This window comes from Mugil cephalus, chromosome 1 (genome assembly GCF_022458985.1).
Source record: "Mugil cephalus isolate CIBA_MC_2020 chromosome 1, CIBA_Mcephalus_1.1, whole genome shotgun sequence".
Taxonomy (NCBI): domain Eukaryota; kingdom Metazoa; phylum Chordata; class Actinopteri; order Mugiliformes; family Mugilidae; genus Mugil; species Mugil cephalus.
In genome coordinates, this window is record NC_061770.1 from 31174086 (window position 1) to 31315793 (window position 141708).

General features: G+C 39.5%; 11 protein-coding genes and 2 long non-coding RNA genes across 18 annotated transcripts in view; 12 read left to right on the forward strand and 1 right to left on the reverse strand.

Moving 5' to 3' along the window:
* LOC125004815 (butyrophilin subfamily 3 member A2-like) overlaps positions 1-5582 on the reverse strand; it is an 8249-nt gene extending 2667 nt beyond the window's left edge. Inside the window, exons 1-3 of the mRNA XM_047579713.1 lie at positions 5508-5582; positions 3990-4066; positions 3566-3907 (exon numbers count right to left, since the gene is read on the reverse strand). Coding sequence (XP_047435669.1) covers positions 3566-3907; positions 3990-4065 — 418 coding nt within the window. The 5' untranslated portion in view covers position 4066; positions 5508-5582. The remainder of the gene's footprint in view (positions 1-3565; positions 3908-3989; positions 4067-5507) is intronic.
* Positions 5583-15260: 9678 nt separating this feature from the next.
* On the forward strand, positions 15261-25273 carry LOC125004935 (lymphocyte antigen 75-like). Its single transcript, XM_047579818.1, has 12 exons — positions 15261-15368; positions 15729-15799; positions 16091-16138; positions 16362-16480; positions 16575-16721; positions 16854-16968; positions 17097-17169; positions 23438-23523; positions 23873-23979; positions 24081-24215; positions 24522-24633; positions 24897-25273. The coding sequence occupies exons 2-12, from the start codon at positions 15739-15741 to the stop codon at positions 24965-24967; spliced, it is 1074 nt and encodes a 357-aa protein (XP_047435774.1). The 5' UTR covers positions 15261-15368; positions 15729-15738; the 3' UTR covers positions 24968-25273.
* A 5565-nt stretch (positions 25274-30838) lies between these two features.
* LOC125016411 (ladderlectin-like) lies at positions 30839-34070 on the forward strand. The gene is made up of 6 exons (XM_047598897.1): positions 30839-30933; positions 31031-31111; positions 32437-32543; positions 32636-32770; positions 33302-33422; positions 33694-34070. Exons 2-6 carry the CDS (start codon positions 31051-31053, stop codon positions 33762-33764), a joined length of 495 nt encoding a protein of 164 aa, XP_047454853.1. The 5' UTR covers positions 30839-30933; positions 31031-31050; the 3' UTR covers positions 33765-34070.
* Positions 34071-39594: 5524 nt separating this feature from the next.
* Positions 39595-41770, forward strand: LOC125016200 (ladderlectin-like). Of its 2 annotated transcripts, none has more exons than XM_047598499.1 (7): positions 39595-39670; positions 39764-39848; positions 39934-39969; positions 40232-40338; positions 40431-40565; positions 40959-41070; positions 41344-41770. In XM_047598499.1, exons 1-7 carry the CDS (start codon positions 39614-39616, stop codon positions 41412-41414), a joined length of 603 nt encoding a protein of 200 aa, XP_047454455.1. In that variant the 5' UTR covers positions 39595-39613; the 3' UTR covers positions 41415-41770. The 2 variants fall into 2 exon arrangements, with proteins under 2 accessions (XP_047454455.1, XP_047454465.1); XM_047598509.1 differs by having other exon boundaries at positions 39632-39670; positions 39768-39848; positions 41344-41769.
* A 4274-nt stretch (positions 41771-46044) lies between these two features.
* Positions 46045-48156, forward strand: LOC125016339 (galactose-specific lectin nattectin-like). Of its 2 annotated transcripts, XM_047598791.1 has the most exons (6): positions 46045-46078; positions 46183-46237; positions 46517-46623; positions 46716-46850; positions 47390-47510; positions 47781-48156. In XM_047598791.1, the coding sequence occupies exons 3-6, from the start codon at positions 46603-46605 to the stop codon at positions 47849-47851; spliced, it is 348 nt and encodes a 115-aa protein (XP_047454747.1). In that variant the 5' UTR covers positions 46045-46078; positions 46183-46237; positions 46517-46602; the 3' UTR covers positions 47852-48156. The 2 variants fall into 2 exon arrangements, with proteins under 2 accessions (XP_047454747.1, XP_047454738.1); XM_047598782.1 differs by lacking the exon at positions 46045-46078 and having other exon boundaries at positions 46173-46237.
* A 3472-nt stretch (positions 48157-51628) lies between these two features.
* On the forward strand, positions 51629-53445 carry LOC125005009 (ladderlectin-like). Its single transcript, XM_047579944.1, has 5 exons — positions 51629-51707; positions 52303-52409; positions 52512-52646; positions 53014-53125; positions 53375-53445. The coding sequence occupies exons 1-5, from the start codon at positions 51647-51649 to the stop codon at positions 53443-53445; spliced, it is 486 nt and encodes a 161-aa protein (XP_047435900.1). The 5' UTR covers positions 51629-51646.
* Positions 53446-57347: 3902 nt separating this feature from the next.
* On the forward strand, positions 57348-58089 carry LOC125016889. Its single transcript, XR_007113785.1, has 3 exons — positions 57348-57396; positions 57660-57726; positions 57858-58089. It is a non-coding gene; the product is annotated as an uncharacterized LOC125016889 (long non-coding RNA).
* Positions 58090-59377: 1288 nt separating this feature from the next.
* LOC125016187 (ladderlectin-like) lies at positions 59378-119893 on the forward strand. 3 transcript variants are annotated; one of them, XM_047598475.1, is made up of 6 exons: positions 59378-59464; positions 59550-59634; positions 60012-60118; positions 60211-60345; positions 119332-119443; positions 119716-119893. In XM_047598475.1, exons 1-6 carry the CDS (start codon positions 59408-59410, stop codon positions 119745-119747), a joined length of 528 nt encoding a protein of 175 aa, XP_047454431.1. In that variant the 5' UTR covers positions 59378-59407; the 3' UTR covers positions 119748-119893. The 3 variants fall into 3 exon arrangements, with proteins under 3 accessions (XP_047454431.1, XP_047454421.1, XP_047454441.1); XM_047598465.1 differs by lacking the exons at positions 119332-119443; positions 119716-119893 and adding exons at positions 60638-60758; positions 61038-61406 and having other exon boundaries at positions 59380-59464; XM_047598485.1 differs by lacking the exons at positions 119332-119443; positions 119716-119893 and adding exons at positions 60638-60758; positions 61038-61406 and having other exon boundaries at positions 59390-59464; positions 59554-59634.
* On the forward strand, positions 72047-73985 carry LOC125016360 (ladderlectin-like). Its single transcript, XM_047598816.1, has 6 exons — positions 72047-72134; positions 72232-72312; positions 72672-72778; positions 72880-73014; positions 73315-73426; positions 73635-73985. Exons 2-6 carry the CDS (start codon positions 72252-72254, stop codon positions 73703-73705), a joined length of 486 nt encoding a protein of 161 aa, XP_047454772.1. The 5' UTR covers positions 72047-72134; positions 72232-72251; the 3' UTR covers positions 73706-73985.
* LOC125016367 (ladderlectin-like) lies at positions 84442-86531 on the forward strand. The gene is made up of 6 exons (XM_047598830.1): positions 84442-84520; positions 84617-84697; positions 85041-85147; positions 85249-85383; positions 85801-85912; positions 86156-86531. Exons 2-6 carry the CDS (start codon positions 84637-84639, stop codon positions 86224-86226), a joined length of 486 nt encoding a protein of 161 aa, XP_047454786.1. The 5' UTR covers positions 84442-84520; positions 84617-84636; the 3' UTR covers positions 86227-86531.
* Positions 92969-99801, forward strand: LOC125016370 (ladderlectin-like). 2 transcript variants are annotated; one of them, XM_047598851.1, is made up of 6 exons: positions 92969-93064; positions 93161-93241; positions 93581-93687; positions 93789-93923; positions 94341-94452; positions 94699-95073. In XM_047598851.1, the coding sequence occupies exons 2-6, from the start codon at positions 93181-93183 to the stop codon at positions 94761-94763; spliced, it is 480 nt and encodes a 159-aa protein (XP_047454807.1). In that variant the 5' UTR covers positions 92969-93064; positions 93161-93180; the 3' UTR covers positions 94764-95073. The 2 variants fall into 2 exon arrangements, with proteins under 2 accessions (XP_047454807.1, XP_047454799.1); XM_047598843.1 differs by lacking the exon at positions 94699-95073 and adding an exon at positions 99426-99801 and having other exon boundaries at positions 92987-93064.
* LOC125016857 lies at positions 106548-107451 on the forward strand. Its single transcript, XR_007113777.1, has 3 exons — positions 106548-106578; positions 106995-107106; positions 107352-107451. It is a non-coding gene; the product is annotated as an uncharacterized LOC125016857 (long non-coding RNA).
* Positions 119894-136446: 16553 nt separating the features above from the next.
* LOC125005070 (macrophage mannose receptor 1-like) overlaps positions 136447-141708 on the forward strand; it is a 13765-nt gene continuing 8503 nt past the window's right edge. Inside the window, exons 1-6 of the mRNA XM_047580076.1 lie at positions 136447-136486; positions 136579-136659; positions 137596-137702; positions 137794-137928; positions 139858-139969; positions 140244-140305. Of these exons, the coding sequence (XP_047436032.1) occupies positions 136599-136659; positions 137596-137702; positions 137794-137928; positions 139858-139969; positions 140244-140305 (477 nt within the window). The 5' untranslated portion in view covers positions 136447-136486; positions 136579-136598. The remainder of the gene's footprint in view (positions 136487-136578; positions 136660-137595; positions 137703-137793; positions 137929-139857; positions 139970-140243; positions 140306-141708) is intronic.

Genomic DNA, 141708 nt, shown 5'->3' on the forward strand with positions numbered 1-141708 from the left:
TGAGCCAGCGCATTGATTTAGAACTGTCATCAGGTAATTTGATCGTAACGTCTTCATGGGTGTGTCCATTAGGGCTGTAGCGATACACAAGTCTCGCAAAACGATACTATTCGATACGATTCAATCGATACGATATGATACGATTCGATACAATTAGATTCGATAGGGTTACATAATTTTCTGAAAGATTTTGAAGGGACAATGTCATTTTGGTGACATCTTTTGAGTGTTCCATTGACTTGGATTGAATTAACTGAACTGAAAACTGAAAGCATCAATTACACAATATATGGCTACGACTGGACAGAGAGTCTACAGTTTGGAAATGCTGGACAAAATGAAACAAAGATGCATTGAGACAATTAGTTTCATTTATTGAAACAGTGCAAACTGTTTCAATAAAGCTTACAAGCCTTTGAACAGTAAATAAAGTGCATGGACAATGGAGAGTTGAAAAGTGCAACAAATGGCCTATCAGTGTCTGAACTGTAGCTACATAAACAGAACCCAGTGTTGGTCAGATGGAGTTGTTTTGTCCTTAAATTGTAAAGTTAGTTATAAATAAAATCTATTATTATGTGATATATATCCCTCAGCAGACAAGGAAATACCATACGATGACACGGTCCATGCTAATCTTATTTTATTTGAATTTTGTTGTGTTTTTGTTTTTTGAGTTTTTACTTTTATGTGCAACAAAGCATGGTGACAAAGTAATTTCCCTTATGGATCATTAAAGTCTGTCTAAGTTTAAGTCAAAGTGTTATTTAACACATACCCTTCCTGTCACTATATCTTGTTTTATTTTGATCATAATATCATAAACGCTATTGCGTTATTATTAAATATATCATTATCGCTGTTTTTATTGTTAATATCAATCCGTTTCTACAAATGCCTACAAGCCCTTCAATGACTTTGCACATTATCTGCATTTTTAATTTAACCAATCTATATTGTATCATAAATATATGTTTGACGTTGACAATAAACCAAACGGATTGAAAAATTGGACGAAAATTCAGTGAGTTATGATGAACGTAATCGTTGATAGACCTGTGGCCCAGTTCACTAATACAGTCAGTAGACACGACTTCAGCCTGAACAAGATGGCGGCCGCATTGACGCATCGTTCCAATGGACAGAGACGGCGGAGGCAGCATTTAGTGTTTATATCTATGGGCTTTAGGTGCATGGTGAATGCGACCGAGTCCCGTTATCCTGTTCCTATTGTTTGCTTGAATCTTCTTGCGCTGACTCCGTAAACATGAAAAGGGAGATGTTGGCGTGTGTCTAAAGAGAGAGAATCTAGACGGGTAACTTGCTAGAAATGCTCTACAGCGACACTAGCGACTGGATGACCTAATCGCTCTTCCTGCAAAGCGAACGGGGAAATGGGCAGCAAGCGCAGTGCCAGGCGGAACACGCGGGATTTGAATGGGACTTGATGTATCGATACTCGCAGCTGAAAATCGATACTTTCTGGGAAAACAAAATATCGATATATATTGCGGAATCGATAAAATCGCCCAGTCCTAGTGTCCATTATCACCCTTTAATGTACACCCCACAGCCATTCAGAATCGAGGATTCACACAGACCACCCGGTATAATAAATAATAAACGTTGTCCCCAATGAAATGACACAATTTCCTCAGTAGATACTTTTCATAGTGTAGCTGTGTGTGAATAGTGGGTTGTGCTGCTTGTGCAGTTTGGCAGAGGATTTAACCATTTCTCAAAGGGGAAAAACAAAACTAGGACATTCAACCAGGATTGGTTTAAGAACAAAACTTGGTTGACAAGGAGCTGATAACGTAGTTTACACGTAGTTTACATGTAGTTTGAATTAGTGACTGATTATCGGTCACCGATATATCGGGGCCCGATATGACGGCCCAGTTCTATCGGGGGTTCTATCGTATCGGTGAAATGTTGCACCGATAGAAAAAACTAAGTGTGACAAGTCACATTAAGTTAGTTCATGAAATAAGTAACTATAAACATGAAAATATAATTGGAACAACAATTATAGGCCACATTTCATTGGCCCTTTCAGAAGTGTCCCTGGCCTAAATCTCTGGTGTTAAATAACTGCGAGGCAACTTTGCTTTATCATCGCAGATTTTGTCTCAGTAGCATTACATGAGGGACGTTAGCAGTTTGCAAATAAGCACCAAAGGGTTACAGTTTAATATATGCTAAAAGGATTTAACCAAGAAAGCTCTAGTCTCCCCGACACGATGCGGGATCACTTATATTTTATCGTCGTAATTGTGGCTTGGTTTGATTGTGTGTGGTTTATGGAGGGGACGAATGAATGACGTGCTTTAGGGGCATGCATTGGTGACCTGGGCATTGTTTCTCCATAAATTAGAAAAACCTTCCATATCTTCCCCCTTTTCGGTGCATGGTTGAAGGAGATTGGTAGGCACAGTGGGCAACATTCATGAGGACAAGAGATGAACCTGTTGGGTGCCAGTGCAGAGAAGCTATGCTTCCTGTATTACAACCTGTCCCTCACTGACTTCAAGTATTAGACACTGACTGACTGACAGCATGTTCTTTATTTAGATTGGTTTATTTATTTTTATTTATTTGTTGAAAGTTCTGCTACATTATTTCATTTTTGTTTATTTGCCAATCTGCACTTTTTCTCAGACTCTTAAGTCCAAATGTTAATTGTCATTTAAAAAAAGTCTGTTAAACGTTAAAAGTCTTAAAAAAAGACATTGGTTAAAGAAAGCATTTGTCTGTACTACTGTCACTGTGACTGTACTATTACATAATCATATTGGTGCAAAATCTATGCACAATCGGCCTGTTTTCATTCCAGCTCAAAAACTCACTATATCGGTTGCATATCAGCTATCAGTGATTGCTCCTCTTCTAATATTGCTATCGTTATCGGGCCGAAAAATCCTTATCGGTCGGACACTAGTTTTGAATTATTTTTTGTAATGCTTCACGTGGGCTCCTCACAGGGCTGTTTATCTGTCTATGGAGCTGAAGTGGTGCTATTGATACAATAAAAGATGTTGTCAGATTGGCATTGTTTGTGTGATGGCATTATTCAGTTGTAGTTTTGTAGTCAGATGCATTTTTGTCGTCTCCTCTTTGTTGTCAGGTGCTGTGATCCCCTCTTTTACTTGCTACTATGTTTTTGTGACAGTATTGATTAACATTTCTTCTCCTGCTGGCACCACCAGAATTTACAAACCAAAATCACCACTGCCTGGGAGCCAGATTAATGTCCCTCTTGTACATGTCTTGTGGTGGAAAGTTTATTCTCATATCTCTCCACTGAGAAACTGATTCTGCTCCAGCAAACATCTGCTGGGCCAATCAGATTGTTCAGGGGTGGGGCTTTATGTGGTGATGAACAGAAGAGTGACCTGTGATTTATGCTTCTGTGCTAAAGTGACAGAGGCTCCTGTGTTAATGCAGACCTCTACCAGAGCCTTGCTCCGTAGCTGATGACCACCTCCCCAGAAATGTAACAAAGCGCTGCAGCGACGCAGAACACAAGCATAGAAGTACTTTGAACACACCACGTGTCACTCACCTACAACAAGCTGGGCGGTGGCGTCTCGGTCCAACGCTGGAACATAGCACCTGTACATCCCCTGGTCTGAAAGTTTCACTGAGGACAGCTTCAGTGAGATGTTTCCCTGCTTCAGTTCGTGGGTGAACAGAGACGTTCTGCTGCGGAACAACGGGTGTTTTTTAGACTGCAGATCCTGGGAGTCCCGCCACACCAGGACGAACCTGGGGTCCAGATCAGGCCTGGACCACTCCACAGTCATGCTGGAGGCGTCCATGGCAGGCTGCAGGTGACATGGCAACACGATGTCCGCGCCAACGAGAGCCACGATTGGCTGAGACGGACCAACCACATCAGACTGACCTGGAAAAGAAATAAAGTCTGTCATGTTTGGAAGGTAGGGTTCATTTAAACTATCAGAGAGCTAGTGATGTGTTGGATTTACCTCTGCATGAGTGGATCACAGAGAGCACCATAAGGTAAGTGAACGCACCACGGGGTCTGAGCTCCTCTCCAACCATCCTGGAAATTTAAAAAAATAAAATAAATGTTCTGTACATTCTGTTTAATGTTCTGCAGTGACTCTGTAACAGGTTTAACATGGTTATATGAGCTACAGGACGTTTCCCACTTTGATTCACTTCAGTGGGTTCATTTTGGGTCATAACCGCCCCCTCCTCCATCTCAGACACTAGATTTGTTTTCTACTCTATTTCTCTTTAGAGGTCCAACAGAGACCTTGACCTCATCATAGTCCAACTGAGCACAAACCACCTGAGGAGTGGCTCCAGAAAGTGTTCCAGTCTTTCTGTCCTTCTAGGAAATAAAACATACTTATTATAACTCCCAATCAAAATCTTAAGGCTGGTTACAAAATTAGAAGAATTTGTTTTTTTGCACTGTTGGATCTTAAGATGGTTCTAAGTAGAGCTTCAAAATGCAAAAAGAAGAAATGGGAGCAAGAGAGCACACAACTTGAGTGAACAATTTATTGAAAACAACAAGATTAGGATTAAGAATTCTATGAAACAGACATAACATGAGTATTCTGGGATTAAGGTGCCAAGAATAAATGGGAGAATTCTGAGAAAATTGAGAGAAGTTCAACATTCTGGGATTAAAGTAAGAACTGTGAGAGGAAAGTCGCAACTTTGAGATGAAGAATTTTGTTAAACAATTTAAAGTCAGGATCCTCAATAGATAGATAGATAGATAGATAGATAGATAGATAGATAGATAGATAGACAGATGAACTGATTATGTTAAAATAACGAGATTGGAATATTCTAAGTAATGAAGTGGGAATTATGGGAAAATATTCAGATTAAAGTCACAGTTCTTACACTAAAGTCTGATCTATTTCCTCTTTTTGTTCTCTTATAGTTATTGTCTGTCCCCCACACTCATTTTTAGCCACAGTCTGTGGCTTTGAAGCGTCACTGCGCCCCCTACTGCTGCTCCACCCACACCACACCCGGGACCTCAGGTCCAGATTAAACCAAATTAACCTTCTCGTTTACTTATATTTTTTATTGTTATTTATTTATTTATTCTATTTTTATTTTATAACATTAGGAGCACAGACCTCTCTCCTCCACCGTCACTGAACATTTTAACGACAGTTCATTTTAGTTTCACTTTCACCTGCATCAACAAAAAGAAAAAAATAACTAAATCAAATGATCCACATCGTGGTTGGAACATTTAGAAGATCGATAATGAAACGTGATTATTTAGATTATTACACATCTGGACCTGTTGTTTGACTTTTATTTAAGTTTTCACTGTGATTCTAAACATTAACGTGAAGAGGTCAAGTTTGATAAAGGTGATAAAACGCGTCTCTGTCCGTCTCTCTCAAACGCACCTTTTCACTTTAAACGAACATTAAAACATTTTAAAGTTTGACATAAACTCGAGTCAAATACACGACGAAGAACGAAGGACTTTAATGAAAACGTACCTGCTGCCTTCCTCTGCGAGTTTCCGTTCAAAGTTCACAGAAGAGACACCTGGGTTACCTGGAGGAGGCGGTGCGTTCACTTTCCCTCGGAAATAAGTCACAGCTCTGTGTTTGTACCGATACAGGATACTATGACACGATATGTTCACCGAAGAAAATAGAAAGCGCGTTTATTTCCCGCGCTGATAGTGCATTAAACTGCACTATTACAAATGACAAACCTCTTTCCTCTTGTCTTAAGAAAAAACAAGTACAATTTCTATAAAGTTCTGCGTTTTCATCCCCTCCATAAAAAGCGCAAAGCAGAAGAGTGAAAGACTGTGAATGTCTAAGAAAGACCGTTTAACATTTGATATTTCTGCTCTGCATCGAACCACTGGGCCAGTTTGTGTTTAAAGGTGCTTGTTAACCACCAGGAACCTTTTCGTATTTCCTATTGCTGGTGCAGAACAGTAGGAACTAAAAATGACTGTAATTCTTTAGACCTTTACAAAGTCCACCCTCTATCTGGCTGCATGCATCCTGGCTCTGTTAAACATTTGACTTTTGGGATTTTTCATTCTGTTTGCATTACTTTTATAACAATTAATATAGACTGTAACTACAAATGAGAAGTTTCCGAAAGCGTGTTGGCAGTATCATGACAATCTCACATACCCTGGTGTCTTGGTGTCTTTGCATCAGGGGCTGTTGGGACATGGCCCCACCAGAGGGTGCTGTTGTGCAGGGGAGGATCATAAACTTCTTGTATCAAAAATGTGTCAAGCACAAGTTAATAATAAATATCATACCATGGTCCGGGTGAATCCTCGCTTCTGATTGGCTGTGGGGTGTACATTAAAAGGGGATAATGGACACACCCATAAAGACGTTCCGGTCAAACTACCTGATGACAGTTCTAAACGAATCGCTTTATTTTATAACTGTTAGTTTTAATTCAGGTTTTTCTTTAATATTTGGTTATTGGGACTTTTATTTTGTTAGTGTTATTTTGGTAACGTAACCCTTCCTTTCCGGCAATATCCTGTGTGCGTCGCGCCGTTTCTCTCTGTCCGAAAAGGGGCTGATGAGAAGAGGTAGAAGTAAAACGTGCTCTTGTTTAAAATATTTCTAAAGAGTGTGAAATGTATGTTTTTTTCATAACCACACGTTTTTTTTTTCCTTGTTTGTTTGTTTTTGAGCTAATTGAGTGAATGGGTGTGTTGTGTTTGTGCGGTTGTGTGTGTGTTTTGCATGTCTAAGCTAAACTAGTCTCTCACGCAGTTGTTATTCCTCCCTTCGTCTAGAGGCGTGTGAGACTGAGAGGAAAAGTGCTGTGCGGTACTAACAATTACTGTATATTGCTGTGCACGGAGAATAAATCTCCCCCTGCTGGTTGAAACAAGAACTGTGGTCCTTGCTTCCTCATCCTCACATCACAACGCAGACCGCTTACACTGGCTCAAACACTGGTAACCGTGGCAACAGAAACACAGACTCTGTCCAGTCGACCAAGGAAGGAGGAGAATACACAGCGCTGCAAGCTTTAGGAGTCTGAGAGCTTCTTCTTCGTATGTTAATTTTATTGCTTGACTACTTTTAATTGCTCTTATTTTTATTATTATTTTTAAATGTATTTATTTATGTTGTTGTTTGTTTTTATTGTTATTCATTCCTTTTAGTATCACCTATATTTTACTCTGTTGTTTCTCAGTCTTTAGCTCCAGTGTTTTCCTCACAGGGACCAGGAGTTATGTCTGGCCTACAGGGGCGCCGTCCTGGGAGTTGTCCTGGTCTGGAGGGATGTGGCTCCTGGTCCACGGCCTCATGGCTGTGGTGTGGGGGCCCCTCTCTGTCTGGGTCAGGGTCTTTGTGCCCCTCAGTGCTCAGCCATACTGTGTTTTATCTCGGGTCGGAGGGGGTCTGGGCTTGGTAGTATGCATGTGTGTAGTATGCATGTGTTGGTGTGTGTGTGTAACAGGGTCAAATATACAGTACTGTATATTTTGTTTTCATTTATACTTTCGTCAGAAAATAAACGGAGACTGCCTCCTCCAAAGAAATCCTGGTCTGGGCCATTAATCCTCATCACACAACGCAGAGGTAAAAACTAGCCGGTTACACTTGGTGCCGTGACCCGGATCGTTGCATCTCCGATCAGCGCTCGCCTGATCCCCGGGGTACACCTGCAGTCACCGGTCTCCGCTCTCCCGCTGCTCCCGCTCTGTGGCCGCGGGAACTGCGCTCGCTCCCGAGTGCGCGTACGCGCGAGGTGCGTTGGGCGATTAAAGGGTTAAAGAGACGCTCGTGCACTGGTTTGAAGAGCGTGTGTATATATATATATATACGTAAATTTTCGTTTTCTCTTCTGATTTTATTACTTTTTGGTTTTTGGTTATGCTGGTGATCTGTGGTCAGCCAGTGCATTAAAGTGATACTTTGGTTTTTGAAAAAAAAAAAAAATAAAAATACACTGTACTATTTATGGGAATAAGAGGACATAAGATCTTAATGAAGACAGTTTAATTAATGTTCTTTATTTGTAAAGTATTCTGTGGGCTTATTTGGTTCACATCGTGTTGCAATATTTTCCTGTCATCCCATATAAGTGGTCATGCACATAAGATTTTTGTTGCCTTGTGGGGTTTTTATGCTCCTTGTTTAGAATATACCATGCTATGCTCATACTGTTGAATTGTACATAGCCGTTATGTGTGTTTTTCAGCTTAAGGTAGTATTATTGTCATTATTTTTTTTACTTTTTACTTTTTAGGCTTATAACATGGCTGGTCGTGGGCGAGATGTCACCTTTGGGGTGGGGAGGGGCCAACAGATTTCTTCAGTGTGTTATGGCAGGGGTAGGTCTATGTCCCCCAGTGTTCTCAACTACACAGTTGATCTGTCAGTTGTTGACCCACCATTAGTCCCCACTGCTACTTCCACGCCAATTACCCAGTCAGACCAGAAGCCTGTACAGGTCATCTCTATTGAGACTTTTGGGAACATGATAACAGATTTGGCTAAACAGATTGGAGATAATATCTCAGCCAGCCTTAGCACTATGCACCAGCCCAGTGTCGTCCAGCCTCAATCCCCTACGAATCAGTCATCCAGTCATGCTGATTTGTCACAGTTGAAGGTCGTTGTGCAGTCTGACGCCAAGGCCCCGCCTTTCTTCAGGGGTGATCATGCTGATGCATTCTCTGTTCATGAATGGGAGGACATGATGAAATGTTACCTGAATAGGGTTAAATGTGACACTCATGCTCAAATGTTTGACCTGATAATGTCGAGACCGACAGGCAAAGCTAGGGACGTGGTGAAGGTGTCGCTCCGCAGCCGCCCTGAACTGAGTACACCCGACCTGCCCACGGCTGTGTTTGACATATTGAAAGGTAACTTCAGTGAGCTGCAATACTCCAACTTACCCATGAAAGACTTCTATAGCACAATTCCCCATGCTGATGAGAGTGCTATGGACTACCGGATTCGCCTTAACAAGTCCATCGATGCTGCTGATGACTGCCTCCGGAGGCGAGGCAGGTCTGTAGAGGACCCCAGTGCTGAGGTGGTCGTGATGTTCATTAATCACTGCCCCGATCCCAGTCTTGCCATGTCGTTCCAGTCGAAGGCACCTGAGCGGTGGACCACAGCCGAGGTTCAGGAGCGTCTGGATAGTCACATGAGGACTGTGAGAAAGACAGCAGCCCAGTCCCGACACACGGTGGGTTTTTCAGCTTACAGTCAGAGCCCTGTGACTGATTCCTTTCACACACATTGTTTGGCCTGAGTATGTGTGGTGTATAAGGCACCTCACGTTGTCTATTGAGTATTATGAGCTCTTGCTAGGCGCCAGGCAGATCTCTAATTCTCTTATCCTTTAGATAGGAAGCTCATTTTGCTGGTTCATTTGGTTATATTGTGTGTGTGTTTTCTCAATGGCCAGTGTGTTTGTAAATGTGGTTTGTTTTGCAACCCAGAATTTTGTGTAATTCTAGGAGGGTAAATGTAACAGGGTCAAATATACAGTACTGTACAGTATACAGTATTATAATTACACAAAATCTGTTTCACTTTAAATTGTTCTTACCTGACATGTTTGTCCTCCTAAGTTGTTATGTGGAACCTTTAAAACTGAGCTACTGTACCCCTACGTTTATTTTCGGGGTCCCCCCCTCCCCTATAAATGTGTCTCCCGCCTTTACCTCTCCCCTTTTCCTGTTGTGCTCTGGAGAGGTAAAGCGACACAGTAGTCACGGAGATTTATGTGTTTTAGCTATGTGCTAAAGCTATACTGTTAAAGTTCGCTCGCTAGCTTAAAGCTAACATATTTCTGTCCTTTAATGCGTGTAGGAGCTCATGTTGTTCGTGACTGATGGGAGGATTTTGTTTTCATTTATACTTTCGTCAGAAAATAAACGGAGACTGCCTCCTCCAAAGAAATCCTGGTCTGGGCCATTAATCCTCATCACACAACGCAGAGGTAAAAACTAGCCGGTTACATGTGCTTAAATGAGGGTCTGGGGTATAGATGGGTAAGGGGTGTTTGTTTTTAATGTAAATCACTGTGTGTTGCATTTTGATGTATGAAAAGTGCTCTACAAATAAATAAAAAATAAATCAATCAAATGATCCACATCGTGGTTGGAACATGGTTTTCACGTTGATTCTAAACATTAATGTGACAAATTATTCCTTTGTTTGACATTTGTCGTGTTTGTTTATTTTTGTTTTGTATTGTATTTGTATTTTTTGTTTAGAAAGTTATTTTTTAAAATATTTTTAGGCTATTTATTTTCTTTTTTATTGCATATTTAAGCCTATTTAAGTTTATGTTGTCCTCTTATATTTTTAATGCAGGTTCCATATCTTTATTTTTTATGGCATTTTCTTGTAATTGATATATTTGTTTTTTGAAATAAACTGAACGAGGCCTGTTTTTATTTTTGATCGTTAAAATGTGTTAATATGTTAAAATATACAATAGTGTTTGTTTATTATTTTCCTTTATATTTATTTTCCACTTTCATAATTTTTGTATTAATTTCAGTGGAATAAAACATAGACGGTCACAAAGGCTGTACTTTGTTTATGTGAAAGGCTGTAAACGCATCACGTAGTGTTGGGTCTTAAGCCTTTATCACAGCAAATGGAGGAATATAGTCAGTGAGTGAGGAGAGTGATCCTGTCAGTGAATCTACTGATCTACTGATTCGCGTTGCGTCACTGACTCGAGTCAGTACGTGAACGGATCAGTTACTGATTCGTTCTTCAAGTGAACCAGTCGTGAGTCAGCCTCTGTGTCATTGTGACCGTTGGTGCCGACACGGAGGCTGAGATGCTGGAAGCTCCGCCGGCTGGAAAAGCTTTCTGGACCAAACGACTATGGTGAATGGAACACACATCGTTTTACACACAGATTTGCAAATACCTGCAGTATCTATGTTGATACACACTTTCGACACGGTTTTACTATAAAATAAGTTATGAAATATGAAGTAGATTTACACTGTATCAATGCAGTAACTTTCCTATTGAAGTTTCAGTAACAATTTAGAAGTTTTTCGTACTTTAGCTTTTTTAAAATTGGCAGAAACATCATAACAATAAAAAATCACACTGAGGAAGTCGAGGTCTCAAAAACTCACGCATCAAATAAAATACAAATGTTGTTTTTAATGTAATTTTTGCACTTTGCAATTTCATCCTGTGGGGCCACATTAGACCGTCTAGTGGGCCACTTTTGGACCACAGGTCATATGTTTGACACCTGTGCAACACACTCACACTCACAATCATTATATAACGTATGACATAACAACCTATACTCAGCCCTTGGACGTGTCTCTGCTGTGTCTTTTTATGTGCGTTTCTTTGACCTTTGAAGTTGGAAATAAAATAACCTCCATGTGGAGAGAACTGGTACTGCAGGATTCCTTTAATTCTTTACTAGACTTTAATCACCCACAAGAGAAACTGTTTGGTCCAACAAAAAAACGTAAAGATATAATAAATCAAAAGAAAAAATGTAGAGATAAAAGTAGAAGAGGAGTGAATTATTTTCACTTTACTTCAGTCTCTGTTTGACTCAACTTCCATGTGTCCATGCTGTGATGTTTCCAGTCTGATTAGAGTCAGTTTGACCTGCTGCAGATCTGCATGATGCACGACCATTTAATTATGTAATGTTGAATTAAAAAATAATTTTCTTCTTTAATAAATAATGTTCTCCGTGGAGTTCTGTCAGAAATCACACTGAGACGTGAATAAGTGGAAAGGAGGAGCATGCTGATGAGGGAGGTCAGAGGTCAGAGGTCGTCCCTGTCTGCCAAACCTTTGAGATCTGAATGGAAAAAAGTGTTTATAACTGAAGAAGAAAGTTTATTGGAGAAATAGACGACAGAGCAGGGTCTGTGTTTGAAGGACGAATGTATGAGTCCATTCGTTTCCTTTGATTTCAACATGATTCTATTTTGTCTTTATGTCAATGAAACCAGGGTTTGGCACAGTTTGTCTTTTTAACAGCAGGGGGCAGACTTGCATCACTCATCAGGTTTGCAGTGTACAGAGGAATGGCATGATATCAAATACCAGAAGAACCAGTTAAATATCTACTCTGTTTAGCTTTTCATTGGCCCTCAGGCAAACTTAGGGACATTTTTGTCCATTTGGACATTTGTCCCTCTTCATTTGCCTCATTTGGCTGTGTTAGTGCATATGGCAGGTTTTTTATTTTTTATTTTGCAACAGTCTATCTCAACACAAATTTTGAAATTATTATTATTATTTACTTTAATATGTCAGACAGAACATTGTGGGGAAAAAAATGTGTCTCTCTCTTGTAACCATGCATGTCGCAAAACTGCAATAAAAACTTAATTGATTAGTAGTTTTTTTTTGAACTGCATAAATTCTGCATAAATCTCTTAAACCACTCCAGCACTTTTCAAATCTGCCTAAAAATTCATTCATTTTGAGGAATGTTAACACTTCAAATGCCAGTTTGATTACTTGAAGCCACTGTTGTTCTTACAAATAAAACATGGAAAATTAGCTTCTTTCCATAAAACTAACGTTGGAAGGCTTTTTTTCCAAATCAGTCTTAGATATGTCCAAGATTATCTAAGATATTGACTTGATTGCATTATTAGTTTTTGTGTGGCATCAGATTTAAAATGTACTACCCTCCTCTAACCTTAGCGGACACACATGTCCCATTGACTTCCATTATAACTGCATTTTTTAATATCTCAGCCATCACACAATAAAATCATTCATTCTGGAATATTAGGGTTTCACTTAGGAGAAAAATGGCCAAATTTGTCATTTCCCCATTATAGGGCCTATCAATAAAATTTTGTGCTTGTGTTATTGAGCTTAGCAGCTATTATGAGGTGCCTGTGTTTGTCTGTGTGTGTGTGTACAGCATACAGTTAGTTAGATCTTATTAAAGACCAAAAGATGAATCAATGAAGGGGTATGTTGCAGTGTGCTGCTGTTAGAGCTATTAGAGCGCCCAGTTTCCTTTTACCAGGACTTAGACACGTCGTTATCTAACAGACACTTTGAACGCTGACACACCCTTTCTCTGTCCGTCCTTCACTCCCACACACGCTTCGTCCTCTTGACTTAAACAGCTTATTTACTCAAATGCACAACACTCATTTTAACGCTCACTGCAGATTTGATGGCGATAAAAAAAAAAATAGCTTTCATTCACAAACCATCACTGCCAACGAAATGTCAACACAAACTTGCTAATCTGATGTCGTTTAATTCCTTGATGATGACTGCACTATGCTGGCCTGAGGCCAGGGGAAGCCAAAGGGTGGATTGCTTCCCTTGACAGAGTCCTGGCCAATCACAGGTGAGCAGTGACACGACAGCAGCCTCACCTGATTGTTTAAAACATGGAAGAAGGGGGGGCCCTTCTTCCAACTCTGCCTGCCTTCCCTTCAGACAACAGTGCAATACCACTGTTTGGCCGTGTAACATGTAAGGGGGCGCTGTTGCACACGTAAAATCCTCAATAATTAGAGAAGAGAAATAAGGAACAAAGTGACACAGCAGAGAACTGCCGAAACTTTTGACCCTCATATTGTTTTAAAGTTTCGAGAAAAAAAGTTAACTATATTTTTTACAGAACGAAACTCCTTCTGCTCGACCTAGAAGAATTGATGCTGTCTTGAAGGCAAAGGGTGGTCACAACAAATATTATATATATATATATATATATATATATACATATATATATATACATATACAAATATTGATTTGATTCAGATTTCTCTTCTGTTTATTGTCTGAATTTTTTTACTGACAAAAATAAACTATTGACACATCCATTTTTGAAAGCCTTCTTAGTTTACGGAATTTTTCCCCAAACCTTTACACAGTACTGTATTTTGCACAGTAGTGTATTTCACCCTAGTCAGACACACACATACGCAAACACACTTTGTTCATGACGTTTGTTATTTTGTTCATTTCTGGTCCAGGTTAATGTATGTAAAACTAAATTTAAATGTTATGTTTCCAAGTTGTGTTTTACAGGTTTGTCAAGTGACAGAGTGGTAAATCATTACCTGTGAGGGGTAAGAAACACTGTTGCACTTAAAATTGTTAAAATAGTTAGTAATGAAATGTATTATTGCACAGGATAAGATGTTACAATCCCTTGTGCCAAGATCCGAGGCAAAACACATTCAGAAGCCCAGTCCAACTGAAAACGGACCAGCAGGCTAGCAGTCAGCTACCAGCTACTAGCAACCAACAAGAAGGCACCAGCTACCTAGCCTAGCCAACAGTAGTAGGCAGTATGCAGCACATCATCGGGATTAACAACACTCATTAGGTTTATTTATTTATTTTTGTTTACCGGCATCTTTTGGATAAGTTAACATGCACAGAGCTAAAGTGAACCCAGAACACTGTTGTTCCTGACAAACGAACATAACACGACATAACACAACGGTGCCGTCTGTCCTCAAGGGAATCGTGACGTCTTTGGCAGCGGGATCAATGGATTGTGTGCGCTTGAGTGCTTGTAGGTCTGGTTCATAGGACCACAGTACGTCTGTGCCCGGATTCATTCTCTACAGGCACCTTCTCTGTTTGAATTTACATCCCACCCTCACAAGTACAAGGAGACGCCATTCGACGAGATCCATGACGCTGTTGCTATGCAACTGGTTAACCGGCCGAACACTTTCGGACACAGTTTTTTGCCAACTTGTATATAGGCCTAATGCTAATTTTTTGATTACATTGTTTATTTTTTTGTGTGTGTTGTTTACTTTTATGTGCAACGAAGCTACGGTGACAATGTAATTTCCCTCATGGATCATTAAAGTCTGTCTAAGTCTAAGTCTACTGCATGGCTAAAACTCCCCGACACGATGAAGTCAGGCTGTTATTAGAAGAGTCATATCTCACACATGAGACACGCACGCACCAGTATCTTTACTGTCTTTTTTCTTTGACACCAAAGTTTGATTGATCTGCTTGAATAAACATCAGGTGAGCTTTGGTCAACACCTGGAGGTTGAATGAGACCATTGTTGGACCAGCCCAGTATGAACACTAATAGCTGCACACATGAAACAATGAGTCACTTTACTTGGATCCTAAACCTTGGCATTGGCCCCGTAGCTGCTGTTTTACTTCGATCGCTGGTTCGATTTGTATTTGCATTGCGGTCTTTGCACAGTCAGTGAGCGTGGCCTCTGATCCTGGTTACACGTGGACACGGACTCATGTATTTAAGACGAGATCTTTCTTGACTGAGACATTCCTTGCAGCCTGACACTGAGAAGGAAGAAGAAGAAGAAGAAGAAGAAGAAGAAGAAGAAGAAGAAGAAGAAGAAGATCTTTCTACACCAGGTTTGCCTCCGACTAACCCATCAGCTTCTTTCCTCATCAGTTTTTCACAGCGCAAAGGCACCAGCTCAATAAGCTCTCTGACTGGACATCTCATGAACTGACCATGACCGTTGGTGTGGTAGCGATTTTAAAAAATAGTGTTTGAAATTTCATCTTGATCTGACAAGGGACCAATAATTATCATACAAGATCAAACAATAAATGAATGAATCAATTCATACGACTTCCTGAGTAGAACTGAAGCTTTTCCTAAAACTGAGTCCACCTTTGTATTAAAATCAGCTTTTGAACTTTTAAGTTTGTCAGTTAAACCAAGCTGACATTTATTGCTTGTCTGCTCCTTGTTTGTTTCTCTGAAAGGTTTTCCACCATGAAGATGCTCGCTGTGTCTTTGCTTGTTTGCTCCGTGGTGGCTCTGACCCGAGCTCTTAGTGAGTACTGGTGTAAAAGCACATGAGAACAAATTCTGAAACAGTTCTGACTCTTAACACTTCTAACTACTCCATCACTTTTTGTGTTTTCGTTATGTAAAAGGTCACTCTGGATTATTGCATTTTATTCACACGTTGGTTTCGTGTATTTCCTCATATATGTTGGAATGCAGGGCTTTGAAAACTGTGTTTGTATCGTGTTGTGTCATCAGTGTTGTGAAGTAAAGGACGTGATCAGTGATCAGTGATCTGAACGGACGGATTAATGCACTGATGAAACTGTCGTTGCAGGTCTGCCTCGCACAGACTATCCTTTGCCGGAGACAACTGTGCCACTAGGTGAACTTCCATTTCATCAGATTTGTAGTAATAATAGTTGAGTGTGAGGCAGAAGTGACGCAGAAGGAGATGGAAATGAGATGTGGAAGGACTGGACCTGGGTCAAAGACACTATGAAAGAAAGCCCCTCTGATTTAGAATGAGGCCTGTCTGAGACATGAATATAACTAAAGGTTTAGGATTTTATACAACTACCTATGACTAATCACCCTTCTGTATTTAGCTACTGAAGAGCCTACCTTTATTGTTGATTGGCTTCCAACTTGTCCTCACGGATGGAGTTCATTTGATACCCACTGCGTTGTCTACGTCCCGGAGAAGAAGAGTCTGCATGAGGCTGAGGTGGGTTAACTCTGCACATGTACTGTCCCATCACTGAGGTTGTTTTGCTTTACCACTGCGCTCTATTTGCTCTATTTGCTCCACTTCGCTGTAGGCAGACTGCTTGTCCATGGGACATGCAATGCCTGGATTTCTAGCGTCTGTGACTGAAGCCCGCAGCCCAGAAGAGATCCATAGTATGATGAAGAAAGCTGGACAGGAGCAAGGACAAGTATGGGTTCGAGACCCTCAAAGCGAACAGGTATGGAATTCATCATCACGAAACTGTCATTCTTGAAATCAGTCTAATGAGAAGTTTTATTCTCATTATCGATGAAAAACAATGAAATGCAGAATGAACTCTAATATAAATGTGCTGGGTTTTTCCTCACAGAGTTCTTCGTGGCTTTGGTTCTTTTGGAGTTATAATCACGGTGATAACTTCGACAACTTCTGTCATCAAGGGTCTGCCAAGCAGGAGAATCAGTGCTTGGTGCTGAATTTTGAAGGTAAATCCACCCATCCTGAAAATGAGTGAAAGTGCTTTAGAATTAACGCAACAATGTGGATTCTGTCTTTGGAGCCGGTTCTGTTTCAGTTGTCCTGGACTGACTGACTCTTGTGTTTTTGCCACTAGGAAGCAACGCGGGATGCTTGGACTACGTACCGTGTGACACCAAGCTTCCATCCATCTGTAGCTCCATTCTCATGTGATGCCTGAGCTGAAACAGACTCGATCACGTGTCCTTCAGTCTCTCATTAATCTGATTTCACATCTGTACCTGTCAAATTCTGCATAAGTAATGTCATGAATAGAGCGGAGTGAAGGTCTGAATTCCATTACCACAAACTTGTCCTGCAGAAAGAACTGTACTTTCTTTTCCTATGCCAATTAAAAGGATCATGTATGCATCATACAATAGTCTGTGACTCTGTGTTGAATCTTCTCAATAAATGGGAATATCTAACAGTTACGGCTATAATACCATTATACAAATACCTTATCTGTGACACACACACACACACACAAAAATAAACATTTGAAAATTATTGCAGGAATATTAACTTTTTTTTTTTTTAATCCAGAAAAGTATTATAATTAATTGTTTCCTATGTGTCAGGTACTTTATGTTTGTTTGTTGACTACCTAAGTAGGTATTTAAACAACCCGATGTTTCATTAAGTTAGGCCCATAATAGCTCTTACACGACTATGGATAAATATGGAGACGACCATACAATCTCACTGATAAAAAGCTGGAAAGAGATATGTTTAAGTGGCTTTATATCATTTCTAAATACATATTCTTGTACTCCAGAGCATTTGGTACAAAAAATAAAAATTCTGTCATTAATGATGATAACATACATTATGGTTCTAGGTTGTTAGGTTCATTAGTGATTCTAAGTTTGCCGTAGGTGTGAGTGTGAATGTCTGTGTGTCTCTCAGTGTTAGCCCTGTGATATTTGCTGCCTAATGTAGGCCTGCAAGTGGGTCACATCCAAGTGTTTCTGAGCGCCCTCATATACTCACACCACCTCTAAATTTATTATCTCAGCTATATTATTTCTCATTGATAGTGTTGTGATATCTGTTCTGGCCTGGAACCAGAGAGAGGGGCGAGATAGAGCACACAGAGCATCGAGAGGAATTCAATTCAGTGACCTCAGTATCATCTAAACCAACCGTAACAAATGTTGATATTTCTTAAATGGTTTGTACAGCTAAAAGAGTCCAATTGACCTCAAGGCACACAGATGCCTACAACACTGGTATATATTGTTTTAATATCATGTTTACCCTGTTGACCCCATGAAATTAGGAAAAGTCACGAAATCTGAGGCAATAAATGAATATTTAATTTTATAGAATGGGCTACAGCAAGCCTTCAAACTGATGTTATTATATTAACTTAATTACAACTGGGTTGTACTTTACATTGTTAAATGTGGATCAGTCAGCAACAGTGCAGCAATTTCATTTGTGTTAACCTGACTCAGGTTCCTGTCCCTCTCATCGGCGGCTGATCAGACCCAAACTTAATCCCTATCAGGATATGAACCAGTTTTGGATTTCATTTCATGATGTTCCAACACGGAGGAAAAAAAAGTCGGACAGCAGGACAGATGTGGTCGGAGAAGAGCTCACGTGACACCTCTCCAAACTAGACCGTGTCTTAAAAAGAAAGACAACGAGCGAAGTGTCTGTTTAACTTGGTATTCTTCCAGCGGTGCTGAGGGTAAACATGAGTCAGACATCTGTTTCCAACTAATCAGTTAACACGCTATTCCAGAGTATTTCTTGAGGGAGGGTTTGTTGATGTTGTAACTTGACTACTGTTGATTTTGCAACAAGTGTTTGTTCATATGAATCCATTGGACATGAAAGTAACCATTCCCAGATTACCATAAACTGTAATGCTGACCACGAGACTTTGAGTTGAGCCGTGTGTACCTACTGGGACTTCTGCAGCCATTGTATCACTTATTAAAAGTCTACTGACTGAGTTGTGGTGTGGTCCAGGTGATATGTGGTTACTGTTGCAAGAAGTTGTAAAAAACTGAATTATGGACTACAACACGCTGTCAAAACCATTGTGTCAGAGGGCCCTCGTCCTGAGTTGTGGACACTTTTGGCTGACGAATTCTAATCAGTCAAAGTAAACATATGTATCAAATTTAAATAAATAACCTGAAGATGCTCCCAAGATTGAGAAAGAATGGGACATCCGTATGCTCCTGTGGGTGGACTATCCTGGAGAGTTGGTCTGAAGTCGCCCTGTTGTTCCTACAAAGTGCTGCTGGACTAATGTGGTGATGGACAATATCAGGACAGGTCATCTGAGAGACGTGGAGATAAATTAGTTTGCAACTAAATGACTCTGATGTGAATGAAATCCAAATATTCTGAGAAATTAAACTGGGATACACCAGACTAGAGATGGACAGGCAATGCAACTTGTAGCCATAAAAACCACTAACTAGGTTTTAAGCCACTGTTGAATTTCTCTGGTATTTACCACTGTACTCCCTACTCCGCTCTTCAACTACTGACACAGTTAAAGAGGAACAACATGATAAAATTGCAGATGGCATTAGCCTGCCACTATTTTTATGGGAATCATTCAGTTCATGTGTGTTTAAAATGTATCTAAATCTGCCTGACAACAAACAAGGGGGAATCTTTCAGCAGTAAAGTTTACACACTAGTGTCCTTTACTTTGTAAATACACAGTGGGCTCTATATCAATACCTTCGACTGATGAGGGCGCAGGTATTGACATAAAGCGTTTGTCTTGCAATCATTGTTTGATTTGATTTTTATTTGTTTTGTCATGGTGTTGGTCTAAACTCACGGATTCAGTTTCAGTCAGACTAAGTCTCCCATGACGAACACAGATTAGCAGATGAAGAGGAAGACTGAGCCCATGGAGACAACGTATTAATTACTAATTTTTGATAACTCGGCACTGGGAGATTTTTCTTGTCCTCCCCAGTGTCAGAGCTCTTTGACTCAGCTTTTAGTACCAGACTAATACTATGCTGCTGTGAGTTTCAAAGCCATGAATGTTACATTCTGTTGATGAGCAGTAAATATTATTTGGTAGTGAATTGTTCAGTGGATCAAATGTGCGGATCAGATTCATCACTGCTTATTTAAACCAACCTAAATAACTGCCTCAAAGGGAAAAGATGCTGGATGCCTCGACCTTTTCTCACAGTGAATTGGGCCATGGGAAAGTTCAGCAGACTCCGCAGCAAAAAATGAAGTTGTGGCTTTTGTGTTTGTTCTTTGTCGTCAAAAAGGATGACAGGCAACAGACACAGTCTGTTCAGTCATAACCAAACCAGAGTGTTTCAACATCACCTAACATCTCTATCCACACACTGTCACATAAGCAAAAGTTAGTTTTTTTTTTTTTGTTTGTTTTTTTACAGTTTGAATTAAACCATTCAAGTAGGGTTGTGTGTGCATGTGCAACTGACTTTATGCAATTTAATTTATTACTAAAACCATCTATCGGCACTTTAAGAAGGTCTTCCACAGTGAATTCTCTCTCATCACATCAAAAACTACATCAGGTTTCACTCTTTAAGGTCGTCTCTCTCATACCAGTGTACAGGAGTACAGTGAGATATAAAGCAGTGTATTCATTCACTTTGCCAGACCTCTTCAAACTCTGTTAACTCATGGGGTTCACCTCTTTGATATAAATCTCGAGGTCATAAGGAGTTCTCTCATATCATTTGCTCACATGGTGTAAAGCAGCATTGTTTGCACAGCTGAAAATGTAGCTCTGATGGAACAATTCAAATCATCTAGTTGGTCCTAATCCAATCCGGTTTCATTGCAGCCACCTGCCTTAACAAATGGATCTGCTTTGTTTTTTTGTGCTTTTTTTTTTTTTATTTGGAAAGATTGCAAATGACTAAAACCGTACTTTTGACTACCATACTTGTAAGTGATGGCACAGCTGCTCTTCTATTTTCTTTTGACCTTTTGAGTTATTTGGTCGTATGTTTTTTAGATTTGTTATTTAGTATAAAATTACTTTGTGTTTATTCTATGAATTTAAAAAATGTGTAATTTGTCAGGATTTTTGTTGGGGCGATTGGAGTAGGTGGGGCTTGAAACAAATCCTTGTTCAAAGTGGGAATGACCAAAAAAGTTTGAGAAGTGTTAGTCAAATGCATCTCAAGTATTTTCTTTCAGTTCTTATAATTTAATGTTAGTGGGATTAGTTTATATCACTACTCTAAAGTGCACCAGTTCCCCCACAGCATGATGCACTCACCCCCGTGTTTTGTTGTTGGCTTGGTGTCTTCAGGTCTTTTTCCTCAAGACATGAATTAGGTCATTCCGTCCAAACTGTCAAGTGCAGAGCAGAGGACATTTCTCCAAAGAGTAATCTCCAAACAATATTGTGAGTTTTTTGAATGATGGTTTTCAAGTGTCTTAATTAAGTTCTAGGACTCATTTGTCTTTTTTGTTCCAAAATGTGTTCATGTTGGAGACAAAACATGTCTCTTTCCTTAGCTTTGAGGTTCAACTATGTTTCTACTTGCAAAGTGTTGTTTGTATAGATGAAAGAGGGACCTTCAGATATTTGGAAATTGTTCAGCCATTGCGCATCACTTCATCATCCATTACACAAAGGTGCAAGTGACACAACCTTAAAACCACCTTCCTAATATTGTGTAGATATCCCTAAAAACAATTGTGACTCATCAGAGAATAGACTTGGACTTTCTGATGGTGTCCTGTTGTGTCTGTCAACACAGTGGTGTTAGTGGGGGGTCTTTGCGGGGGCGGGCCTCTGTGGATCATCTCATAGATCCTTTATCAATTTAGGGGCCAGTTCAACACCTTGTGCTGTTCTTCATGTCTTTTTATATTGTTCCTTAAACCGTTTGTGTGTGCGTGTGTCTGGGTCCTGCTGGGGATGGCTGCTGCCATCAAGGAGTGTCATTGCTATAGGGTGGGTGAGTTGTAGTCAACTTTGGCACTCAAATTTGAATCTGTTCAGGCTTGATTCCAAGAACAATATTTGTGCCATTTTTTCAGCAAATTTCTGAGATAACAGACTCACAAGAATGGAAAAAATATACAGAAGGACACAATACCACCAGCGATGACTGTGATTAGGACTGAGGTATTAAAATGGCAATTAAAATTTCTCAATTGTGACTCGGCACGTTTGTTGATGTTTAATTGCTTGAATAACCCGAAAATTATTGGTTACCAAACATTTGGTTTATTTAGAGTGTATATGTAATGTACTGACCATGCTTTGTCTGATATGGTATTTCTCTGCCTGCTGACTTGTGCCAGTTCCTCATTTAGTGAAAGATGATGAAATAAGTAACTGTATTTAAGAGCTGTGATTTGAAGTCAGACTACTGTTTTTGTTCACCTTTCCCAAAAGCAATCAACTGGCTCAACAGAGTTATTCTTATTCTTAGTTTAAAAAAAAGCACTTTGAGGGGAAAAAAGAGCTCAGTTATATTTAATGTTTGCTTTATATTCTCATTCCAATACAGAAGCACTGTGAGAGCTTCACAAACACTCAACATTTAAGATCTTTATGAAATAATTATTGAGCACAAGTTTTAATGTAGCATTTATACTAGAGAATTAAAGGACATATATAATATCTTCCTCTTCTAAACACAAAATAGTCACAGTTCAACCAGAATAAGATTATCTACTGACAGCAGAACTGATGTTGGTTCATCAATGACAATACACTTTTCTGATGCTTGGTGGGACTGGGACAAAGGAACATGGCGCAATAACTACTTTTATTGTGACACACAGTCATACTTACCACTGTCTCATTTTGTTTTTCATCCTCTTTTTTTGTTTTTCTTTCTGTGTGTGTCCTGAGAGTCGGGTTCACCTCAGTAGAAAGCCAGCTATAAGGGGCCCCATTAGGGAGAATCCCAACATTTTGTCATTGCAGTATCTGTAGGGGTTCAAATCACTGTAATTGATATGGACCAATATCACCTGTCTCTGGAAGCCCCCTTCCAGCTTGGGACCTGTCCACTTGTGGTGACTCTGCCTCCAGCTTCAACTGTGACTAGGACTGAGACATGGAAATGCAAATTAAAGCTTAATAATTGTTACTCTGCAAGTTTATGGATATTTAATCATTCATATCATTATTAATCATTATTGGTTACCAAACTTTTGGTTTATGTAGATTGGCGTCCTGATCATGCTTTATCTGATAATGGTGTTTCTCTCTATGTTGACTTATACGAGTTCCTCATTTAGTGAGAGGTGATGAAATACGTAACTATTTAAGAGCTGTGCTTTCTCTTGAAATATTGTGACTTCAGGCTGGTAGAGAGAACAAAGAAGAGAGAATCACTCTGCTGCAGGTCTGCTACCAACTCTTTTCATTTTTTTCTTTTATTGAATGTTCATTATGTTGCTGTTAAATATTTCTAACGTGTGGTTCTCTTGACTGAGGTTAGAAATCAGCATCATCTCCGCAATGAAGACTCTGCCACTGATTGCGATTGTTTGTGTGGTGTTGACTTTGACTGGAGCTGATGGTGAGTATATCTTAGAGTATCATCTGCATACAGTGACAGGGCCCTTTACAGTAGCTAATGAATGCTATGAAAATCTCTTACAGCTCCTCCAGAAACACCCTCAGTGGGTATTTCTTCTGACATTTGATGCATGTTGTTGCTTTGATTTGTTGCAGTCAGACTAGCGTTGGTGTTTAGCTTCCCAAAAAAAATCTTGATTTATAGTTAAGAATGGTTTAGTCCAAAACATAGTTATGAATAGAGAACTGAAACTTTTGGTTTCAATTTATCCTTGGCAAAGACTGACATTGTTATATTATATTGCTATTAAAGTCTATATCATAAACCTTTAACTGGAGACTATTTTCAGCAAGGAGATGCATGATCAAGAGGTCCAGATATTGTCCTGGTTGGTCTCGGTATAAAGGACGCTATTTCATCTACATTCCCACACCCATGACTTGGGCTAGTGCTGAGGTAATCACTGGGGTTATTTTGTTATGTTTTGCATCCTTTTGGATGTGAGTCCTACTTTTGCTTCGACAACTCTTATTTGTCTCCGTTTATCTCCACTGCAGAAAAACTGTCAGTCCCTGGGTGGAAACCTTGCATCGGTCCGTAATATCTTCGAATACCGTGTTATCCAGCGGCTGATATTGAGACGCACTCGTACGTATCGAGAAACATGGATTGGAGGCAGTGATTGCCAACAGGTATTTATTTCGTCATTTCAAACGAACAGATTATTGTAGTTTGTATCCACCACGTCCTCCTGTCCTCCTCCAGTTGTCATCTATCTTCATGTGACATATTTTTATTTCAGTTACTGTGAACGCCACACTCACAGTGTAACTAATGTTTTGCAGGTTTTTAGATTCTTTCCTGTAACACCAGTGACACGGTTGTTATTTTTCATCCGTTTTGATTTTTAATAATATCTACTGCATCTGTAAATCATCATCAAGTATTTGAATAAATATAGTTTTGTTATTCATAATCTATTTAAATCGGTGTCTTAGGAGGGTTTATGGCTGTGGAGTGATGGGACGCGTTTCCACTATTCAAACTGGTGTCGTGGAGAGCCCAATAACGGACAACGTACCCAGCACTGCCTGCAAATGAATTATGGAGGTAACTAAAAAGTTCTGAATGTGTGACTGGTTCAATTGATAAATGGTAAAAGACAAAAGTGGATTGACTGTGAAGCATATGTTCGTAATATTGTTAATGCAAATATTTGATCCTAAATTTTTATTTATCATCAATGTAAAAAGTTAAATTAGATTTTTTGAATTAAAATAAGGAGATATTTTCCATGTAGACGCATTCAGTATCAGGTATTAGTTGGTGTGGAACTGGACTGATTCCATTTTTGTTGTGTTTGGTACTTTCAGCTTCCAAGTGCTGGGATGATTTGCAGTGTAATGTACACCGTCCATCTGTTTGCGCCAAGAAAATTCGATGAATCCTGAAACAAAAGAATTTGTAACAAACACTGGTGGATGTGTGCTGATGTTTGTGTTTTCATGCTCTTGTTTCTTAAGCTAATCACTCTGGAGCCTCTTTATATTTCTTCTATCGCTGTAACACAACTAAAGGAGTGAAGCGACAAGTCAAATCAACAGAAGCTGGATCGTCTCAGAGGCTTTATGCCTTTTAATAAGAACAGACTGAATGTGTTATGAAAAGAACGCTGTTAGCAAAACTTCCTTCTGCATAATCAACTCATACTTACTGATTTTTTCAAAATTAAAAGCATGAAGCATTGAAACAAGTGTCTCTGTGAGTGTGTGTTACATGTCTTGATTTTAATGAGTATTATTTGCCCGTTTGCCCTGCATAATTTTATGATCAACACATCGCAGTGATTGATGATTTGTATTTTCCTGTCATGGACTGTTCTGTTGAAAGTTTCCTCTTCAACTGAGCAAAACAACAGAAATAATGCCAATATAGAAGGTTCTGTTATTCTTTTGTGTTCATCTCCATAGATGGAAAAAATAGTCAACAGTTTACAGTTTAATCCATCTATTTGTTCACAAGGTGGTGCTGATGCTGTAGTTGATTTTATCAGCTCATCAGACCATGAGATGGTCATTAACAGTTTGAAGTAAAAGGTAGTTCATAGTAATTACTGTGTAGAGTTCTTCTTGGGATGAAGACGTCATCAAACTAGATCAGTTCATCCACTTTAACAGACAGAAATAGTTTAGAGGGAATAACCAGAAAATATCTTAGTAAATGTTGTGTTCTGAGCCTCTAGACACACACACAGAAAGAAAAGCTGTACTGACTGCTTAATAGGTTGTAAACTACATAGTTTAACATTTGTTCTCAGTTAAACTTTAGGTGTCTGTGGCTCAGTAGGTAGAACAGATTGTCCACAAACTAGAGGGCTATAAACAAATCATTTAACATTGAACACCGTGTCTCACTAGCCTCAGAGGAACTCAATGCAAGAAATGTAATTTGGTTGTTGGCAATTAATATCAATAATTAAGGGAAGTGAGTCTCCAAAAGGTTTTGAAGGGTGTGTTGGAGCACTAACTGTCATAAATCCAATAATATCACAGTGTATAATCACAACAGACAACACAATGCCAGATTAAATTATAACAGGATTTATTACAAGCAAGATTTATCTTACAATAACATTACCTGATATAAAAACTATCATAATTCAATCATTAATACTAAAACTTAAGTTACTAACTACAACAGGGAACACACATGTAATAGCAATAGTATTAGTGATGTGTGTAGGTGTGTGTGTGTATGTATTCAATTTAAAAGGGAGAAGGAGAAAGAGAGAAGGTGAGGGCTGGCTATGTAGCATCCTCAACAAGAATCCTAAACATTCGCTTGAACAAAAGAAAAAGGGAAAAGTTTCTGAGCTCATCCATCGAGTTAGAGAACACATGATCTTGTTAAGAAAAAGAAAATAACGTTACTGTTGTACCTCAGATTGTAACAAGAGTTGAATTTGGAAGCAGTGAGCGTATAATAATGATGATGTCACAGCCAAGAGGCAGCGAATGATGGGAAAGGGCGTCTCTTTAGGACTCCTTTCGTTTGAATTTTTTGTTGCTTTCCTTGGGTCAGGCTGTAGAGGAACCATACAGGACCCACTCAGGCCTGCAGGCCCAAAATTGGGAATTTCAGCTCTTGTTCACGTTTCCTTTATTTTGACCTTCATTTTGGTCAGTATGGCTCACTGCAGGACACTGCAGGTGTCTCTCCTCCTCTGTCTGTAATGTGTCTGACATCGCTATTTCTTTTGCTTCTTCTATTTTTGGTGCATTAGGGTTAGGTTAGGGTTAAGGTTGGGGTTAGGGTTAGAGTTAGGGTTGGCTTTAGGGTTAGGGTTAGAGGCAGAATATTGTTCACCTTCATTCTCTTGAAGGACGATTTTCCTCCCCACTGTCATCAGCTGCTGCTCAGGTGATAACTTCAGTCTCTGTGATATTTTAACTTCTTCATTTTATTAAATCTGCATCCAAAGAATCCACTTTGTAACTGCAAGCAATTTTTTCTTTCACGTGAAAATTATTGAAGGATTCTCACCAAAGTACCAATTATTTTTCTAAGCACTCATTCAGTTCTAGCATAACATTTAATTCAGTAATAAAATGTATTTAGGTGTGTTGCTCAGTATGTTCAGTCCTTCCACAGTGATTCAGCGTCCCACAGAATATTCATCAAAGAGTGACATGGTGAAAACTATGCAGCACATAAAATAAAAATAACTCTGAACACTTATAGTCACTGTCTCAACTTCTCCTTTGCTTTGGCTTTTTCTGTTGCTTGAATAAACTTCACTCTCACTGAACTTTACGTAAAACTCATTTTACATTGAGGTGAAGGGCCAAACATGTAACATATAGATTAATGACATTATTTATACCCATATACACCAAGTCTCATATACCAAGATTATTGGCTAGGTGAATTCAGATGTTTACTAAAAACAATGAATAATTATATATGTCCCTTTTCCTAATTTTGCCTCTGAGTGTCTTTGAGTGTGGCTATAAAAGAAAATGAATGTGTACATTTTTTCAAACATGTTATTGAGTGGTGCTAAACTCATTTGGTCCATCTGTTTGGTAGGAACCTCAACTTTCTCTGTCAATACAGAACACATGGAGGAATGATTCAAACCAACAATTACCATTATCAACACTAACTAAAATCATCACTATAAAAGTGTCCTAGAGGACAGATAGGCCTACAGCAGCATAACTAACTGTAAGATTTATCTTTTCTCTCCTACAGAGTTAGCAGTTCAAAGCTAACTTCATTCTTTGTTGCTGATGTTTCTTGCAGAAGCAGAAGAAGGAAGACCTTTTTGCTGGAGCTGTTGGTTAAATAACTTGCTTACTCTTGTTCTGCTTTGTGTTGGCACCAAACAACGAATGAACAGGTTCTCAGATCTCTGCTGAAGATGATTGAGCAAATGGTCAGTGACTGACTGAGTGGTGGTGTGGTCCAAGGGGTTACTGTTGCAAGAAGTGGAAGGTAGTGTTCACGAGCTGAATTATTCACTACCAAATTTATAGTAATAATGTGAAGATGCTCCTAAGATTGAAAAAGAATGGGACATAGACATGGAGAGACATACAGCTTATAGCCATGACTGTTGCTGGCAGACAGACATAAAAATACCTAACTAGGCATCAACACATTCTTGAATTTCTCTAAATAAGTGAATATAACAACATCCTGATCTGGACGTATTTGACCAACCCAGATCCTCAGAACATGGTACGTCGGTTGCGCCACGTTCAGGGACCAGGCCTTTTCTGTTGCAGCCCTTCGGCTCTGGAACAGCTTGCCAGAGGCTATTAGGAGTTCTGACTCTGTTGAGGCTTTTAAGAAGCACCTCAAGACCCATCTTTATTCCCTGGCTTTCAATGGCAATGTTTTTTTTTTTATTTCCTCATCTGGTCACCCTGGGTGCAAATGGGTTTTCATCTGTTGAGACGTTGATGCTGATTTGAAATTACATGTTTATATGACATGCTGAATGTGAAGCACTTTGGTGCAAATGCTCTTGCTTTTAAAGTGCTATATAGATGAAATAAAATTAACTGTGTAGTTCAATATGAACCCCATGCACCAGGTGGCTGAGTGAGATTCGTGCACTATAGACGATCTAAACGCATGATACCATGCACCACTGGGGACATGTAATACACCAAAGTATCAATACTTCGACTGATGAGGGCGCAGGTATTGGCATAAATAAGTAGACTTAACAATTTGTCTTGCAATCATTAAGTAAGTCTCAATGCTTATTTGAATTTACCTTAATAAGGGCCTGAAAAGTAAAATATGTTGGATGCCTTAACATTTTCTCACAGTGAATTGGGCCATGAGAACGTTGAACAGACTCTGCAGCAAAAAATGAAGTTGTGGTTTTTCTGTTGGTTCTTTGTCATCAAAAAGGATGACAGACAACAGACAGTATGTTCAGTCATATTTCAAAGAAATGACAAGTGACAGGCCTGGTATTTAAATTTTCCATCACAGTAGTGTCTTCATTTGCCTAAGCTCTTCAAACTCAGTGAACTTGCTGGGTCCTCCTCTTTGGAATTAATGTCAACGTCATAACCTCATCTCTCAGTATACAGCATTAGGTATTTGTCTTATTTGTTCCAACATGTGTCTGTGAAAATAGACTTCTCTTTTCTTAGCTTTGAGGTACAACTATGTTTCTTGTGTAGTATTGTTTGCACAGATGAGGGATAGATAGGGATCTTCGTGTATTTGGCAATAGTATAGCCATTGCACAACACTTTATCATCAATTGCACAGACGTGCAAGTCATGCAACCTTAAAACCACCTTCCTCATGTTGTGTAGGTCTAGTACCCTAAACACAGTTGTGACTTATCAGAGAAGGGACATGGGCCTTTCGAGGGTGTCCTGTGGTGTCCGACAACACAATGTTTCTTAGTGGTGGTCTCTGTGGTTCATCCCACTGATACTTGATCAGTTTGGAAACTAGTGAATCTGGAGGTCAGGCTGCTGCATCCTGCTGGGGAGCATCATTGCTATAGGGTGGTGGTGTCTGGTCTGGTCTAGGTAGATGCTACATGTTCTAAGTAACATCCACGCCAATGTCCATTCCACAAGTTGCCAAGCAGAACATTGATTTGTCTCAAGATGGTTAATGTTATTTACTCTCCTGTCATAACTTTGTGGCTGATTGGTGGATCTAGACAATGGTATTTCTCTGCCTGTAGATTTTTGCCAGTTCCTCGTTTAGTGAGAGGTGATGAGATAAGCAAATGTTTTTAAAAGCTGTGATTTGAAATGTTGTGGCTTCAGGCAGGTAGAGAGAACAAAGAAGAAGGGATCACTCTGCTGCAGGTCTGCTACCAACTCTTAGAGCCGTTACCTTTATCAAATGGTCATCAACATGTCTGGTTCCCTTGAAGCTAGCAATCAACATCTCTACCAGTGATGGTGATTGTTTGTGTGGTGATGACTCTGCCTGGAGCTGATGGTGTGTATATTGTAGAGTATCGTCTGCATGCAGTGACATGAGACTTGTTACAGTAGTTAATGAATGCTATGAAAATCTCTTTCAGCTCCTCCAGAAATAAGCAAAGTCCAGTGACATTCGATATTTGTCAAAGATTTCAATCTTTGACATTTGTCAAAGATGTCTTCTTCTATAAGAAGAAGACATATACAATATTGTCTTCTTCTAAATACGAAATAGTCACAGTTTGGCCAGAATAATATGATCTACTGACAGCAGAACTGATGTTGGTTCATCAATGACAATACACTTTTCTGATGCTTAGTGGGACTGGGAAAAAAGGGACATGTGGCAATAACTACTTTTAACGTGACACACAGTCATACTTACGACTGTCTCATTTTGTTTTTCATTCACTTTTTTTGTTTTTCTTTCTGTGTGTGTCCTGAGAGTCGGGTTCACCTCAGTAGAAAGCCAGCTATAAGGGGGCCCTTTTAGGGAGAATCCCAACATTTTGTCATTGCAGTATCTGTAGGGGTTCAAATCGCTGTAATTGATATGGACCAATATCACCTGTCTCTGGAAGCCCCCTTCCAGCTTGGGACCTGTCCACTTGCGGTGACTCTGCCTCCAGCTTCAACTGTGACTAGGACTGAGACGTGGAAATGCAAATTAAAGCTTAATAATTGTGACTCTGCAAGTTTATGGATGTTTATTCACTTATATAACACAGACATCATCGGTTAACAAACTTTTGGTTTATGTAGATTGGTGTCATGCTTTATCTGATAATGGTGTTTCTCTCCATGTGGACTTCTACCAGTTCCTCATTAAGTGAGATGTGATGAAATACGTAACTATTTAAGAGCTGTGCTTTCTCTTGAAATGTTGTGACTTTAGGCTGGTAGAGAGAACAAAGAAGAGAGGATCACTCTGTAGCAGGTCTGGTACCAACTGATATCGTCGTTTCTTTTTTTGAACATTCATTATGTTGGTGTTAAATATTTCTAATATGTCTGGTTCTCTCAACTGAAACTAGAAATCAGCATCATCTCCACAATGAAGACTCTGCCACTGATTGCATTTGTTTGTGTGGTGTTGGCTCTGACTGGAGCTGATGGTGAGTATATCTTAGAGCAGGCATGTCAAACATATGGCCCGCGGGCCGGACCCGGCCCGTTGGGTCGGCCCGGCATAAATTTCTGAGTATGTCAAAAAAAGAAGCGAGTCTCTAGCTAATTTCTATTAAAAGTTGTGATTTTTTAAAATAAATACAAACCAAATGCTCCCTCCGGCCGCTAGAGGGCAGTAAATGTGTAAAAGCGCTCACGTCAAGCATGCGGCACTGACACGAGTTAGTCACAGGAAATAAACATTCGCAACGTGATGTGTCCAAGTAAAAATAAACCGGCAATCTTGCTTCACCATTCACCACTACTAAACAAGTTATCGGTCAACACACCCTTCCCAAAATGGCACTGTCAAAAAAAAAGAAGAGTGGACACGGAGTGCAGAGTTTTCCAGGGGAAATGGACCGAGAAGTATTTATTCACAGAAGTGAATGCAAAACCAGTGTGCTTGGTATGTAATCAGCAAGTTGCAGTGTTCAAAGAGTTTAATATTCGGCGCCACTCATCATAAAGACAAGTATGTCATATTAAAGACAATTAATATTGTACAGTATATTCTCAGCTTCAGTAGGCCCAGCCTAGTAGTTTGATCTGATGTAGTCTAATCCTATTGCCCATGCACTGCTATAACTTTTTTATTTTATTTTATTTTGTATTTCTTTTTTCATTTATTTCAAAGCAGTATGACAATTAAGGCGAAAATATTTTTTTTATAGCTCCCACTTGAGTTTGTTTAGTGTGGTGAGTTGGTTCAGGTGTAAAACTGCATTCACTCAACTGTTAAAATAAACCAGTTGTGAACACATTCACGGCCAAACATGAAAAATCATTTTTTTCCCATTGTTTTTGAATAAATGTGTTGTGCTTAGAAAAGATCCCTTGTCATCCGTGATTATAATATGTAGGGTAGGCTACAAATGTAGGCTGAATGATAAAGCATAGTACTGAAAAACAAAGCTAAATATTTGGAGTTGACATTCTTTTACTGATCCGGCCCACCTGAGAACAGAAAGTCTGGATCCGGCCCCAGAGCCAAACTGAGTTTGACATGCCTGTCTTAGAGTCTGTATACAGTAACATGAGACTTGTTACAGTGGTTAATAAATGCTATGAAAATCTCTTCCTGAGAGACTAGGGTTGATGTTTAGCTTCCCAGATAGTCTTGATTTCTAGTTAAGAATGGTTCAGTTTCAAAAAATAGTTACTGATAAATGACTGACAATTTTCTGTTTAAATTTATCATTGGCAAAGACTCACATTGTTATGTTGCTATTAAAGTCTATGTCATAAACCTTTAACTGGAGACTATCTTCAGCAAGGAAACACTTGATCAAGAGGTACAGATATTGTCCTGGTTGGTCTCAGTACAAAGGACGGTGTTTTCTCTTCATTCCCACACCCATGACTTGGGCTAGAGCTGAGGTAATCACTGGGGTTAATTTGTATGTCTTGCATTCTTTTGTTCTGCTTTTGCTTTGACAGCTCTTATTTGTCTCTGTTTATCTCCCCTGCAGAAAAACTGTCAGTCCCTCGGTGGAAACCTTGCATCTGTCCACAATGTCTTCGAATACCATGCGATCCAGAGGCTGATATTGAGACGCACTCATGCATATCCACCCACATGGATCGGAGGTAGTGATGGTGAAGAGGTATTTATTTTATCATTTCAAATGAATGAATTATGAACCATCCCATGCATTTCTGCCTACATTGCAATGTGTGTCTGTTGTAATCTATACACTGTGCTTACGTGGGATAAACTTGTTGAGTAATTGTTGTATAGTGCCATGAAATGACAAACTATTCTATTCTATTGTTTTCTATTCTGAATTATTTTAGTTTGTATCCACAACCTCCTTTTATCCTCCTCCAGTAGTCATGTATCTTCATGCGGCATATTTTTATTTCAGTTACTGTAAATGCCCTCTACTGACACCACATTCACAGTGTAATTCATGTTTTGCAGGTTTTCAGATTTTTTACTGCAACGCCAGTGAGACATTTGTTTTGTTATACCTTTTGTATTTTAATAAATATCTGTTACATCTGTAAATAAATATTTCTTAGAGAGTTATACAGAGGAAATATGACATGAATTTGAGGTCCACTGCAGAAGACCCAGTATTTGAATCCTTTTTTATCCTTGTTTAATTCAGAATTTATTTAAATCTTTGTTTTAGGAGAGATTATGGCTGTGGAGTGATGGGACGCCTTTCCGCTATTCAAACTGGTGTCCTGGAGAGCCCAATAACCTGGGGACGATCTGGGGTCGACAGAACTGCATGCAAATGAATTTTGGAGGTAAATTCCAAAGTGCTGGATGTGTGACTGGTTAAACTGATAAATGGTAAAAGCCAGAAGTTGATTTACTCGATACAGAAAGAAACATATGTTAGTAATTTTGTTAATGCAAATAACTGATAAGAATATTTTATTTATTTCACATCAATGTAAACAGTTTAATTTTTTTTTAATTGAAATAAGGAAATGTCTATGTTATTGTAGTCAGTATCAGGTATTATCTGGTGTGGAACTGGACTGATTTATTTTTTCTTGTTTTTGGTTCTTGCAGGGTCCAAGTGCTGGGATGATAACTACTGTAATGTACGCCGTCCATCTGTCTGCTCCAAGAAATTCCGATGAATCCTGAAACAGAAGAATCTGTCACAAACACTGGTGGATGTGTGCTGATGTTTGTGTTTTCATGCTCTTATTTCTTAAGCTAATCACTCTGCAGCCTCTTTATATTTCTTTTATCGCTGTAACGCAACTAAAGGAGTGAAGCGACACGTCAAATCAACAGAAGCTGGATCGTCTCAGAGGCTTTGTGCCTTTTAATAAGAACAGACTGAATGTGTTATGACAAGAACGCTGTTAGCAAAACTTCCTTCTGCACAATCAACTCGTATTTACAGATTTTTGCAAAATTAAAAGCCTGAAGTATTGAAACAAGCATCTCTGTGAGTGTGTGGTACATGTTTTGATTTTAATTAGTATTATTTCCCTGTCTCTTTAAAGTCTGCCCTACATAGATTTATGATCAGTGCTCATCACAATGACTGAAGTTTTGTATTTTCCTCTCATGGATCGTTCTCTTGAAAGTTTCCACTTCCGTTTAAATATAACATTTGAACACATGCACAATCTGTTGTGTTCTTCTACATAGATGGAAAATGTCAAAACACTTTACAGTAGCCTAATAGTGAATGCATCTGACAGGCAGCTTGTGCTATCTGTCCACATGGTGGTTCTATAGTTCCTTTTAGTAGCTCCACTGCAGGATGAGAGATGGTCACTAACAGTTTGAAGGTTAAAAGTTGTTCAGTAGTTCTGGTTATTTTGTCTCTTGAAGTGAATGAACTGATCTAGTTTAATGACTTTAAATTAAGATATGCTTCACATTATTTATTACTGTACCGATTCTGCTATTTTACATTTTGTACTTTTTTTTTGAATTGTCCTTTTATATTTATATCATATTTATTGTGATTCATCTCACTTTCTGTGAATAGCAGCAGGCCTGTCATTACACACAATATGCTGCTTTTGCACATACACTTTTAGTGTATATCTTGTCCTGCATTTTCATTTTATGTACCGTTCTTCACCCTCGTCACTGACACTCAAGGACAAAAGTTTTTTCTGATTCTGATTAGCAAATGTGGTTGTGTCACAGACACAGACACGGAAATTTAAAAAACTATGATGACCACTTAATAGGTTAAAAGCTACATAGTTTAACCTCCGGTAGTTACAGTTACATCACAACTGAGACACTGGACGTCCTGTGGGCTTGTCCAATGATAGCCAAGTATTTGACTCCAATGGATTTCACACCTGGTTATAAATGTCGCAATGGATGATGAGAATTTTTATTTTAGGAGGCCCTTTGTTTGAATTTTCTGGTGCTTTCCTGTGGTAAGGCTGTAGTGGAACCACACAAGCTCCACTCCGACTTTGGAATTTCAGCTCTGCTTTGCTTTGGTCTTCACTGCATTTTCATCTTCCAGTCATTTAATTTTTGTTCTATTATCATGTGCCAGTATTCTATTCCTGTGGTTCTGAGTTTTCTAGAAGGGAAAAGGTCATATTAGTGTGATTCCATCCAGGAGGTAAGTTGAGGATGTTACCAGGGATATTCTTTCAGAGACATGATTGAAGGAAATTGTTTCAATTGTTGCAATCTGATTTCCTTTATTTTGACTCCACCTGTTGGTCAGTATGGCTCACTGCAGGACGCTCTTTGTCCACGATGACCCTGGTGTCTCTCCTCCTCTGTCTGTAATGTGTGTGTCATCTCGACTTCTTCTTTTGCTTTGTATTTTTCCTTAGGTGATGTTAGGATAGGGTTAGGGTTAGGGTTAGGTTAAAACCAAAATGGGTCTGCTCCCCTCCAAAGGGGTTAGGGTCAGGGTAACAACTTTTGTGTCCCTGCAATGTTTTTACTTCTTAATTGCATTAAATTTACATCCAGAAAAAAAAAAAATTTAAACTCTAAAATGTAGACACAAGTGTTGTGTATTGGTGTATTAAGACGTCCAATCCAGCTCAGTATCACTCCATCTTCTTCCAAGCCAGTCATTTCTACCTGATGCCATTTCATTTCATTGGTCAGAATCATAAATTTAATCCAGTCTAATCCAACACTAACTAAAATCGTCATAATGACAGTGACAAATTGTTCCTGGAAGCAATGGATAAAATTATTTTTGAGCCCTGAAAAGCATGAATTTATCTTGTGGATTAATGTATGTGGTCTTCATCGCAATACATAGTTTTTAATCTCAATCTAAACAGATTTGGTCAAACAGATGTGGAGTGGGGGTGCAAACGTTTGACCTCCTGATAACTATATAAACCCATAATGAGATAAATTCATTCTTTCTGACTACCTTATTGCCACATGAGGATAGGGTTAGGATTAGGGACCAGATGAGATCTTTCCCTGGCATCTTCCACTATTGAATGAATTAAATATTGTCAACGTTCTTCAATTGACATTTGGCTTTTTTGCTTTTTTTCGTGTTTTTGCAGCGTCTGGCTGCTGGAATGATTAGTGGTGCGGCATTCGTCATCCATTTGTCTTCGTCAGTAGACCTGAACAAGCATGAGGAACAGCCAAAACTACAAATGCTGTTGGACATGGCCCAGTGCTTGAGTTTTCATAACACGGAAGCTCTTTATATTTCTTTTATTACTGTAACACCACTGAAGAAGAGAAGCGACAAGTCCCGATAAGAGAAGCAGGGTTGTCTCAGAGACTTTTGATGTGCAACAGTCCAATATAATATATCAGCAATATAACTGAAAAAAATAAATAATCACGATACAATTTCAAATTATTACTATTAATTAATAACCCCAACACTCTTCCGCGGAGTATCGGTGGTACCATATGCACGTGGTACTCCTGGTTTGAAGGTCTACTTTATGTATTTTGATATGTATTATACACTTTTGTTTCTCGAAATTTTAACATTTTTATTCACAAAGTGCCTGATGAACAACAAATCTACCTCTTCTAATTTGTTTTTCCATGGGTGGCCCTAATACTCTTGCATACGTAACACACAGTCATAGAGATGCTTGTTTCAGTGGTTCAGTCTTTCCGTTTTGCAAACAAGAACAGTAAAGATGAGTTCTCTTAACCAAAAGACGTCTTTTTGAGTCTTTGATTCTGCTTATCGATCTGATTCCCTTTATTTATAACACACAAAAGCAAAAGCATGTGTATATCTGTTTGTGGGGGGATTTTGAAGAATACACAGAGTGAGGAAATCCGACAGTTAAAATGTTACACAATTTGGGAAGAGGTATAAAGAGATTATTGTCACAAGGTATAGAAATGAAGAAGAGGTATTATTATTACTATTTAGCATAGGAGCAACCCAGTATCCTGTCTGATTCCTATCCGTATATGAGCCTGGAAACACTCATTTTGGAAATAATTTTGTCATGTTTTTGATCCAACAACAACAAAAAAAAACTCTGGTCTTAGGAAAAGTCATGAAATATGACAGCAAGACAGATGTGGTCAGAGAAGAGCTCATGTGACACTGTTCCCTCCACAGTGTTTCACCGTGTCTTAAGGGGAAAGACAACAAACAGTTTAAGTCTTTAACTTGACATTTTGCCAGTGGTGCTGCTTATAGAGTATAAAGTGGTGAAGATGGGTCAGACATCTGTTTCCAACTCATCAGTAAACACGTCTGTTTCTTGAGGGAGGGTTGGTTGATGTTGTAACGTGACTACTGTTGATTTTGCAACAGGTGTTTGTTCATATGAATCTGTCGGACAGGACAGAACACCAGAATCAACAAGCAGCATCACTTTGTTCAGAACAAAGAAATCTGTGAGGTGGGAGGCTTAAATCCCTCGTCCACCTGCGTCCAAGGTTGGAGCTTTTGTTTCTCTGAGATAAGACAATGAGAGTCAGAGGAAACCAGTATAATTCAGTTCAGGGACAGGGAGACGGAGAGAGGTAAACGTCGCTCTTAACTTGTTATAAAGTAGTAGTAGCAGGAGGGAAGAAATTAGAAAGAGAATAGAGGACAGGTGCTCAATGCATTATCTACTAGGAGCCTAGGCCTAAAGTAGCATGACTAACAGTAAGATTTATCTTTTCTCTCGTGCAGATTTAGCAATTCAGATCAAATTTGATCTTTGTTACTAAGGTTTCTTGCAGAAGAAGGTAAACCTTTGTGCTGTAGCTGTTTCTTAAATAACTTGTGTTCTCTTTGTCAGCGGTGTGTTGACAGCAAACAAAGAATGAACAGCTGTCAGATCTGTGCTGAATAAGATTGATCATATGGTAAGTCACAACATTTACATGCACAGCTTAATGGAGCTATGCTCAAAACTCCATCTTCTGCATGTGTTCCTTGTCTCAGTTTAAATGCTACATAAAAACTGACTGGAACATGTCCTCTTCCTTCACAAAAGGTTGACCATACTACGTCATACAATAACCAACTGGACTCGTTCATGCGACAGGCCGGCATTTCAAACAACAAGATGGACAATAGTTCAGCTTTTTAATCCTGTATGCACATGCACGTGCGCGCTACTTATGGTGCAGATAAAATGGCGCTACCCTTAGGTGATTCTTCTACTGGCTCAGTTTACTTTCTTCTTCTGTGACCCTGTTTCTTGGATGTTTTACTCCGATTAAGGCGTATGCCGAGGAAAATCGATCTGAGTGTCTTAGTCGGATAAGGAGAACTCTGATTATAGTCAAAGTAACATGTTTACATGCACTTCAGTTGTCCAGTTGAAGTTGGATTGAGGCAATAATTTGTGTTTTTCACCTGCATGTAAACATACAGAGTATGAGGACAAGACAGAGAACTTTAGGTAAACTGGGTACTGTCTGACTGAGTTGTGGTGTGGTCAATTTAAATATTGCTGAGATTCTTGTATTGACAAGCTGAGTTATGGACTACAGTGTACTGGCAAAACCATGGGACTTGTGTTGGAGGCCCCTCGTCCTGAGTCCCTGATACCTTTGACTGATGAATTGTAATCAGTCAAAGTAAACATCTCATCTCAGCTCATCTTCTGCTTCCGCTTAATCCTCACTAGAGTTGCAGGGGTTGTTGTAGCCTATTGCAGCTGTCATCTGGCAAGAGGAGGGGTACACCCTGGACAGGTCGCAAGACTATCGTAGGGCTAACACAGAGACACACAACCATTTGCACTCAGTCTCACACCTACAGTCAATTTAGGGTCACCAATTAACCTAAGGAGCATGTGTTTGGAGTAGGGAGGGAAATGGAGTACCTGGAGAAACCCCACGCAGACGCTAGGGGAACATGCAAACTCCATCCAGAAAGGCCTGAGCTGGAGTCGAACCTGAACCTTCTAGCTGGGAGGCATCAGTGCTCAAAGTTAACATATGTACCAAATTAAAAAAATAATAAATAACCTGAAGATACTCATAAGACTGAGAAAAAATGGGACATCCGTATGCTCCTGTCGGTGGACTACCTTGGAGAGTTGGTCTGAAGTCGCCCTGTTGTTCCTGCAAAGCGCTGCAGGACTAATGTGGTGATGAACAGAAGAGTAACAGTATCTGTACAGGTCATCTGAGATGTGGAGTTAAATTAGTTTGCAACTAAATGACTCTGATGTGAATGAAATCCAAATATTCAGAGGAATTAAGGGTGGATACACCAGACTAGAGATGGACAGACAATGCAACTTATAGTCATGACTGATGCTGGCACACAGACACAAAAATAACTAACTAGGCTTTAACCTACTGTTGAATTTCTCTGGTATGTAATAAATGAATAAAACAACATCCCAATCCGCTTTGTAAATTTACAATTAGCTATACAGTATGTCAATATTTGCAACTGACACAGTGGAAACAATAAACCTTTGTTTGATTTGAATTGTATTTGTTTAATTATGGTGTTGGTCTATACTCATCCAACCAGAGAGTGATGAGAGGTGATGAACTGTATTTAAGAGCTGTCCGTGCTCTTGAAATGTTGTGGCTTCAGTCTGGCACAGAGGAAGAAGAAGAGAGGATCACTCTGCTGCAGGTCTGCTATCAACTCTTATCATCTTTTCCTTTATCAAATGTTCATCATGTTGGTGATAAATATTGCTAACATGTTTGCTTTCCTTGACTGAAGCTAGAACTCAGCAACATCTCCACAATGAAGACTTTGCCAGTGATTGTGATTGTTTGTGTGGTGATGACTCTGACTGGAGCTGATGGTGAGTATATTGTAGCGTATCGTCTGCATACAGTGACATGAGACTTGTTACAGTAGCTAATGAATGCTGTGAAAATCTCTTCCAGCTCCTCCAGAAGCAAAGTCCAGTGATATTCAAACTGGTCAGTGGGTATTTCTAGATTTCAGATTTCTTCTGACATTTGATGCATGTTGTTGATCTTTTGCAGTCAGACTAGTGTTGTTGTTCAGCTTCCTAGAAAATTTTGGTCTCTTGTAAAGAATGGTTCAGTTCCAAAACATGGTTACTAATAGATGACTGACTTTTTTTTCAGTTAAAATTTATCATCGGCAAAGACTCACACTCTTATGTTATGTTGCTCTAAGTGTCAATATATTAACCCTTTAAATTGAGTCTATTTTCAGCAAAGAGCCAACTGATCAAGAGGTCCACACATTGCCCTGGTTGGTCTGAGTACAATGGACGCTGTTTCATCTTCATTCCTACCCACATGACTTGGGCTACAGCTGAGGTAATCACTGGATTTATTTTGTTATGTCTTGATTGTGATTCCTTCTTTTAGTTTTGACAACTCTCATTTATCTCTATTTATCTCCACTGCAGAGAAACTGTCGGTCCCTGCGTGGAAACCTTGCATCGGTCCGTGATGTCTTTGAGTACCAAGCGATCCAGAAGGTGATATGGAGTAGCACTCATGCGTATCCAAAAACATGGATTGGAGGCAATTATGGTGGAGAGGTATTTATTTCATCATTTCGAATGAATAAATTATGAATCATCCCATGCATGTCTGCTAACATTGCAATGTGTGTCTGTTGAAATCTACTGTATATACTGTGCTTACGAGAGAAAAGCTTGTTGACAAATTGTAATTATATAGTGCCATGAAATGACAAACTATTCTATTCTATTCTATTCTATTCTATTCTATTCTATTCTAAATTATTTTAGTTTGTATCCACCACTTCCTTTTACCGCCCTCCAGTTGTCATCTATCTTCATGTGGCATATTTTTATTTCAGTTACTGTGAACGCCCTCTGCGGAGAAAATTTGTGTTTCCAACACCATACAAGTATTTGATTTGAATGAACATTCTTTTATTTGAGAGTCTATTTAAATCTGTGTTTTAGAAGGGTTTCTGGCTGTGGAGTGATGGGACGCCTTTCCACTATTCAAACTGGTGTCGTGGAGAGCCCAATAACCTTGGGGGTCGACAGAACTGCATACAAATGAATTTTAGGGGTAAATTCCTGTGCTGGATATGTTAATGGTTAAACTGATAAATAGTAAAAGACAGAAGACAATTTACTTGATACAGAAAGAAACATATGTTAGTAATTTTGTTAATGCAAACTAGTTAGAATGTTTTATTTATTTAACATCAATATAAACAGTTAAATTTGAATTTTTTTCATTGAAATACAGAAGCATTGTCTATGTTGTTGTAGTCAGTATCAGGTGTTAGCTGGTGTGGAGCTGGAATGATTTCTTTTTTCTTGTTATTGGTTCTTTCAGATTACAAGTGCTGGGATGATGAGAAGTGTCATCTACGCCGTCCATCTGTCTGTGCCAAGAAAATTCAATGAATCCTGAAACAGAAGAACTTGTCACGAACACTGGAGGACGTGTGCTGATGTGTGTGTTTTCATGCTCTTGTTTCTTAAGCTAATCACTCTGGAGCCTCTTTATATTTCTTCTATCACTGTAACGCAACTAAAGGAGTGAAGCGACAAGTCAAATCAACAGAAGCTGGTTTGCCTCAGAGGCTTTGTGCCTTTTAATAAGAACAGACCAAATGTGTTATGAAAAGAATGCTGTTAGCAAAACTTCCTTCTGCACAATTAACTCGCATTTACTGATTTTGGCAAAATTAAAAGTCTGAAGCATTAAAAGAAGTGTCTCTGTGAGTGTGTGTTACATGTCTTGATTTTAATGAGTATTATTTCCCTGTCTCTTTAAAGTCTGCCCAACATAGATTCATGATCAATGCTCATCACAATGACTGAAGTTTTGTATTTTCTTCTCATGGATCGTTCTCTTGAAAGTTGCCGCTTCCGTTGAAATATAACATTTGAACACATGCCAACGTAGGAGGTCTATCTGATAATGGTTATTAATCTGTTGTGTTCATCTACATAGATGGAAAATGTCAAACCACTTTACAGTAGCCTAATAGTGAATGCATCTGACAGGCAGCTTGCAACCCATCTATCTGTCCGCATGGTGGTTCTATAGTTCATTTTAGTAGCTCCACTGCAGGATATGAGATGGTCACTAACAGTTTGAAGGTTAAAAGTTGTTCAGTAGTTCTGGTTATTTTTTCTCTTGAAGTGAATGAACTGATCTAGTTTAATGACTTTAATTTAAGATATGCTTCACATTATTTATTACTGTACCGATTCCGCTATTTTACATTTTGTAACTTTTTTTTAATTGTCTTTTATATTTATATCATATTTATTGTGATTCATCTCACCTTCTGTGAATGGCAGCAGGCCTGCCATTCCACACAATATGCTGCTTTTGCACATCCACTTTTAGTATATTTCTTGTCCTGCATTTTCATTTTATGAACCATTCTTCATCCTCCTCACTGACTCTCAGGGATAAAAGTCTTTTCAGATTCTGATTAGCAAATGTGGTTGTGTCTTGAGCCCCCAGACACACAGAAATTAAAGAAACTATGATGACTGCTTAATAGGTTAAAAGCTACATAGTTTAACCTTCATCCTCAGTTTAACTTCCCTGTGTCTCACTAGCCTCAGAGGAACTTTATCAAACCAGCGACCAGCTAACTCAGAACAACACACGTAAAGATACAATGAAATGTTTTATTAGTTGGGAATTTCAGCATTGGTTTGATTTGGTCTTTGCTACATTGTTTAGTCATTTCATTTTTTTTATATTATCATATACTAGTCTTCCGTTCCTGTCGTTCTTGGTTTCCTAGAAGGGAAAAGGTCCGTTTAGAAATAGGAGGTAACTTGAGGATGAGATTTTCTTGCAGAGACATGACTGAAGTGAATTATTTCAACTTGTTGCAATCTCAGCTCATACTTCATGCAATACGTGTCTTAGGCTCACAGGAAACACTGTTCAGGACAACATAAGTTGTCCAGATAGAGTCGGATTAAGGCAATAATTTGTTTTTCTTCACCTCCATGTAAACATACTGAGTTGTGCCACTGGCCCTTCCTGTGTTCACAAGCTGAGCTGTGGACTACAACTTACTGTCAAAACCCTGGGACTCAGCTTTTAGTAGCAGACTAACAATGTGCTGCTGCAAGTTTCAAAGACTGAATGTTACATTCTGTTCATAAGCAGTAAATATTATTTGATAGTGAGTTTAGTCATTCAATAGACGGCTGAAACTTTCGCCCACATTTCAGCCGCATTCCACTACCTTAATGATTCTTTATTGATCCAGTTCAATCAATTTGAAAACGACAGAGATTGAGAAGTCGCCACAAATACTAAAGGAAACATGTGATTACCGAGCGGACCAATCACAGCTCTTGCGTCACAGCAATGTGTAGTTACATTTCTGGGGAGGTGCAAGTGAGCGATGTTGTGAGTTCTGCGCACGGTGAAGGTGTCTGCACTAACACCAGAGCTTCTGCAAAACTTAAGCACCGAAGCCTAAATTGAGCTTAACTACTCGTCTTTGCAATGTTTCAAACAAGTGACAAATGACAGACCTGGTGACCTGATGAATTTATGAGACAGTGTGATACAAAATGTTCAATCACAGTAGTGTCTTCATTAGCCAAAGCTCTTCAAACTCAATGAGCTTGTTGGGTCCTCCTCTTTGGAATTAATGTCAACGCCATCTCTCAGTATACAGCACATGGGATTTGTCTTATTTGTTCCAAAATGTGAGACAAAAGATGCCTCTTTCCTTAGGTACAACTATGTTTCTTGTGTAGTACTGTTTATAGATAGTAGAAGTATTTGGTAATTGTTTAGCCATTACACAGCACTTTATCATCAATTACACAAAGGGTGCGAGTCATGCACCCTTAAAACCACCTTCCTCATGTTGCTTAGGCCTAGTACCCTAAACAGTTGTGACTTGTCAGAGAAGGGACATGGGCCTTTCAAGGGTGTCCTGTGGTGGCCAGCAACACAATGTTTCTTAGTGGGGGTCTCTGTGGTTCATCCCACTGATACTTGATCAGTTTGGAATCTAGTGAATCTGGAGGTCAACACCTTGTGATGTTTTTCATGTTTTTTTTTTTTTCTTCATTCTTTTTTTTTGACTTGCTCCTACACTGTTTTTATGTGTCAGGCTGCTGCATCCTGCTGGGAAGCATCATTGCTATGGGGTGGGGGTGTCTATTGGTCTGGGTGTTTGCTACATGTCTAAGTAACATCCACGCCAATGTCCATTCCACAAGTTGCCAAGCAAAAGAATAGAATAAAATAGGAAAGAATATCTTTGAGGGAGGGGAGGGGGCAGCCCAGGATCTTCTGCGCTGTCTTGACCACTTCCTGGAGCTTCTTCCTGTCTGCCTCGGTGCAGAGGGAGAGCCATACCGGGGTACAGTAAGTCAGGATGCTCTCGATAGAGGAATGGTAAAAGGTTACCAACAGCTTCTGGTTGATGGTGTTCTTCCTGAGCATTCTCAGGAAGTGCAGACACTGTTGGGCCTTCTTGATAATAGAACATTGAATTGTCTCAAGATGGTGAATGTTATTTTTTATTTTACTTCTCCTGTCATAATGTTATGTCTGATTGGTGTATCTAGTGTTGGATTACTACGTTTTGTGAACTTTACCGCTCAAAGTCGAATCCATTCATCCTTGTCTCCGAGACATTGTTTGTGCCAATTTTTAGGGAAATTCCTAAGATAAGAGAATCACGACAATTGGACAAATGTACAGAAGGACACAATAGCAGCAGCTATGACTGAGATTAGGAATGAGGCATGAAAATGGCAATTAAAACTTCATAATTGTGACTCTGCGGAAATGTTACTGATTATCAAATATTTGGTTAATGTACATTGTACATGTGGTGTCCTGACCATGCTTTATCTGACAATGGTATTTCTCTGCCTGTAGACTTGTGCCAGTTCCTCATTTAGTGAGAGGTGATGAGATAAGCAAATGTTTTTAAAAGCTGTGATTTGAAATGTTGTGGCTTCAGGCTGGTAGAGAGAACGAAGAAGAGGGGATCACTCTGCTGCAGGTCTGCTATCAACTCTTAGAGCCGTTACCTTTATCAAATGGTCATCAACATGTCTGGTTCTCTTGAAGCTAGCAATCAACATCTCTACCAGTGATGGTGATTGTTTGTGTGGTGATGACTCTGGCTGGAGCTGATGGTGAGTACATTGAGTATCGTCTGCATGCAGTGACATGAGACTTGTTACAGTAGTTAATGAATGCTATGAAAATCTCTTCCAGCTCCTCCAGAAACAAGCAAAGTCCAGTGACATTCGATATTTGTCAAAGATTTCAATTTTTGACATTTGTCAAAGATGTCTTCTTCTATAAGAAGAAGACATACTGTATATAATATTGTCTTCTTCTAAATACAAAATAGTCACAGTTTGGCCAGAATAATATGATCTACTGACAGCAGAACTGATGTTGGTTCATCAATGACAATACACTTTTCTGATGCTTAGTGGGACTGGGAAAAAAGGGACATGTGGCAATAACTACTTTTAACGTGACACACAGTCATACTTACCACTGTCTCATTTTGTTTTTCATTCACTTTTTTTGTTTTTCTTTCTGTGTGTGTCCTGAGAGTCGGGTTCACCTCAGTAGAAAGCCAGCTATAAGGGGGCCCCATTAGGGAGAATCCCAACATTTTGTCATTGCAGTATCTGTAGGGGTTCAAATCGCTGTAATTGATATGGACCAATATCACCTGTCTCTGGAAGCCCCCTTCCAGCTTGGGACCTGTCCACTTGCGGTGACTCTGCCTCCAGCTTCAACTGTGACTAGGACTGAGACATGGAAATGCAAATTAAAGCTTAATAATTGTGACTCTGCAAGTTTATGGATGTTTATTCACTTATATAACACAGACTTCATCGGTTAACAAACTTTTGGTTTATGTAGATTGGTGTCATGCTTTATCTGATAATGGTGTTTCTCTCCATGTTGACTTCTACCAGTTCCTCATTAAGTGAGAGGTGATGAAATAAGTAACTATTTAAGAGCTGTGCTTTCTCTTGAAATGTTGTGACTTTAGGCTGGTAGAGAGAACAAAGAAGAGAGGATCACTCTGTAGCAGGTCTGGTACCAACTGATATCATCTTGTCTTTTATTGAACATTCATTATGTTGGTGTATTTCTAATACGTCTGGTTCTCTCAACTGAAACATCTCCGCAATGAAGACTCTGCCACTGATTGTGATCGTTTATGTGGTGTTGGCTCTGACTGGAGCTGATGGTGAGTATATCTTAGAGTATCGTCTGTATACGGTAACATGAGACTTGTTACAGTGGTTAATGAATGCTATGAAAATCTCTTCCTGAGAGACTAGGGTTGATGTTTAGCTTCCCATATAGTCTTGATTTCTAGTTAAGAATGGATCAGTTTCAAAAAATAGTTACTGATAAATGACTGACAATTTTCTGTTTAAATTTATCATTGGCAAAGACTCACATTGTTATGTTATGTTGCTATTAAAGTCTATGTCATAAACCTTTAACTGGAGACTATTTTCAGCAAGGAAACACTTGATCAAGAGGTACAGATATTGTCCTGGTTGGTCTCAGTACAAAGGACGGTGTTTTCTCTTCATTCCCACACCCATGACTTGGGCTAGAGCTGAGGTAATCACTGGGGTTAATTTGTATGTCTTGCATCCTTTTGTTCTGCTTTTGCTTTGACAGCTCTTATTTGTCTCTGTTTATCTCCCCTGCAGAAAAACTGTCAGTCCCTGGGTGGAAACCTTGCATCTGTCCACAATGTCTTCGAATACCATGCGATCCAGAGGCTGATATTGAGACGCACTCATGCACATCCACACACATGGATCGGAGGCAGTGATGGTGAAGAGGTACAGTAATTATTCCATGATTTAAAATGAAGAAATTATAAACCATCCCATGCATTTCTGCCTACATTGCAGTGTGTGTCTGTTGTAATCTATATACTGTGCTTATGAGGGATAAACTTGTTGAGTAATTGTTGTATAGTGCCATGAAATGACAAACTATTCTATTCTATTGTTTTCTATTCTGAATTATTTTAGTTTGTATCCACAACCTCCTTTTATCCTCCTCCAGTAGTCATGTATCTTCATGCGGCATATTTTTATTTCAGTTACTGTAAATGCCCTCTACTGACACCACATTCACAGTGTAATTCATGTTTTGCAGGTTTTCAGATTTTTTACTGCAACGCCAGTGAGACATTTGTTTTGTTATACCTTTTGTATTTTTATAAATATCTGTTACATCTGTAAATAAATATTTCTTAGAGAGTTATACAGAGGAAAATATGACAAGAATTTGAGGTTCCACTGCAGAAGACCAAGTATTTGAATAAATTTTTTAATTATTTTTAATTCAGAATTTATTTAAATCTTCGTTTTAGGAGGGATTATATCTGTGGAGTGATGGGAAACCTTTCCGCTATTCCAAGTGGTGTCCTGGAGAGCCCAATAACCTGGGGCCGATCTGGCGTAGACAGAACTGCATGCAAATGAATATTGGAGGTAAATTCCAAAGTGCTGGATGTGTGACTGGTTCAACTGATAGATGGTAAAAGACAAAAGTTGATTTACTTGATACAGAAACAAACATACGTTAGTAATTTTGTTAATGCAAATAACTGATAAGAATATTTTATTTATTTCACATCAATGTAAACAGTTTAATTATTTTTTAATTGAAATAAGGAAATGTCTATCTTATTGTAGTCAGTATCAGGTATTATCTGGTGTGGAACTGGACTGATTTCTTTTTTCTTGTTTTGGTTCTTGCAGGGTCCAAGTGCTGGGATGATAACTACTGTAATGTACGCCGTCCATCTGTCTGCGCCAAGAAAATACGATAAATCCTGAAACAGAAGAATCTGTCACAAACACTGGTGGATGTGTGCTGATGTTTGTGTTTTCATGCTCTTATTTCTTAAGCTATCACTCTGGAACCTCTTTATATTTCTTCTATCGCTGTAACGCAACTAAAGGAGTGAAGCGACACGTCAAATCAACAGAAGCTGGTTCGTCTCAGAGGCTTTGTGCCTTTTCATAAGAACAGACCGAATGTGTTATGAAAAGAACGCTGTTAGCAAAACTTCCTTCTGCACAATCAACTCGCATTTACTGATTTTGGCAAAATTAAAAGTCTGAAGCATTAAAAGAAGTGTCTCTGTGAGTGTCTGTTACATGTCTTGATTTTAATGAGTATTATTTCCCTGTCTCTTTCAAGTCTGCCCTACATAGATTTATGATCAGTGCTCATGATAGTGACTGAAGTTTTGTATTTTCCTCTCATGGATCGGAACACATGCCAACATAGAAGGTTCTAATAAACGTGTTCATCTCTGCCAAGGAGTTTACAGTAATATAGACTGGGCCTTTCTGGGTGGAGTTTGCATGTTCTCCCCGTGTCCACGTGGGTTTTCTCCAGGTACTCCGGCTTCCTCCCACCTCCAAAGACATGCTCGTTAGGCTGATTGGTGACGCTGTGAGTGCAAGATGAGATTATTTTATATGGTCTTTAATCTCAATCACAACAGACTTGTTCAAACAGATGTGGAGTGGGGGTGCAAACCTTTGATCTCCTGATAACTATATAAACCCTTAATGAGATAAATTTATTCTTTCTGACTACCCTTTTGCCACGTGAGGATAGAGGTAGGGTAAGGGTCCAGATGAGGTCTTTCCCTGGCATCTTCCACTATTGAACGAATTAAATATTGTCATTGTTCTTCTTCTGTTTCTCAACATTCAACAATCCACAGCGAGTAGGAAAACTATTGACATTTCTTGTTTTTGCAGCTTCTGGCTGCTGGAATGTATAGTGGTGCGGCATTCGTTGTCCATTTGTCTTTGTGAGTAGACCTGAACACAGAAGCATGAGGAACCCGTCAAAACTAGAAACGCTGTTAGACACGGCCCATTGTTTGAGTTTTCATAACCCACATATTTCCTAACCTGGAGGCTCTTTATATTTCTTTTATTACCGTAACGCCTCTGAAGAAGAGAAGCGACAAATCCCAATAACAGAAGCTGGGTTGTCTCAGAGACTTTTGACATGCAACAGTCCAATATAAAAGAATCGGTTAAATCCCATGTGAAACTGTCATGAAAATAAATCTATTGTTTGGTGCCTGCCGATTTTTCTCATTTTCATGCCGCTCGAAACAAATTTATTTCGTGCTATCAGGACGACTGTCAATGTGACACTGCGCATTAAAGGGGTTTGATTTTATTTCATTTTTGAACCTTAATTACAACGGAACAGGACGTCTTATTCACCAGATATTCCGCGAGGAATTGGTTAATTATTTAGACTAGATTTGTAATTGTCTTATTTCGGTTTTTAATGTAACGTCAATTTTGCTGCAGGATCGCTAGAAATGTCCGCATTTATTCAGTGCCGTCAGATATTATTTTAATATCGTTTTTATTAAAATTATTATTATTGTAGAAATGTCATTCCTTAGTCCATGACCCCTGACCTCTGACCCCACCCACCCACCTCCGTCCCCAGCTCCTCCCACTGTCGTAAAGCATTGACTGTATGTACTAGTCGTAAAGCGGCTTTTCTTTCCTTTCTCCGCTGAGTCCTCTCCAGGACAGGTATGTTGTCTCTCTGTCCCACTAGTGTTTTGTGTGCTAATGCCTTACTTTGCTTACATGAAGCACATGGTTTACGTATTAAAGCAATCATTTCGAATGGTTTCAATCATTAAAGTCAAGAATATGAAAACGATCTAATTTGTGAATTAAAACTAGCCGTCTCTGGTAACTTTCGTGTAGCTATGTTAAGCCACCTACAGGTAATCTGCGGTGCCTGCACGATATGCGGTAAAACAATGTCTCATTAGGCTGCTTTAAACAAAAACACGTGATCTGTTTATGTGTTTTCAATCAAACCTTTCTGCACAAAAAGCAAACTCAGCTAGAACACTAAAGATTTGCCTCTGTTCTTCTTGTAGTTGCTGTCAAACCATCTCCTGACCTCTGACCCTGAATCACCTCACCAACCCAAAGGCACTTTTAAGATACACATCTTTAGGACCACGCCGTGCCACTTTTGTGGCCTGTTTCACGTGTTTCATGTGTTTGTGTAATGTGCTCAGAACATTGATAATCATTCTGATTATGTGTGTTGGTTTAAATGAAAATAAAGTGAACTAAATCCATTCCTTTTGTCTTTATTGTCCAGGCTCTCATTTCATTGTGACTCATATTTGTTTATAATAACCTCATATCTATTTGTAACAACACTTCATATGCACTAATTTACCTGAAGCTGACAAATAACACCTATGATATTAACATTGTGCATATGGGGTAAAGATGCCAGACTCAGGACTTAGTTCATTGCACCTTTTAATTACTCATAGTAACTTATATCTGTTAATAATAGTGTCATATTCTTGTCACTTTACTTAGCGCTGACAAATAGCACTTATGATATTGCATAGTTGTTTATAAGTGGGTGCTGTAGGGAGATGTATACATTATTATTATTTCATTACATATACTTATAGCTACAGATATAAAGGATATTGTAGAAGTCAAAACTCATTATGCATCACTATACACATTTAGCAAAGCAAAGTAGTTATGATGCAACATAAAATGAACTAGGAGTAAGTGACTAGGCAGATATTGACATATTTATAATGCACTATTCAGATTAAAATTATAATCATTCATAACCAGTTGTCATAATGCATCATGACGTTGATTATGACGACTTGTGAATATGTATTGATGTAATAATGACCATTATAATGCTCCTCCTATGTGGCCTTCTTCCACTGCCTCTAAAGCATTCTCCTCTCCTGTATATGTCTATTCATTTCCTGCTGACACCTAGACCTAACTACCTCTCCCTCAGGTTTCTTCCACTTCTCACTAATGCCAAATCCTTCCTTACCATAATCGTAGATCTCCCATCCTCTCCAACTTATTCTCTACCGTCGCTTTTAGTTAAGGTTGAGAAATGGACATTGAGAATGGGACATCCGTATGCTCCTGTGGGTGGATTACTGGATTACTCGCTGGAAGTCGCCTTGTTACTCCTGCAAAGGGAACTAATGTGGGGATGGACATGTCATCTGAGAAATGTGGAGTTAAATTACTTTACAACTAAATGACTCTCATGTGAATGAAATCCAAATATTCTGAGGAATTAAGGGTGGATACACCAGACTAGAGATGGACAGACATGGAACTTATAGCCATGACTGATGCTGGCACACAGACATAAAAATAATTAACTAGGCTTTAACCTACTGTTGAATTTCTGTGGTATGTAATAAATGAATAAAACAACATCCCAATCCACTTGGTAAATCTACAATTGACGATACAGTATGTCAACATTTGCAACTGACAAGGTGGGAACAACACACCTTAACTCACACAATACACTATACACACACATTCACGGAGTGATAAGAGATGATGAATTGTATTTAAGAGCTGTCCATGCTCTTCAAAGGTTGTGGCTTCAGTCTGGCACAGAGAAAGACGAAGAGAGGATCACTCTGCAGGTTTGCCACCAACTCTTATCATCTTTTCCTTTCTCATATGTTCATTATGTTGGTGACAAATATTTTTAACATGTTTGCTTTGCTTGACTGAAGCTAGAAATTAGCATCATCTCCACAATGAAGACTCTGCCAGTGATTGCGATTGTTTGTGTGGTGATGACTCTGACTGGAGCTGATGGTGAGTATATCATAGAGTATCGTCTGCATACAGTGACATGAGATTTGTTACAGTAGTTAATGAATGCTGTGAAAATCTCGTCCAAAAATTAAAACAATAATCAAACAAAACTTAGAGGTTGGCAGGAACAAAATGTAAATATCAACCAAATTAGCAAAACAAAACTTAACTAAAAATAATTCAAAAGGATAATTCAGAATTATTATCAATTACACTCAAAATAATTAAAGAAAATCTGCATCTGCAGCAATACACGGAGCAGCTGAACAAAACAAATCATAACTACTTCCAACTCGAGATAAACAAGGAACAAAAATACAACTGCAGTTGTTGAGTTGAGTAATTATAAAAGGTGAGGAAGTAAGGCGACCAGGGAGTGGGCGGACCTCAGAGCCAAAGAGCAAGAGGCCGACAAGATTAAAACCACCTACCTATATAGGATGGTCCCATGCACCGATTGGGTAATGAGGCTGAGAGGGGAGCAAAGCAGCATACTAGCCAGGATGAGAGCCAGGATGGGACATCTCATCTTGCTACATTATGCTGCTATAAAAGTCGATATATTAAACCTTTAACTGGAGTCTATTTTTTTTAGCAAAGGGCCATCTGATCAAGAGGTCCATACATTGTTGTGGCTGGTCTGAGTACAATGGACGCTGTTTCATTTTCATTCCAAGCAGCATGACTTGGACTAGTGCTGAGGTAATCACTGAATTTATTTTGTTATGTCTTTCATCCTTTTGGTGATTGTGTCCAGCTTTCGCTTTGACAACTCTCCTTTGTCTCTGTTTATCTCCACTGCAGAAAAACTGTCAGTCCCTGGGTGGAAACCTTGCATCGGTCCGTGATGTCTTCGAGTACCAAGCGATCCAGAAGCTGACAAGCAATGGCACTAGTCATTATCCAGATACATGGATTGGAGGCAGTGATGGTGAAGAGGTATGTATTTCATCATTTCAGATGAATAAAGTATTTCAGTTTCTATCCACCACCTCCTCCTACTTTCCTCCACTTGTCATCTGTCTTCATGTGGCATATATTTTATTTCAGTTACTGTGAACACCCTCTGCTGAATCCACATTCATAGGCTAACTAATGTTTTGCAGGGTTTGTAGATTTTCCTGTGAAGCCACTGACACGTTTAGTTTTAACCTTTAATGTTACATTAATTAATTGGATTTTTAACAAGCTAGTTAGAGAAAATATGAGATAAATTTAAGTTTTTATCATTGTACAAGACCCAGTGTTTGTCAAGTATTTAAATAAATATTTTTTAATTCAGAGTCTATTTAAATCTGTGTTTTAGGATGGTGTCTGGCTGTGGAGTGATGGGACGCCTTTTCACTATTCAAACTGGTATCCTGGAGAGCCCAATAACCTTTCAGGCCCACAGAACTGCTTAATAATGAATTTTGGAGGTAAATCCTGTAGTGCTGGATGTGTGACTGGTTCAGTTGAAAAATGGTAAAAGACAGAATTTCAATGACTGAGAATCATCTGTTAGTGATGTTAATAATTCAAATATCTGATCAGAATATTTTATTTAGCATCAATGTAAACAGTTAAATTAGAATTACTTGAATTGAAAAATATTGACTAGTCAATGTCAGGTTTTACTTAGTATGGAACTGGACTGATTTCTTTTTTGTTATTTTTGATACTTGCAGCGTCCAAGGGCTGGGACGATGAGAAGTGTACTGTACGCCGTTCGTCTGTCTGTGTCAAGAAAATACAATGAATCCTGATACAGAAGAACTTCTCACAAACACTGGTGGATGTGTGCTGATGTTTGTGTTTTCATGCTCTTGTTTCTTAAGCTAATCACTCTGGAATATCTTTATATTCCTTCTATCACTGTTACGCAACTAAAGGAAGCGACAAGTCAATTGAAGCTGGATCATCTCAGAGGCTTTGTGACTTTATAAGAACAGACTGAATGTGTTATGAAAAGAACGCTGTTAGCAAAACTTCCTTCTGCACAATCGACTGACATTTACAGATTTTTTGCAAAATTAAAAGCCTGAAGCATTGAAACAACCGTCTCTGTGAGTGTGTGTTTCATGTCTTGATTTAAATGAGTATTATTTCCCTGTCTCTTTAAAGTCTGCCCTACATAGATTCATAATCAAGGTTCTATAGTTCATTTTAGTAGTTCCACTGCAGGATGAGAGATGGTCACTAACAGTTTGAAGGTTAAAAGTTGTTCAGTAGTTCTGGTTATTTTGTCTCTTGAAGTGAATGAACTGATCTAGTTTAATGACTTTAAATTAAGATATGCTGCACATTATTTATTACTGTACCGATTCTGCTATTTTACATTTTGTACTTTTTTTTTTAATTGTCCTTTTATATTTATATCATATTTATTGTGATTCATCTCACTTTCTGTGAATAGCAGCAGGCCTGTCATTACACACAATATGCTGCTTTTGCACATACACTTTTAGTGTATATCTTGTCCTGCTTTTTCATTTTATGTACCGTTCTTCACCCTCGTCACTGACACTCAAGGACAAAAGTTTTTTCTGATTCTGATTAGCAAATGTGGTTGTGTCACAGACACAGACACAGAAATTTAAAAAACTATGATGACCACTTAATAGGTTAAAAGCTACATAATTTAACCTCCGGTAGTTACAGTTACATCACGACTGAGACACTGGACGTCCTGTGGGCTTGTCCAATGATAGCCAAGTATTTGACTCCAATGGATTTCACACCTGGTTATAAATGTCGCAATGGATGATGAGAATTTTTATTTTAGGAGGCCCTTTGTTTGAATTTTCTGGTGCTTTCCTGTGGTAAGGCTGTAGTGGAACCACACAAGCTCCACTCCGACTTTGGAATTTCAGCTCTGCTTTGCTTTGGTCTTCACTGCATTTTCATCTTCCAGTCATTTAATTTTTGTTCTATTATCATGTGCCAGTATTCTATTCCTGTGGTTCTGAGTTTTCTAGAAGGGAAAAGGTCATATTAGTGTGCTTCCATCCAGGAGGTAAGTTGAGGATGTTACCAGGGATATTCTTTCAGAGACATGATTGAAGTAAATTGTTTCAATTGTTGCAATCTGATTTCCTTTATTTTGACTCCACCTGTTGGTCAGTATGGCTCACTGCAGGACGCTCTTTGTCCACGATGACCCTGGTGTCTCTCCTCCTCTGTCTGTAATGTGTGTGTCATCTCGACTTCTTCTTTTGCTTTGTGTTTTTCCTTAGGTGAAGTTAGGATGGGTTAGGGCTAGGCTTAGGTTAAAAACAAAATGGGTCTGCTCCCCTCCAAAGGGGTTAGGGTCAGGGTAACAACTTTTGTGTCCCTGCAGTGTTTTTACTTCTTAATTGCATTAAATTTACATCCAGAAAAAAAAACAAAACATTTAAACTCTAAAATGTAGACACAAGTGTTGTGTATTGGTGTATTAAGACGTCCAATCCAGCTCAGTACCACTCCATCTTCTTCCAAGCCAGTCATTTCTACCTGATGCCATTTCATTTCATTGGTCAGAATCATAAATTTAATCCAGTCTAATCCAACACTAACTAAAATCGTCATAATGACAGTGACAAATTGTTCCTGGAAGCAATGGATAAAATTATTTTTGAGCCCTGAAAAGCATGAATTTATCTTGTGGATTAATGTATGTGGTCTTCATCGCAATACATAGTTTTTAATCTCAATCTAAACAGATTTGGTCAAACAGATGTGGAGTGGGGGTGCAAACGTTTGACCTCCTGATAACTATATAAACCCATAATGAGATAAATTCATTCTTTCTGACTACCTTATTGCCACATGAGGATAGGGTTAGGATTAGGGACCAGATGAGATCTTTCCCTGGCATCTTCCACTGTTGAATGAATTAAATATTGTCAACGTTCTTCAATTGACATTTGGCTTTTTTGCTTTTTTTCGTGTTTTTGCAGCATCTGGCTGCTGGAATGATTAGTGGTGCGGCATTCGTCATCCATTTGTCTTCGTCAGTAGACCTGAACAAGCATGAGGAACAGTCAAAACTAGAAATGCTGTTGGACACTGCCCAGTGTTTGAGTTTTCATAACACGGAAGCTCTTTATATTTCTTTTATTACTGTAACACCACTGAAGAAGAGAAGCGACAAGTCCCGATAAGAGAAGCAGGGTTGTCTCAGAGACTTTTGATGTGCAACAGTACAATATAATATATCAGCAATATAACTGAAAAAAAAATAATCACGATACAATTTCAAATTATTACTATTAATTATTAACCCCAACACTCTTCCGCGGAGTATCGGCGGTACCATATGCACGTGGTACTCCTGGTTTGAAGGTCTACTTTATGTATTTTGATATGTATTATACACTTTTGTTTCTCGAAATTTTAACTTTTTTATTCACAAAGTGCCTGATGAAAAACAAATCTACCTCTTCTAATTTGTTTTTCCATGGGTGGCCCTAATACTCTTGCATACGTAACACACAGTCATAGAGATGCTTGTTTCAGTGGTTCAATCTTTCCATTTTGCAAACAAGAACAGTAAAGATGAGTTCTCTTAACCAAAAGACGTCTTTTTGAGTCTTTGATTCTGCTTATCGATCTGATTCCCTTTATTTATAACACACAAAAGCAAAAGCATGTGCATATCTGTTTGTGGGGGGATTTTGAAGAATACACAGAGTGAGGAAATCCGACAGTTAAAATGTTACACAATTTGGGAAGAGGTATAAAGAGATGATTGTCACAAGGTATAGAGATGAAGAAGAGGTATTATTATTACTATTTAGCATAGGAGCAACCCAGTATCCTGTCTGATTCCTATCCGTATATGAGCCTGGAAACACTCATTTTGGAAATAATTTTGTCATGTTTTTGATCCAACAACAACAAAAAAAACTCTGGTCTTAGGAAAAGTCATGAAATATGACAGCAAGACAGATGTGGTCAGAGAAGAGCTCATGTGACACTGTTCCCTCCACAGTGTCTCACCGTGTCTTAAGGGGAAAGACAACAAACAGTTCAAGTCTTTAACTTGACATTTTGCCAGTGGTGCTGTTTACAGAGTATAAAGTGGTGAAGATGGGTCAGACATCTGTTTCCAACTCATCAGTAAACACGTCTGTTTCTTGAGGGAGGGTTGGTTGATGTTGTAACGTGACTACTGTTGATTTTGCAACAGGTGTTGTTCATATGAATCTGTCGGACAGGAGAGTAACCATTCACAGAAGAACATAAAATTTAATGCTGACCATAAAAGACTTTGGGTTGAGTTGTGTGTACCTACTGGGACTTCTGAAGCTGTTGTATCACATATTAAATATATTCCCTCTTACAAAAACAGTCAAAAATTAAACAGTAACAAAATGCTATGCTGCTTCTGCATCGGTATGAACACAGGATGTATCTGAATACACTAATGTGTGTGAACACTTTGAAGGTTTATATAATGTCATTGCTGAGTCGTGACTGGCCACAGTCTCATAAAATCTACCACACTATCACCGTGTGTGACAAAGAAAGTAAATATGTGCATGAGTGAACACCAGAATCAACAAGCAGCATCACTTTGTTCAGAACAAAGAAATCTGTGAGGTGGGAGGCTTAAATCCCTCGTCCACCTGCGTCCAAGGTTGGAGCTTTTGTTTCTCTGAGATAAGACAATGAGAGTCAGAGGAAACCAGTATAATTCAGTTCAGGGACAGGGAGACGGAGAGAGGTAAACGTCGCTCTTAACTTGTTATAAAGTAGTAGTAGCAGGAGGGAAGAAATTAGAAAGAGAATAGAGGACAGGTGCTCAATGCATTATCTACTAGGAGCCTAGGCCTAAAGTAGCATAACTAACTGTAAGATTTATCTTTTCTCTCGTGCAGATTTAGCAATTCAGATCAAATTTGATCTTTGTTACTAAGGTTCCTTGCAGAAGAAGGTAAACCTTTGTGCTGTAGCTGTTTCTTAAATAACTTGTGTTCTCTTTGTCAGCGGTGTGTTGACAGCAAACAAAGAATGAACAGCTGTCAGATCTGTGCTGAATAAGATTGATCATATGGTAAGTCACAACATTTACATGCACAGCTTAATGGAGCTATGCTCAAAACTCCATCTTCTGCATGTGTTCCTTGTCTCAGTTTAAATGCTACAGAAAAACTGACTGGAACATGTCCTCTTCCTTCACAAAAGGTTGACCATACTACGTCATACAATAACCAACTGGACTCGTTTATGCGACAGGCCGGCATTTCAAACAACAAGATGGACAATAGTTCAGCTTTTTAATCCTGTATGCACATGCACGTGCGCGCTACTTATGGTGCAGATAAAATGGCGCTACCCTTAGGTGATTCTTCTACTGGCTCAGTTTACTTTCTTCTTCTGTGACCCTGTTTCTTGGATGTTTTACTCCGATTAAGGCGTATGCCGAGGAAAATCGATCTGAGTGTCTTAGTCGGATAAGGAGAACTCTGATTATAGTCAAAGTAACATGTTTACATGCGCTTCAGTTGTCCAGTTGAAGTTGGATTGAGGCAATAATTTGTGTTTTTCACCTGCATGTAAACATACAGAGTATGAGGACAAGACAGAGAACTTTAGGTAAACTGGGTACTGTCTGACTGAGTTGTGGTGTGGTCAATTTAAATATTGCTGAGATTCTTGTATTGACGAGCTGAGTTATGGACTACAGTGTACTGGCAAAACCATGGGACTTGTGTTGGAGGCCCCTCGTCCTGAGTCCCTGATACCTTTGACTGATGAATTGTAATCAGTCAAAGTAAACATCTCATCTCAGCTCATCTTCTGCTTCTGCTTAATCCTCACTAGAGTTGCAGGGGTTGTTGTAGTCTATTGCAGCTGTCATCCGGCAAGAGGAGGGGTACACCCTGGACAGGTCACAAGACTATCGTAGGGCTAACACAGAGACACACAACCATTTGCACTCAGTCTCACACCTACAGTCAATTTAGGGTCACCAATTAACCTAAGGAGCATGTGTTTGGAGTAGGGAGGGAAATGGAGTACCTGGAGAAATCCCACGCAGACGCAAGGGGAACATGCAAACTCCACCCAGAAAGGCCTGAGCTGGAGTCGAACCTGAACCTTCTAGCTGGGAGGCATCAGTGTTCAAAGTTAACATATGTACCAAATTAAAAAAATAATAAATAACCTGAAGATACTCATAAGATTGAGAAAAAATGGGACATCCGTATGCTCCTGTCGGTGGACTACCTTGGAGAGTTGGTCTGAAGTCGCCCTGTTGTTCCTGCAAAGCGCTGCAGGACTAATGTGGTGATGAACAGAAGAGTAACAGTATCTGTACAGGTCATCTGAGATGTGGAGTTAAATTAGTTTGCAACTAAATGACTCTGATGTGAATGAAATCCAAATATTCAGAGGAATTAAGGGTGGATACACCAGACTAGAGATGGACAGATAATGCAACTTATAGTCATGACTGTTGCTGGCACACAGACACAAAAATAACTAACTAGGCTTTAACCTGCTGTTGAATTTCTCTGGTATGTAATAAATGAATAAAACAACATCCCAATCCGCTTTGTAAATTTACAATTAGCTATACAGTATGTCAATATTTGCAACTGACACAGTGGAAACAATAAACCTTTGTTTGATTTGAATTGTATTTGTTTAATTATGGGGTTGGTCTATACTCATACAACCAGAGAGTGATGAGAGGTGATGAACTGTATTTAAGAGCTGTCCGTGCTCTTGAAATGTTGTGGCTTCAGTCTGGCAAAGAGGAAGAAGAAGAGAGGATCACTCCGCTGCAGGTCTGCTATCAACTCTTATCGTCTTTTCCTTTACACATTTTGATGTGATAAATATTTCTAACATGTCTGGTTCTCTTGACTGAAGCTAGAAATCAGCATCATCTCCACAATGAAGACTTTGCCAGTAATTGTGATTGTTTGTGTGGTGATGACTCTGACTGGAGCTGATGGTGAGTATATTGTTGCGTATCGTCTGCATACAGTAACATGAGACTTGTTGCAGTAGCTAATGAATGCTGTGAAAATCTCTTCCAGCTCCTCCAGAAACAAAATCCAGTGATATTCAAACTGGTCTATTTCTAGATTCAGATTTCTTCTGACATTTGATGCATGTTGTTGATCTTTTGCAGTCAGAGTAGTGTTGTTGTTCAGCTTCCTAGAAAATTTTGATCTCTTGTAAAGAATGGTTCAGTTCCAAAACATGGTTACTCATAGATGACTGACTTTTTTTTTCAGTTTAAATTTATCATCGGCAAAGACTCACACTCTTATGTTATGTTGCTCTAAGTGTCAATATATTAAACCTTTAAATTGAGTCTATTTTCAGCAAAGAGCCAACTGATCAAGAGGTCCACACATTGCCCTGGTTGGTCTGAGTACAATGGACGCTGTTTCATCTTCATTCCTACCCACATGACTTGGGCTAGAGCTGAGGTAATCACTGGGGTTATTTTGTTATGTCTTGGTTGTGATTCCTTCTTTCAGTTTTGACAACTCTCATTTGTCTCTGTTTATCTCCACTGCAGAGAAACTGTCAGTCCCTGGGTGGAAACCTTACATCGGTCCGTGATGTCTTTGAGTACCATGCGATCCAGAAGGTGATATGGAGTAGCACTCATGCGTATCCACCCACATGGATTGGAGGCAGTGATGCCCAAGAGGTATTTATTTTATCATTTCAAATGAATAAATTATGAATCATCCCATGCATGTCTGCTAACATTGCAATGTGTGTCTGTTGTAATCTATATGTTGTGCTTACGAGAGAAAAGCCTGTTGACTAATTGTAATTATATAGTGCCATGAACTATTCTATTCTATTCTATTCTATTCTATTCTATTCTATTCTATTCTATTCTATTCTATTCTATTCTATTCTATTCTAAATTATTTTAGTATTTGATTTGAATGAATATTCTTTTAAATTAGAATCTATTTAAAACTGTATTTTAGAAGGATTTCTGGCAGTGGAATGATGGGACGCCTTTCTACTATTCCAAGTGGTGTCCTGGAGAGCCCAATAACCAGGGGACGATCTGGGGTCAACAGAACTGCATACAAATGAATTTTGGAGGTAAATTCCAAAGTGCTGGATGTGTGACTGGTTAAACTGATAAATGGTAAAAGCCAGAAGTCAATCTACTTGATACAGAAGGAAACATATATTAGTAATTTTGTTAATGCAAATAACTGATTAGAACGTTTTATTTATTTAACATCAATGTAAACAGTTAAATTTGAATTTTTTTTTATTGAAATACGGAAACATTGTCTACGTTATCATAGTCAGTATCAGGTATTAGCTGGTGTGGAGCTGGAATGATTTCTTTTTTCTTGTTTTTGGTACTTTCAGATTACAAGTGTTGGGATGATGAGAAGTGTTATATACACCTTTCATCTGTCTGCGCCAAGAAAATACAATGAATCCTGAAACAGAAGAACAGAAGGACGTGTGCTGATGTTTGTGTTTTTATGCTCTTATTTCTTAAGCTAATCACTCTGGAGCCTCTTTATATTTCTTCTATCGCTGTAACGCAACAAAAGGAGTGAAGCGACAAGTCAAATCAACAGGAGCTGGATCGTCTCAGAGGCTTTGTGCCTTTTAATAAGAACAGACTGAATGTGTTATGAAAAGAACACTGTTATCAAAATTTCCTTCTGCACAATGAACTCATATTTAATTATTTATGCAAAATTAAAAGCCTAAAGAAATGAAAGTGTATCTGTGTGTTACATGTCATGATTTTAATGAGTATTATTTGTCCGTCTCTTTAATGTCTGCCCTACATAGAAGTTTTGTATTTTCCTCTCATGGATCAGAACACATGCACAAGGTTCTAATAAACGTGTTCATCTCTGTCAAGGAGTTTTCAGTAATACTTGCGATCCCTGACAGGCAGCTTGTAATCCATCTGTCTGTCCACAAGGTGGTGCTGTAGTTCATTTTATCAGCTCCACTGCAAGATGAGAGAACAGTTTGAAGGTTAAAGGGTAGTTCATAGTGATTACTGTGTAGAGTTCTTCTTTGGATGAAAAAGTCATTTTCTGGTTATTCTGTCTCTTGAAGTGAATGAACTGATCTAGTTTAATAACTTTAATTTAAGGTATGCTTCACATTATTCATTGCTGTACCGATTCTGCTATTTTACATTTTTTTAAAAAAAATGTCTTTCATATTTATATGATATTTATTATGATTCATCTCACTCTTTCTGTTAGTGGCAGCAGGCCTGCCACTACACACAATATGCTGCTTTTGCCATCCACTTTTGTGTATTTCTTCTGTTACTTTTCATTTTATGAACCACTCTTCACCCTAATTGGCATTCAGGGATAAAAGTTTTTTTTTTTCTGATTAGCAAATATGGTTGTGTCTTGAGCCCTCAGAAACACAGAAATTAAAAAACTATGATGACTGCTTAATAGGTTAAAAGCTACATAGTTTAACCTTCATCCTCAGTTTAACTTCCTTGTGTCTCACTAGCCTCAGAGGAACTTTATCAAACCAGCGACCAGCTAACTCAGAACAACACACGTAAAGACTCAATGAAATGTTTTACTAGTTGGGAATTTCAGCTCTGGTTTGATTTGGTCTTTGCTATATTGTTTAGTCATTTCATCTGTTATATTATCATGTACCACTATCACTTCAAAGCAGCCTTTCAGTGTTGTTTCACCTGTCTTCAGTTTTGATCTCTTTGAGCTTTCACAATCCTCCCATCTGATCTTAATAAAGTGTTGTGAAGTACAACTGGGTGATTTACCTTAATACTTACTTATTACTTTAGAAGTGGAAGTGAGTTGGAAGGCTTAAATCCCTCGTCCAGCAGCATCCATGTTTGCAACATTTGTTGCTCTGAGATAAGACAATGAGGGTTTGAGGGGACCAGTTCAATTCAGTTTTTGATTTTTATGTGTTTTGTGATGGTGTTGGTCTCAACTCATGGATTCAGTTTCAGTCAGACTAAGTCTCACATGACAAACACAGACTAGCAGATGAAGAGGAAGACTGATGTTTTCTTGTCCTCCCTATTTTCAGAGCTCTTTTACTCAGCTTTTAGTAGCACACTAACACTATGCTGCTGCAAGTTTCAAAGCCATGAATGTTACATTCTGTTCATAAGCAGTAAATATTATTTGACAGTGAGTTTAGTTGTCCAATAGACCTAATGTGTAGATCATATTATTCACTGCTTATTTAACTGACCTTTTTAATTTCTTTTTCATCTTAACTTGCTGTTGAAATGTCTACGGACTGTATATTTGTAGGTATCACAATTTGCGTGGAAAAAAAATACAATTACATTTTCTTTGTGTTAGCTTTAGCATTAACGTGATCGAGCTGGCACACAGCCGGAAGATGTGGCTGTTTCCTGAATCTTTTTTAACTTCATGAGATTTCATTTAGCACAGTGACACATAATGTAGTGTTGTGAAAATTTATGTTAATAAATTATCACTCAGAAACCCCTGCTCTTGAAGTGTATTTAATCCAGCATCTGCAGATATGCTCACAACACATACAAGGCACAAAGGCAAACAAGGTACAAAGGACAAAGTGGCTAAATGAGCAAAGAGTTCCTGGAAACAGTCTCACTTTATACCCCCATCTACTGAAGGTCACACAAGTCACTCCTCTCTAATCTCTCTCTCCCATCCCTTCTTACAGAGAAAACATGACCTGAACCCAAAGCAGTAAAACAACAACCGTAAAATAAATGCCAATGGCCTCTAAACCCCTAGATATGATTCTGCGCAGTTCTATGCAAGGACCTGACACCCAGACCTTCCCTCGCTTTGAGACATTTATGCTTGTGTGTTCATCAGTGTCCTGCTTCACTATCAACAATGGCAGCTAAAACTTTTGCCCAAATTTCGGCAAATACAGAAAAATACATTCCAAAAAGATGAATATATGATAATAATACAGAATTTTCCATCACAGTAGTGTCTTCATTTGCCAAAGCTCTTATAAACTCAACGAACTTATTGGGTCCTCCTTGTTGGAAATATGCCAACATCATAACCTCATCTCTCAGTATATAGCACATGAGATTTGTCTTTTTTGTTCCAAAATGTTTTCATGTCTGAGAAAAAAGTTGTCTCTTTGCTTAGCTTTGAGGTACAGCTGTGTTTCTTGTGTAGTATTGTTTGCACAGATGAGGGATAGATAGTAGAAGTATTTGGCAATTGTTTAGCCATTGCACAACACTTTATCATCAATTGCACAAACGTGCAAGTCATGCAACCTTAAAACCACCTTCCTCATGTTGTGTTGGCCTAGTACCCTAAACAGTTGTGACTCATCAGAGAAGGGACATGGGCCTTTCAAAGGTGTCCTGTGGGGTCCGACAACACAATGTTTCTTAGTGGGGGTCTGGCACACCGTGGTGAGGGCGTCTTGTCTTGGGGTTGTTCTGTCCTGTCATTTCCTGTTTTATTTTGAAAAGTAACGCTCCTCTCGTTTCAGGTCACTTGCCCTTCCTCATGTGTCACAAGTCTGATTGTCTTCCTGATTCCTGATTGTGTCCACCTGTCCCCTATTTCCCTCCATGTGTTTAAGTAGTCTGCGTTCCCCTTGTCTTGTGCCAGAGTGTTGTCGTCGTCAACTTGTTCTCGTGCCTTGCTTCATGTTTTCAACCTAAGAATTTCCACGTAAGCCTGTGAATCCTCTCGGAGAGATAGTTTTTGTTTGTCTAGTCTTTTCTTAGTTATTTCCTCAGTTCTGAGATTTCCTCCATTCGGAGTGTTTTGTGTTTAATTAGTGATTTGTTTTCTTCGACTTGTATTTCCTCCTTTTGGAGAGTTTTTGTTTTCACTGATTAGAATTACGTCCAGGAATTTTTATGGCCATTTGTTTGTCCCTCTGTGAGGGATCTCTGAACATGCCAATTAAACCCCCTTTGTCGTCTCTGCATACTGAGTCCTGTGTTCTGCTTCGAGTCCCGGCCTGACAGGGTCTCTGTGGTTCATCCCACTGATACTTGATCAGTTTGGAATCTAGTGAATCTGGAGATCAACACCTTGTGATGTTTTTCATGTTATTTATTATTTTTTTCTTTTTTTTTTTTACTTGCTCCTAAACCGTTTTAATTTGTCAAGCTGCTGCATCCTGCTGGGGAGCATCATTGCTATGGGGTGGGGATGTCTGTTCTGGTCTAGGTAGGTGCTACATGTCTAAGTAACATCCACGCCAATATCCGTTCCACAAGACGCCAAGCAGAACATCGAATTGTCTCAAGATGGTCAATGTTATTTACTTCTCCTGTCATAATGTTGTGGCTGATTGGTGGATCTAGTGTTGGACAACTACATTTTGTGAACTTTAGCACTCAAAGTTGAATCCATTCATCCTTGACTCCAATTTTTAGGGAAATTCCTAAGAAAAGAGAACCACGAGAATGGGACAAATGTACAGACAGACACAATAGCAGCAGCTATGACTGAGATTAGGACTGAGTCAAGAAAATGGCAGTTAAAACTTCATAATTGTGACTCTGTGGAAAAGTTACTGATTATCAAATATTTGGTTAAAGTACATTGTACATGTGGTATCCTGACCATGCTTTATCTGACAATGGTATTTCTCTGCCTGTTGACCTTCAACATGTCTGGTTCTCTTGAAGCTAGCAATCAACATCTCTACCAGTGATGGTGATTGTTTGTGTGGTGATGATTCTGACTGGAGCTGATGGTGAGTATATCGTAGAGTATCATCTGCATGCAGTGACATGAGACTTGTTACAGTATTTGATGAATGCTGTGAAAATCTCTTCCAGCTCCTCGAGAAGCAAAGTCCAGTGACATTCAAACTGGTGAGTGGATATTTGTCAAAGATTTCTTCTGACATTGGATGCATGTTGTTGCAGTCAGAGTAGTGTTGGTGTTCAGCTTCCCAACAATTAACAGACTCAGGAAAGATATTCTTACTCTTAGTTATTCTTATTCCTTAAGTCATTGTGAACTTAGGAAGATTAGTTTCCTCCTGCCTTCATCTGTTGAGGCAAATGAAGAGGACTAATGTGGTTGATGAGTAAAAAAAAACAAAAAAAACAACAACAAAAAACAAAGAGCAGAGCACTTTCAGGAAAAGACAAAAAGCCTGAAGAATTGAAAGAAGTGTTTTGATGAGTGTGTGTTACATGTCTTGATTTTAAGGAGTATTATTTGCCCGTTTCTTAAAAGTCTGCCCTGCATAGATTTATGATCAACACATCACAGTGATTGATGATTTGTATTTTCCTCTCATGGCCTGTTCTGTTGAAAGTTTCCTCTTCAGCTGAACAATACAACTGAAAAAAATGCCAATATAGAAGGTTCTAATGATCTATTGTGTTCATCTCCATAGATGGAAAAAAGTCAAAAGAGTTTACAGTAATAGCCGATGCACCTGCCATTCAGTTTGTAATCCATCTATCTGTCCACAAGGTGGTGCTGATGCTGTAGTTGATTTTATCAGCTCATCAGACCTTGAGATGGAATTAACAGTTTGAAGGTTAAAGGTAGTTCATAGTGATTACTGTGTAGAGTTCTTCTTGGGATAAAGACGTCATCAAACTAGATCAGTTCATCCACTTTAACAGACAGAAATAGTTTGGAGGGAATAACCAGAAAATACCTTAGCAAATGTTGTGTTATGAGCCTCTAGACACACACACACACACACACACACACACACACACAAAAGCTATACTGACTGCTTAATAGGTTGTAAACTACATAGTTTAACATTTGTTCTCAGTTAAACTTTAGGTGTCTGTGGCTCAGTAGGTTGAACAGATTGTCCACAAACTAGAGGGCTATAAACAAATCATTTAACATTGAACCCTGTGTCTCACTAGCCTCAGAGGAACTCAGTGCAAGAAATGTAATTTGGCTGTTGGCAATTAATATCAATAATTAAGGGAAATGAGTCTCTAAAAGGTTTTAAAGGGTGTGTTGGAGCACCAACTGCCATGAATCCAATAATATCACAGTGTATAATCACAACAGACAACACGATGCCAGATTAAATTATAACAGGATTTATTACAAGCAAGATTTATCTTACAATAGCATTACTTGATATAAAATCTATCATAATTCAATCATTAATGCTAAAACATTAATGCTATGACAGGTAGTATTGGTGATGTGTGTAGATTTTCTGAGTTTCTGAGTTTCTGAGCTCATCCATCGAGTTAGAGAACACATGATCTTGTTAAGAAAAAGAAAATAACGGTACTGTTGTACCTCAGATGGTAACAAGAGTTGAATTTGGAAGCAGTGAGCGTATAATAATGATGATGTCACAGCCAAGAGGCAGCGAATGATGGGAAAGGGCGTCTCTTTAGGACTCCTTTCGTTTGAATTTTCTGTTGCTTTCCTGGGGTCAGGCTGTAGAGGAACCATACAGGACCCACTCAGGCCTGCAGGCCCAAAATTGGGAATTTCAGCTCTTGTTCACGTTTCCTTTATTTTGACCTTCATTTTGGTCAGTATGGCTCACTGCAGGACACTGCAGGTGTCTCTCCTCCTCTGTCTGTAATGTGTCTGACATCTCTATTTCTTTTGCTCCTTCTATTTTTGGTGCATTAGGGTTAGGTTAGGGTTAGGTTTGGGGTTAGGGTTGGCATTAGGGTTAGGGTTAGAGGCAGAATATTGTTCACCTTCATTCTCTTGAAGGACGATTTTCCTCCCCACTGTCATCAGCTGCTGCTCAGGTGATAACTTCAGTCTATGTGATATTGTAACTTCTTAATTTTATTAAATCTGCATCCAAAGAATCCACTTTGTAACTGCAAGCAATTTTTTCTTTCAGGTGAAAATTATTGAAGGATTCTCACCAAAGTCCCAATTATTTTTCTAAGCACTCATTCAGTTCTAGCATAATTTTTTCAGTAATAAAATGTATTTAGGTGTGTTGCTCAGTATGTTCAGTCCTTCCACAGTGATTCAGCATCCCACAGAATATTCATCAAAGAGTGACATGGTGAAAACTATGCAGCACATAAAATAAAAATAACTCTGAACACTTATAGTCACTGTCTCAACTTCTCCTTTGCTTTGGCTTTTTCTGTTGCTTGAATAAACTTCACTCTCACTGAACTTTACGTAAAACTCATTTTACATTGAGGTGAAGGGCCAAACATGTAACATATAGATTAATGACAATAATTATACCCGTATACACCAAGTCTCATATACCAAGATTATTGGCTAGGTGAATTCAGATGTTTACTAAAAACAATGAATAATTATATATGTCCCTTTTCCTAATTTTGCATCTGAGTGTCTTTGAGTGTGGCTATAAAAGAAAATGAATGTGTACATTTTTTCATACATGTTATTGAGTGGTGCTAAACTCATTTGGTCCATCTGTTTGGTATGAACCTCAACTTTCTCTGTCAATACAGCACACATGGAGGAATGATTCAAACCAACAATTATCATCAACACTAACTAAAATCATCACTATAAAAGTGTCCTAGAGGACAGATAGGCCTACAGTAGCATAACTAACTGTAAGATTTATCTTTTCTCTCCTGCAGAGTTAGCAGTTCAAAGCTAGCTTCATTCTTTGTTGCTGATGTTTCTTGCAGAAGCAGAAGAAGGAAGAACTTTTTGCTGGAGCTGTTGGTTAAATAACTTGCTTACTCTTGTTCAGCTTTGTGTTGGCACCAAACAACGAATGAACAGGTTCTCAGATCTCTGCTGAAGATGATTGAGCATATGGTCAGTGAGTCACTGGAGCAAAGAGGAGTAAAAGGAAAACAGTAGGTGAACTGGGTACTCTCCGACTGAGTGGTGGTGTGGTCCAAGGGGTTACTGTTGCAAGAAGTGGAAGGTAGTGTTCACGAGCTGAATTATTGACTACCAAATTTATAGTAATAATGTGAAGATGCTCCTAAGATTGAAAAATAATGGGACATAGAGATGGAGAGACATACAGCTTATAGCCATGACTGTTGCTGGCAGACAGACATAAAAATAACTAACTAGGCTTCAACACATTCTTGAATTTCTCTAAATAAGTGAATATAACAACATCCTGATCTGGACGTATTTGACCAACCCAGATCCTCAGACCATGGTATGTTGGTTTTGCCATGTTCGGGGACCAGGCCTTTTCTGTTGCAGCCCTTTGGCTCTGGAACAGCTTGCCAGAGGCTATTAGGAGTTCTGACTCTGTTGAGGCTTTTAAGAAGCACCTCAAGACCCATCTTTATTCCCTGGCTTTCAATGGCAATGTTTTTATTTTTATTTCCTCATCTGGTCACCCTGGGTGCAAATGGGTTTTCATCTGTTGAGACGTTGATGCTGATTTGAAATTACATGTTTATATGACATGCTGAATGTGAAGCACTTTGGTGCAAATGCTCTTGCTTTTAAAGTGCTATATAGATGAAATAAAATTAACTGTGTAGTTCAACATGAACCCCATGCACAAGGTGGCTGAGTGAGATTTGTGCACTATAGACGATCTAAACGCATGATACCATGCACCACTGGGGACATGTAATACACCAAAATAACAATACTTCGACTGATGAGGGCGCAGGTATTGGCATAAATAAGTAGACTTAACAATTTGTCTTGCAATCATTAAGTAAGTCTCAATGCTTATTTGAATTTACCTAAATAAGGGCCTGAAAAGTAAAAGATGTTGGATGCCTTAACATTTTCTCACAGTGAATTGGGCCATGAGAACGTTGAACAGACTGCAGCAAAAAATGAAGTTGTGGTTTTTCTGTTTGTTCTTTGTCATCAAAAAGGATGACAGACAACAGACAGTCTGTTCAGTTAAGTTTCAAACAAGTGACAAGTGACAGGCCTGGTGTGTAAATCAGGATTTAAACACAGAAAAACACATTCCAAAAAGATGAATATATGACACAGTGTGATAGATAATTTTCCATCACAGTAGTGTCTTCATTTGCCAAAGCTCTCCAAACTCAATGAACTTGCTGGGTCCTCCTCTTTGGAATTAATGCCAACGTCATAACATCATCTCTTAGTATACAGCATTAGGTGTTTGTCTTATTTGTTCCGAAATGTGTCTGAGACAAAAGTTGTCTCTTTCCTTAGCTTTGAGGTACAACTATGTTTCTTGTGTAGTATTGTTTGCACAGATAAGGGATAGATAGGGATCTTCAAGCATTTGGCAATTGTTTAGCCATTGCACAACACCTTATCATCAATTGCACAAAGGTGCGAGTCATGCAACCTTAAAACCACCTTCCTCATGTTGTGTAGGCCTAGTACCCTAAACAGTTGTGACTCATCAGAGAAGGGACATGGGCCTTTCAAAGGTGTCCTGTGGGGTCTGACAACACAATGTTTCTTAGTGGTGGTCTCTGTGGTTCATCCCACTGATACTTGATCAGTTTGGAATCTAGTGAATCTGGAGATCAACACCTTGTGATGTTTTTCATGTTTTTTTTTTCTTTTTTTTGACTTGCTCCTAAACCATTTTAATGTGTCCGGCTGCTTCATCCTGCTGGGGAGCATCATTGCTATGAGGTGGGGGTGTCTGTTCTGGTCTAGGTAGGTGCTACATGTCTAAGTAACATCCACGACAAAATCCGTTCCACAAGACGCCAAGCAGAACATTGATTTGTCTCAAGATGGTCAATGTTATTTACTTCTCCTGTCATAACGTTGTGTCTGATTGGTGGATCTAGTGTTGGACAAGTACATTTTGTGAACTTTAGCACTCAAAGTTGAATCCATTCATCCTTGCCTCCAAGACAATGTTTGTGCCAATTTTTAGGGAAATTCCTAAGATAAGAGAACCATGAGAATGGGACAAATGTACAGACGGACACAATAGCAGCAGCTATGACTGACATTAGGACTGAGGCATGAAAATGGCAATTAAAACTTTATAATTGTGACTCTGTGGAAATGTTACTGATTATCAAACATTTGGTTAATGTACATTGTACATGTGGTGTCCTGACAAAGCTTTATCTGACAATGGTATTTCTCTGCCTGTAGATTTGTGCCAGTTCCTCATTTAGTGAGAGGTGATGAGATAAGCAAATGTTTTTAAAAGCTGTGATTTGAAATGCTGTGGCTTCAGGCTGGTAGAGAGAATGAAGAAGAGGGGATCACTCTGCTGCAGGTCTGCTACCAACTCTTAGAGCCGTTACCTTTGTCAAATGGTCATCAACATGTCTGGTTCTCTTGAAGCTAACAATCGACATCTCTACCAGTGATGGTGATTGTTTGTGTGGTGATGACTCTGGCTGGAGCTGATGGTGAATATATCGTAGAGTATCGTCTGCATGCAGTGACATGAAACTTGTTACAGTAGTTCATGAATGCTGTGAAAACCTCTTCCAGCTCCTCCAGAAGCAAAGTTCAGGGAGAATTCAAACTGGTGAGTGGGTATTTGTCAAAGTTTTCGAATGACATTTGATGCATGTTGTTGCAGTCAGACTAGTGTTGGTGTTCAGCTTCACAACAATTAACAAACAGGCTCAGTAAAGATATTCCTATTCTTAGTTATTCTTATTCCTTAAGTCATTGTGAACTTAGGAACAATAGCTTCCCCCTGCGTTCATCTGTTGAGGCAAGCTCAGTTTTATTTGGTATTTGCTTTAATATTCTTATTCCAATACAGAAGCACTATTTCAGCTTCACACACACTCAACATTTAAGATCTCTATGAAATAATTATTGAACGCGAGTTTTAATGTAGGATTTATACTAGTGAATTCAAGGATATATAAAATATCTTCTTGTCCTAAATTCAAAATAGTCACAGTTTGGCCAGAATAAGATTATCTACTGACAGCAGAACTGATGTTGGTTCATCAATGACAATACACTTTTCTGATGCTTAATGGGACTGGGAAAAAGGGACATGTGGCAATAACTACTTTTAATGTGACACACAGTCATACTTACCACTGTCTCATTTTGTTTGTCATCCTCTTTTTTCATTTTTCTTTCTCTGTGTGTCCTAAGAGTCGGGTTCACCTCAGTAGAAGACCAGCTAGAAGGGGCCCATTAGGGAGAATCCCAACATTTTGTCATTGCAGTGTCTGTAGGGGTTCAAATCACTGTAATTGATATGGACCAATATCACCTGTCTCTGGAAGCCCCCTTCCAGCTTGAGACCTGTCCACTTGTGGTGACTCTGCCTCCAGCTTCAACTATGACTAGGACTGAGACATGGAAAGGCAAATTAAAGCTTAATAATTGTGACTCTGCAAATGTATGGATCTTTAATCTTTTATATGTAAACGCAAACATTTGTTACCAAACTTTTGGTTTATGTAGATTGATGTCCTGACCATGCTTTATCTGATGATGGTGTTTCTCTCCATGTTGACTTCTACCAGTTCCTCATTAAGTGAGATGTGATGAAATAAGTAACTATTTAAGAGCTGTGCTTTCTCTTGAAATGTTGTGACTTCAGGCTAGTAGAGAGAACAAAGAAGAGAGAATCACTCTGCTGCAGGTCTGCTACCAACTCTTTCCATTTTTCCTTTTATTGAATGTTCATTATGTTGCTGTTAAATATTTCTAACGTGTGTGGTTCTCTTGACTGAGGCTAGAAATCAGCATCATCTCCACAATGAAGACTCTGCCACTGATTGCATTTGTTTGTGTGGTGTTGACTCTGACTGGAGTTGATGGTGAGTATATTGTAGAGTATCATCTGCACACAGTGACATGACCCTTTACAGTAGCTAATGAATGCTATGAAAATTTTTTACAGCTCCTCCAGAAACACCCTCAGTGGGTATTTCTCAAACATTTCTTTTGACATTTGATGCATGTTGTTGCCCTGATTTTTTGCAGTCAGACTAGTATTGGTGTTTAGTTTCCAAAAAAATCTTGATTTCTAGTTAAGAATGGTTCAGTCCAAAACATAGTTACTAATAGAGAACTGAAACTTTTCAGTTTCAATTTACCCTCGGCAAAGACTCACATTGTTATAGTATGTTGCTATTAAAGTCTATATCATAAACCTTTAACTGGAGACTGTTTTCAGCATGGCACTGCATTATCAAGACGTACAGATACTGTCCTGGTTGGTCTCGGTATAAAGGACGCTATTTCATGTACATTTCTACACCCATGACTTGGGCTACAGCTGAGGTAATCACTGGCTTTCTTTTCTTATGTCTTGCATCCTTTTCTTTGTGAGTCCTGCCTTAGCTTTGACAACTCTTATTTGTCTCTATTTATCTCCACTGCAGAGAAAATGTCAGTCCCTGGGTGGAAACCTTGCATCGGTCCGTAACATCTATGAATACCGTGAGATCCAGAAGGTGATATGGAGACGCACTCATGCGTATCCAAAAGCATGGATTGGAGGCAGTGATTGTCAACAGGTATTTATTTCATCATTTCAAACAGATTATTTGTATCCACTTTCAGCTCTGTGAATGCCCTCTACTGACACCACATTCAAAGTGTAACTGAAGTTTTGCAGGTTTTTAGACACATTTGTTTTGTTCAGCCATTCGGATTTTTAATAATATCTGCTGCATCTGTAAATCAGTATTTTCTTTTTTAAGAGCTATTAAGAGAAAATATGAGATAAATTTCCATCACTGTACAAGGGCCAGTGGTTGTCAAGTATTTGAATAAAAGGTTTTTTAATTGAAAATCTATTTAAATATGTGTTTTAGGATGGTGTCTGGCTGTGGAACGATGGCGCAACTTTCCGCTATTCGAACTGGTGTCGTGGAGAGCCGAATAATCACAGGGGTCCACAGAGCTGCATACAAATGAATTTTGGAGGTAAATCCTGAAGTGCTGCAATCTTTGAGTAATGTTGTTATTGCAAACATCTGATCAAAATATTTTATTTAGAACTAATATAAAAAGTTAAATTTGAATTAATTTAATTGAAATAACAAAATATTGTCTATGTTGACGAAGTCAGTGCCAGGTTTGAATTACTGTGGAGCTGGACTGATTTCTTTTTTGTTGTTTTTTGTACTTTCAGCTTCCAAGTGCTGGGATGATGTGCAGTGTCATATACGCCTTCCATTTGTTTGTGCCAGGAAAAGTCGATGAATCCTAAAACAGAAGAATCTGTCACAAACATTGATGTTTGTGTTTTCTTGCTCTTATTTCTTAAGCTAATCACTCTTGAGCCTCTTTATATTTCTTCTATCGCTGTAACGCAACTAAAGGAATCAAATCAACAGAAGCTGGATCGTCTCAGAGGTTTTGTGCCTTTTAATAAGAACAGACTGAATGTGTTATGAAAAGAACGCTGTTAGCAAAACTTCCTTCTGCACAATCAACTCATATTTACAGATTTTTGCAAAATTAAAAGCCTGAAGCATTGAAAGAAGTGTTTTGATGAGTGTGTGTTACATGTCTTGATTTTAATGAGTATTATTTGCCCGTTTCTTAAAAGTCTGCCCTGCATAGATTTATGATCAACACATCGCAGTGATTGATGATTTGAATTTTCTTCTCATGGCCTGGTTTTTGAAAGTTTTCTCTCAACTGAGCAAAACAACAGAAATAATGCCAATATAGAAGGTTCTTATAATCTATTGTGTTCACCTCCATAGATGGAAAAAAGTCAAAAGAGTTTGCAGTAATAGTCGATGCATCTGACATTCAGCTTGTAATCCATCTGTCTGTCCACAAGGTGATGCTGTAGTTGATTTTATCAGCTCATCAGACCATGAGATGGTCATTAACAGTTTGAAGGTCAAAGGTAGTTCATAGTGATTACTGTGTAGAGTTCTTCTTGGGATAAAGACGTCATCTAACTAGATCAGTTCATCCACTTTAACAGACAGAAATAGTTTGGAGGGAATAACCAGAAAATACCTTAGCAAATGTTGTGTTATGAGCCTCTAGACACACACACACACACACACACACACAAAAGCTATACTGACTGCTTGATAGGTTGTAAACTACATAGTTTAACATTTGTTCTCAGTTAAACTTTAGGTGTCTGTGGCTCAGTAGGTAGAACAGATTGTCCACAAACTCGAGGGCTATAAACAAATCATTTAACATTGAACCCCGTGTCTCACTAGCCTCAGAGGAACTCAATGCAAGAAATGTAATTTGGTTGTTGGCAATTAATATCAATAATTAAGGGAAATGAGTCTCCAAAAGGTTTTAAAGGGTGTGTTGGAGCACCAACTGCCATGAATCCAATAATATCACAGTGTATAATCACAACAGACAACACGATGCCAGATTAAATTATAACAGGATTTATTACAAGCAAGATTTATCTTACAATAGCATTACTTGATATAAAATCTATCATAATTCAATCATTAATGCTAAAACATTAATGCTATGACAGGTAGTATTGGTGATGTGTGTAGATTTTCTGAGTTTCTGAGCTCATCCATCGAGTTAGAGAACACATGATCTTGTTAAGAAAAAGAAAATAACGGTACTGTTGTACCTCAGATGGTAACAAGAGTTGAATTTGGAAACAGTGAGCGTGTGGGTGTCCCTGGTAGTTATAATAATGATGATGTCACAGCCAAGAGGCAGTGAATGATGGGAAAGGGCGTCTCTTTAGGACTCCTTTGAATTTTCTGTTGCTTTCCTGGGGTCAGGCTGTAGAGGAACCATAAAGGACTCACTCAGGCCTGGAGGCCCAAAATTGGGAATTTCAGCTCTTGTTCACGTTTCCTTTATTTTGACCTTCATTTTGGTCAGTATGGCTCACTGCAGGACACTGCAGGTGTTAGGTTTGGGGTTAGGGTTAGAGTTAGGGTTGGCATTAGGGTTAGGGTTAGAGGCAGAACATTGTTCACCTTCATTCTCTTGAAGGACGATTTTCCTCCCCACTGTCATCAGCTGCTGCTCAGGTGATAACTTCAGTCTATGTGATATTGTAACTTCTTAATTTTATTAAATCTGCATCCAAAGAATCCACTTTGTAACTGCAAGCAATTTTTTCTTTCAGGTGAAAATTATTGAAGGATTCTCACCAAAGTCCCAATTATTTTTCTAAGCACTCATTCAGTTCTAGCATAATTTTTTCAGTAATAAAATGTATTTAGGTGTGTTGCTCAGTATGTTCAGTCCTTCCACAGTGATTCAGCGTCCCACAGAATATTCATCAAAGAGTGACATGGTGAAAACTATGCAGCACATAAAATAAAAATAACTCTGAACACCTATAGTCACTGTCTCAACTTCTCCTTTGCTTTGGCTTTTTCTGTTGCTTGAATAAACTTCACTCTCACTGAACTTTACGTAAAACTCATTTTACATTGAGGTGAAGGGCCAAACATGTAACATATAGATTAATGACAATAATTATACCCGTATACACCAAGTCTCATATACCAAGATTATTGGCTAGGTGTAATTCAGATGTTTAGTAAAAACAATGAATAATTATATATGTCCCTTTTCCTAATGTTGGCTCTGAGTGTCTTTGAGTGTGGCTATAAAAGAAAATGAATGTGTACATTTTTTCATACATGTTATTGAGTGGTGCTAAACTCATTTGGTCCATCTGTTTGGTATGAACCTCAACTTTCTCTGTCAATACAGCACACATGGAGGAATGATTCAAACCAACAATTATCATCATCAACACTAACTAAAATCATCACTATAAAAGTGTCCTAGAGGACAGATAGGCCTACAGCAGCATAACTAACTGTAAGATTTATCTTTTCTCTCCTGCAGAGTTAGCAGTTCAAAGCTAACTTCATTCTTTGTTGCTGATGTTTCTTGCAGAAGCAGAAGAAGGAAGAACTTTTTGCTGGAGCTGTTGGTTAAATAACTTGCTTACTCTTGCTTGTGTGTGCCTAGCTTTGTGTTGGCACCAAACAACGAATGAACAGGTTCTCAGATCTCTGCTGAAGATGATTGAGCAAATGGTCAGTGACTGACTGAGTGGTGGTGTGGTCCAAGGGGTTACTGTTGCAAGAAGTGGAAGGTAGTGTTCACGAGCTGAATTATTGACTACCAAATTTATAGTAATAATGTGAAGATGCTCCTAAGATTGAAAAAGAATGGGACATAGAGATGGAGAGACATACAGCTTATAGCCATGACTGTTGCTGGCAGACAGACATAAAAATAACTAACTAGGCTTCAACACATTCTTGAATTTCTCTAAATAAGTGAATATAACAACATCCTGATCTGGACGTATTTGACCAACCCAGATCCTCAGACCATGGTATGTTGGTTTTGCTATGTTCGGGGACCAGGCCTTTTCTGTTGCAGCCCTTCGGCTCTGGAACAGCTTGCCAGAGGCTATTAGGAGTTCTGACTCTGTTGAGGCTTTTAAGAAGCAACTCAAGACCCATCTTTATTCCCTGGCTTTCAATGGCAATGTTTTTATTTTATTTCCTCATCTGGTCACCCTGGGTGCAAATGGGTTTTCATCTGTTGAGACATTGATGCTGATTTGAAATTTACATGTTTATATGACATGCTGAATGTGAAGCACTTTGGTGCAAATGCTCTTGCTTTTAAAGTGCTATATAGATGCACTATAGACGATCTAAACGCATGATACCATGCACCACTGGGGACATGCAATACACCAAAATATCAATACTTCGACTGATGAGGGCGCAGGTATTGGCATAAATAAGTAGACTTAACAATTTGTCTTGCAATCATTAAGTAAGTCAAGTAAGTCTCAATGCTTATTTGAATCAACCTAAATAAGGGCCTGAAAAGTAAAAGATGTTGGATGCCTCAACATTTTCTCATAGTGAATTGGGCCATGAGAACGTTAAACAGACTCTGCAGCAAAAAATGAAGTTGTGGTTTTTCTGTTTGTTCTTTCTCATCAAAAAGGATGACAGACAACAGACAGTCTGTTCAGTTAAGTTTCAAACAAGTGACAAGTGACAGGCCTGGTGTGTAAATCAGGATTTAAACACAGAAAAACACATTCCAAAAAGATGAATATATGACACAGTGTGATAGATAATTTTCCATCAAAATAGTGTCTTCATTTGCCAAAGCTCTTCAAGCTCAATTAATTTGCTGGGTCCTCCTCTTTGGAATTAATGTCAACGTCATAACCTCATCTCTCAGTATACAGCATTAGGTATTTGTCTTATTTGTTCCAACATGTGTCTGAGAAAATAGACGTCTCTTTCCTTAGCTTTGAGGTACAATCATGTTTCTTGTGTAGTATTGTTTGCACAGATGAGGGATAGATAGGGATCTTCAAGTATTTGGCAATAGTATAGCCATTGCACAACACCTTATCATCAATTGCACAAAGGTGCGAGTCATGCAACCTTAAAACCACCTTCCTCATGTTGTGTAGGCCTAGTACCCTAAAAACAGTTGTGACTTATCAGAGAAGGGACATGGGCCTTTCGAGGGTGTCCTGTGGTGTCTGACAACACAATGTTTCTTAGTGGGGGTCTCTGTGGTTCATCCCACTGATACTTGATCAGTTTGGAATCTAGTGAATCTGGAGGTCAGGCTGCTGCATCCTGCTGGGGAGCATCATTGCTATGGGGTGGTGGTGTCTGTTCTGGTCTAGGTAGATGCTACATGTCTAAGTAACATCCACGCCAATGTCCATTCCACAAGTTGCCAAGCAGAACATTGATTTGTCTCAAGCTGGTTAATGTTATTTACTCTCCTGTCATAACTGTGTGGCTGATTGGTGGATCTAGTGTTGGATTACTATGTTTTGTGAACTTTAGCACTCAAAGTTGAATCCATTCATCCTTGCCTCCAAGACAATGTTTGTGCCAATTTTTAGGGAAATTCCTAAGATAAGAGAACCATGAGAATGGGACAAATGTACAGACGGACACAATAGCAGCAGCTATGACTGACATTAGGACTGAGGCATGAAAATGGCAATTAAAACTTTATAATTGTGACTCTGTGGAAATGTTACTGATTATCAAATATTTGGTTTATGTACATTGTACATGTGGTGTTCTGACCATGCTTTATCTGACAATGGTATTTCTCTGCCTGCAGACTTGTGCCAGTTTCTCATTTAGTGAGAGGTGATGAGATAAGCAAATGTTTTTAAAAGCTGTGATTTGAAATGTTGTGGCTTCAGGCAGATAGAGAGAACAAAGAAGAGGGGATCACTCTGCTGCAGGTCTGCTACCAACTCTTCGAGCCGTTACCTTTATCAAATGGTCATCAACATGTCTGGTTCCCTTGAAGCTAACAATCGACATCTCTACCAGTGATGGTGATTGTTTGTGTGGTGATGACTCCGGCTGGAGCTGATGGTGAATATATCGTAGAGTATCGTCTGCATGCAGTGACATGAAACTTGTTACAGTAGTTCATGAATGCTGTGAACTACTTCCAGCTCCTCCAGAAGCAAAGTCCAGTGACATTCAAACTGGTGAGTGGGTATTTGTCAAAGTTTTCTAATGACATTTGATGCATGTTGTTGCAGTCAGACTAGTGTTGGTGTTCAGCTTCACAACAATTAACAAACAGGCTCAGTTAAAGATATTCTGTAACACTTTCTATGAAGGTTGTATTTATAATGTCCCTATGAATGCATTCATAATATTTTATAAGGTGTCTATAAAGCATTATAATGGTCATTATTACCATCTATACATATTCACAAGTCGTCATAACCAACTTCATGATGCATTATGACAACTGGTTATGAATGATTTTTTTAATCTGAATAGTGCATTATAAATATGTCAATATCTGCTTGTCAGTTGTTAATTTTACGATGCATCATAACTACTTTGCTTTGCCAAATGTGTATAGTGATGCATAATGAGTTTTGACTTCTACTATAGTCATTTATAGCTGTAGCTATAAGTATATGTAATGAAGTTATAATAATGTATACATCTCCCTACAGCACACACTTATAAACAGCTATGCAATATCATAAGTGCTATTTGTCAGCTCTAAGTAAAGTGACAAGAATATGACACTATTATTAACAGATATAAGTTACTATGAGTAATCAAAAGGTGCAATGAACTAAGTCCTGAGTCTGGCATCTTTACTCCATATGCACAATATTATAAATGACTATGTTAATATCATAGGTGTTTTTTTTTTTTTGTCAGCTTCAGGTAAATTAGTGCATATGAAGTGTTGTTATAAATAGATATGAGGTTATTATAAACAAATATGAGGCACAATGAAATGAGAGCCTGGACAATAAAGACAAAAGGAATGGATTTAGTTCACTTTATTTTCATTTAAACCAACACACATAATCAGAATGACTATCAATGCTCTGAGCACATTACACAAACACATGAAACACGTGAAACAGGCCACAAAAGTGGCACGGCGTGGTCCTAGAGATGTGTCTCTTAAAAGTGCCTTTGGGTTGGTGAGGTGATTCAGGGTCAGAGGTCAGGAGATGGTTTGAGAGCAACTACAAGAAGAACAGAGGCAGATCTTTAGTGCTCTAGCTGGGTTTGCTTTTTGTGCAGAAAGGTTTGACTGAAAACATATAAACAGATCACGTTTTTTCTAAATCAACACAGAAGGTTTGAAACAGCCTAATGAGACATTATGTTACTGCATATCGTGCAGGCAGCGCAGATTACCCATAGGTGGCTTAAGCTAGCTACACGAAAGTTACTAGACACGGCTAGTTTTAACTCACAAGTTAGATCATTTTCATATTCTTCCATTCTTCAGAGGTCAGAGATCAGTGGTCATGAACTAAGGAATGACATTTATACAATAATAATAATATTAATAAAAACGATATTAAAATAATATCTGACAGTATTGCCAGCGTAGTGGTATCTTGCCGTACATAGGAAAAATAAATGCGGACATGTCTAGTGATCCTCTAGAAAGAAACCAATATAATAAATAACCATTATTTTTTTCCAATCTCAAAGTGCCGAATCCTGCAACAAAATTGACGTTACATAAAAAAACGAAATAAGACCATCACAAATCTAGTCTAAATAATTAACCAAAGTGAAATACGATACACGATCGTGTATCGTATTTCACATTTCTCAAGGACTATCTGGTGAATTAAACGACCGAGATGAAGTTGGTTTGATATTGGTTATCCAGATATTTGACAGATATTCAAAATAAGGAGCAGTGTGTTTTTTTTCAATACCTCCTAAGCCATGTGACTCCAAAGCAATGGAGAATAGTTCTCCTATGTAGTACCAACCACACACGCATTTTTTATATCAATTGTATGCACACTCTATTTTATATGATTTTTTTTTAAGGAAAAGCCATAATTTCCTAAAATAGTGTGCATACAATTGATGTAAAAAAAGGCGTGTGTCCCAATCTTAACTACATGTACATATACCGTTTATATTTCGTTTGCCTGCCATTCTTTCTTTTGCACTGTCTACATCTCCCTGTCACTGGAGATATGTGAATATACATGTACATATATATTTATAAACATACCCACTTCTTTACATAAACACTGCCTTGCTTGTTGTAACATAAACTTCTTATATATTTTTGATATTTTTTACATTCTTTTCTTGTTTTAGTCCACCCATATGTGAACTGTGTGCACTGCTTGTGAAGTTGAATGTTGAAAACTAGCCGTGTCTGGTAACTTTCGTGTAGCTAGCTTAAGCTATCTACGGGTAATCTGCGCTGCCTGCATGATATGTGGTAACATAATGTCTCATTAGGCTGCTTTAAACAAAAAAACGTGATCTGTTTATTTGTCTATCTGTTTTCAATCAAACCTTTCTGCACAAATAACAAACCCAGCTAGAGCACTAAAGATTTGCCTCTGTTCTTCTTGTAGTTGCTGTCAAACCATCTCCTGACCTCTGACCCTGAATCACCTCACCAACCCAAAGGCACTTTTGAGAGCCACATCTCTGTCTTTCTATCCATCTGTGTGTGTGTGTGTGTGTGTGTCTTAATATTTTGTCTTTATTACTGTCTTGTAGTGTGTCTGTCAGTGTGTAATAATGCTGGGAGGCTGCATGGCAGACCTTTAGAGTGGATGTTTGGTGGCATCATGGCAACACCTGAAAGTCATAGAGTGGCAGTACTGGCTTGCTAGAAATCATGGGTCACACATGCTTGATATAAGAAAATACAATGTACATGAGGCTAAGTAAGTATATTTTGATTAGGGGGAAGTTGGGTGTTTTACTAATTTCCATAATTCAGTTGCTTGGCGACTGCTGTTGGGCTGTTGGCCTATTTACTGTTATATGATTTCACACAGGTTTTATGCCTGCATCCCATCATTTGCAAGACTGGCATGCATATGGAGAATTTCATAATTACCCAAGATAGATTTCAGTGGCATTGTGAGTTTTGTTCCGATGATAACCACCATGACATAGTATAGGGCCACGCCGTGCTACTTTTGTGGCCTGTTTCACGTGTTTCATGTGTTTGTGTAATGTGCTCAGAGCATTGATAATCATTCTGATTATGTGCGTTGGTTTAAACGAAAATAAAGTGAACAAAATAGATTGCTTTTGTCTTTACTGTCAAGGCTCTCATTTCATTGTGCCTCATATTTGATCATAATAATCTTTTATCTATTTATAACAACACCTCATTTACTTAACCTCAAGCTGTCAAATAACACCTACGACAATAACATTCATTTATAATATTGTGCATATGGGGTAAAGATGCCAGACTCAGGACTTAGTTCATTGCACCCTTTAATTACTCATAGTGTCCCACCGCGGTGTGGTCATGTCTTATTTAGGTGTTTGTCTCGCCATTTCCTGCCTTATTTTGGAAAGTAACTCTCTTCTCGTTACAGGTCACCTTCCCTTCCTCATGTGTCACCAGTCTGATTGTCTTCTCTGATTCCTGACTGTGTCCACCTGGTGCTCCCTTCCCTCCATGTGTTTAAGTAGTCTGCGTCTCCCATGTCTTGTGACAGTGTGTTCGTCATTTTTCTCTGTTCTACCCATGCCTGTGATCCATGCCACAGTGTCTCTTGCCTTGCTGCCTTGAGTTTACCTTGAAAGAGAGATTTTTCTTTGTAACTTCCTAGCTTAGTTCTAGTGATTAGGTTTTCTGTTTAGATTTTGCTGTGTTTGTTTCCTCCTTCTGGAGTGATTTTGTGTTTAGTCTGTCTTTGCTTATCCTCCTGTTATTTTGGAGAGATTCTTTGTTTTCCTAGTTTTCCTTACCAGGTTTTGCTTACTCCCTTTTGGAGCCTTTTGTTTGTCAGGGTTTTATTTTTCCCTCCCATTAGGTCAGGTTAGTCTGTTCATTAGTGTAGTTAGTATTGTGAGTTTCCTCCCTTTTGGAGCACCTTTTGTTTGTAAGCTTTCATAGCTGTGAGTATCTTTGTTTTTTCCTCCTCTGGAGTGATTTTGCTTTGATAGGATTTTATAGCCACGTCTGGAGTTTGTTTCATAGCACTTTTATTTACACTCTGTTCGAGTATCCTCACCCTGTTGATTCTGTGAAATAAAGTCACCTTAACTGCCACTCCTCTGCATCTGAGTCCTGCTTTGAGCCCGGCCTGACACAAAGTAACTTATATCTGTTAATAATAGTGTCATATTCTTGTCACTTTACTTAGAGCTGACAAATAGCACTTATGATATTGCATATTTGTTTATAACTGTGTGCTGTAGGGAGATGTATACATTATTATAACTTTATTACATATACTTATAGCTACAGATATAAAGGATATTGTAGAAGTCAAAACTCATTATGCATCACTATACACATTTAGCAAAGCAAAGTAGTTATGATGCATCATAAAATTAACAAGTGACTAGGCAGATATTGACATATTTAAAATGCACTATTCAGATTAAAATTATAATCATTCATAACCAGTTGTCATAATGCATCATGAAGTTGGTTATGACGACTTGTGAATATGTATAGATGTAATAATGACCATTATAATGCTTTATAGACACCTTATAAAATATTATGAGTGCATTCATAGGGCATTATAAATACAACCTTCATAGAAAGTGTTACCAGTTATTCCTATTCTTAGTTATTCTTATCCCTTAAGTCACTGTGAACTTAGCAAGAATAGCTTCCTCCTGCCTTCATCTGTTGAGACAAGCTCAGTTATATTTGGAGTTTGCTTTAATATTCTCATTCCTATACAGGAACACTGTGTAAGCTTCACACACACTCAACATTTAAGATCTCTATGAAATTATTATTGAACACAAGTTTTAATGTAGAATTTACACTAGAGAATTAAAGGACATATATAATATCTTCCTCTTCTAAACACAAAATAGTCACAGTTTGGCCAGAATAATATTGATCTACTGACAGCAGAACTGATGTTGGTTCATCAATGACAATACACTTTTCTGATGCTTAGTGGGACTGGGACAAAGGGACATGTGGCAATAACTACTTTTATTGTGACACCCAGTCATACTTACGACTGTCTCATTTTGTTTTTCATCCTCTTTTTTCGTTTTTCTTTCTGTGTGTGTCCTGAGAGTTGGATTCACCTCAGTAGAAAGCCAGCTATAAGGGGCCCCATTAGGGAGAATCCCAACATTTTGTCATTGCAGTATCTGTAGGGGTTCAAATCACTGTAATTGATATGGACCAATATCACCTGTCTCTGGAAGCCCCCTTCCAGCTTGGGACCTGTCCACTTGTGGTGAATCTGCCTCCAGCTTCAACTGTGACTAGGACTGAGACATGGAAATGCAAATTAAAGCTTAATAATTGTGACTCCTCAAGTTTATGGATGATAACGCAAACATTATTGGTTACCAAACTTTCGGTTCATGTAGATTGGTGTCCTGACCATGCATTATCTGATAATGGTATTTCTCTCCATGTTGACTTATACGAGTTCCTCATTTAGTGAGAGGTGATGAAATACGTAACTATTTAAGAGCTGTGCTTTCTCTTGAAATGTTGTGACTTCAGGCTAGTAGAGAGAACAAAGAAGAGAGAATCACTCTGCTACAGGTCTGCTACCAAGTCTTTTCATTTTTTTCTTTTATTGAATGTTCATTACGTTGCTGTTAAATATTTCTAACGTGTGGTTCTCTTGACTGAATCTAGAAATCAGCATCATCTCCGCAATGAAGACTCTGCCACTGATTGTGTTTGTTTGTGTGGTGTTGAGTTTGACTGGAGCTGATGGTGAGTATATCTTAGAGTATCATCTGCATACAGTACATACATGACCCTTTACAGCAGCTAATGAATGCTACGAAAATCTTTTACAGCTCCTCCAGAAACACCCTCAGTGGGTATTTCTTCTAACATTTGATGCATGTTGTTGCTTTGATTTTTTGCAGTCAGACTAGTGTTGGTGTTTAGCTTCCCAAAAAAATCTTGATTTGTAATTAAGAATGGTTCAGTCCCAAAATAGATAGATACTAACAGAGAACTGAAAATTTTCCCCTTGGCAAAGACTCACATTTGTATATAACGTTCCTATTAAAGTCTATATCATAAACCTTTAACTGGAGACTATTTTCAGCATGGAGCTGCGTGATTAGGAGGTACAGATATTGTCCTGGTTGGACTCGCTACAATGGGCGCTATTTCATCTACATTCCCACACCCATGACTTGGGCTCGAGCTGAGGTAATCACTGGGGTTATTTTGTTATGTTTTGCATCCTTTTTGTTGTGAGTCCTACTTTTGCTTCAACAACTCTCATTTGTCTCTGTTCATCTCCACTGCAGAAAAACTGTCAGTCCCTGGGTGGAAACCTTGCATCGGTCCGTAACATCTATGAATACCACATGATCCAGAGGATGATATGGACACGCACTCATTCGTATCCAGAAACATTTATTGGAGGCAGTGATTGTCAACAGGTATTTATTTTATAATTTAAAATGAACAGATTATCGTAGTTTGTATTTACCGCCTCCTCCTGTGCTCCTCTAGTCCTCCAGTCATCTATCTTCATGTGACATATTTTAATTTAATGCATTTGTGTGTCAACTGTGACAGCCTGGTGGAAATATCTATCTGATGTATCTGATGTTTCCAACAGATACGGTAGGGGCTGCATGTGGGGATGCAGTCATCTAGTTTCAATGGGAGGATGGTGGATTTGGTCCAGTTTATTGAGTTATCTGATATTTTTGAAAACTGATTTATGAATGGCTTTGATATTATTCTGTTGGTAATTACAGTGGCCATGGGAGAAGACTATAGTGTTTTAATCCAGTGTATAAATGATATATATTAATTCAGAATCTATTTGTATTGTCTATAATGTGTTTTAGGAGAGATTGTGGCTGTGGAGTGATGGAACGCCTTTCCGCTATTCAAAGTGGTGTCCTGGAGAGCCCAATAACCACAGCACTACACAGCACTGCATACGAATTAATTTTGGAGGTAAATACTAATTTAACTTGAGTACTCGATGTGTGACAGGTTTAACTGATGAATGGAAAAACAAAGGCTGAGTGACAAACACCACAAATTTTGTAAATGCAAGATTCAGTGTGAACAGGTTTTTTTTTTTTTTTTAATAAAAATTAAATCTGGAAATATTGTCAATGTAAACATAGTCAGTACCAGGTTTTAGTTTTTATGACGATGGACTTATTTTGTTTTTATTGTTTGTGGTACTTTCAGCTTCCAAGTGTTGGGATGATGTGCAGTGTCATGTACGCCGTCCATCTGTCTGCGCCAAGAAACTAAGATGAATCCTGAAACGGAAGAATCTGTCACAAACACTGGTGGATGTGTGCTGATGTTTGTGTTTTCATGCTCTTATTTCTTAAGCTAATCACTCTGGAGCCTCTTTATATTTCTTCCATCGCTGTAACGCAACTAAAGGAGTGAAGCGACAAGTCAAATCAACAAAAGCTGGATCGTCTCAGAGGCTTTGTGCCTTTCATAAGAACAGACTGAATGTGGTATGAAAAGAACGCTGTTAGCAAAACTTCCTTCTGCATAATGAACTCATATTTACTGATTTTTGCTAAATTAAAAGCCTGAAGCATTAAAAGAAGCGTCTCTGTGAGTGTGCGTTACATATCTTGATTTTAATAAGTATTATTTACCTGTCTCTTAAAAGTCTGCCCTACATAGATTCATGATCAATGCTGATCACATTGAGTGAAGTTTTGTATTTTCCTTTCATGGATCATCCTCTTGAAAGTTTCCACTTCTGCTGAATATTACAACAGAACACATGTCAACATAGAAACTTCTAATAAAAATGTCTTCATCTCCACAGATTAAAAAGTCAAAAGGCTTTACAGTAATAGTTGATGCCCTGACAGGTAGCTTGTATCCCATCCATCTGTCCACAAGGTGGTGCTGTAGTTAATTTTATCAGCTCATCCACTGCAGGACTAGAGGCTGATGAGATGGTCATTAACAGTTTGGAGGTTTAAGGTAGTTCGTAGTGATTACTGTGTAGAGCTTGTCTTTGGATAAAGATTTCATTAAACTAGATCAGTTCATTCACTTTAAGAGACAGAAATAGCCTGGAGGCAATAACCAAATATGGTTGTGTCCTGAGCCACTAGACATACAGAAATTTAAAACCTATGATGACTGCTTAATAGGTTGGAAACTACATATTCTAACTATTATCCTCAGTTTAACTTTGGGCGACTGTGGCTCAGTAGGTAGAGCGGGTTGTAGGGCTATAAACAAAAGTAAGATCATTTGCCATTGAACCCTGGTTCTGAGTCTTCTAGAAAAGAAAAGGTCATATTAATGTGCTTCCACCTAGAAATAGGAAGTTACTTGAGGATGTTACCACGGATGTTCTTTCAGAGACATGACTGAACTGAATTATTTCAACTTGTCGTGATAGGTTTTCCTTTTGACTCCAACTGTTGGCCAGTATGTCTCACTGCAGGATGCTCTCTGCCCACGATGACCCTGTTGTCTCCTCTGTCTTTATTGTGTCTGACATCTCTATTTCTTCTTCTACTTCTTCTGTTTTTAGTGCATTATGCTAGGGTTGGGGTTAGGGATAGGGATAGAGGCAGGCTATCGTTCACATTTATTGTCCTGATGGAAGATTTTCCTCCCCAATGTTGTCAGCTGCTTCTCAAGTGATTACTTCCCTGTCTCTGGAATATTTTAACTTCTTAATTCTATTAAATCTACACCCAGAGAATCCACTTTGTAACTGCATCCAACTTTCTTGCTTTCCAGCTGAAAATGATTGAAGGGATTCTCACCAAAACTGTGATCATGTTTCTAATCACTCATTCAGCGCTAGCTTAACATTTAATTTGGTAATAAAATGCATTTATCTGTGTTGTTAGGCCTTCCACAGTGATTCAGCATCCCACAGAATGTTCATCAAAGAACATCAAGACATTGTGAAAACTATGCAGCACATGAAACAAAAATAACTTTTAACACTTATAGTCAGTGTTGCAACTTCTTTTCTTTTTCTTGCTGCTGCTTGAATAAACTTCCTGAAGTTTGTGTAAAAATCATTTTGAGGTGAAGGGAGAAACATGTAGCATCAGGTAAATCACAATAATGATATCTGCATACACCAAGTCTCACATACCAAGATTATTGGCTAGACAAATTCAGGCATTTATTTAAGATAATGACTAAATATATATATCTTTTCCCAGTCTTTGCTCTGAGTGTCTTTGAGTGCCTGGGTGTGGCCATCCAGTCAGCTCTTGCTCTGCAACTGGCTTGAACACTGGAAGCCCACCCGCCCATCATGGTTGAAGCCCACCCACCCATTAACCTCAGCATCATATTATATCTACCCCGGTCTCCAGTCCAGCTCAGTACCACTACACCTTCTTCCGGGCCAGCCATTTCTACCTGCTGACATTTCATTCACAAACTTTTCTACATTTGGCTCCATGTTGCATTGCCTTGTGACACCACAAATAAGTGTCTGGGGCTCTGTGGATTGGGAAGCAGACAAAGTCTGGGGCCTTGGCGGCCTTATCCTTGGTTATTGAAGCCGTCTGGTGGATGGACGGTCTATCAAAAAAAGAAATGATATGACCAAGCTGTAAAGCTGTACTCTTGATAATGGTGATAGAGTTAAAGATTATGACTTGCATCACTAAAAGCCTCACATTTTCTACAGACTGAAAAGGTATCAACCCTATTCACTCAGAGATCCCACATCTTCAGTTTCACATCATGAATTCTATTGGCCCTTTATTTCAAAAATGTTGCAAAAGAACACGTACAAGCAGCTAATCTCTGTGCTGCAGTAGAAGGTAATGACCTATTTAAAAGGTCTCATTTCAGGAAGTAGCCCAGCACAAAGACTGTCCAGCATAAGCTGACACATGATCTTTTAATTCAGGCCTGGACCTGAGAACTGGCTTTGATACTGGGAACTGCACAGTAATATCAGCCTTAGTCTTCAGCTGGTAACCTCTTTTTTTGTCAGACAGGAGATGTTATGTTTCTGTGAATATTGTTTTTACGATTATGATACTCTGATCTGTGTCCGTGTCACAGGTATGAGTGTGAACAATTAAGAGGAGACTGAGTGAGGCCTCTACTTGGGAGCCACTTGCTACGATGGAAAGTATCATGATTAAAAGAGTTCACTGAGAAATTTTAACATCTTAATTCTATTAAATCTACACCCAGAGAATCCACTTTGTAACTGCATGCAACTTTCTTGCATTTTAGCTGAAAATGATTGAAGGGATTCTCACCAAAACTCTGATCATTTTTCTAATCACTTATTCAGCGCTAGCGTAACATTTAATTCGGTAATAAAATGCATTTATCTGTGTTGTTAGGCCTTCCACAGTGATTCAGCATCCCACAGAATGTTCATCAAAGAGTGACATTGTGAAAACTATACAGCACATGAAACAAAAATAAGTCAGTCACTGTTGCAACTTCTCCTTTGCTTTTTCTTGCTGCTGCTTGAATAAACTTCCCACTTACTGAAGTGTGTGTAAAAATCATTTTGAGGTGAAGGCAGAAACATGTAGCATGTAGGTAAATCACAATAATGATATCTGCATACACCAAGTCTCACTTACCAAGATTATTGGCTAGACAAATTCAGGCATTTATTTAAGATAATGACTAAATATATATATATATCTTTTCCCAGTCTTTGCTCTGAGTGTCTTTGAGTGCCTGGGTGTGGCCATCCAGTCAGCTCTTGCTCTGCAACTGGCTTGAACACTGGAAGCCCACCTGCCCATCATGGTTGAAGCCCACCCCCCCATCAAGCTCAGCATCATATTATATCTACCCCGGTCTCCAGTCCAGCTCGGTACCACTACACCTTCTTCCGGGCCAGTCATTTCTACCTGCTGACATTTCATTCACAAACTTTTCTACATTTGGCTCCATGTTGCATTGCCTTGTGACATCAGAACTAAGTGGTCTGTGGATTTCGAAGCAGACAAAGGCGGGGGCCTTGGCAGCCTTAACCTTGGTTATTGAAGCTGTCTCTTGGCAGGGAAGGAACTGGAGCTTGTAGAAGACTAGATAAAGTCTGCCTCACCTCGACACATAGCGTCAGCTCTGAAACCCAAGTTTTTGAGAGGGGTTGGATCCTCTTTTTTTTGCTGGAGTTGCTTATGCACCAAACAGCAGCTCAGAGTACCCACCCTTTATGGAGGCCCTAGGTCGGACGCTGGATTGCGCCCCAACTGGGGACTCCACTGTGCTCTTGGGGAAATTCAACGTCCACATGGGCAACGACAGCGAGAGCTGGGTGGACGTGACTGGGATGAATGGCCTGTCTAATCTTAATCGTGCAGTGTACAGTTATTGGACTTCTGTGTGAGTCGCAGTCTTTCCATAACTAACACCATCCTTGAAGATAAGGTTATTCATCAGTGCTCTTGGCACCATGACTGCCTAGGTCGTAGGTTGATGATTGACTTTATAGTCATATCATCTGACCTGCAATCATATGTTCTGGACACTCGGGTGAAAGAGGAGCAGAGCTGTCAACTTATCACCACCTGGTGGTGAGTTGGATCAGATGGCAGGGGAAGATGCTGTGCAGACCTGGCAGTGCCAAATGAGTGAGGGTCTGCTGCAAACCCCTGGTGGACCAAACTGTCAAGATGGTCTTCAACTCCCACCTCCGACTGAACTCTGACTTGCGCGTTGCAGCAGGAAAGTTGTTGGTGCCGGTCGTGGCAATAACCCCCAGACCTGCTGGTGGACACCAGATGTGAGGGGAGCCGTCAGGAGCTTGTACACTCGGAAGGAGTTCGGAAGTAAAACCGCTGCTCCTCCATGTCGAGAGAAGCAAATAGATGTGGTTTGGGCATCTGCTAAGGATGCCTCCAGGACACCTCCCATTACAGGTGTTCCAGGCATGTCCCACTGGAAGGAGGATACGATGGAGGGACTATATCTCTTTGAGCTTTGATATTATTCTGTTGGTAATTACAGTGGCCATGGGAGACGACTATAGTGTTTTAATCCAGTGTATAAATGATATATATTAATTCAGAATCTATTTGTATTGTCTATAATGTGTTTTAGGAGAGATTGTGGCTGTGGAGGGATGGAACGCCTTTCCGCTATTCAAAGTGGTGTCCTGGAGAGCCCAATAACCACAGCACTGCACAGCACTGCATACAAATTACTTTTGGAGGTAAATACTAATTTAGCCTGAGTACTCGATGTGTTACAGGTTTAACTGATGAATGGAAAAACAAAGGCTGAGTGACAAACACCACAAATTTTGTAAATGCAAGATTCAGTGTGAACAGGTTTTTTTTTTTTTTTAATAAAAATTAAATCTGGAAATATTGTCAATGTAAACATAGTCAGTACCAGGTTTTAGTTTATATGACGATGGACTTATTTTGTTTTTGTTGTTTTTGGTACTTTCAGCTTCCAAGTGTTGGGATGATGTGCAGTATCATGTACGCCGTCCATCTGTCTGCGCCAAGAAACTACGATGAATCCTGAAACAGAAGAACTTGTCACAAACACTGGTGGATGTGTGCTGATGTTTGTGTTTTCATGCTCTTATTTCTTAAGCTAATCACTCTGGAGCCTCTTTATATTTCTTCCATCGCTGTAACGCAACTAAAGGAGTGAAGCGACAAGTCAAATCAACAGAAGCTGGTTCGTCTCAGAGGCTTTGTGCCCTTTCATAAGAACAGACCGAATGTGTTATGAAAAGAACGCTGTTAGCAAAACTTCCTTCTGCATAATGAACTCATATTTACTGATTTTTGCAAAATTAAAAGCCTGAAGCATTAAAAGCTGTGTCTCTGTGAGTTTGTGTTACATGTCTTGATTTTAATAAGTATTGTTTCCCTGTCTCTTAAAAGTCTGCCCTACATAGATTCATGATCAATGCTGATCACATTGAGTGAAGTTTTGTGGAACTTGTACACTCGGAAGGAGTTCAGAGTAAAACCACTGCTCCTCCATGTCGAGAGAAGCAAATAGATGTGGTTTGGGCATCTGCTAAGGATGCCTCCAGGACACCTCCCATTACAGGTGTTCCAGGCATGTCCCACTGGTAGGAGGATGTGATGGAGGGATTATATCTCCCATCTGACCTGGCAGCACCAGGGGCCGTCTGATTGAATATCATCACAGTAAAATTGCCAAATTAGGCCTTGAAGCGATGATTAAAAAGATTTTGAAGACGTGAATTTCATATCTTTACATCTGGCCTGTTTCTAGACTAATGTGACTTCTCATTAATGACTAACTTCCTCACACGGTGCGATGCATAGGGTACCAACACATCAGTTTTCTGTGATAGCGACAGTTTCCACTGTGGTGAAATGGTGGCGACTGCAAAGCAGAAAAATATAATGAGTCATGTCCCAAGACATGCACATGCAGCATGTGCCAAACATTAGAAGCATTGTCAGACAGAAGAGAGACATGAGCAGAAGAAAGTGTGATGGAATCTGGTGGATGCACAGTCTATCAAAAAAATAAATGACATGTCCAAGCTGTAAAGCTGTACTCTGGATAATGGTGTTAGAGTTAACGATTCTGACTTGCATCACTAAAAGCCTCACATTTTCTACAGACTGAAAAGGTATCAACCCTATTCACTCGGAGATCCCACATCCTCAGTTTCACATCATGAATTTTATTGCCCCTTTATTTCAAAAATGTTGCAAAAGAACATGTACAAGCAGCTCCTCTCTGTGCTGCAGTAAAAGCTAATGACCTATTTAAAAGGTCATTTAGAAAGGGTATTTAGAAGCCCCCTTCCAGCTTGGGACCTGTCCACTTGTGGTGACTCTGCCTCCAGTTTCAACTGTGACTAGGACTGAGACATGGAAATGCAAATTAAAGCTTAATAACTGTGACTCTGCAAGTTTATGGATGTTTAATCTTTTATATAACACAAACATTATTGGTTACCAAACTTTTGAATTATGTAGATTGGTGTCCTGACCATGCATGATCTGATGATGGTGTTTCTCTCCATGTTGACTTCTACAAGTTCCTCATTTAGTGAGAGGTGATGAAATACGTAACTATTTAAGAGCTGTGCTTTCTCTTGAAATGTTGCGGCTTCAGGCTGGTAGAGAGAACAAAGAAGAGAGAATCACTCTGCTGCAGGTCTGCTACCAAGTCTTTTCATTTTTTTCTTTTATTGAATGTTCATTATGTTGCTGTTAAATATTTCTAACGTGTGGTTCTCTTGACGGAATCTAGAAATCAGCATCATCTCCACAATGAAGACTCTGCCACTGATTGTGTTTGTTTGTGTGGTGTTGACTTTGACTGGAGCTGATGGTGAGTATATCTTAGAGTATCATCTGCATACAGTAACATGACCCTTTACAGTAGCTAATGAATGCTACGAAAATCTCTTACAGCTCCTCCAGAAACACCCTCAGTGGGTATTTCTTCTGACATTTGATGCATGTTGTTGCTTTGATTTGTTGCAGTCAGACTTGCGTTGGTGTTTAGCTTCCCAAAAAAATCTTGATTTGTAATTAAGAATGGTTCAGTCCCAAAATAGATAGATACTAACAGAGAACTGAAAATGTACCTTCGGCAAAGACTCACATTTCTATATTACGTTCCTATTAAAGTCTATATCATAAACCTTTAACTGGAGACTATTTTCAGCATGGAGCTGCGTGATTGGGAGGTACAGATATTGTCCTGGTTGGTCTAAGTACAAAGGACGCTATTTCATCTACATTCCCACACCCATGACTTGGGCTCGAGCTGAGGTAATCACTGGGGTTATTTTGTTATGTTTTGCATCCTTTTTGTTGTGAGTCCTACTTTTGCTTCAACAACTCTCATTTGTCTCTGTTCATCTCCACTGCAGAAAAACTGTCAGTCCCTGGGTGGAAACCTTGCATCGGTCCGTAATACCTTAGAATACCGTATGATCCAGAGGCTGATATGGACACGCACTCGTGCGTATCCAGAAACATTTATTGGAGGCAGTGATTGTCAACAGGTATTTATTTCATAATTTAAAACGAACAGATTATCGTAGTTTGTATTTACCGCCTCCTCCTGTGCTCCTCCAGTCCTCCAGTCATCTATCTTCATTTGACATATTTTAATTTAATGCATTTGTGTGTCAACTGTGACAGCCTGGTGGAAATATCTATCTGATGTATCTGATGTTTCCAACAGATACGGTAGGGGCTGCATGTGGGGATGCAGTCATCTAGTTTCAATGGGAGGATGGTGGATTTGGTCCAGTTTATTGAGTTATCTGATATTTTTGAAAACTGATTTATGAATGGCTTTGATATTATTCTGTTGGTAATTACAGTGGCCATGGGAGAAGACTATAGTGTTTTAATCCAGTGTATAAATGATATATATTAATTCAGAATCTATTTGTATTGTCTATAATGTGTTTTAGGAGAGATTGTGGCTGTGGAGTGATGGAACGCCTTTCCGCTATTCAAAGTGGTGTCCTGGAGAGCCCAATAACCACAGCACTGCACAGCACTGCATACGAATTAATTTTGGAGGTAAATACTAATTTAACTTGAGTACTCGATGTGTGACAGGTTTAACTGATGAATGGAAAAACAAAGGCTGAGTGACAAACACCGCAAATTTGGTAAATTCAAGATTCAGTGTGAACAGGTTTTTTTTTTTTTTTTTTTAATAAAAATTAAATCTGGAAATATTGTCAATGTAAACATAGTCAGTACCAGGTTTTAGTTTATATGACGATGGACTTATGTTGTTTTTGTTGTTTTTGGTACTTTCAGCTTCCAAGTGTTGGGATGATGTGCAGTGTCATGTACGCCATCCATCTGTCTGCGCCAGAAACTAAGATGAATCCTGAAACAGAAGAATCTGTCACAAACACTGGTGCATGTGTGCTGATGTTTGTGTTTTCATGCTCTTATTTCTTAAGCTAATCACTCTGGAGCCTCTTTATATTTCTTCCATCGCTGTAACGCAACTAAAGGAGTGAAGCGACAAGTCAAATCAACAGAAGCTGGATCGTCTCAGAGGCTTTGTGCCTTTCATAAGAACAGACTGAATGTGGTATGAAAAGAACGCTGTTAGCAAAACTTCCTTCTGCATAATGAACTCATATTTACTGATTTTTGCAAAATTAAAAGCCTGAAGCATTAAAAGAAGTGTCTCTGTGAGTGTGTGTTACATGTCTTGATTTTAATAAGTATTGTTTCCCTGTCTCTTAAAAGTCTGCCCTACATAGATTCATGATCAATGCTGATCACATTGAGTGAAGTTTTGTATTTTCCTCTCATGGATCATCCTCTTGAAAGTTTCCACTTCTGCTGAATATTACAACAGAACACATGTCAACATAGAAACTTCTAATAAAAATGTCTTCATCTCCACAGATTAAAAAGTCAAAAGGCTTGTAACCCATCCATCTGTCCACAAGGTGAACCCTAATTCTGAGTCTTCTAGGAAAGAAAAGGTCATATTAGTGTGCTTCCACCTAGAAATAGGATGTTACTTGAGGATGTTACCCCAGATGTTCTTTCAGAGACATGACTGAACTGAATTATTTCAACTTGTCGTGATAGGTTTTCCTTTTGACTCCAATTGTTGGCCAGTATGTCTCACTGCAGAATGCTCTCTGCCCACGATGACCCTGTTGTCTCCTCTGTCTTTATTGTGTCTGACATCTCTATTTCTTCTTCCACTTCTTCTGTTTTTAGTGCATTATGCTAGGGTTGGGGTTAGGGTTAGGGATGGAGGCAGGCTATTGTTCACCTTTATTGTCCTGATGGAAGATTGTCCTCCCCAATGTTGTCAGCTGCTTCTCAAGTGATAACTTCCCTGTCTCTGGAATCTTTTAACTTCTTAATTCTATTAAATCTACACCCAGAGAATCCACTTTGTAACTGCATGCAACTTTCTTGCTTTTCAGCTGAAAATGATTGAAGGGATTCTCACCAAAACTGTGATCATATTTCTAATCACTCATTCAGCGCTAGCGTAACATTTAATTCAGTAATAAAATGCATTTATCTGTGTTGTTAGGCCTTCCACAGTGATTCAGCATCCCACAGAATGTTCATCAAAGAGTGACACTGTGAAAACTATACAGCACATGAAACAAAAATAAGTCAGTCTCTGTTGCAACTTCTCCTTTGCTTTTTCTTGCTGCTGCTTGAATAAACTTCCCTTTTACTGAAGTGAGTGTAAAAATTATTTTGAGGTGAGGAGTCTCACTTACCAAGATTATTGGCTAGACAAATTCAGGCATTTATTTAAGATAATGACTAAATATATATATATATCTTTTCCCAGTCTTTGCTCTGAGTGTCTTTGAGTGCCTGGGTGTGGCCATCCAGTCAGCTCTTGCTCTGCAACCCGCCCATCATGGTTGAAGCCCACCCACCCATCAAGCTCAGCATCATATTATATCTACCCCGGTCTGCAGTCCAGCTCAGTACCACTACACCTTCTTCCGGGCCAGTCATTTCTACCTGCTGACATTTCATTCAAAAACTTTTCTACATTTGGCTCCATGTTGCATTGCCTTGTGACACCACAAATAAGTGTCTGGTGCTCTGTGGATTGGGAAGCAGACAAAGTCTGGGGCCTTGGCGGCCTTATCCTTGGTTATTGAAGCTGTCTGGTGGATGGACGGTCTATCAAACAAATAAATGATATGACCAAGCTGTAAAGCTGTACTCTTGATAATGGTGATAGAGTTAAAGATTATGACTTGCATAACTAAAAGCCTCACATTTTCTACAGACTGAAAAGGTATCAACCCTATTCACTCAGAGATCCCACATCTTCAGTTTCACATCATGAATTCTATTGGCCCTTTATTTCAAAAATGTTGCAAAAGAACACGTACAAGCAGCTCCTCTCTGTGGTACAGTAGAAGCTAAAGACCTATTTAAAAAGTCTCATTTCAGGAAGTAGCCCATCACAGAGACTGTTCAGCTTAAGTTCACACATGATCTTTTAATTCAGGCCTGGACCTGAGAACTGGCTTTGATACTGGGAACTGCACAGTAATATCAGCCTTAGTCTTCAGCTGGTAACCTCTTTTTTTGTCAGACAGGAGATGTTATGTTTCTGTGAATATTGTTTTTACGATTATGATACTCTGATCTGTGTCCGTGTCACAGGTATGAGTGTGAACAATTAAGAGGAGACTGAGTGAGGCCTCTACTGGGGAGCCACTTGCTACGACGGAAAGTATCATGATTAAAAGAGTTCACTGAGAAATTTTAACTTCTTAATTCTATTAAATCTACACCCAGAGAATCCACTTTGTAACTGCATGCAACTTTCTTGCATTTTAGCTGAAAATGATTGAAGGGATTCTCACCAAAACTCTGATCATTTTTCTAATCACTTATTCAGCGCTAGCGTAACATTTAATTCGGTAATAAAATGCATTTATCTGTGTTGTTAGGCCTTCCACAGTGATTCAGCATCCCACAGAATGTTCATCAAAGAGTGACATTGTGAAAACTATACAGCACATGAAACAAAAATAAGTCAGTCTCTGTTGCAACTTCTCCTTTGCTTTTTCTTGCTGCTGCTTGAATAAACTTCCCTCTTACTGAAGTGTGTGTAAAAATCATTTTGAGGTGAAGGCAGAAACATGTAGCATGTAGGTAAATCACAATAATGATATCTGCATACACCAAGTCTCACTTACAAAGATTATTGGCTAGACAAATTCAGGCATTTATTTAAGATAATGACTAAATATATATATATATCTTTTCCCAGTCTTTGCTCTGAGTGTCTTTGAGTGCCTGGGTGTGGCCATCCAGTCAGCTCTTGCTCTGCAACTGGCTTGAACACTGGAAGTCCACCCGCCCATCATGGTTGAAGCCCACCCCCCCATCAAACTGGCATCATATTATATCTACCCCGGTCTGCAGTCCAGCTCGGTACCACTACACCTTCTTCCGGGCCAGTCATTTCTACCTGCTGACATTTCATTCACAAACTTTTCTACATTTGGCTCCATGTTGCATTGCCTTGTGACATCAGAACTAAGTGGTCTGTGGATTTCGAAGCAGACATAGGCAGGGGCCTTGACAGCCTTAACCTTGGTTATTGAAGCTGTCTCTTGGCAGGGAAGGAACTGGAGCTTGTAGAAGACTAGATAAAGTCTGCCTCACCTCGACACATAGCATCAGCTCTGAAACCCAAGTCTTTGAGAGGGGTTGGATCCTCTTTTTTTTGCTGGAGTTGCTTATGCACCAGACAGCAGCTCAGAGTACCCACCCTTTTTGGAGGCCCTAGGTCGGACGCTGGATTGCGCCCCAACTAGGGACTCCAATGTGCTCTTGGGGAAATTCAACGTCCACATGGGCAACGACAGCGAGAGCTGGGTGGACGTGACTGGGATGAATGGCCTGTCTAATCTTAATCGTGCAGTGTACAGTTATTGGACTTCTGTGTGAGTCGCAGTCTTTCCATAACTAACACCATCTTTGAAGATAAGGTTATTCATCAGTGCTCTTGGCACCATGACTGCCTAGGTCGTAGGTTGATGATTGACTTTATAGTCATATCATCTGACCTGCAATCATATGTTCTGGACACTCGGGTGAAAGAGGAGCAGAGCTGTCAACTTATCACCACCTGGTGGTGAGTTGGATCAGATGGCAGGGGAAGATGCTGTGCAGACCTGGCAGTGCCAAATGAGTGAGGGTCTGCTGCAAACCCCTGGTGGACGAACCTGTCAAGATGGTCTTCAACTCCCACCTCCGACTGAACTCTGACTTGCGCGTTGCAGCAGCAAAGTTGTTGGTGCCGGTCGTGGCAATAACCCCCAGACCTGCTGGTGGACACCAGATGTGAGGGGAGCCGTCAGGAGCTTGTACACTCGGAAGGAGTTCGGAAGTAAAACCGCTGCTCCTCCATGTCGAGAGAAGCAAATAGATGTGGTTTGGGCATCTGCTAAGGATGCCTCCAGGACACCTCCCATTACAGGTGTTCCAGGCATGTCCCACTGGAAGGAGGATACGATGGAGGGACTATATCTCTTTGAGCTTTGATATTATTCTGTTGGTAATTACAGTGGCCATGGGAGACGACTATAGTGTTTTAATCCAGTGTATAAATGATATATATTAATTCAGAATCTATTTGTATTGTCTATGATGTGTTTTAGGAGAGATTGTGGCTGTGGAGTGATGGAACGCCTTTCCGCTATTCAAAGTGGTGTCCTGGAGAGCCCAATAACCACAGCACTGCACAGCACTGCATACAAATTAATTTTGGAGGTAAATACTAATTTAACTTGAGTACTCGATGTGTGACAGGTTTAACTGATGAATGGAAAAACAAAGGCTGAGTGACAAACACCACAAATTTGGTAAATTCAAGATTCAGTGTGAACAGGTTTTTTTTTTTTTTTTTTAATAAAAATTAAATCTGGAAATATTGTCAATGTAAACATAGTCAGTACCAGGTTTTAGTTTATATGACGATGGACTTATGTTGTTTTTGTTGTTTTTGGTACTTTCAGCTTCCAAGTGTTGGGATGATGTGCAGTGTCATGTACGCCGTCCATCTGTCTGCGCCAAGAAACTAAGATGAATCCTGAAACAGAAGAATCTGTCACAAACACTGGTGCATGTGTGCTGATGTTTGTGTTTTCATGCTCTTATTTCTTAAGCTAATCACTCTGGAGCCTCTTTATATTTCTTCCATCGCTGTAACGCAACTAAAGGAGTGAAGCGACAAGTCAAATCAACAGAAGCTGGATCGTCTCAGAGGCTTTGTGCCTTTCATAAGAACAGACTGAATGTGGTATGAAAAGAACGCTGTTAGCAAAACTTCCTTCTGCATAATGAACTCATATTTACTGATTTTTGCAAAATTAAAAGCCTGAAGCATTAAAAGAAGTGTCTCTGTGAGTGTGTGTTACATGTCTTGATTTTAATAAGTATTGTTTCCCTGTCTCTTAAAAGTCTGCCCTACATAGATTCATGATCAATGCTGATCACATTGAGTGAAGTTTTGTATTTTCCTCTCATGGATCATCCTCTTGAAAGTTTCCACTTCTGCTGAATATTACAACAGAACACATGTCAACATAGAAACTTCTAATAAAAATGTCTTCATCTCCACAGATTAAAAAGTCAAAAGGCTTGTAACCCATCCATCTGTCCACAAGGTGAACCCTAATTCTGAGTCTTCTAGGAAAGAAAAGGTCATATTAGTGTGCTTCCACCTAGAAATAGGATGTTACTTGAGGATGTTACCCCAGATGTTCTTTCAGAGACATGACTGAACTGAATTATTTCAACTTGTCGTGATAGGTTTTCCTTTTGACTCCAATTGTTGGCCAGTATGTCTCACTGCAGAATGCTCTCTGCCCACGATGACCCTGTTGTCTCCTCTGTCTTTATTGTGTCTGACATCTCTATTTCTTCTTCCACTTCTTCTGTTTTTAGTGCATTATGCTAGGGTTGGGGTTAGGGTTAGGGATGGAGGCAGGCTATTGTTCACCTTTATTGTCCTGATGGAAGATTGTCCTCCCCAATGTTGTCAGCTGCTTCTCAAGTGATAACTTCCCTGTCTCTGGAATCTTTTAACTTCTTAATTCTATTAAATCTACACCCAGAGAATCCACTTTGTAACTGCATGCAACTTTCTTGCTTTTCAGCTGAAAATGATTGAAGGGATTCTCACCAAAACTGTGATCATATTTCTAATCACTCATTCAGCGCTAGCGTAACATTTAATTCAGTAATAAAATGCATTTATCTGTGTTGTTAGGCCTTCCACAGTGATTCAGCATCCCACAGAATGTTCATCAAAGAGTGACACTGTGAAAACTATACAGCACATGAAACAAAAATAAGTCAGTCTCTGTTGCAACTTCTCCTTTGCTTTTTCTTGCTGCTGCTTGAATAAACTTCCCTTTTACTGAAGTGAGTGTAAAAATTATTTTGAGGTGAGGAGTCTCACTTACCAAGATTATTGGCTAGACAAATTCAGGCATTTATTTAAGATAATGACTAAATATATATATATATCTTTTCCCAGTCTTTGCTCTGAGTGTCTTTGAGTGCCTGGGTGTGGCCATCCAGTCAGCTCTTGCTCTGCAACCCGCCCATCATGGTTGAAGCCCACCCACCCATCAAGCTCAGCATCATATTATATCTACCCCGGTCTGCAGTCCAGCTCAGTACCACTACACCTTCTTCCGGGCCAGTCATTTCTACCTGCTGACATTTCATTCAAAAACTTTTCTACATTTGGCTCCATGTTGCATTGCCTTGTGACACCACAAATAAGTGTCTGGTGCTCTGTGGATTGGGAAGCAGACAAAGTCTGGGGCCTTGGCGGCCTTATCCTTGGTTATTGAAGCTGTCTGGTGGATGGACGGTCTATCAAACAAATAAATGATATGACCAAGCTGTAAAGCTGTACTCTTGATAATGGTGATAGAGTTAAAGATTATGACTTGCATAACTAAAAGCCTCACATTTTCTACAGACTGAAAAGGTATCAACCCTATTCACTCAGAGATCCCACATCTTCAGTTTCACATCATGAATTCTATTGGCCTTTATTTCAAAAATGTTGCAAAAGAACACGTACAAGCAGCTCCTCTCTGTGGTACAGTAGAAGCTAAAGACCTATTTAAAAAGTCTCATTTCAGGAAGTAGCCCATCACAGAGACTGTTCAGCTTAAGTTCACACATGATCTTTTAATTCAGGCCTGGACCTGAGAACTGGCTTTGATACTGGGAACTGCACAGTAATATCAGCCTTAGTCTTCAGCTGGTAACCTCTTTTTTTGTCAGACAGGAGATGTTATGTTTCTGTGAATATTGTTTTTACGATTATGATACTCTGATCTGTGTCCGTGTCACAGGTATGAGTGTGAACAATTAAGAGGAGACTGAGTGAGGCCTCTACTGGGGAGCCACTTGCTACGACGGAAAGTATCATGATTAAAAGAGTTCACTGAGAAATTTTAACTTCTTAATTCTATTAAATCTACACCCAGAGAATCCACTTTGTAACTGCATGCAACTTTCTTGCATTTTAGCTGAAAATGATTGAAGGGATTCTCACCAAAACTCTGATCATTTTTCTAATCACTTATTCAGCGCTAGCGTAACATTTAATTCGGTAATAAAATGCATTTATCTGTGTTGTTAGGCCTTCCACAGTGATTCAGCATCCCACAGAATGTTCATCAAAGAGTGACATTGTGAAAACTATACAGCACATGAAACAAAAATAAGTCAGTCTCTGTTGCAACTTCTCCTTTGCTTTTTCTTGCTGCTGCTTGAATAAACTTCCCTCTTACTGAAGTGTGTGTAAAAATCATTTTGAGGTGAAGGCAGAAACATGTAGCATGTAGGTAAATCACAATAATGATATCTGCATACACCAAGTCTCACTTACAAAGATTATTGGCTAGACAAATTCAGGCATTTATTTAAGATAATGACTAAATATTATATATATCTTTTCCCAGTCTTTGCTCTGAGTGTCTTTGAGTGCCTGGGTGTGGCCATCCAGTCAGCTCTTGCTCTGCAACTGGCTTGAACACTGGAAGTCCACCCGCCCATCATGGTTGAAGCCCACCCCCCATCAAACTGGCATCATATTATATCTACCCCGGTCTGCAGTCCAGCTCGGTACCACTACACCTTCTTCCGGGCCAGTCATTTCTACCTGCTGACATTTCATTCACAAACTTTTCTACATTTGGCTCCATGTTGCATTGCCTTGTGACATCAGAACTAAGTGGTCTGTGGATTTCGAAGCAGACATAGGCAGGGGCCTTGACAGCCTTAACCTTGGTTATTGAAGCTGTCTCTTGGCAGGGAAGGAACTGGAGCTTGTAGAAGACTAGATAAAGTCTGCCTCACCTCGACACATAGCATCAGCTCTGAAACCCAAGTCTTTGAGAGGGGTTGGATCCTCTTTTTTTTGCTGGAGTTGCTTATGCACCAGACAGCAGCTCAGAGTACCCACCCTTTTTGGAGGCCCTAGGTCGGACGCTGGATTGCGCCCCAACTAGGGACTCCAATGTGCTCTTGGGGAAATTCAAACGTCCACATGGGCAACGACAGCGAGAGCTGGGTGGACGTGACTGGGATGAATGGCCTGTCTAATCTTAATCGTGCAGTGTACAGTTATTGGACTTCTGTGTGAGTCGCAGTCTTTCCATAACTAACACCATCTTTGAAGATAAGGTTATTCATCAGTGCTCTTGGCACCATGACTGCCTAGGTGTAGGTTGATGATTGACTTTATAGTCATATCATCTGACCTGCAATCATATGTTCTGGACACTCGGGTGAAAGAGGAGCAGAGCTGTCAACTTATCACCACCTGGTGGTGAGTTGGATCAGATGGCAGGGGAAGATGCTGTGCAGACCTGGCAGTGCCAAATGAGTGAGGGTCTGCTGCAAACCCTGGTGGACGAACCTGTCAAGATGGTCTTCAACTCCCACCTCCGACTGAACTCTGACTTGCGCGTTGCAGCAGCAAAGTTGTTGGTGCCGGTCGTGGCAATAACCCCCAGACCTGCTGGTGGACACCCAGATGTGAGGGGAGCCGTCAGGAGCTTGTACACTCGGAAGGAGTTCGGAAGTAAAACCGCTGCTCCTCCATGTCGAGAGAAGCAAATAGATGTGGTTTGGGCATCTGCTAAGGGATGCCTCCAGGACACCTCCCATTACAGGTGTTCCAGGCATGTCCCACTGGAAGGAGGATACGATGGAGGGACTATATCTCTTTGAGCTTTGATATTATTCTGTTGGTAATTACAGTGGCCATGGGAGACGACTATAGTGTTTTAATCCAGTGTATAAATGATATATATTAATTCAGAATCTATTTGTATTGTCTATAATGTGTTTTAGGAGAGATTGTGGCTGTGGAGGGATGGAACGCCTTTCCGCTATTCAAAGTGGTGTCCTGGAGAACCCAATAACCACAGCACTGCACAGCACTGCATACAAATTAATTTTGGAGGTAAATACTAATTTAGCCTGAGTACTCGATGTGTTACAGGTTTAACTGATGAATGGAAAAACAAAGGCTGAGTGACAAACACCACAAATTTGGTAAATGCAAGATTCAGTGTGAACAGGTTTTTTTTTTTTTTTTAATAAAAATTAAATCTGGAAATATTGTCAATGTAAACATAGTCAGTACCAGGTTTTAGTTTATATGACGATGGACTTATGTTGTTTTTGTTGTTTTTGGTACTTTCAGCTTCCAAGTGTTGGGATGATGTGCAGTATCATGTACGCCGTCCATCTGTCTGCGCCAAGAAACTACGATGAATCCTGAAACAGAAGAACTTGTCACAAACACTGGTGGATGTGTGCTGATGTTTGTGTTTTCATGCTCTTATTTCTTAAGCTAATCACTCTGGAGCCTCTTTATATTTCTTCCATCGCTGTAACGCAACTAAAGGAGTGAAGCGACAAGTCAAATCAACAGAAGCTGGTTCGTCTCAGAGGCTTTGTGCCCTTTATAAGAACAGACCGAATGTGTTATGAAAAGAACGCTGTTAGCAAAACTTCCTTCTGCATAATGAACTCATATTTACTGATTTTAGCAAAATTAAAAGCATGAAGCATTAAAAGCTGTGTCTCTGTGAGTTTGTGTTACATGTCTTGATTTTAATAAGTATTGTTTCCCTGTCTCTTAAAAGTCTGCCCTACATAGATTCATGATCAATGCTGATCACATTGAGTGAAGTTTTGTGGAACTTGTACACTCGGAAGGAGTTCAGAGTTAAACCGCTGCTCCTCCATGTCGAGAGAAGCAAATAGATGTGGTTTGGGCATCTGCTAAGGATGCCTCCAGGACACCTCCCATTACAGGTGTTCCAGGCATGTCCCACTGGTAGGAGGATGTGATGGAGGGATTATATCTCCCATCTGACCTGGCAGCACCAGGGGCCGTCTGATTGAATATCATCACAGTAAAATTGCCAAATTAGGCCTTGAAGCGATGATTAAAAAGATTTTGAAGAAGTGAATTTCATATCTTTACATCTGGCCTGTTTCTAGACTAATGTGACTTCTCATTAATGGCTAACTTCCTCACACGGTGCGATGCATAGGGTACCAACACATCAGTTTTCTGTGATAGCGACAGTTTCCACTGTGGTGAAATGGTGGCGACTGCAAAGCAGAAAAATATGATGAGTCATGTCCCAAGACATGCACATGCAGCATGTACCAAACATTAGAAGCATTGTCAGACAGAAGAGAGACATGAGCAGAAGAAAGTGTGATCGAATCTGGTGGATGCACAGTCTATCAAAAAATAAATGACATGTCCAAGCTGTAAAGCTGTACTCTGGATAATGGTGTTAGAGTTAACGATTCTGACTTGCATCACTAAAAGCCTCACATTTTCTACAGACTGACAAGGTATCAACCCTATTCACTCAGAGATCCCACATCCTCAGTTTCACATCATGAATTTTATTGCCCCTTTATTTCAAAAATGTTGCAAAAGAACATGTACAAGCAGCTCCTCTCTGTGCTGCAGTAAAAGCTAATGACCTATTTAAAAGGTCATTTAGAAAGGGTATTTAGAAGCCCCCTTCCAGCTTGGGACCTGTCCACTTGTGGTGACTCTGCCTCCAGTTTCAACTGTGACTAGGACTGAGACGTGGAAATGCAAATTAAAGCTTAATAACTGTGACTCTGCAAGTTTATGGATGTTTAATCTTTTATATAACGCAAACATTATTGGTTACCAAACTTTTGAATTATTTAGATTGGTGTCCTGACCATGCATGATCTGATAATGGTGTTTCTCTCCATGTTGACTTCTACAAGTTCCTCATTTAGTGAGAGGTGATGAAATACGTAACTATTTAAGAGCTGTGCTTTCTCTTGAAATGTTGCGGCTTCAGGCTGGTAGAGAGAACAAAGAAGAGAGAATCACTCTGCTACAGGTCTGCTACCAAGTCTTTTCATTTTTTTCTTTTATTGAATTTTCATTATGTTGCTGTTAAATATTTCTAACGTGTGGTTCTCTTGAAGGAATCTAGAAATCAGCATCATCTCCACAATGAAGACTCTGCCACTGATTGTGTTTGTTTGTGTGGTGTTGACTTTGACTGGAGCTGATGGTGAGTATATCTTAGAGTATCATCTGCATACAGTAACATGACCCTTTACAGTAGCTAATGAATGCTACGAAAATCTCTTACAGCTCCTCCAGAAACACCCTCAGTGGGTATTTCTTCTGACATTTGATGCATGTTGTTGCTTTGATTTGTTGCAGTCAGAATAGCGTTGGTGTTTAGCTTCCCACAAAAATCTTGATTTGTCTTTAAGAATGGTTCAGTCCCAAAATAGATAGATACTAACAGAGAACTGAAAATGTACCCTCGGCAAAGACTCACATTTCTATATTACGTTCCTATTAAAGTCTATATCATAAACCTTTAACTGGAGACTATTTTCAGCATGGAGCTGCGTGATTGGGAGGTACAGATATTGTCCTGGTTGGTCTCGCTACAATGGGCGCTATTTCATCTACATTCCCACACCCATGACTTGGGCTCGAGCTGAGGTAATCACTGGGGTTATTTTGTTATGTTTAGCATCCTTTTTGTTGTGAGTCCTACTTTTGCTTCGACAACTCTCCTCATTGGAGGCAGTGATTGTCAACAGGTATTTATTTCATAATTTAAAACGAACAGATTATCGTAGTTTGTATTACTGCCTCCTCGTGTGCTCCTCCAGTCCTCCAGTCATCTATCTTCATGTGACATATTTTAATTTAATGCATTTGTGTGTCAACTGTGACAGCCTGGTGGAAATATCTATCTGATGTATCTGATGTTTCCAACAGATACGGTAGGGGCTGCATGTGGGGATGCAGTCATCTAGTTTCAATGGGAGGATGGTGGATTTGGTCCAGTTGATTGAGTTATCTGATATTTTTGAAAACTGATTTATGAATGGCTTTGATATTATTCTGTTGGTAATTACAGTGGCCATGGGAGAAGACTATAGTGTTTTAATCCAGTGTATAAATGATATATATTAATTCAGAATCTATTTGTATTGTCTATATTGTGTTTTAGGAGAGATTGTGGCTGTGGAGTGATGGAACGCCTTTCCGCTATTCAAAGTGGTGTCCTGGAGAGCCCAATAACCACAGCACTACACAGCACTGCATATAAATTAATTTTGGAGGTAAATACTAATTTAACTTGAGTACTCGATGTGTGACAGGTTTAACTGATGAATGGAAAAACAAAGGCTGAGTGACAAACACCACAAATTTGGTAAATGCAAGATTCAGTGTGAACAGGTTTTTTTTTTTTTTTTTTAATAATAATTAAATCTGGAAATATTGTCATTGTAAACATAGTCAGTACCAGGTTTTAGTTTATATGACGATGGACTTATGTTGTTTTTGTTGTTTTTGGTACTTTCAGCTTCCAAGTGTTGGGATGATGTGCAGTGTCATGTACGCCGTCCATCTGTCTGAATTATTTCAACTTGTCGTGATAGGTTTTCCTTTTGACTCCAACTGTTGGCCAGTATGTCTCACTGCAGAATGCTCTCTGCCCACGATGACCCTGTTGTCTCCTCTGTCTTTATTGTGTCTGACATCTGGATGGAAGATTGTCCTCCCCAATGTTGTCAGCTGCTTCTCAAGTGATAACTTCCCTGTCTCTGGAATCTTTTAACTTCTTAATTCTATTAAATCTACACCCAGAGAATCCACTTTGTAACTGCATGCAACTTTCTTGCTTTTCAGCTGAAAATGATTGAAGGGATTCTCACCAAAACTCAGATCATTTTTCTAATCGCTCATTCAGCGCCAGCATAACATTTAATTCAGTAATAAAATGCATTTATCTGTGTTGTTAGGCCTTCCACAGTGATTCAGCATCCCACAGAATGTTCATCAAAGAGTGACATTGTGAAAACTATACAGCACATGACACAAAAATAAGTCAGTCTCTGTTGCAACTTCTCCTTTGCTTTTTCTTGCAGCTGCTTGAATAAACTTCCCTTTTACTGAAGTGAGTGTAAAAATTATTTTGAGGTGAGGAGTCTCACTTACCAAGATTATTGGCTAGACAAATTCAGGCATTTATTTAAGATAATGACTAAATATACATATATCTTTTCCCAGTCTTTGCTCTGAGTGTCTTTGAGTGCCTGGGTGTGGCCATCCAGTCAGCTCTTGCTCTGCAACCCGCCCATCATGGTTGAAGCCCACCCCCCCATCAACCTCAGCATCATATTATATCTACCCCGGTCTCCAGTCCAGCTCAGTACCACTACACCTTCTTCCGGGCCAGTCATTTCTACCTGCTGACATTTCATTCAAAAACTTTTCTACATTTGGCTCCATGTTGCATAGCCTTGTGACACCACAACTAAGTGTCTGGTGCTTTGTGGATTTGGAAGCAGACAAAGTCTGGGGCCTTGGCGGCCTTATCCTTGGTTATTGAAGCTGTCTGGTGGATGGACGGTCTATCAAACAAATAAATGATATGACCAAGCTGTAAAGCTGTACTCTTGATAATGGTGATAGAGTTAAAGATTATGACTTGCATCACTAAAAGCCTCACATTTTCTACAGACTGAAAAGGTATCAACCCTATTCACTCAGAGATCCCACATCTTCAGTTTCACATCATGAATTTTATTGCCCCTTTATTTCAAAAATGTTGCAAAACAACATGTACAAGCAGCTCCTCTCTGTGCTGCAGTAAAAGCTAATGACCTATTTAAAAGGTCTCATTTCAGGAAGTAGCCCATCACAGAGACTGTTCAGCTTAAGTTCACACATGATCTTTTAATTCGGGCCTAGACCTGAGAACTGGGTTTGATACTGGGAACTGCACAGTAATATCACCCTTAGCCTTCAGCTGGTAACCTCTTTTGAATATCTGATCTGTGTCCGTGTCACAGGTATGAGTGTGAACAATTAAGAGGAGACTGAGTGAGGCCTCTACTGGGGAGCCACTTGCTATGATGGAAAATATCATAATAAAAAGAGTTCACTGAGAAATTCAAGCGGTAAAAGACCAGCGGTGTTGGCGCCAGTGCAACCCCAGTCTCAGTCCGTCTCTCGCTCTTCTTAATGCATGTGTGTTGGTCCAGCCTCAACATCACCTCCGTCTATCACGTACAGAAAATAGCCATTCAATATTCCAGTGTAACGCCTGAGAAACCCTTTGGAAAATGATAACTAAACTGCAACCTGAGTCCATAGATAAATAAATCCGAAGGCAAACCAAAATAATCCTGCATGCAACGTAAACCCAAGCAAATTAAAATAAAGAAAAATTCAGGGGTTTCTCCTGTTTTGCAGTCTGTACAACAATAAGCGATGAGGAAGGGAGTGGAATAAAGGCTGTACTTAGCTCGGAGGGGTGAAGCTAGCCTCTACCGCACCACATATACCACGATGCGTCTCCCCTGTATCCGTCTGTCCTTTTCCTCTCTCTTCTGTACTTCCTTCGGCTCGTTTTCACTTCCCAGGTACCGCCGCCCCTTGCTCCTCCACCAACCACACACCTGTCCCCTCTGTCCTTCCAGGGAAGTACTGGATGATATAAAAACCCTGTTAAGACAAAATTAAGAACAGCGGCCCACCGCCCCCCGCCAGAGTCCCACACCAAAACATTCTCACTCTGTGCCCGCGGGGGTTTTCTCTGGGTACTCCGGTTTCCTCCCACCTCCAAAGACATGCTCATTAGGCTAATTGGTGACTCTAAATTGACCCTAGGTGTGAGTGTGAGTGCAAATGGTTGTATGGTTCAGTGTTAGTCCTGTGATAGGCTGGCGGCCTGTCCAGGGTGTACCCCGCTTCTCGCCCAATGCCAGCTGGGATAGGCTCCAGCAACCCACGTGACCCCAGTGAGGATTAAGCGGTCTGGAAGATGAGATGAAATGAGATACCCTGATCTCCTGTTATGACATAATTTTAAGGAAGGAATTTAAGGAACTGCCTTCATGATATTAAAACCTGGATTAATGACAACTTCCTGCAGCTGGACTTGAATGAGACTGAAATTGTGACTGGATTGCAGCAGTTGATGAAGCAAATTTCACCATCAACTGGTTCTCTCTGCAATAACATATGTCGTCCAGCCCTGTTTTTAACATACCTAAAACATTTCCAAAATGTGGGCCATTTTATCTTCCAAAGAACAGTTAAAATGGTTTTATTATTGTTGTGCCTGGACTACTGTTTCAGTCTATTTACATGTTACCTATAAATCAGTTTTAGAGTGTATAATATTCGGATACCAGGCTTTAACCAGAATCAGGTAAAAAGGGTCACTCTGGTTCAAGCTGGTCACCAGTGGCTCCCAGTACGTTTTAGAATAGATCTGAATATTACTTAAAAGCTCTTGATGGCCTCAGCTATATCACTGAGAGGTTCACAAGGGCCCCTCAACCATTAAATGACCTCAATGAGGAAATCCGGTCAGCTGACTTTATGGACCTTTAAATCTCTACTGAATAATGGTCTTATCCAATTTGTATGGTATTTTCTGTGTTTCCTTTTCTTAAATAGTTTTTATTGACGTTTATTTCGGGGAAAATATGTGAAATAAGTGGCTGCTTCATGCTGTCAAACTATTAACAGATCGAGAGATTTGTAGAATATCACTCTCTAATTATAAGTGCCATCAACTCTTTGAAAAAATATTGGTGGACACTGAATCATACTCAAAACAGAAGTAACGTTCTGAACTTACTTTATCTAATAATGGTATTTTTCTCTTGATCTGAGTCAGTTCCTCATTTTGTGGGATGTTTCATATCCCTTGTGCCAAAGAAAATGATCAAAGTATAAGAAAATAGGGTCTGGCTTATCGCTTTCTGAAATGAGAAGAAAAGAAGCACAATGCCTGACCATCTTCCCTAAAAAAGTGATCAAACAAAACTCACACCAGTGCGTCAACCCCAGACCTAGTGAGGTAATAACATGAACTACGTGAGTGGCCAGCTGTAGACAGTACCCCAGCCTAAATGCTCTATCTCCCACAACAAACCTTACAAGGATGGGGCAAAGCAGGAGCAGAGCACAAACAAGTCGCAAAGATAGTTTAAATAGTTCCCCCCATCTCTGACTGTTGTGTACCTGCAGAAGCCAACAAGTGTCCATCTCCTGTCATTTCCACTTGCAGGAACAGAGGGAGAGAGAGACACACAAAAACAACCTTCCTCTCTGTACCACGTAACCGATGAGGAGATAAGAAACTATACTTAACAGCTGTTACTTCCCTTGAATTGTTGCGTCTTCAAGCTGGTGAGAGGATGATCACAAAAGTAATTCTCTGCAGGTTATCTACTCTACCAACTCTTATCTTCCTTTATCTTTATGAACTGTTCATTATGTGGGCGAGTTAAAAATTTCTAACATGTCTGTTCTCTTAAGCAGAAATCAGCATCATCTCCGCAATGAAGACTCTGTCAACACTGATGTGTGTTTGTTTGTATGGTGAGGACTCTGACTGGAGCTGAATGGTGATTATATCGTAGAGTACCATCTGCATACAGCTGGCATGACACTTTACGATATCTAATACTACGGTTTACGGGTTATCTCTCAGTGCGTTATCATGGCAGTGGAAAAAAACCTAATTATTTGCCTTAAACGACTATAACAAAGAACTTAATGCATGTAAACATGTGTGACTCCATTAAAATTCGGGTAAGGCTACTTCACCCCTCCTCCGACTAACTCTCAAATGAGTTTCTCATCATCTGATTGAGACGTCCAATAATGCTACTGAAAACAGACTTTTCAATCGTTTAATGCTGTGCGCAGCTCTAAGCGAGCGCTGTGCTGGTGTGTGACCCCCGGATAAAAACGTCCAAGAACAGCCGGACGCAGAAGAAGAAGAGAAACAGAGCCGTCTGAGGGATAGCGTCAGAACTTACCTGCACTAGAACAAGCGCGAACTATACTACAAGATTAAAAAATTACTAATATCCGTCTGGTTGTTGTTTGAGATGCCGGTCCACCGTATGAACGACTCTAGTTTATTTTATCAGGTAATAGGTCAACCCGGAAATCGGGCCATATTAACGTGGTATTTACCCGCTGAAAAGATACGTTTCGCCACCTAGTGTGGAGGAGGAGAACAGATTTTCGATTTTTTGCTGCATGTAAACTTGGACAAGAACTGTAGCGAGAAAGTCGAATTTTGAGCAAAGCTCGATTAAGCTCTGCATGTAAACGCACTGCTATGAAAATCTCTCACAGCTCCTCCAGAAACACCCTCAGTGGTATTTCACAACATTTCTTCTGACTTGCTCTTTAGAGTTTGAGATGGTTTAGTCCCAAAACATAAGTTACTAATAGAGAACTGAACAATTTATAAGTTTCGATTTACCCTCATCAAGACTCAAATTCTTATGTTATAGTTGCTTTAAAAGCTCTATAAATATGAACTTTACGTGAGTCTATTTTCAGCAAGATCATCTGATCAAGAGGTCCACACCATTGTCCTGTTGGTCTGAGTACAATGGACTGTTTCATCTTCATTCCTACCTACATGACATGGCAAGAGCCGAGGTAATCACTGGTTTTTATTTGTTATTCTTGGGTTGTGATTCCTTCTTTTAGTTTGAAAACTCTCATTTGTCTCTATTTATCCTCCGCTGCAGAGAAACTTGTCATCCCTGGGTGGAAACCTTGCATCGGTCCGTGATGTCTTTGAGTACGCAAGGCGATCCAGAAGGTGATACAGAGAAGCTCTCATAGTTCCAGAAACATGATCGGCTAGGCAGTGAATCCCAAGAGGTATTTATTTCACCATTTCAAATAAAAATTATAATCTTCCAGATGCATGTCTGGTACATTGCAGTGTTTGCCTGTAATGTATATAACTGGACAGAGCTTGTTGAACTACATGTTGTAATGGCAATAAGGTTATTCTATTCTGTTATTTTCTATTAAATTATTTTAGTTTGTATCCACACCCTCATTATAAAACCTCCAGTTGTCGTCTCATGTGGCACTTTTTGTATTTTAAGTATTTACAAAGGTTTTGAATATATAATATTCAAAACACACACACACATAAATATATATATATAATATATATATTAAATTGAGAATCTATGTGTCTACGTCTATCTTTGTTTTAGGATGGTGTCTGGCTGTGGAGTGATGGGATGACTTTCCACTATACAAACTGGTGTGATGGGGAGCCCAATAACGTTGGGGGTCAACAGAACTGCATACATATGAATACTGGAGGTAAATTCCAAAGTGCTGGATGTGTGACTGGTGAAACTGATAAATGTTAGACAAAAGTTTACTGACTTGATAAAGAAAGAAACATATATTAGTAATTCTGTGACTCAGTATCTGATACAGAATATTTTATTTATATCACTATCAGTGTAAAACACTTTATTTATTTATATATTTTTTAATTGAAATAAAATGATGTCCTATGTTATTGTAGTCAGGATCAGTTATTAGCTGGTGTGGAGCGACGGACTGATTTCTTTTTTGGTGGTTTTGTGGTTCTTGCAGGGTCCAAGTGCTGGGATGATGTGCAGTGTCATGTACACCGTCCCATCTGTCTGCTCCCAAAAAAATATTTAATATCAAATGAAAATCCTGAAACAGAAGAACTTGTCACAAACAACTGGTGATGTGTGCTGATGTTTGTGTTTTCATGCTCTTGTTTCTTAAGCAATACACTCGGAATCTCTTTATAATTCTTCTATCGCTGTACAACCAACTAAGGAGTGTAAGCGACAAGTCAAATCAACAAAGCTGTTCGTCTCCGAGGCTTTGTGCCTTTTTAATAAGAACAGACTGAATGTGATATGAAAAGAACGCTGGTTTAGGCAAAACTTCCTTCTGCACAATCAACTGTATTAAACGATTTTTGCAAAATTAAAAAAGCCAAAGTATTGAAACAAGTTGTCTCTGTGAGTGTAGTGTTACGTGTCCTTTTTTTTATGAGTATTATCTTTGTCCCTGTCTCCTAAAAGTCCTGCCCAACATAGTATTATGGTCATGCTCCATCACATGTGACTGAAGTATTTTCTATTTTCTCTCATGGATCAGGAACACATCCAACATGAGAAGGGTTCTAATAAGACATGTGTTCACTTCATAGGTTAAAAGAAAAAGTCAAGAGTTTACAGTGAATACTTGCACCCCTGACAGGCAGCTTGTAATCCATCTATCTGTCCACACAAGGTGGTGCTGTAGTTTTGTTTTATCAGCTCAGCAGCCACTGCAGGACTAGAGATTAAAAGTAGGTCATAGTGATTACTGTGTAGAGTTCTTCTTGGAATGAAGAAGTCACTAAACAGATCCGATATGTTTTTCATGTTGTTTTGGTCTTTGATACCCTTTCATTGTTAGATTATATCATTTTGTTTCTACTATCATGTACCAGTCTTCTATTCCCAATGGTTCTGGGTGTTCTAAAAGGGAAAAGTCAAAATGGTGCTCTTCTATCTAGAAATAGGAGGTCACTTTGCGATGTTACCAGGATAATTCTTTCAGAGATCGATGACTGAAGTGAATGTATTTGCAACATGGTTCCTTTATTTTGACTCCAACCCTGTTGGTCAGTATGGCTCATTGCAGGACCCCAATGTCTCCTCCTCTGTTTGTAATGTGTGTGTCATCTCTACTTATTCTTCTGCTTTTTATTTTTCATCTGGCGAGGTTAGGCTAGGGCTAGGGTTAGGGTTAGTGTTACCTCCCAAGGTGTTAACCAGGAAATGAAGGGAGAAAAACAAAAAAAATTGTTTCCAGCCAAGAAAAACGATGCAGAGACCAGATACTGTGTGAAAAATTGTTCTTTATTTAGGATAGTTTGACAACCTTAACTGAGAGCACTGGCCACAAACCAGACCGGGACCAAACAAACCACCAACAAACCCAAAGCACCACCACACCTGGGGGAAACAAAGACACAGAATTAACCAATGACAAAACTAACAAAAAGCATCACTACGCCTGGGGGGAAAAAACAAAACAATCATCCTCTTTTACACTGAAAAGAGTATTAAGTACGTCACCGTCAAGACAACAGGCACCAACTGTCGAGCAACACCAACCTGAGTAGAAGCAGCTGGAGGCTGGAGGAGGGGGAGATCACCTAGAAAAAGGAGAGTGGACAGAGAGACACCCAAACCCACCACAACAACTGCACATGGCAATCCATGTATTTGGTAACAGTTAGGGTTAACTTTAGAGGCAGACAGTCGTCCACCAGAAGACTTTCTGATAAAGTAATAACTTTTGTGTCTCTGCAAAATACTGAATTTGGTATTAAATTTAGCATCCAGAAAAAACCCTTGATGTATGTAAACTCGGAGATTTACTTGTTGGAAACTGATCTTTAAAAATAATAATTAATTATTAAGCCCCCGGGGCAACACACTGAGGCCACAGTGTCTAACGTCTACTGCTCAAGCATCCTTTCACCTACAGACCATCATTTAAACTCTAAACGAGTACGTGTGTGTATTGTGTATCAAGAACTCCAAATCCTGCTCAGTATCACTCACATCTTCTTCCAGATGAGGTCTCTTCCCTGGCATCTTTCTGTTTACTAGAATGGAATTAAATATTGTCAGTGTTCTTCGTCCTGTATCCTCAAACATTCAACAATCCACAAGCGAGGAGAATTAGTGTGTGGCATTTGTCTTCGTCCAGTAGACCTGAACACAGAAGCATGAGGAACCCGTCAAACTAGAAACACTGTTAAACACGGCCCAGTGGTGTGATTTTCATAATCCCACAAAATCCTAACCTGGAGGCTCTTTATGTGTCTTTTATTACCGTAACGCCCTCTGAAGAAGAGAAGCGACAAGTCCTGATAACAGAAGTAGGGTTGTCTCAGAATTGTTTTGTTGCCGTGCAACCAGTTCAATACAAATATACAATATTTTAACAATATAACTTGAAAAAAAATAATCACAATACAATCTTTTTCATTAATATTTATTATAATTAAACCAATACTGTATCCGCAGAGTATTGGCAGAACCATATGCTGGTTTGGAGGTCTCCTTTGATGTATTTCAACCTTTTCTCAAAAGTTTGACTTTATTCTCGACATTGAGATTTGTGTCTTGAAATTACCTTAAAAGTGCCTGAAGAAAACCAAATCTACTCCTCTAATTTGTTTTCCCATGCTATCCCTAATACTCTTTCATACTTACCACACAGCACAGAGATACTTGTTTCAGTGGTTCAGCTCCTTTCAGTTAGCAAACAAGAACAGTAAAGATGAGTTCTTCGAGCCATTATCGTTTCTGCTTTAGATCTGATTCATCGATTCCCCTTTACCGAATGTAACCGGGTGGCTGTTTACCCATGTTGTGTTTCCTCAGGGTTGGTGTTGAATGAGTCTCGTTATGAATGACACGTCCCTTTACGATGCACCTGTAGGGCGGCCGCATCATGACTGCTAATGCACACAGTTTATATAGCCCGCTTTACGGTGTGTGGGTCCTCTCACCTCTCCCAAGCGTGTGCCGCGTGCAGCTCTGAGGAACATTGGAACCTGGTCGTAGACGCTGTGGTTCAGTCCCCCAGGTCGCAGTGTTGGGCTGGCATGGGCGGGATTTCTGTCTTCCTGTACATGTAGGCTGTCGCTGGTCCCGCCATAGCTGCTTTGGGGCTAGTGTTCTAACAGCGAGCCGATGGCCCGATGTGCCCCCTCCATTTCCTCTGCCTCTTGCTAACCTATTTTTTTAAATCTCTTACTCTTCTTGGCCAGTGCCTATGATTAATAGTGGTAGTACGGCCCGCTCTGAAAATTCACAAACCCTATAAATGCAGTAATTACGGCGATTTTAGTAAGTACAAAAGCCCCAACTTGTTAGGTGGGGTGTTTTTTTTTTTGTCTATTGCTTTGAGGTATCTGCAAACTTTGCATTTCGTTTTTTTTATATCGAGTCTCTCTTTGTTTGCTTTGAGTTTGCAGTTTGTGGTTGAGGGACAGTTATTGGTTTGTGTTTAAAATAGGCCAGATCTCCAAACCAATGGAGGCGTTGGCACTCTCCTACCTACTCAGATCCTCAGGGTGTGACTACTGAAGATAACATGGGTGTACTATATAAATGTTTTTAGATGAATAACTTAAAAAAAAGATTTTATTGTGAAGAAGGGAAACAAATTTGTTTATTTTTTCCATTACCTTGTGCTGGGGGTTTATTCATTTGCGTACTTACCTGTTGCATGGGGTGTTTTTGGGAAACCCTTAAGGAGATGATTTTTACAAAATTATGGAAGAGGTATTGTTATCATATTATTCCTACTCCGAATATGGGGCAGGGTAACACTTATTTTGGAAATCATTTTGTATTTTGTTGGGAACCAATACAGAAAAAAAAAACTCTGCTCTTACGAAATGGTATGAAATATGACACGGACAGATGTGGTCAGAGAAGAGCTCATGTGACACTGTTCCATCCAAAGTTCAATCAACTGTGGCTGATGAAATGTCATCAGTCAATGTAAACATATGTACCAATTTTAAAATATAATCTGGAGATACTCATAAGATTGAGAAAGAATGGAACATCCGTATGCTCCTGTTCCCCTCCGTGGACTACAACTGGAAAGTTGGCATGAAGAACCACCTGCTTGCTTCTGCAAAGTGCTGCCAGACAATGTGGTAATGGAACAGTATCCGTACAGGTTATCGAGAGACGTGGAGTTATAATTATTTGCAACTAAATGACTTTCATGTATAAATGGAATCCAAATATTCTGAGGAATTAAAGGTGGATACACCAGACTGAGATGGACGAGACAATGCAACTTAAAGTCATAGACTGTTGCTGCACACAGACATAAAAATAATTAACTAGGCTTTAACCTAAGCTGTGTGAATTTCTTCTGGTATGTAATAAATGAATAATACAACATCCCAAATCACTTGGTAAATTTTCCAATTAGCTATACAGTAATGTCAATATTTAGCAACTGACACAGTGGAAACAATAAACCTTAACCATCTTGTGTCCCTTTCAATCTTTGTTTGATTTGAAATCGTATTTATGGTGTTGGTCTATTCTGCACACAAACAGAGAGTGATGAGAGGTGATTGAACTGATTTAAGAGCTGTCCGTGGCTCTTGAAATGTTGTGGCTTCAGTCTGGCACAGTGGAATAAGAAGAGCGGATCACTCCCCCCCCTACTGCAGGTCTGCTATCAACTATTATCCGTCTTTTCCCTTCACACATTTTCATCCTGTGGGTGATACAAATCTTTCCTCACATGTCTGGTTCTCTTGACTGAAGCTAGAAATCAGCATCATCTCCGCAATGAAGACTTTGGCAGTGATTGGTGATTGTTTGTGTGGTGATGACTCTGATTGAGCTGATGGTGAGTATATCGTAGAGTAATCCGTCCCTGCATACAGTAACAAAGAGACCTTGTTGCAGTAAGCTAATCGAATGCTGTGAAAATCTCTTCCAGCTCCTCCAGAAACTAAGTCTAGTGATTATTATTCCCCCCCCCAAAAAAAAAAAAAACCCCTTTGGGGGGTCAGTGGGTATTTCTCGATTTCAGATTTTCTTCTGATCATTTGATGCATTTTGTGATCTTTTGCAGTCAACGAGTGGTTTGTTGTTCAGCTTCGTAGAAAATTTTGACCTCTAGTAAAGAATGGTCGTTCCAAAACATAGTTATGACTGACAATTTTTTTTCCAGTTAAAATTTATAATCGCAACGACTCACACTGTTATGTTATTTGCCTCTAAATGTTCATATATTTAAACCTTTTCAGCAAAGATCATCAAGAGGTGCACACATTTCCCTGGTTGGTCTGAGTACAATGGACGCTGTTTCATCTTCATGATCCTACCCCCATGACTTGGGCTAGAGCCTGAGGTATTCACGTGGTTTTATTTTGTTACGTCGTGGTTGTGATCCTTCTTTTAGCTCTTTGACAACTCTCATTGTCTGTGTTTATCTCCACTGCAGAGAAACTGTCAGTCCCTGGTGGAAAACCTTGCATCGGTCCGTGATGTCTTTGAGTACCATTGCGATCCAGAAGGGATATGGAGTACACTCATAGTCGTAACCAAAAACATGGATTGGAGGCGTGATGCCGAAGAGGTATTTTATTTCATCATGTCGAATGAATAAATTATAAATCATCCCATGCATGTCTGGTAACATTGCTGTGTTTGCCTGTAATTATATACTTACTTGGGACAAGCTGTTGATTACATGTTGTATGGTACTTACAATGACAAAAGGAATTCTATTCTGTTATTTTACTATTAAATTATTTTAGTTTGTATCCACAACCTTCTTTTAATCCTCCCTCCCAGTTTGCCATCACATGTGGCATTTTTTATTTCAAGTATTTACAAGGTTTTGAATATATATATATATATATTAATTGAGAATCTATGTGTCTATGTCTTTCTTTGTTTTAGGATGGTTTATGGCTGTGGAGTGATGGGACGCCTTTCCACTATTCAAACTGGTGTGATGGAGAGCCCGATAACTACTTTGGTCCACAGAACTGCATGCAAATGAATTTTGGAGGTAAATTCCAAAGTGCTGGATGTGTGACTGGTGAAACTGATAAATGGTAAAAGACAAAAGTTTACTGACTTGATACAGAAAGAAACATATGTTAGTATTTCTGTGAACGCAAGTATCTGATCAGAATATTTTATTTATTTCACATCAATGTAAACAGTTTAATTATTTTTTAGTTGAAATAAGGAAATAAAGTTTATGTTATTGTAGTCAGTGTCAGGTATTAGCTGGTGTGGAGCTGGACTGATTTCTTTTGTTTGTTTTGGTTCTTGCAGGGTCCAAGTGCTGGGATGATGCGCTTTTGTAATAACCGCCGTCCATCTGTCTGCTCCAAGAAAATACGATGAAACACAAGAACTTGTCACAAACACTGGTGGATGTGTGCTGATGTTTGTGTTTTCATGCTCTTGTTTCTTAAGTTAATCACTCTGGAGCCTCTTTATATTTCTTCTATCGCTGTAACGCAACTAAAGGAGTGAATGGGGGCGACAAGTCAAATCAACAAAGCCTGGATCTCTCAGAGGCTTTGGTGCCTTTTCGTAGAACAGACTGATGTGTTATGAAAAAGAACACTGTTTAAGCAAAACTTCCTTTCTGCACAATCAACTCGCATTTACTGATTTTGCAAACTTAAAAAGTCTGAAGCATTAAAGAAGTGTCTCTGTGAGTGTCTGTTACATGTCTTGGATTTTATGAGTATTATTTCCCTGTCTCTTAAAAGATCCTCCGTACATAGATTTCATGATCAATGCATCACATGAGTGAAGTTTTGCATTGTCCCCCTTTGAAAGTTTCCCTTCGTTGAATATTGCAACACTGAGCGGTTTGGTACGCAGCATGTCTCCGCCATAATTGGAATGTGGCAAATCTGCCCTGTAAATTAATAAAAGAGGCATGACTGAAAGTGCTTTAAGTTATGAACACACACACTAATATATATTGGGAAACAAACAGTAATAATTTATATATATGTTATTTAAATTATAGATTTTTTAATTATTATTAAAATAAATTATTTTTTACTTCAACTATCTGCATACTTGTCATTGTATTCAATGGTAGAGAACTTAACCCATGTGAGCCTTTCAGAAAGTATTAGCCCAATTTTTACACCAAAATACACCTATGCCATAGCCTGTAAAGGTTGACCAAAGGCACCTGCAGAATAGTAGGAATAACCTTAATGTATATTTTATCTACATGGTTGCACTGATGAACATTATATTATTGTTCCATTATATTATATTTTCATCCTCCCAACATTTCTGAATGTGCTTGGAGGACACACCGCATTGCCACCATCATGATGAGGAAGATTGCCTGGAATTATCTGGTCTGAAGGAGCATTGAGTTCTATCCCCCTAAAACAACATACAAACCCCACATTTACAAATACAGTTTTAACAACTAATATTCATATATAATAGCAAAACAAGTGTCATCGATGTTAACAGCCTTAGCTAGATCTCGATCAACTGTCCAAACAACAACCTATTAAAAACATAAATTGCATATTTAACCAAACCAAGTACAACCATCAACAGTTCCACCCGTTAAACTTCCTTTTCATTCTTACCAGTGAAAAGTAATACTGTGAGATCTGGTTTGTACTGTAAACCTGTTGGTACACTTTCACATAAAATGTTACCATGGATATTCTTTCAGAGACACCGCTGAAGTGAATTATTTCAACTTGTTGCAATCTGATTTCCATTATTTTGACTCCACCTGTTGGTCAGTATGGCTCACTGCAGGATGCTCTATGTTCACGATGACCCTGGTGTCTCTCCTCCTCTGTCTGTAATATGTGTGTCATCTCGACTTCTTTGTGTGCTCATTGTGTTCATTTTTCATTAGGTGAGGCTAGGCTAGGGTTAGGGTTAGGGTTAGGGTTAAGGTTAGGGTTGGAGAAAAGGTTAGGGTTACCATTCGAGGCAGACAGTCACCCACTTTCAAACTTGTTTTTGTTTGAGGTTCATTCTCAGAACGGAAGATTTTATGCTCAGGTAATAACTTTTGTGAATCATTCATCGTGTCTCTGTAATGTTTTAACTTCTTAATTATATTCAATTTACATCTACAAATAAAACAATTCATAACTGTATGTAACTTTGGAGGATTTCTTGTAGGAACTGAGCTATAAAAATAATAATACTGTTATAATTAATATAGTCTAGGACGACTTGGCTGTTACTATACTCGGGTGCCTGAGAATGATTGAAGGATTTTTACAACAAGCCCTGATCATTTTTTAATCACCCAATTCAGCAGCTAGCGTAACCTTAATTCATAATAATAACGCATTTAACCTGTGTTGTTCAGTAATTTTTAGCCTTCATCCACAGTGATTTAACATCCTACAGAATCAAAAAGGGACACGGTGAAAACTCTCCTGCAGCACATGAATAAAAAATAAACTTTCTTCACTGTTTCCCCTTTGCTTTTGCTGTTGCTTGAATAGACTACACTGTTTACAAACTTCATGTAAAACTCCATTTTACATGAGATGAACGGGTCAAACATGGTAACAAATAGGTTCAAGTCCAATAATTATACCTGTATACACCAAGTCTCATATACCCAAGATTATTGGCTAAGTGAGCTCAGCAATTTTAAGAATAATGACAAAATTATATATGTCTCTTTTCCTAGTTTTGTCTCTGAGTGTTTTTGGAAATGTCTGATTAACAAGTGTCATGGCTGACAAAGAATTGGTCTGTTTTTAAATCCTTCTGTTTTCCTCAGAAGTCCAATTCAGCTCCAGTAAAAGAAAATGAACATGTAAGGGGGGGGGGGGTGGGGGAAAAGGTGGGGGACATTGTTTCCATACTGCTCATGTGACACTGCAAAGAGACTCCTTGTTTCCAAACACAGCACTCAAAAAGAGTACTTAAAAAGAAAGACAACAAACAGCATTATTGGCACTTTAAAGTATAAAGTGGTAAAGATGGTCAGACATCTGTTTCCAACTAGTCAGAGTAAACACTCTTTTTCTTGAGGAGGGTTGGTTGATGTCGTAACTTTGACTACTGTTGATTTTGTGTTTGTTCTGTAGAATGTCCATCAGACATGAAAAGAAGACCATCAGACCATAAACTGTAATACTGACCATAAAAGACTTTTGATTAGTTCTGTGTACCAACTTAGACTTCTGAAGCTGTGGTATCACATATAAATAATTCCCGCTTACAAGCACAGCAAAAAAATAAACAGTGACAAAATGCTAAAGTTTTCTGATTGCTGATAAAAACAGCTGTATCTAAATAACACAAATGTATGTGAACACTTATATAATTTCATTGCCTGAGTCATCGTGACTGGCCACAGTCTCGTAAAATTCTACCACACTATCACCGTGTGTGAGAAAGAAAGTAAATATGTGCATGAGTGAATACCACTATTCCAGAATCAACAAGCAGCATCACTTTGTTCAGAAAAAAGGATATCTGCGAAGTGGGAAGGCTTAAATCCCTCGTCCAACTTGTGTCCAAGGTATGGAGCTTTTTGTTGGATTTGGATTAAGAAATATTTTGTTAGTTTATTCACCTGCATGTAAACATTGTGAGTGAACATTGGAGCAGTGAGGAGTAAGAGGACAAGAAAGAGAACTGCAGGTGAACAGGTACTGTCTGACCTGAGTTTGGTGTGATCTATTCGAATTATGCCTGATATTTCTTGTGTTCACAATGCTGATTATGGACTACAACATATTGGCAAAACCTCGGGACTTGTGTTTGAGCTCACCGCCCTTAGATCTTTGGCTGATGAAATGTCATCAGTCAATGTAAACATATGTACCATAATTTTAAAAAATAACCAGAAGAACACTCATGAGATTGAGAAAGAATGGAACATTCCGAATGCTCCAGTGGGTGGACTACACGGAAAGTTGATCTGAAGAATATTATTTCAACATGTTTGCTTCCTTGACTGAAGCCAGAAATCAGCATCATCCTCCACACTATGAAGCCTTTGCCAGTGAGTGTGATTGTTTTGTTTGTGATGACTCTGACTGGAGCTGATGGTGAGTAATTGCAGCGTATCGCACTGCATACAGTAACAGAGACTTGTTGCAGCTGCTAATGAAAATGCTGTGAAAATCACTTCCAGCTCCCTTCCAGAAGCAAAATCTAGTTGATATTTAAATTGTCAGTGGTACATTCTAGATTTTCAATTTCTTCTGCATTTTGAATGCATGTTGTTGATCTTTTTGCAGTCAGACAAGACTAGACAGCTTCCTAGAAAATGTTGGATCTCTAGTAAAGACTGGTTTCAGTTCCCAAACATAGTTATGACTGACAGTTATTCAGTTGAAATTTATCATCGGCAAAGACTCACAACGGTTCTGTTATGTTGCTCTAAATGTCAATATATTAAACCTTTAAATTGAGATCGTTTTCAGCAAAAGATCATGCAAGAGGTCACACATTGTCCTGGTTGGTCCTGAGTACAATTGGACGCTGTTTCATCTTCTTTCCTAACCCACATGACTCGGGGTACAGCCTGAGTGTAATCACTGGATTTATTTTGTTATGGTCTTGGTTGTGATTTCCTTCTTCATTTTGACAACTCTCATTAGTCTCTATTGAATCTCCACTGCAGAAAACTGTCAGTCTCCTGGTGGTCACCTTGCATCGGTCCGTGATGTCTTTGAGTACCATGCGATCCAGACAGGTGATAAGGAGTAGCACTTCATGCGTATCCACGCACATGAATTTGAGGCAGTGATGCCAAGAGGTATTTATTTCATCATTTCCGAATGAATAAAATTAAGAATCATCCCATGCCGTACAAGTATTTGATTGAAAGAATATTCTATAATTTTAGAGTCTATTTAAAATCTGTGTAGTGGCCTAAAAATGACAAAGAATTACTGGAAAACAGTCCTCACTTATATCCCCCCTCGATCCTACTGAAGGTCACACATAGTCACACCTCTCTAATCGCTCTCTCCCATCCCGTCTTACTGGGAAAACTTGAACTGAACCCAAAAGCGTAAAAACAACAAGCGTAAAATAAATGGCCAATGGCCTCTAAACCCCTAGATATGATTGTCGCAGTTCTATGCAGAGACCCTGACACCCAGACCTTCCCTCCATTTAAGACAGTTAAAGCTTGTGTGATCATCAGAGTGCTAGGACAGCAAACTGTGTCTTTTTTACCTGTGGGTAAAAAAATGTTTTCCCTCGGGGTCGCCATCTGCTAAACTAAATAATCCTTTAGAGATTGAAAAGTAGCTGAAAATACATAAAGGAAGCATGTTGAAAACCAGAGCGCACTAATCACAGCTCATGCGTCACTGCAACCGCCATGTCATGAGGTCCACGCATGGTGAAGGTTTCTGTTTAACGCCAGAAGCTACTGCAAAACTTTAGCTCCCAAAGCCTAAATTGAGCTTCACTCCTTACCTTTGCAACGTTTCAAACAAGTGACAAGATGCAGGCCTGATGTTTAATTTTAGATTTAAATACAGAAAAACACATTCCAAAAAGATAATATATGATAATAACACAACCAAACCAGAGAATTTTCCATCACAGTAAGTGTCCTTCATTTGCAAAGAACTTATAAACTCAAACGAACTTATTGCGTCCTCCTCGTTTAGAAATAAGCCAACGTCATAACATCATCTCTCAGTATAATAGCACATAGATTGTCCTTTTTTGTTCCAATATGTTTTCATGTCATGAGACAAAAAGTTTGTCTCTTTGCTTAGCTTTGAGGTACAACTATGTTTCTTGTGTATGTATTGTTTTGCACAGATGAGGGATAGATAGTATGAAAGTATTTGGCAATTGTTCAGACCATTGAACAACACATTCTCATCAATTTGCACAAAGGTGCAGGTCATGCAACCTTAAAATCACCTTCCTTGTATAGTGTAGGCCTAGTACCACTAAAACACAGTTGTGACTCATAGAGAAAGAGACATGGCCTTTTGAGGATGTGGTGTCCGACAACACAATGTGAGTTAATGGGGTCTCGTTGTTTCATAAGCACCCACTGATGACTTGAGCAGTTTGGAATCTAGTGAATCGGAGGTCAATCACCTTGTGATGTATTGTCATGTCACTCCTCCTTTCATGTATTTTCTAGATTTTTCAGATTTTCTTCTGAACATTTGAATGCATGTTTGTTGATTTTTTGCATTCAGACTAGTGTTTGGTGTTTAGCATCCCAAAAAAATGTTTGATTTCTAGTTAAGAAGAATGGTTCAGTCCCAAAACATAGTTACAAATATAGAACTGAAACTTTTCTGTTTCAATTTACCCTCGGCAAAGACTCACAATGTTATAGTTTTTGCGATAAAGTCTAATCAATAAACCTTTAACTAGAGACTATTTTTTTTTCAGCAAGGAGCTGCATGATCAAGGACGTACGATATATTTCCCTGGTTTGGTCTATGTACAAAGGGACGCTAATTTCATGTACTATTCCCCACACCCATGACTTTGGGCTAGTGCTGAGGTAATCACGGATTTATTTTGTTATGTCTTGCATCCTTTTTGGTTGTGAGTCCTGCTTTGGCTTTCGCCAACTCACATTTTCTCTCTTCTGTTTCATCCCACGCAGAAAAACTGTCAGTCCCTGGGTGGAAACCTTGCAATCGGTCCGTAATAACCTAGAATACTGTATGATCCAGAAGCTGATATTGAGACGCCACTCGTGTGTATCGAGAAACATGGATTGGAGGCAGTGATTGTCAACAGGTATTTATTTCCGTCAATTTTCAAACGAACAATTATTGTAGGTGTGTATCCACCATCCTCCCGTCCTTCCTCCAGTGTCATCTCTTCATGTGACATATTTTTATTTCAGTTACTTGTGAACGCCCTCTAACTGACACCACACCTCACAAAGTGTAAATAATGTTTTGCAAGTTATTAGATTCTTATCTGTAAACGAACAATGACACGGTTGTTATTTTTTCACAGGTTTTGATTTTTAATATATCCTACTGCAATCTGTAAATCATTAAATAATTTTTTTTCAGGAGCTATCCGAGAAAATGTGAGATAATTATAGTAAATATATGAATAAATATTTTTTTCATTATTCATAATCTATTTAAATCTGTGTCCCTTAGGGTTTTATGCTGTGGAATGAAGGGGACTGTTTCCACTATTCAAACTGGTGTCGTAGGAGACAGCCCAGTAACGACTCCATGCCCAGCACTGCCTAGCTAATAAATTCTGGACGGAAATAAAAAGTGCTGAATGTGTGACCGGTTCAACTGATGTATGGTAAAAGACAAAAGCCGAATGACTGAGAGAACAATTTGTAATTGCAAATATTCTGATCAAATTTAGGACAACTAATATAAAAAGTTTAAATTAGAAATAACAAAATATTGTCTATGTGAATGAAAGTCAGTGCCAAGTTTGAGTTACTAATGGAGACTGGACTGATTTTCTTTTTTGTTGTGTTTGGAACTTTTTCAAGCTTCCAAGTGCTGATGATATGCAGTTCATGTACAACCCCGTCCATCTGTCTGCGCCAAGAAAATGCGATGAATCCTGAAACAGAAATTTGTCACAAACACTGGTGGATGTTGGCTGATGTTTTGTGTATTCATGCTCTTATTTCATTAAGAGCTAATCACTCTGGAGCCTCTTTATATTTCTTCTATCGCTGTAACGCAGCTAAAGGAGTCAAATCAACAGAAGCTGGATCGTCTCAGAGGCTTTTGGTGCCTTTTCATAAGACAGAACCTGAATTGTTTAAGAAAAGAAAAACGCTGTTATAGCAAAACTACCTTCTGCATAATGAACTCATATTACTGATTTTTGCAAAATAAAAGCCTGAAGGCATTAAAAGAAGCGTCTCTGTGAGTGGTGTGGTTTTACATGTCTTGATTTTAATAAGAATTATTTTTTTTTTATTTTATTCCTGTCTCTTAAAAGTCGCCCTACATAGATTCCTGATCATGTTTGATTAACATTGATGAAGTTATGTATTTTCCTCTCATGGGATCATCCTCTTGAAAGTCTTTCCACTTCAGCTGCATATTACAACAGAACACATGTCAACATAGAAACTTCTAATCAAATGTCTTCATCTCCACAATAAATTAAAAAGTCAAAAGGCTTGTAACCCATCCATCTGTCCACAGTGGTTGCTTTAGTTAATTTTATCAGCTCATCCACTGCAGGACTAGAGGGCTGATGAGATGGTCATTAACATTTGGAGTTTAAAGGTATTCGTAGTGATTACTGTGTCAGCTCAATCTTGTATTACATGATTTCATTAAACTAAGAGTCAGTTTCATCACTTATAAGAGACAGAAATACCCGGGATGGATAACCAAATATGGTTTGGTCCAGAGCCACTAGACATAACAGAAATTTAAAACCTATGGATGACTGCTTAATAGGTTGGAAACTACAAATTCTAACTATTATCCACAGTTTTTAACTTTGGGCGGCTGTGGCTCAGTAGTAGAGCGGGATGTAGGGCTATAAACAAAATAAGATCATTTGCCAGTGAAACCCTGGTTCCCTGAGTCTTCTAGAAAAGAAAATTAAATTAGTGTGCTTCACCTAGAAATAGGATGATACTTAATGGTGTTAGAGACATGACTGAAACTGAATATTTCAACTTGTTAGCCGATCGGTTTTTCCTTTTTGACTCCAACTGTGGCACAGTATGTCTCACTGCAGAATGCTTTCTTGCCCACGATGACCCGGTTGTCTCCTCCTGTCTTTATTGTGTCTTGACAATCTCTATTCTTCTTCTTCTTCTTCTGTTTTAGTTCATATGCTAGGGTTGGGGGTTAGGATAGGATAGAGGCAGGCTATCGTTCCACCATTTATTGTCCTGATGGAAGATTTTCCTCCCAATGTTGTGCAGCTGCTTCTCACGTGATTACTGACTTCCCTGTCTCTGGAATATTTTAACTTCTTAATTCTATTAAATCTACACCCAGGAGAATCCACTTTGTAACGGCATCCAAACTGCTTGCTTCCCAGCTGAACAATGATGAAGGATTCTCACCAAAACTGGATCATGTTTCGAATCACATCATTCAGACCGCTAGCTTAAACATTTAATTCGGTAATAAAAATGCATTTATCTGTGTTGTTGGCCTTCCACAGTGAGTCAGCATCCCACAGAAGTTTCATCAAAGAGTGACATTGTGAAACTATGCAGCATCATGAACAAAATAACTATCAACACCAAGACCCAAGTCTTTGAGCAGGGGTTGGATCCGCTATTTGCTGGAGTGTGGTGTGGAATGTTGGAGATGGAGTTATCCCCCAACAGCAGCCTCAAGTACCCACCCTTTTTGGAGGCCCTAGTCGGACGCTGATTGCGCCCCCAACTGGGACTCCACTGTGGCTCTTGGGAAATTCAACCCGTCCCCATGGGTAACGCAAGCGAGAGCTGGGTGGACGTGACTGGGGGGAATGCCTGTCAAATCTTAAACCCGTGCGGTGTACATTATTGGACTTCTTGTGATCGCAGTCATTCCATAACTAACACCATCTTGAGATAAGGTTATTCATGCAGTGCTCTTGGCACCATGGACTGCCTAGGTCGTGTCGGATGATTGACTTTTATAGTCATCATCATCTGACCCTGCAATCACATGTTCTGGACACTCGGGTGCGAACCTCTTGATGAGGAAACTGTCAAGATGGTCGTTAACTCCCACCTCCAACTGAACTCTGACTTCGCGCGCAGCACTGCAAAGTTGTTGGTGCCGGTCGTGGCGATAACCCCCGAGAAATGCTGGTGGACACCATAGAGTGAGGGGAGCCGTCAGGAGCTTGTGCGACTCGGCAGATTCAGGAGTAAAACCGCTGCTTCCTCCATGTCGAGAGCAGCAAATTGATTGGGTTGCACGCTGCTAAGGATGACTCCAGACACATCCCATTCAGTGTTCCAGGCATTGTCCCACTGGAAGGAGGATGAGATGGAGGGATTGATATCTCCCATCTGACCTGGGAGCACCAGGGACGTCTCTTTAAAGCGAAGATAAAAAGATTTTTGAAGGAAGTTAATTTCATATCTTTACGTCTGGCCTATTTCTAGACTATTGTGACTTCTCATTTACGGCTAACTTTCCTACCACGGTGCGATGCACTAGGTACGCAACAACAGTCAATTTTCTGTGATAGCGACAGTTTTCACTGTGTAAAATGTGGTGACTGCAAAGCAATAAATATACTGAGTGATGTCCCAAACATGCACATACAGTATGTAACAAACATCAGAAGCGTTGTCAGACAGAAGAGAGACTTAGCTGAAGAAAGTGTGAGGAATCTGGTGAGGATGGTCTATCAAAAAAATAAATGACATGACCCAGCTGTAAAGCTGTACTTCCTGGATAATGTGTTAGAGTTAACGATTCTGACTCTGCATTAACTAAAAAGCCTCACATTTTTCTACAGACTGAAAAAAGGTATCAACCCTATTCACCAAAGATCCCACACCTCAGTTCACATCAATGATCTATTGCCCTTTATTTCAAAAATGTTGCAAGAACATGTACAAGCAGCTCCTCTCTTGCTGCAGTAGAAGGTAATGACCTATTTAAAAGGTCTCATGTTCAGGAAGTATGCCCCAGCACAGAGACTGTTCAGCTTTAAGCTCACACATGATCTTTTAATTCAGGCCTAGACCTGAAAACATGGGTTTGATACTGTGAACTGCCCAGAAATATCTCCCTTAATAGCCTTCCAGCTGGTAACCCTTTTGGAATATCTTGATCTGTGTCCGTGTCACAGGTATGAGCTGTGAACAATTAAGAGGAGACTGAGGAGGCCTCTACTGGGAGACCACTTGCTACGATGAAAAATATCGTAATAAAAAGAGAAACATGTTAGTATGTAGTAAATCACAATCATGATATCTGCATACACTAGTACTCACATACCAAGATCATTGGCAACGACAAATTCAGGCATTTATTTAAGATTAATGACTAAATAATAATTATATTATCTTTTCCCAGTCTTTGCTCTAGTGTCTTGAGTGCATGGGTGTGGCCATCCAGTCAGCTCTAGCTCTGCAACATGGCTTTGAACCTGAAGCCCACCTCCATCATGGGTTGAAGCCCCCATCCCCCCCTCAAGCTCAGCATCATATTTATATCTACCCCCGGTCACCAGTCCAGCTCGGTACCAACAACATCTTCCTTCGGGCCAGTCATTTCTAACCTGCTGACATTTATCATCTCACAAACCATTCTACCATTTGGCTCCAGATGCTTTGCCTTGTGACAACAGAACTAAGTGTCCCAGTGCTCTGTGGATTGGGAAGCTAGACAAAGGCGGGGGCGCTTGACGACCTTGTCCTTGGTTATTGAAGCTGTCTCTTGGCAGGAAGGAACGGAGCTAGTAGAAGACTAGAGTAAGAGTTTTGCCTAATCTCGACACATAGCCTCTGCTCTGAAACCCATTCTTTGAGAGGGGTTGATCCTCTTTTTGTTGCTGGAGATGCATATGCACCAAACCAGCAGCTCAGAGGTACCCACCCCCTTTTTTTGGAGGCCCTAGTCGGAACGCTGGACTTGCGCCCAACTGGGACTCCAATGTTCTCTTGGGGAAATTCAAGTCCATCATGGGCAACGGCAGCGAGAGCTGGGTGGACGTGCCTGGGGGGAATGGCCAGTCTAATCTTAACCCCGTGCGGTGTACATTATTGGCTTCTGTGTGAGTCGCATCTTTTCCATAACTAACAACCATCTTTGAAGATAAGTTAATTCATCAGTGCTTCTTGGCACCATGACTGCCCTATTGTAGGTTGTAGATTGACTTTATAGTCTATCATCTGACCTGCAATCACTGTTCTGGACACTCGGGTGATAGAGAGGAGCAGAGCTGTCAAACTTATCAACCACCTTGTTTGAGATTTGGATCAGATGGCAGGGAAGATGCCTGTGCAGACCTGGGCAGTGCCAAATCATAGGGTCTGCTGCGAGCCCTGGTGAGGAACCTGCAAGATGGTCTTCCACTCCCACCTCCAACTGAACTCCAACTGGCGCGTAGCAGCTAGCAAGTTTGTTTGGTGCCGGTCATGGCAATACCCCAGACCTGCTGTGGACACCAGAAGGTGAGGGAGGGCCGTCAGAGCTTGTAATCACGATCAGAAAGTTCAGAGTAAAACCACTGCTCCCATGTCGAGAGAAGCAAATATATGTGGGTCTCCAGGACACATTCCCATTACAGGGGTCCAGCATGCCCACTGGAAGGAGAATACCGATGGAGGGATTATATCTCCCATCGGACCTGGAGCTCCAGGGGCGTCCTACTGTATATCATCGCAGTAAAATTGTCAAATTAGTCCTTGAAGCGATGATTAAAAAAGATTTTGAAGAAGTAAATTTCAACTCTATACATCTGGCCTATTTCCTAGACTTAATGTGACTTCTCATTTACAGCTAACTTCCTCACACGGTGCGATGCATAGTCCCAACACATCAGTTGATACTGGGAAACTGGCACAGTAATATCACCTTAGCTTTTTCACTGGTAACCTCTTTTTTTGTCAGACAGAGATGTTAAGTTTCTGTGAAATATTGTTTTACAATTTATGATACTCTGATCTGTGTCCGTCGTCACGGTGTATGAGTGTGAACAATTAAGAGGGAGACTGGAGTGAGGCCTCTACGGGAGCCACTACTAGGGACGGAAAATATCATAATAAAAGAGTTCATTGAGAAATTTTAACTTCTTTAATTCTAATTAAATCTACAACCCAGAATACCAACTTTGGAACTGCAGCAGCTTTCTTGCTTTTCAGCTGGAAAATGTTTGAAGGGATTCTCACCAAAACTCTGATCATTTTTCTAAGCAACTCATCAGCGCTAGCCGTAACATTAATTCGATAATAAAATGCTTTTATCTGTGTTGTTAGGCCTTCCACAGTGATTCAGCATTCCACAGAAGGTCCATCAAAGAGTGACTCATCAAACTATGCAGCACATGAAACAAAAATAACTCTTAGCACTTATAATCATGTTGCACTTCTTTGCTTTATTCTACCTACTGCTTGAATAAACATCCCTTTCCTGAAGTTTGCGTAAATTAATTTTGAGGTAAGGGAGAAACATGTAGCATGTATTTACAATCACAATAATGATATGTGCATACACCAAGTCTCACATACAAGAGTATTGGCTCGACAAATTCAGCATTTATTTAAGAAATACTAAAATATATATATCTTTTCCATCCTTTGCTCTGAGTGTCTTTGAGTGCCTGGGTGGCCAATCCAGTCACTCTTGCTCTGCAACTGGCTTGAACACTGGAAGCCCACCTGCCCATCATGTTGAAGCCCACCCCCCATCAAGCTCAGCATCATATATATCTACCCCTTCTCCCAGTCCAGCTCGTACCACTACCCTTCTTCCGGGGCCTGTCCGTCTAACCTGCTGACATTATTCATTCGACAACCTTCTACATTTGGCTCCATGTGCATGCCTTGTGACAGCAGAACTAGTGGTCTGTTGGATGTGGGAAAGGCAGACAAAGGCTGGGCCTTGGCAGCCTTATCCTTGTTATTGAAGCTGTTCTCTTTTCTCTTGGCAGGAAGGAACTCGGAGCTTGTAGAAGACTAGAAAAAGTCTGCCCTCACCTCGACACAATAGCTCAGCTCTGAAAACCCAAGTCTTGAGAGGGGTTGGATCCTCTTTTTTTGCTGGAGTTGCTTTGCACCAGACAGCAGCTCAGAGTACCCCCACCCTTTTTGGAGGCCCTAGGTCGGAATCGCTGGAATTGCGCCCCAACTAGGGACATCCAATGTGCTCTTGGGGAAATCAACGTCACAATGGGCACGACAGCGAGAGCTGGTGGACTTGACTGGGATGAATGGCCTGTCTAATCTAATCGTGCAGTGTACGATTATTGGACTTCTGTGTGAGTCGCAGTCTGTCCATAACGAAAACAGCATCCTTGAAGATAAGTTATTCATCTGTACTCTTCGGCATTGTGACGGCCTAGGTCGAAGGTCGGTGATTGACTTTACAGTCATATCACCTGACCTGCAATCATATTCGGACACTCGGGTGAAAAGAGAGGAGCAGAGGCTTCCAACTTACACCACCTGTTTGTGAGTTGGATCAGATGGCGCAGGAAGAGCTGTGCAGAACCTGGCAGTGCCAAATGGATGAGGGTCTTGCGTGTGAGCCTCTGGGTGGAGGAACCTGGTCAAGAATGGTCTTCAACTCCCAACGCCAACTGAACTCTGACATTGCGACGAAGCACTGCAAAAGTTGTTGTGCCGGTCGTGGCGATAACCCCCAGAACCTGCATGGTGGACACCAGAGGGAAGGGGAGCCGTCCATGAGCTTGTACACTCGGAAGGGAGTTCAGCAGTAAAAACCGCTGCTCTACCCTACATGTAAGAGAAGCAAATAGAGTGGTTCTGGGCATCTGCTAAGGATCCTCCAGGACAAACATCCAATTACAGGTGGTCCATGCAGTGACCCACTGGAGAGGAGGATACGATGGAGGGATTAAACAGCCATCTGACCTGGAGCACCAAGGGCCATCTGACTGAAAATCAGCACAGTAAAATTGTCAAATTATCCTTGAAGCGAAGTAAATTTTGAAGAAGTAAATTTCATGTCTTTACATCTGCCTAGATTTCTATACTAATGTGACTTCTCATGTACAGCTAACTTCCTCACACGGTGCGATGCATAGTATACCGACACATCGGTTTTCTGTGATAGCAACAGTTTCCACTGTGGTAAAAGGTGGTGACTGCAAAGCAGAAATATATAATGAGTCATGTCCCAAGACATGCACATACAGTATGTGACAAACATCAGAAGCGTTGTCAGATAGAAGAGAGACATGAATATTGTTTTTACGATTATGATACTCTGATCTGTGTCCTTGTCACAGGTATGAGTGTGAACAAGTAATAGGAGACTGAGTGAGGCCTCTACTGGGGAGCCACTTGCTACGATGGAAAATATCATAATAAAAAGAGTTCACTGAGAAATTCAAGCGGTAAAAGACCAGCGGTGTTGGCGCCAGTCCAACCCCAGTCTCAGTTTGTGTCTCGCTCTTCTTAATGCATGTGTGTCGGTCCAGCCTCAACGTCACCTCCCTCTATCACGTACAGAAAATAGCCATTCAATATTTCAGTGTAACGCCTGAGAAACCCTTTGGAAAATGATAACTAAACTGCAACCTGAGTCCATAGATAAATAAATCCCAAGGCAAACCAAAACAATCCTGCATGCAAAGAAAACCCAATCAAATTAAAATAAAGAAAAATCCAGGGGTTTCTCCTGTTTTCCAGTCTGTACAACAATAAGCGGTGAGGAAGGGAGTGGAATAAAGGCTGTACTTAGCTCGGAGGAGGGGTGAAGCTAGCCTCTACCGCACCACATATCCCGCGATGCGTCTCCCCTGTATCCTATGCAGTTCTGACTCCTTTCGTTTGGCCAAAGGCTGAACTCGTCTGTCCTTTTCCTCTCCCTTCTGTGCTTCCTTCTGCTCGTTTTCACCTCCCCGGGTATCACCGCTCCTTGCTCCTCCACCAACCACACACCTGTCCTTCTGTCCTTCCGGGGCAGTACTGGATGATATAAAAACAGCGGCCCACTGCCCCCGCTACGAGTCCCACACCAAAACATTGTCATTCTGTGTCCGCGGGGGTTTTCTCTGGGAACTCCGGTTTCCTCCCACCTCCAAAGACATGCTCATTAGGCTAATTGGTGACTCTAAATTGACCCTAGGTGTGAGTGTGAGTGCAAATGGTTGTATGGTTCAGTGTTAGTCCTGTGATAGGCTTCCTTAATTTTAAGGAAGGAACTGCCTTCATGTTATTAAAAACTGGATTAGTGACAACTTCCTGCAGCTGAACTTGAATGAGACTGAAATTGTGACTGGATTGCAGCAGTTGATGAAGCAAATTTCACCATCAACTGGTTCTCTCTGCAATAACATAGGTCGTTCAGCCCTGTTTTTAACATACCCAAAACATTTCCGAAATGTGGGCTATTTTATCTTCTAAAGAACAGTATAAATGGTTTTATTTTTGTTGTGCCTGGACTACTGTTTCAGTCTATTTACATGTTACCTATAAATCAGTTTTAGAGTGTATAAGATTCGGATACCAGGCTTTAACCAGAATCAGGAAAAAAGGGTCACTCTGGTTCAAGCTGGTCACCAGTGGCTCCCAGTACGTTTTAGAATAGATCTGAATATTACTTAAAAGCTCTTGATGGCCTCAGCTATATCACTGAGAGGTTTACTGCCTGTTCCAGGGTACGGGCGGTCAAGGGCCCCTCAACCATTAAATGACCTCAATGAGGAAATCCGGTCAGCTGACTTTATGGACCTTTAAATCTCTACTGAATGATGGTCTTTCATGCTGTCAAACTATTAGCAGATCGAGAGGTTTGTAGTAAATCACTCTCTAATTATAAGCGCCATCAACTCTTTGAAAAAATATTGATGGACACTGAATCATACTCAAAACAGAAGTAACGTTCAGAACTTACTTTATCTGATAATGGTATTTTTCTGTTGATCTGAGTCAGTTCCTCATTTTGTGGGATGTTACATATCCATTGTACCAAAGAAAAGTATAAGAAAATAGGGTCTGGCTTATCGCTTTCTGAAATGAGAAGAAAAGAAACACAATGCCTGACCATCTTCCCTAAAAAAGTGATCAAACAAAACTCACACCAGTGCGTCAACCCATGAACTAGTGAGGTAATAACATGAACTACGTGAGTGCCAAGTGTACAGGGTACCCCAGCCTAAATGCTCTATCCTCCCACAACAAACCTTACAAGTATGGGGGGCAAAGTAGGAGCAAGAGCACCAACAAGTAGCTAAAGAGAGTTTTGAAGAGTCCCCCCATCTCTGACTGTGTGATCTCTGAAGCTCACAAGTGTCATCTTTCAATTTCCACTTGCAGGAACAGAGGGAGAGAGAGACACACAAAAACAGACCTTCCTCTCTGTACACGTAACAGATGAGGAGATAAGAAACTATACTTAACAGCTGTTACTTCCCTTGAATTGTTGCGTCTTCAAGCTGGTGGAGAGGAGGAGCAACAAAAGTAATTCTGCTGCAGGTTTTCTACCAACTCTTATCGTCTTTACCTTTATGAAATGTTCATCATGTCGGTAATAAATATTTCTAACATGTCTGGTTCTCTTAAGCTAGAAATCAGCATCATCTCCGCAATGAAGACTCTGCCACTGATTGTGTTTGTTTGTGTGGTGATGACTCTGACTGGAGCTGATGGTGAGTATATCGTAGAGTACCGTCTGCATACAGTGGCATGACACTTCACGGTATCTACGGTTACGGTTATCTCTCAGTGGGTTTACATGCAGGTGAAAAAACCTAATTATTGCCTTAATCGGACTATAACAGGAGAACTTAAGTGCATGTAAACATGTTACTCCAATTAAATTCGGGGTAGAGGCTAGCTTCACCCCTTCTCCGAGCTAACTCTCAATTGGAGTTCTCGTCATCTGATTGAGACGTCCAGATAATGCTACTGAAACAGACTTTTCAATCGGTTAATGCGTGTGCACATGCTCTACGAGCGCTGCGCGGGTGTGTGACCCCGGAATAAAAACGTCCAACAACGCCTGTCTCAGAAGAAGAAGAAGAGAAACAGAGCCGTCTGAGGGATAGCGCAGATCTTACATGCACTAGAAATAGCGCGAACATTACGTACAAGATTAAAAAATGTACTAATATCCGTCTGGTTGTTGTTTGAGATGCCGGTCCACCGTATGAACGACTCTAGTTTATTTTATCAGGTAATAGGTCAACCCGGAAATCGGGCCGTATTAACGTGGTATTAACCCGCTGAAAAGACACGTATCGCCACCTAGTGTGGAAGAGGAGAACAGTTATTCGTTTTTCTTGCGCTGCATGTAAACTGGGACAAGAACTGTAGCGAGAAAGTCGAATTTTGAGCATAGCTCGATTAAGCTCTGCATTTAAACGCACTGTGTCACAGCTGCTCCAGAAACACCCTCAGTGGGTATTTCTCAAACATTTCTTCTGACATTTGATGCATGTTGTTGACTTTAGTCCCAAAACATAGTTACTAATAGAGAACTGACAATTTATTAGTTTCAATTTACCCTCATCAAGACTCAAATTGTTATGTTATGTTGCTATAAAGCTCTATAAATTGAACCTTTAAGTGGAGCCTATTTGCAGCAAAGAGTCGTCTGATCAAGAGGTCCACACATTGTCCTGGTTGGTCTGAGTACAATGGACGCTGTTTCATCTTCATTCCTACCTACATGACTTGGGCTAAAGCTGAGGTGATCACTAGATTTATTTTGTTATGTCTTGGTTGTGATTCCTTCTTTTAGCTTTGACAACTCTCATTTGTCTCTATTTATCTCCATGCAGAAAAACTGTCGGACCCTGGGTGGAAACCTTGCATCGGTCCATAATATCATCGAGTACCATAAGATCCAGTCTCTCATTCAGAATGGTTCTCATGCGCATCCAGAAACATGGATCGGAGGCAGTGATGCCCAAGAGGTATTTATTTCATCATTTCAAATTAATAAATTATAAATCATCCCATGCATGTCTGGTAACATTGCAGTGTTTGCCTATAATCTATATACTGGGACAAGCTTGTTGACTACATGTTGTATGGTGACTTACAATGACAATAAGGTATTCTATTATGTGATTTTCTATTAAATTATTTTAGTTTGTATCCACAACCTCATTTTATCCTTCTCCAGTTGTCGTCTCATGTGGCATTTTTTATTTTAAGTATTTACAAGGTTTTGAATATATATATACAGTGGGGGAAATAAGTATTTGATCCCCTGCTGAATTTGTAAGTTTGCCCACTTCCATAGAAATGATCAGACTCTGGTTTTTATGGTTGTTTGCTGGTTATGGGTATAGACAGAATATCAGTCGAAAATGCATAAAAACACACAATCTAAAAGTTATAAATTGTTATGTATTTTATTAAGGGAAATAAGTATTTGATCCCCAAGCACAACACAAGTCAGTACTTTGTAGAGAAACCTTTGTTGGCAAGCACAGCGATGAGACGTTTCTTGTAGTTGGTCACCAGGTTTGCACACAGCGCAGGAGGGATTTTGGCCCATTCATCTTTACAGACAGTCTCTAAATCCTTCAAGTTTCTTGGCTGCCTCTTGGAAACTCGGAGCTTCAGCTCCCTCCACAGGTTTTCGATCGGGTTAAGGTCTGGAGACTGACTAGGCCACTCCATGACCTTAATATGCTTCTTCTTGAGCCACTCCTTTGTTGTCCTGGCAGTATGTTTTGGGTCATTGTCATGTTGGAAAACCCACCCACAGAGGCATCTTCAGTGTTCTTGCTGAGGAAAGAAGGTTTTTGTCCAAGATGTTACAGTACATGGCTGCATTCATTGGCCCCATAATGCGGTGAAGTTGCCCTGTACCCTTTGCTGAAAAACAGCCCCAAAACATGATGTTTCCACCTCCATGCTTAACCATGGGTATGGTGTTCTTTGGGTCATACTCACGTTTTTTCATCCTCCAAACACGGCGGGTCGAGTTAATGCCAAATAGCTCAACTTTGGTTTCGTCAGACCACAGCACTTTCTCCCAAGCCTTCTCTGAGTCATTTAGATGTTCACTGGCAAACTTAAGGCGGGCCTGTACATGTGCCTTCTTGAGCAGGGGGACCTTGCGGGCACTGCAAGAGTTCAATCCATAACGGCGCAGTGTGTTGCCAACTGTTTTCTTGGTGACGGAGGTCCCAACTGCTTCCAGATCATTAACAAGCTCCTGCCGTGTTGTTTTAGGCTGCTCCCTCACCTTTCTCATCATCATCCTCACTCCATGAGGCGAGATTTTGCGGGGAGCTCCAGACCGAGGACAGTTGATGGTCCTTTTATGGGTCTTCCACTTGCGAATAATGGCACCAATAGTTGTCACCTTCTCACCAAGCCTTTTGCTGATGGTTTTGTAACCTATACCAGCCTTGTGCAGGTCTACAATCTTGTCCCTGACATCTTTTGACAGCTCTTTGGTCTTGCCCATGGTGCTGTAGAAGTTGGAATGTAAGAAACTGATTCTTAGAGCAGGTGTGCTTTATATACATGACGAGTTAAGATCAGGAGTATTGGTATTTAGTTGACTGAGCACAGCTGTGTGCCACATGCGCACCAGCCAATCTGTAGGAGCCTGAATTCTAAGTGAATTGTTGGGGATCAAATACTTATTTCCCTTAATAAAATACATAACAATTTATAACTTTTAGATTGTGTGTTTTTTATGCATTTTCGACTGATATTCTGTCTATACCCATAACCAGCAAACAACCATAAAAACCAGAGTCTGATCATTTCTATGGAAGTGGGCAAACTTACAAATTCAGCAGGGGATCAAATACTTATTTCCCCCACTGTATATATATATTAATTGAGAATCTATGTGTCTATGTCTTTCTTTGTTTTAGGAGGGTGTCTGGCTGTGGAGTGATGGGATGATTTTCCACTATACAAACTGGTGTGATGGACAGCCCAGTACGGCTGAGGGTCAACAGAACTGCATACAAATGAATTATGGAGGTAAATTCCAAAGTGCTGGATGTGTGACTGGTGAAACTGATAAATGGTAAAAGACAAAAGTTTACTGACTTGATACAGAAAGAAACATATGTTAGTAATTCTGTGAACGCAAGTATCTGATCAGAATATTTTATTTATTTCACATCAATGTAAACAGTTTAATTATTTTTTAATTGAAATAAGGAAATAATGTCTATGTTATTGTAGTCAGTATCAGGTATTAGCTGGTATGGAGCTGGACTGATTTCATTTTTGTTGGTTTTGGTTCTTGCAGTGTCCAAGTGCTGGGATAATGTCAAGTGTGTTGAACGCCGTCCATCTGTCTGCGCCAAGAAAATACAATGAATCCTGAAACAGAAGAACTTGTCACAAACACTGGTGGATGTGTGCTGATGTTTGTGTTTTCATGCTCTTATTTCTTAAGCTAATCACTCTGGAGCCTCTTTATATTTCTTCTATCGCTGTAACGCAACTAAAGGAGTGAAGCGACAAGTCAAATCAACAGAAGCTGGATTGTCTCAAAGGCTTTGTGCCTTTTAATAAGAATAGACTGAATGTGTTACGAAAAGAACGCTGTTAGCAAAACTTCCTTGTATTTACTGATTTTTGGAAAATAAAAAGCCTGAAGCATTGAAACAAGTTTCTCTGTGAGTGTGTGTTACGTGTCTTTTTTTTTATGAGTATTATTTGTCTGTCTCCTAAAAGTCTGCCCAACATAGTTTTATGATCAATGCTCATCACAGTGACTGAAGTTTTCCATTTCCCTCTCATGGATCGGAACACATGCCAACATAGAAGGTTCTAATAAACATGTGTTCATTTCCATAAATTAAAAGAAATAGTCAAGGAGTTTACAGTAATACTTGCAACCCCTGACAGGCAGCTTGTAATCCATCTATCTGTCCACAAGGTGGTGCTGTAGTTTGTTTTATCAGCTCAGCCACTGCAGGACGAGAGATTAAAAGTAGTTCATAGTGATTACTGTGTAGAGTTCTTCTTGGAATGAAGAAGTCACTAAACACTAAACTAATCGTTTATGTTGTTCATGTTGTTTTGGTCTTTGATACACTTTCATTGTTTAGTTATTTCATGTTTGTTCTACTATCATGTACCAGTCTTCTATTCCAATGGTTCTGGGTGTTCTAAAAGGGAAAAGGTCATAATGGTGCACTTCTATCTAGAAATAGGAGGTCACCTTAGGATGCTACAATGGATATTCTTTCAGAGACATGACTGAAGTGAATTATTTGCAACATGGTTTCCTTTATTTTGACTCCACCTGTTGGTCAGTATGGCTCATTGCAGGACCCCAGTGTCTCCTCTGTTTGTAATGTGCGTGTCATCTGTACTTATTCTTCTGCTTTTTTATTTTTCATCAGGCGAGGCTAGGCTAGGGATAGGGTTAGGGTTAGGGTTAGTGTTACCTCCCAAGGTGTTAACCAGGAAATGAAGGGAGGAAAACAAAAGAAAATAGTTGCCGGCCAAGAAAAACGATGCAGAGACCAGATACTGTGTGAAAAATTGTTCTTTATTTAGGATAGTTTGACATGGCAATCCATGTATTTGGTAACAGTTAGGGTTAACTTTAGAGGCAGACAGTCGTCCACCAGAAGACTTTCTGATAAAGTAATAACTTTTGTGTCTCTGCAAAAAACTTCTGAATTGTATTAAATTTGCATCCAGAAAAAACCCTTACTGTATGTAACTCGGAGGATTTCTTGTTGGAACTGAGCTTATTA

Bases quoted from the DNA above. Each gene is read 5' to 3' on its own strand.
- LOC125004935 (XM_047579818.1), top strand. From the start codon at position 15,739: ATGAAGATGCTCGCTGTGTCTTTGCTTGTTTGCTCCGTGGTGGCTCTG. The intron at 16,722-16,853 runs GTATGGAATTCA...TTTTCCTCACAG, and splicing joins GAGACCCTCAAAGCGAACAG to AGTTCTTCGTGGCTTTGGTT. The intron at 16,969-17,096 runs GTAAATCCACCC...TTTTGCCACTAG, and splicing joins CTTGGTGCTGAATTTTGAAG to GAAGCAACGCGGGATGCTTG.
- LOC125016411 (XM_047598897.1), top strand. From the start codon at position 31,051: ATGAAGACTCTGCCACTGATTGCATTTGTTTGTGTGGTGTTGGCTCTG. The intron at 32,544-32,635 runs GTAATCACTGGG...TCTCCCCTGCAG, and splicing joins TGACTTGGGCTAGAGCTGAG to AAAAACTGTCAGTCCCTCGG. The intron at 32,771-33,301 runs GTATTTATTTTA...TCTTTGTTTTAG, and splicing joins GAGGTAGTGATGGTGAAGAG to GAGAGATTATGGCTGTGGAG.
- LOC125016200 (XM_047598499.1), top strand. From the start codon at position 39,614: ATGTTGTGGCTTCAGTCTGGCACAGAGGAAGAAGAAGAGAGGATCACT. The intron at 39,970-40,231 runs GTCAGTGGGTAT...GTCTATTTTCAG, and splicing joins GTCCAGTGATATTCAAACTG to CAAAGAGCCAACTGATCAAG. The intron at 41,071-41,343 runs GTAAATTCCTGT...TGGTTCTTTCAG, and splicing joins CATACAAATGAATTTTAGGG to ATTACAAGTGCTGGGATGAT.
- LOC125016339 (XM_047598782.1), top strand. From the start codon at position 46,177: ATGAAGACTCTGCCACTGATTGTGATCGTTTATGTGGTGTTGGCTCTG. The intron at 46,238-46,516 runs GTGAGTATATCT...GACTATTTTCAG, and splicing joins GGCTCTGACTGGAGCTGATG to CAAGGAAACACTTGATCAAG. The intron at 46,624-46,715 runs GTAATCACTGGG...TCTCCCCTGCAG, and splicing joins TGACTTGGGCTAGAGCTGAG to AAAAACTGTCAGTCCCTGGG.
- LOC125005009 (XM_047579944.1), top strand. From the start codon at position 51,647: ATGAAGACTCTGCCAGTGATTGCGATTGTTTGTGTGGTGATGACTCTG. The intron at 51,708-52,302 runs GTGAGTATATCA...TATTTTTTTTAG, and splicing joins GACTCTGACTGGAGCTGATG to CAAAGGGCCATCTGATCAAG. The intron at 52,410-52,511 runs GTAATCACTGAA...TCTCCACTGCAG, and splicing joins TGACTTGGACTAGTGCTGAG to AAAAACTGTCAGTCCCTGGG.
- LOC125016187 (XM_047598465.1), top strand. From the start codon at position 59,408: ATGTTGTGGCTTCAGTCTGGCAAAGAGGAAGAAGAAGAGAGGATCACT. The intron at 59,635-60,011 runs GTGAGTATATTG...GTCTATTTTCAG, and splicing joins GACTCTGACTGGAGCTGATG to CAAAGAGCCAACTGATCAAG. The intron at 60,759-61,037 runs GTAAATTCCAAA...TGGTACTTTCAG, and splicing joins CATACAAATGAATTTTGGAG to ATTACAAGTGTTGGGATGAT.
- LOC125016360 (XM_047598816.1), top strand. From the start codon at position 72,252: ATGAAGACTCTGCCACTGATTGCATTTGTTTGTGTGGTGTTGACTCTG. The intron at 72,313-72,671 runs GTGAGTATATTG...GACTGTTTTCAG, and splicing joins GACTCTGACTGGAGTTGATG to CATGGCACTGCATTATCAAG. The intron at 73,015-73,314 runs GTATTTATTTCA...TATGTGTTTTAG, and splicing joins GAGGCAGTGATTGTCAACAG to GATGGTGTCTGGCTGTGGAA.
- LOC125016367 (XM_047598830.1), top strand. From the start codon at position 84,637: ATGAAGACTCTGCCACTGATTGTGTTTGTTTGTGTGGTGTTGAGTTTG. The intron at 85,384-85,800 runs GTATTTATTTTA...AATGTGTTTTAG, and splicing joins GAGGCAGTGATTGTCAACAG to GAGAGATTGTGGCTGTGGAG. The intron at 85,913-86,155 runs GTAAATACTAAT...TGGTACTTTCAG, and splicing joins CATACGAATTAATTTTGGAG to CTTCCAAGTGTTGGGATGAT.
- LOC125016370 (XM_047598843.1), top strand. From the start codon at position 93,181: ATGAAGACTCTGCCACTGATTGTGTTTGTTTGTGTGGTGTTGACTTTG. The intron at 93,688-93,788 runs GTAATCACTGGG...TCTCCACTGCAG, and splicing joins TGACTTGGGCTCGAGCTGAG to AAAAACTGTCAGTCCCTGGG. The intron at 93,924-94,340 runs GTATTTATTTCA...AATGTGTTTTAG, and splicing joins GAGGCAGTGATTGTCAACAG to GAGAGATTGTGGCTGTGGAG.